At 44.5% G+C, this 144,179-nt stretch overlaps 3 protein-coding genes and 1 long non-coding RNA gene across 4 annotated transcripts; 3 read left to right on the forward strand and 1 right to left on the reverse strand.

The window, feature by feature from the left end:
* Positions 1-2,877: 2,877 nt before the first annotated feature.
* On the reverse strand, positions 2,878-66,263 carry LOC140213484 (uncharacterized). The gene is made up of 4 exons (XM_072284742.1): positions 66,239-66,263; positions 66,030-66,148; positions 65,443-65,771; positions 2,878-2,980 (listed from the first exon to the last, which is right to left on the reverse strand). The coding sequence occupies exons 1-4, from the start codon at positions 66,261-66,263 to the stop codon at positions 2,878-2,880; spliced, it is 576 nt and encodes a 191-aa protein (XP_072140843.1).
* Positions 66,264-66,347: 84 nt separating this feature from the next.
* Positions 66,348-67,692, forward strand: LOC129380250 (uncharacterized). The gene is made up of 3 exons (XR_008610539.2): positions 66,348-66,736; positions 66,819-67,067; positions 67,163-67,692. It is a non-coding gene; the product is annotated as an uncharacterized lncRNA (long non-coding RNA).
* Positions 67,693-68,918: 1,226 nt separating this feature from the next.
* On the forward strand, positions 68,919-91,480 carry LOC126530271 (uncharacterized). The gene is made up of 5 exons (XM_050180663.2): positions 68,919-69,059; positions 73,117-73,265; positions 84,498-84,580; positions 89,456-89,545; positions 91,285-91,480. The coding sequence occupies exons 1-5, from the start codon at positions 68,946-68,948 to the stop codon at positions 91,416-91,418; spliced, it is 570 nt and encodes a 189-aa protein (XP_050036620.2). The 5' UTR covers positions 68,919-68,945; the 3' UTR covers positions 91,419-91,480.
* A 4,537-nt stretch (positions 91,481-96,017) lies between these two features.
* Positions 96,018-98,065, forward strand: LOC126516176 (uncharacterized). Its single transcript, XM_050172070.3, has one exon. The coding sequence runs from the start codon at positions 96,278-96,280 to the stop codon at positions 98,018-98,020; it is 1,743 nt and encodes a 580-aa protein (XP_050028027.1). The 5' UTR covers positions 96,018-96,277; the 3' UTR covers positions 98,021-98,065.
* The last annotated feature ends 46,114 nt before the right edge of the window (positions 98,066-144,179 follow it).

Below are 144,179 nucleotides of genomic sequence, written 5' to 3' on the forward strand. Positions count from 1 at the left end.
AGACAGAAATGCCCGACCAAGGTGTGTGAGCACTTGGTGTGAAGCACCATGCTGCAGAATCACGTCGCGTTAGAGAAAATCAGCGACATCCGTTGCGCAGCTTGTTGGAAACGCTCTGGTGATGGCGTAGCGCGTGGCGTAGTCTGCCGTCACAGTGACCCACTTGTTGCCAGACATGGATAGACGGAAAGTGCTACGTAAGTCCAAGCCAACGCGAAAGAACGGCTCCGAAGGAATGTCGAGCGGGTGAAGGGAACCGGCAGGGACCGTCGATGGCGGTTTTCGGCGCTGGCATTTTTCACACGCGGCAACGTATTTCCGGACGGAGCGGGTAAGGCCTGGCCAAAAGAAGCGTCGGCGAATCCGTCCGTAGATGCGGGAGACGCCAAGGTGACATGCCGTTGGTAAATCGTGATGTTCTTGGAGAACAGATGACCGGAAGTGCTTAGGAATGACGAGGAGTACGGCAGGACCGTCGGGGCGTAGGGCGTAGGACGGCGCAGGACTTGCAGCCTCGAGATCGTGGTGAACAATACGTGTGACGTGCTAATTTAAGGGTGGTCAAGCCGTAAAATCGACGCATGACGACGTGACAGTCGTGTTAGGGAGCCGGGAGAACTGTGGAATCACGCGGCGGCTTTTCACGAGCTGAAAGCGGCGGCATTCCTTGACAATGACATCGATGGTGGACACATTGTGTAAGACCAACAAATTGAACGTGTCGTCCGCGATCCCTTTTCGTACGTGGCCCACTTTGTCAACCTCGGCCATTTTCTGGTCGACTTTCCGGAAGAGCGAGCACGTCTTGTATGTACGAGACATACAATTCCATAGAAGACTGAACTTGGGTAGCAAGCTATTTTCTAGCAGTGGTGCCAAAAAACGTGCCCTCGCCAAAAATAAAATAAAAATAATGAAGCGAATTTTCGGGCCCCATACGGGTCCATTGATAACAATGAAGATGTAAGCATGGGCGGGCGGCTATTTATGGGTGAGGTGGCGCAGCATTCGGGTGTATATCGTTCGGGTGTGATCACTTATCACAGAGTAACTGCAGCACTGACTAGTTCAGCCGGCAGGTCGGGAGCCAGAGAGGGTTCGTCGTCTTTGTCGGGGCGCCCGCGTGCATCGCCCACCAGAAACACGCGATATGCATGTATCAATATAAAGAAGCAACCCCATTGCTATTTACGAGGGTTGATCCAGAAATAAGGTTCCGAAAGTGCACCAGCCACACGGGAAGGTATGAGGGGAAATCCGGCAATACTGCTGCGCGTGGCTGCTCCCCCACTCTCGATCCCACCCGACCGCGCTTCGCTGCGCCGCTCATTCTTGGCTCACCAGCCGTCAGATATGAAGGTTCCCATTGTCGATCCCGCCAAGTGCGATATTCGTTTCGTAATTCGCTTTTTGCACGACAAAGGGACTCCACCAGTAGATATTCGTCGTCATTTGACAGAGGTGTATGACAGCATGTTTATGTCCGTTTAGCACGTCCGAAAGTGGTGCAGGAAATTTAGTGCCGGTCACAAGGAAGTCCACAATGAAGAACGGAGTGGAAGACCGTCAGTTTTGGAGGCGGTTATCGTGATGGCGTAACGCGAAGTGCATCAAAAAAGGAGGATCACCGTCCGTGAACTTGTTTTTCAGATTCCTGGGAGTTCTAACGGTGCAGAGGAAAGAGCTTTGAGTAAAAAATTGGGCTATCACAAGTGTCGTGCTAGATGGGTACCGCGGCTATTGACATCAGACCACAAGGAGAAACGCCTTGACTGTGCTCGCGAGTTCCTTCAAAAGTGTCAAGAAAATAAGGAATGATTGTTGGACTCCATTGTTGCGGGAGACAATGCGTTGGTGTGTCATTTCACTTTCGAAATGAAGCAAAAATCCAAACAGTAGCGTCCCGAAGTCACCAGTCGCAATGAGGTTCAAGCAAATTCCTTCTGCTGGCAAGGTCATGGCCAGTGTTGTTTGGGATCGTAGGGGGATGCTGCTGATCGACTTCATGGAACGTGCGGCAACTGTAAACTCAGACTACGGAAACTTAGGTGAGCTGTCCAGAACTGCCGGTGAGGGCAACTATCAGCTGGTGTAAGGCTCCTTCGCGACACTGCCTGACCTCACGTCTCCCATCAAACCGAAGAACTTTTGAAAAGTTTGGGTGGAATGTCATGCCCCTCCCAGCGTGCAGTCCAGACCTCACGCTTAATGATTATCACTTGTTCACCAAGTTAAAGGAGTATTTGATTGGCCAACGCTTCCGGAGCGACGATGAAGGGAAAGAACAGGTGAAACGCTTCCTCAACGGGTTGGCGGCGGAGTTCTACGAGATTGGGATACAGAAATTGGAGCGCCGTCTACAGAAATGCATAGTAAAAGATGAAAATTATGTAGCAAAATAGCGCAATGTTTCATCTTTCCAATGATGTAAATTTCTATGAGAATAAACAATGTTGTCCATTTCTAAAATTGATGGGAACCGTATTTTTGGATCAAGCCTCATATAATGAGCTCATTAAGCTTTGGGAGGTGGTGTTTGGGAGCGCCATCCGCAACTGTGTGTTGTGGATGGCGCTCCTCTTACTGTCGTGCTTCACCAGCACGCGGAACGCAACTGGTACTTCGATGGCCAGTTCCTCAAGGCCTTAGTGCGGAATCACGTGCAGCCTCCGCGAACGCCTCTGGTTGCCGGCGCAACGTACGACAACTTCTGCGTCTTCGACCATAGGCCCATCGTTTCAATGACAGCGTAGGTTCTTAGCCAATATTCATGGATGGATACGTCCCACTGCGGCACAAAAGAAACATAATCCCTAAATGCTGCTCCATACTTGTCGCAGTTTTCCGTGCACAAACCCATTGCTCCTTGAGGAAGCGTCACTCATTGCCTTCGTCCTTGTCGCATGGCAGCGTGTATGTCTCGCCATGTGCAATCAACTCAATTGCATATTCCTTTTCGACATTGCTTGTGAATGTTGAACTGCATAAGCACAGAAAAGCATTAAACTTGGAACTATTGTGCTGGGCAAACGAAGATATTCCGCGAGGTTAATTGCTGCACAGGACGAAATCAAATGGAATGCATTGCCCTTGGTTGTAAAGCACCTAACTAAACACCTTAAAAAAGCTTCGCTTCATTTAGACTCCAAATATTCGTTGTATATGTATTTTTTCCACATTTAATCGTTAGTGTTTGCGTGAACTCTATACTATCCTTTTTTATTTTTTCAGCTCTATGTACACATTTTCTTAGGCAAATTTAGATCTTCCATGGATGTCAAATGAACTAGCGTAAGGCACGCTGCTTGAAATCTCTGCAGGTCAACTTGACATAACCCAACCTATAGCTCCCAAAATAATGAAGAAAATGCAAAGCACACGGGAAACAGCAGCTGTAGTTTTATAGAACTGTACAAATTTTAACTCATATTGATTAATTTTGTTATTACTGTTTTATTATGGAACAGGAAATCCATAGTTGCAGTAATCAGAATCGTTACCCCGGGGGAAATCCATTGTCGTTTCTAGCCACGATTTCTGAGCGTATGACATTGGAGCATTTCTCCCTACTTTCTTCGTCAGGAAAGAGCAGAAACTTTGCACCTAAATGTCAAAGGTTTGTCACTTCGTATTTGTATGCGCTGTTTCAGCAGAATGCAAATCCAGTCTCGCGATGGGGTCAATAAGAGCCTTGACACGTACGTGCGTCATTGGAAATATAGAAGAAGAAATCACATGGCCCTGCAGTTGATACGTGACATTTGCGGTTGTCATTTTCGAACGGTCAACGCTCGCTCTACGCGAGCTCAATCAAGAATCCTTTCGTTCAATCACGACCGTAGCTTGCGTAGATTCTATTTACGCGAATACTTCCAGTGAACTTGTAGCTTACAGGAAAAGGATATGGTTACACCGAATATGACAACTGACAAGTACACCAAATATGACAACTGGCAACATTCTAAGGAACCTATCAAATAGGCAACGCATTTCAGCCGGTTATATTGGCTGTGACCTTACTTACTGCGACAGCGCCACTTTCCTACATGGAGACCGTCATGTTGTTTTAATTTTCCGCTTTTAACTCAAGTTACGGGAGAATGGCCAAGAAACTAGCTCGTAAAGGGCTGCTGGTTCCGGCGCGGCGGTAGAAGTGTAATGTAAATAGTTTAGCAAGGATATGATAAGAAGAATTTATTTGAAATACTTATCTGACAACTATAAATTATGCCATTATTGATGAAAATGGTATTTAAATACAGGACATGTTAATTTAACTTGGTTATTTTGTGCACATTTTTTTCTCTATGGTATACTAATGGGTTGTTTGAAATTCGAAATACATGGACAAGCCTTTGCATTATCTTCGCATCCCATGGGTATATGCAAGTTTTATTTTCTTATTGCAAGTATATAGCCTTACTAAACCTTGTGTTAGTGTTTCAAAAAAGGTTTTTCAGCACAAGAAACTGCACGGACGACAAACAAGCACATTTGGATACACGTGTGGGCTCCTATGACGTCCGGTTTGTTTCTTAGGCTGAGAAAGCTGCTTGAACATCAATCAAGACCAACCAGCCCCACTTTCAGTTCGTTGGTTGTCATCTACATCGCTGAAGTTGTTTTTAATAATTGTTTATGTTCAAAGTGGTCCAAAATATTACTATCCTGTAGAAATTATTTATTTGAATATATTCAATTCAGGCAATTATACTGCACCATGTCTAGTAGGGCTTCATTTATGTGTCATCATTTAAAGGTGCCTTGAAGTGACAGCAATAAACTTCTGCAAATTGCGTACTGCAACCATACATACCGCTTAAGATAATTCGCATAGGAGGATGTCCGACAACATGCGCGATGTCTCGGCAGCATGGCACTTCACGTGACCGTTAAATATTTTTACGAAGGGAAAGGCCGATGCTCAAATGTAGGTACAACTGTTTAGATGGGAAAAGTTATAGGCAATCGCTCTATGGCTGGTAAACCACTTCTTCTCCGTCTCCTTTCGCACACAGTCCAGTCCAAATGCACCGTAAGAATATGAAGTTTCCGTAAACTAGTCTTAAAATTCGCCCTTTTTGTAAGTTGATTTCTACTGAGGCCATCGCGGAGTCAAAGTCATCTTGTTTTTTGTGCTTCATGAGGATGAACATTTCTGTACAATTACTGTCACGAGCAAAGTGACGCGGGGATAACACCAAATTTTTGCCGAGGTGCTTTTCGCTTTCCAATTGCAGTGCTGATAGCAAGCAAGCCCTTGGCTGTTGTGAATCGTGTGATGTACTACGTAAAAACTTTTGAGCGTTTTCTTTGCTGCACTGGTGTTGACAGTGTGTGCATCCATGCTATTGACGTTGTTTTCCGCCAATTGCCGCATCCCCTATTTTTGGTGCGTGCCATGTTAGAGGCTAATAAATGAAGGGAAAATCTTCATCATTATTGTCTGCGACTACATTGTGCTGTCTATGCTCTTCGAGCGACATGAACAGCTGGAACCATTCTCGCACTAACCTCTGATGTTTGGTTTGTGACAGCCGTTCATGATTACGTAAACAATAAATAGTGTGCAAGTTGTTAAGGAATGGTCGATGTGTCACTTTTCTTTAATTTTGTGTTATTATTTTTATTTTTATGATTCTGTGGCTCTTCCTCTCGCTCATGTGCTTAGCTAATTGTTTCTAGCCTTCTTTTTTATTTGAACCTTTCTTTGTTGAGTATGACATATTCCCGCTGCCTTGTGCTGCTACTATCCAGAAAATCAATATTCAATCAATGAATGTTATTATGTTTTTATTAAAGCACTCTTCTTTTTCGTGACAATCAAGTATAGAATTGGAAGTACATGAAATCAAAAAATATACAATAAATAGAAGAGGAATGGCAGTGCCCCCATCCCGCGATGACTGTCGACGGCAACGCCATTAGCCTTCAACCAATGTCGCGACGTACTGCAAACGCACGAAAATCCATTCGTCACATGTGTTAGCAACGTGGTTTATTGTATCCCTGTCTCTTGTGGTAAACAGTACACAGGTTGTCCCAACTATCATGCACCAAGACATAAAAGTATGCAAATGTCACGTAGCTGTACAGAACCAAGGATATGTTTGCAATCGCTTGGAGGTACTCAGATTATTTGTTGCATTGCGCCTAAATGCCCAATTAGTGTTAATTTTTCTACTTCCGAAATATCATTATTAGATTAAAAGTGCCAAAGAGGTAATTGTAGAGCAACATGAAATACTCCCGATGCAGCTTTCGGTTTCCCAATACGTGCAGCATAAAAGTGTTTCTCCAAGTGTGAATGAACCCTGCGAATGCACGCAAAGTTCCTCGAGTGGCCAGTCGCGCGGCAAGAAAGGTCAGGCTCAAACGAAAGACATATTTGTGCCGCCCACGTATGCAGGTGTGAGAAGCGCTGGCAAAAACCAGCATATGTGCATGAAGCTTAAGCTCCCGCGTCCCTGCTTCTATGACGATACCGATGCACTTAACATCGTACAGAAGCTGGTACAAGGTCATATGCGGAGGATGAGACCCTGCCGAACTGCGGAAATACTGTACTATCCAAAAAAAAATTAAATCGCACAAGCCGAAGGAACTGGTGATTGATCGTTGTGCAGTTGCTATGTCCTCAAATTTCTATGCCAAATCCAGAGCCCATCTTTTGCAGGTACCTACCGCCTACCAAAATAGTCCTTAATATAGCTTCAGCAGCATCCACTAGCTGAGCCGGTTGCATTGATTACTAACAATCTCTCACTACAAAAGACACACATTGCAATAAAAATGCATTATCGCGGCTATCGAAGGCTTCTCTTAATGACGCTCCCTCTGCTCACGAGTTGCAGTTTCCTTGAAGCGGTGGTACCGATGTTTTACCTTTTTACCTGCTTCATGCCAATAGAGTGTTCTCGAAACGCTGTTAAGATCATCCCAATTGCTTCTTCCTGGTTATCACCGAGTTTTTGGACTTTTGTGCAGTTTCAATTGCCGAAAGGGGCGACCATTTATGATTTCTGCATCCAGTTCTCGGAGTCGATGTACAAATAGCCAAGAACTATCGGTGGGTTCGTGCGTTGTCGCACGGTCGTCAGCAGCGACACCGCAGTTCTAATTGAGGCTGCCAGCTTTGCCTTCACCTTACTGGTTTTGTCTGTTAAGGATCCGTACGTCTGCTACCTTCCTGCAACGTTCTTTTCTCAATGGTGCGAAACCAGCTGATGGCTAGCCGGCAGTGTTTTGTAAAGAAACCGAGAAGCACTTCCTGAAGACGCCCCGTAGCAGTGATGGTAAAGAATCAGCACACTGCCAAAAGGGTTAACTAGACACCGAGGCGTTTATTGGATCAACTATAGCCCAGAAAAGCTACCAGCACTCAAAATGCAACGATAGCGGCGAGCACCATCGTTCATCATTGAACCTAAACTCATGGGTTCAATGATGGTTCAATATCTCCCCGCCCATTTCCGAGTGATTGCTGGTACGTACATCGCGCCCATTGAAAAGGTGCTAGACTATTCGCGACGTGCACGCAATGTGATTAGCCAGGCCTTCTTGTGGTTTAAAAATGACGATACTAATAACAAATTTCAGACTGCAGCCGCCTTTAGTGCCGTAATTCAACTTATTAACAGTGATCATTCACCAAAAGAAGGTCTCCGGCAAAAAGTCACACAAAAGTTATTTCTCGTACATATCATCGCAGAATTCTGCCGCAATTTTAACATACCGTTCCTGACTGTGAATTCTGCCTAAAAATGTGGCTTATTTCACATTTACAGAGTATTCGCCGATGCTGGACTACGTGGCGTAAAAAATATTGGCTGAGGTAAATTACCCGCCAACATTTAAGTTACACATGACACCCCTTGTAACCCCAGGTATCATCTGTTCTCACTGAGTGTTGTTAACGAAGGTGTATTCACTATCAGGCTCCCTAAAGGTACACAGGAATCACAATTGATATGTAAGGCATGATAAACACGATCAGAGAGTGCTCTTGTGTCAATTGCTTATACGAATAAGTCGGGGCCGATAAACCGATATATTGACTACCAGAGTATTATGAATAATAGTTTTGTCTTGACCCATGCATTTTCTTAACCTCCCTTTCGTTCTGTGGGTTGAGACGAAGGTCACATCTCTGATGACATCCCTGACTGCTTTCTTTGCTATTCAACTCACGCTAATACCTCACTATAAGAATTCCGATGAGAAAGAGTAGAGAAAATGTAAAGCTCGTTCCTTCCTGTTTTGTCAGTCCCCCCCCCCCCCCCCCCCCACTTCAAAACGTCATTGAAATAAAACGGAGCTAAATGCGTTTCTTGAGCTTCAAGTGTTGAGATCAACACGCGGAAAAGATGTGCGCACATGGTATTTCTAAAACGTCAGTTTTGACGTGGCTTATACCTACGTCTAAAAGGGTGATCCAGTTCGTGAGCCTAACTACGTCAGTCGTGCCCTCAAAGGTCTTCACGTTTATTTCGTTCTCGACGATTCTTTTGATCTTCCCTACAATAGAATGCCTTGATGACAAGTCATCGGCACCAGTAGGGTGACAATGTCGCCAAAAACAGATTTGCCTTCGTGCAGGCCACGAATGACACGCGCGCTGTCATGAAACAGTTGAAGATTGACTCAGACATGTCACATGCTCTGCTCCGGTGGTTTAATGCTGTCACTGCATTCGAGATATTTCTTGAACTATCCAGTGTTGTTCGGATGGAAGACAAGCAGTGTAGTAAAAAATTAAAATTATCTGATGTTGTACGGACCTAAACCACAATATTATCCTCAGGTACACTGTAATGGAGGGCAGTCTAATAATTTTGACCACCTGTGTTTATTTAACGGGAACCAACTGCCGTGGCCGTTTTCTTTTTATCCCGCCATTTCGCCCTTAGCAGCTCAATGTCGTCCAATAGGCCACCACGGCAGGTGAGTTATATATGAAAAGATCAAAATAATGTAAGAAGTAATAAAATGGTTGAATTCCAAGCACATGTTGGAATCAGTGATATGTGAATCTTTATTTGATGTTTGCAAAAATATATGCAATTCTCCTTCTTATGGTCAATGATGCTAAGCGTTTCACTTCAATGCACGGTCTGGACGCAGTTTTAATCACATTTTTTCTCCACACTCGGCTGCTTCTTTTTCCGACTTTCTTGGATTAACGCTCCTCGCGCTAAGCTTCGTTTTTGTCCGTCTGTCCGTCCATCCATCCGTCGGTCTGTCTGTCGGTTCGCGCGTCCGCTACTCGTCTGTCGGTCCGTGCGTCCGCTACCCGCCTTTCCGTCGTCCACCCGTCTGTCTGTTGGTCCGTGCGTCCGTCCGCCCATCTCTGTCGGTCTCTTCGTCCGTCCACCTGTCTGTCATTCGGTCTGTCGTACTCTCGGTTCGTGCGTCCGTCCACCCGTTGCTGTCGGTATGTCGGTTCGTCCACCCGTCTGTCTGTCGGCCTGGGCCTCCATCCACCCATCTGCCTATCGGTCTGTGCGTCCGCCCGCCCGTCCGTCCGTCCGTCCGTCCGTCTGTCTGTCTGTCTGTGCGTCCGCCCGCCCGTCCGTCCGTCCGTCCGTCCGTCTGTCTGTCTGTCTGTGCGTCCGCCCGCCCGTCCGTCCGTCCGTCCGTCCGTCTGTCTGTCTGTCTGTGCGTCCGCCCGCCCGTCCGTCCGTCCGTCCGTCCGTCTGTCTGTCTGTCTGTGCGTCCGCCCGCCCGTCCGTCCGTCCGTCCGTCCGTCTGTCTGTCTGTCTGTCTGTGCGCCCGCCCGCCCGCCCGCCCGCCCGCCCGCCCGCCCGCCCGCCCGCCCGCCCGCCCGCCCGTCCGTCCGTCCGTCCGTCCGTCCGTCCGTCCGTCCGTCCGTCCGTCCGTCCGTCCGTCCGTCCGTCCGTCCGTCCGTCTGTCTGTCTGTCTGTCTGTCTGTCTGTCTGTCTGCCTGCCTGCCTGCCTGCCTGCCTGCCTGCCTGCCTGCCTGCCTGCCTGCCTGCCTGCCTGCCTGCCTGCCTGCCTGTCTGTCTGTCTGTCTGTCTGTCTGTCTGTCTGTCTGTCTGTCTGTCTGCCTGCCTGTCTGTCTGTCTGTCTGTCTGTCTGTCTGTCTGTCTGTCTGTCTGTCTGTCTGTCTGTCTGTCTGTCTGTCTGTCTGTGTCTGTCTGTCTGTCTGTGTCTTGCCAAACAGACAGCTAGCCAGCCGTTGCCATAGAAGTTTCTCCGCACCGGCACTCATCAATATTTTAGCAGTAACAGATCTTTAATATGGAAAGGCGATTGTAGTTCTCTGCACGTCGCTATGAAAGTGCATTGCCGCATGACAATGTAAGCATCGAATAGCTTCCTTCCTATGGGGCAGAGCAAAGCGCTAGCAGCACGTCAACACAAGAGAAAATAATACCTGCCTGTTAAGTAAGCGCAGAAAAGCTTTTTCAGGGTATACGCATATTTAACTCAAAAATGTTTCCATCTCAGGGCATGGTATTTGTTTTTATCACAGCGAGAACAAATGCATAAAAATGCATTTCAATTTTACCAGCTCAGGGGTCTTGAGGAAAGAAAATAGGGTCCTACGATGTTTTATTATAGCTCACCCCCATTAAAGTCCACACTGCAAGTATTCTACCACAGGCACCCCTAGTCCCCCGTAGGGCGTAGCTGACGCTCAGTTGAACTAAACTAGCTGCATACAGGTGGCTAAGGATCCTTCTTGGGACAGATTTACAGAGGAGTCGGCTTCTCAAAGACACCTGTTTTGTTAACCAGTTTATGTTCTATGAATTATTCTTTGTGCAACATTGTATTCATTCCCCTGTGCTGCAGAATATGAGCACAAATTGAAATGTTCCTCCTTTAGTGGAACGCCTGCCACTTCTTACAATGTATACTACCACTTGTTCCACAGAATACAATCAGCGGCTATTCCGTTGTGCCTTTGCGGTCACGCACACGAGAACGGGGACCACCTTTCCCAAGAATGCGCCCGATAGCATGCTGCAATCGAACACGGAAGGCATAATTATTGTTGCTTGCACCTTAAAAACAAGGACCTGGTTAATGACCAACAATGTAGTTGCATAGAGAAGTTCTTTCCACCTTATAAATGTTAGCACCTTATAAAGCTTAAGAAATACCGCAACCTCATGCTATAAGTAAGCTACTCCATTCACTGTTACAAAAAAATGAATACTATGGATCGCCAATTTCGTTATGTTATCTGGATATATGAAGTTGCGTTGGTTCACTCGTGCTGCGGTTCTGACTGTCTTTTCGCAATACTTTAACTACTTTAGCTTACTTGCTGATTGGAGCATTTTTATGTTCATTTTTGCATGCTACAGCGTGTTGCACTCGGTTTAGTGGTGTTTTCAGTTTCAGTTTCAGTTTATTTCTTTAATAAGGATACATACATGTTTACATAAGTATACAGAAGGAGGTCCCGGAGCATGTGGCTGAAAGGGGACCTCCTCTCCTCCTCTCCTCCTGAAAGGGGACTCACACTTGGATGTTTCCATGTGTCCGTCTTCTTTGAGAATACTTACTGCGTTTACCACATAAATTGTTTTAATTTCATCCCTGCCTGTAGTAGCCGGTGACCCACTTTGTGCGCACACCTTTATTGCAAACCCATGTTAATAATAAACTTTGACTACAAGATAACATTTCCCTAGCAGCCAAAGCAATTCGCGAAAGCAAGAACAAAGGACGTTTTCGAGGTGAACGTTTTCCTATGAAAAATGTCTGCACCTTTCTCACAAATTCCGTTCATACTTCAGGTACACTCAACTGGTAGCATTCAAGCAATCTAGAGAACTTTGGAAGATCTGTTTATATTCAGCTGGCCTAACTCGGTGCTCGGAACACTCACCTGGTTCAATAAGAGCACTGTGTTTCTGGTTGGAGCGCTAGAAGGTGTACTCACATTCGATCTGCAAAAAGCGCGAGATTCGACAGAATTTCAATAACCGTTCTATATCCACTGCTCTGTGAGCAGCTGAACGTTCCGCTGGGGCAAGCTTTCTTTGGCTACGCATTGCTGCAAGCCAAGCTTGAGAGTGATAGGAAACAGTCGAATGTATCATAAAGCTTTTGGATTGTAAAAACATTTGAGCAGCCTAATAGCGCTAAGCATAACGCAGAAGACGCGATTCTTCAATCACGCTGGCACAACTTACAAATCCTGCAATAAAACTTTGGTTGGGGCTAGTTGGCACATGTTATTTTGAAGGTGAAAAATTCAGCGTAAAACCTAGGAAGACCCACGAAAAGAGGCGAGAGAAGCACTGGAGCTGGCTCCATGGCAATGAAGATGTTGGTTATGCTGTTTCGGTCGATATAAAAGATTTATTGCAGTCAGTGACACAGCGTGAACTTTGTCTTCTGTTATTTCTTGCATTGAGGAAAACGGTGCGATTCCGTTTCAGAATGATGTGGTACTGTCAGTCAGTACTGTCAGTGAGGAATTTCTGAAGTCTTTAAGAATATTACCTTAAGGTAACGTTTATTGTTTTTAATGACCAGGTTTTTTTACAAAGGAATGGCATTTGTATTGGGTCATGTGTTGCTCCAGTTCTCTGTGATATTGTTTTAGCTAGCGCAGACTGGTGTTTAGACTGAGTGTTTAACGAGAGGAATATTTTAAGAGCTTTAAGGTACGTTTATGATTTCGTAGTTTTTTATCTACAATTCATCCAGCCGGGATAAGGTTAATAAGGTCGTAAATGATTTTAAGCAACACGGACAAGGACTTGTTTTACTCACAAGCAACCTCATAATATATTTTGCACTTTTTGGACCTTAGGCTCGAGGTACGCGATAGACATGTGTGTTGGGCTTACCAAGCACGTGCACAAAAGGAGCTCTTGGAGTTCAGGACGGCACATACCGAAGTTGCAAAACGAGGAATTGCGTCCTCTTGCATTGGAATTGGCTCTCGAAAAATTGTGTAGGTAAAAAATTCAGCATAGCTTTGATGATTAGGTGCGCCGACTTTTAGCAGCAGGTTACCCTATGTCAAGTGTTTAATGTCGAAACTTCTTTCAAGATTTCTGACGTTCATATTTTATGAGAAAGTTCTCACGGTCAGTATTCCTGCCAAGTGTTTAAAGAGCAATTTCTTGATGTCCAGAAGACAAGCGATGACATAAAACTGAAAAGAACGTCACCGGTGATTTACCTGTATTGTTCCTCATTTCTATATGCATAACTATGCATGAACAAATAAATGTAGACTAACATGCGCAGTTTTCGTTTTTCGTTTCTTTTAGCTACATGTTAAAGTCATCTTGCTCGAGTTCCTAGCTAATATAGACGATTGAAAGCAATATTGCATGAACATTCAGAAGCTCTACCAAGGGCCAGTGACTTGGAAACGGAACCCCTCGACTAGCCTATCAAGACAGCATGACTATTCGGCCTTCTTGTTTTCATGTATTGCGTGCGTAGGTTCGTCTCCAAACCCGCCAAGTTCTCACCATCAATTATGTTATTGTTTCGCAGTTATATCCGCAACACCTCAAGATTACCAGCCTTCTCTGCCTAAAAGACGATGCTCTGCGGACAAGATCAGTACACCTGCACTTTTCTCTGATCTTCCACGCACGTTCATCCAGATTCCTTTTTCACTTCGTCGCACACACAGCAGGGTAGCATTTAAGTGGTATAAGTTGGCATTCGGTTTTTAATAAAGATCTTTCTCTCAGTGTAAACTTCACCGAAAGAAAGAAAGAACATAGAAGCAATTCAGATGTCCAGCTAAAGGCATTCGAAGACTCTTCTTTGAGTTATTATTATGGAACTGTGAGCGTGCGGGTTTATAACTGAAGAACTAAGGCAGAAGGTAATTCTCACAGCGTCTGGCATAAAGCTTTGCTTCCATACCGTATGCTTACGCCCACGCCAGAACCAAATCTGTAGCTCCCTATGCAAAGGCTTAAATCAACGGTATTGTGAGCACGGCCAAAAGTATCGACTTTTCAATAAATAGCTTCTCTCCTTACTTTTAGTTCGAGATAGCTTCTTTGAGGCTTAGCATCTACCACGCTTCAAGCACAAGCTTCATATGCTGTAACTTGGACTGTAACTTGAGGTAGTTGCTGTGCAAGCCATTGTTTTCAAGAATTGCATAACCACCTGTTCAATTTACATACCGCGTCATTACCAACCCAGAAAAAGAGAATTTTTCATACTGATTGACCAGCTTTCGGAGCCATACACTATCACTAGTGATTTTAATACAATACATTCTGTGGAGACTCCCGGTGCGATGCCAGTGATCGACATATAGAAAGCTTTCTAGTAACCTCTGCTACTTACCTCTTTAATAAAAGAGAGCCCACCTAGCACAATATCCCCACAATTCATATTCTTCCAGAGATTTAACGATTGGCACAGCGGCCGTCCTTCCCTAGATACAATGAAATGTCCTCAAGAAGCGATTTGGGAGTGGCCACAATAGATTAACGCTCAACATTTGAAGCATTTTGTGGCACAATTATTTCTCTCCAATCCGAATCCTGCAGCATGAACTTCATTATATATTTTTACTTCTTCTGATGTATATGTTTATTCTATGTGTTAATGTGTATTTCTAAGCTGTTTTACATTGTCATATTTGTATGTCAATGTACTTTTCGAATGCCCTTTATGTTATGATCCCTGACGGGATTGACGGTACTGCATAGATAAATAAAATAAATAAATACCGCAACATGGCCATCCACACAAGCCCCATCGGCTGAAAGAAGAAGTTTTAAAGATTCAACCTAATTAACACGACATTTTATCAAGGATTTTAGTATTGATGACGCAGTACCGTATTTTATCGCTTTTATTCTCTGTGTAGCTGAAAAATTCATTCCAGGAATAAACGGTATTTGATGTAAAAGACAGGTCTCCTGGCAAAATGAGGGCTGTGGACTGGCGCGACAGAAATAGAAAGCGTGGGGTGTACTGCGTCGCTCCCCAACAGCAGAAAATATCATAAAACTTAAGCTCATTAAATGACAGCGAAGGTAGACGTGCCGACAGGCAAGGAAGGCTAGCTAGGAGAGGTTTATCTCTGGCATAACATCTTAAACACAAGAGTCCGAAGCATGGAATGGCCTATGAAAGCTATAGGGGCAGGAAACCCCTCCATTACCCCTGGTAAATGGACAAAGAAACACATGAGAAAACCAGACCGACGCTCTTGGTGAACACTTAGAGAGTGCCTATAGCTCGATCCAATATTCTCAGAAAAAAAAGAGAAATAAAGAGAACAACTTTATTCGCCAAAGACAGAACTGGCCATGTGACCCGTTAAGTGGCAGATAAGCAGAACCAGCCAACGATGTCTTTGGCGTGTAGGATGGTTGCGCCTGAATGTGGCTGTCGGATGAGGGAAATGGCAAGAACTGAGAGGGAGGAAGAAAGGCCCTACCTCTCCATAGCACGCGAACGAAACTGACGGGTACATTGGAAGAGGAGCAGTGAGGCTCATAGTCGCCCTGATACATACGGGAGAGTATACCAAGATTAGAGAAAGAGCCTGTTTGTAATTGACGGCTGCTCACAGGTGAGACAAGGGTGAAGAGGGGGCTAAAGTCGCCTAAACATGCTATAATATATCGTGATGTCATGGTATTTGGTCAGGCTCTCACTGGGCACATCGGGGTCGGAGGGACCGTCGCTCGGTTGACAAAGCCTCGAGTACTGAAGGAGGCTGCCTCATTGCCCGTGCCCGGATTGCCCGCATGAGCCGTAACCAACATCAATTCGATGGGGTAATGGTCGTTGAAGGGATAGAGTGGAGGAAGGAGACGCAAGGTGGATGAAATCACTCTCTGGTGCAGGAAGTTAGTGACGGCCTGCTTACAGCAGCTGACCACTACACGGATATCGGGATTAAGCATAGCGAGAGCGATGCCTGTGTCTTCTGCTGCTTCTGAACTCGGTGTCGAGATGGTTGCTGAGGTAGCCATTGGCCCCGAGCCGGTCACCGCACAGACTGCAAAACGAGAGTGGCTCAAAAGAGGGGAGATAACAAGGCACATCCGTGTAAAGGACATATGGGCAGCGGTTCAAGAAACCGTGCAGAGTCCGCGTGAGCCCTCCGCCCGACATCGTGGATTCCTGCGAGCATATTCTTAGGGAGTGGTTTGGCAAATATCTTGGCGCCGACCAGAGTTGCAAGGGACGAGTTTCTCGTGTGAGTGGGGCCAGGCTGTATGCTATTAGATCTTGCTATTGAGTGCGGGAGTTGTCCGACGTTGAGGAGGATGTTGAGAACTGAATGTTTATTTACATTATTTACAGAAATAACACAAAGTAATGAACAGTCATAAAGTCATCGACGGCCGGCAGCAAATCGGACGCGGCGGCCCGTGGCAAGAGGAGCGAAAAAAAAAACTCTTCTCCCTGTCTCTAGCTTTTAACCCCTTCGGTCTCTCGGGGTCACGTCATTTTCGGTCAATCATCGAGCCAGTTCACGGGTCATCATTTTTCTCCAATGGTAGGCGCCCGTGCAAGTGCCGTCACATTCGGCCAATGGAGACACTCCAAGGGCTCCATTGTCCGAGGGCTGACGTGCCTCCGGCGTCGCCTTCTCGCCTGGAAGTGCTCAGCTGGAGGAGACGCGTTGTTCTCGAATGGCCTTCCAGAGCCTCAAAACAGCTTTGCTCGGGACCAAGATCAACTACCTGGAACCGTGCCAGCCTCCCGTTATACTTTCGGGAAGAGTCAAACATGGGGGGGGGGGGGGAGACAATAGCGCGACGTGCGGCGCATGAGGTGGGGGTCGCCAACCTGTCTGAAGGCTCAGCTAACATGATAGACGAGCCCCAGCGCAATATAATTGGAATGTGACGGCGATTGGATGGGGTCGGGAAAGTTGAGTAATGCCAAAAAAGCGTCCGTATACAACAATGCCCAGTTTGGCAAGAACACGTCTGACTGTCGTTGTAAGCGCTAAACGGTGTCGCTGCGCTGCTTGATGGGCTTCAATGAGCTCTTCTACCGTGTTAGGAACGCCGAGAGCTGGAGGAGCTGCTGAATTCTGACATAGCGTCCGATTCCAAGTTCCGCCTTGTAGGCCTTGCGGATGACCTAATCCACTCTTCCTTTATATATTTATTTTTTATTTCGCATACTGCAGCCCTTTTAAGGCTATGGCAGGAGGGGGGGATTATACAGTTGTATATCGTACAAAAATGTGTAACGTAAGCAGCACGAGAGAGTGAGAGAACCATAAAAAATAGATGAATGACCGCCAAGTTTAAGCAAGAAATCGTCTAACGGAGAAGAACGAATGGTACTGGGCAACGAGTTCCAATGTTCAATGGTTAAAGGGCAAAACTATATATAAACGCATGAGTTCATGACCGATAGGGTACAATATAAAGATGGTAATACCTCCTAGATGAGGAAGGTTCAGCAAGTCTTATGTGTGTACAAAGGGAAGAAGTGTTTGCTGAGTTGAATCAATGAGTGCGAGAAGTTTAGGGCTTCTATGTTGCGACGGATGCTGCGAGTAGTCAGGTTTAACTCTGAGACTTCAGAAGACGGAGAAAAAGTTGCTATCATATCTACGGTAGATGAACCTCGTAGCCTTTTTCTGAACCATTTCCAACTTCACGGTGTCTGATTTCTTATGTGGATTCCATACCACACAGGCATACCCCTAAAGTGGCCGGATAATTGTTTTGTAAGTATAGAGAGATCGATAATATTTAATGGAAGAGAGGTGGAAAGATCGGCCTGACTGAAGTTCCTGTAGCCTGCTACTCAACGCTGGGGAAATAGTTTGGTGAATAAGATATGGGATATGAAGAGGAAGGAGGGTGGTGGTATGGTGAATATGATGAGGGCAGCACAGCATATTGTTTTGTAAGTAACTACTTTAGTAAATAAAGGAGATATGCGCAAAGTACGCCGTAAGTAGCCCAGATTTTTAAGTGCTTTATTACAAATATATTTGATATGTAATTAGTAAAATACAGACCCAGGTATTTATATTAACTTTTTTTTCATTGCGCAACTATTAGATGATAAGGAAGCGTGGATGAAAACATACGCTTATAAATTAGATGTACATGGTTTTTTTAACAGATATAGTCATTTGCCAGGTTTTGCACCATTAGCAGAAATGATCAAAGGAATCGTTAAGAAGAATATGATCTTTAGGAGAGGTGATAGTTTGATAAAGCACGCAGTCATCTGCGTATAAACGTATAATAACAGGTATGTTAGAAGGTAGATCGTTGATGTAAAGCAAGAAGAGTAATGCCCCGAGGACCGAACCCAGCGCCACATCGGATGTTACATCAACTGCAGAAGTGTTAGTGCCCCTAAAATAAACGCTTTGTGAAAGGCCGGTGAGAAAACTTGCAATCCAGTGAACAAAAAAAGGATTGCTAAATATTGAGTCAAGCTTGCATAAACGTTTGGAGTGAGTAACTGCATCAAAAGCTTTGGAGAGGTCGATAAAGATCAATACAATTTGATAACCTAAATCAAGCGCACTAAGAATGTCGTGACTAAATTCTATCAATTGAGTGGTAGTGCTGTAATCACGACAAAAACGATGTTGAAAGTTAGATAAAATATTGTTATTAACAAAGGAGTCTAAAATATGCCTGTGTAGTATGTGCACCGACATTTTGCACGCTAATAACACGCTAATAATGCTAAGCATAACACAGCCGATCCGATCCATCAATCACGGTGGCGCAAATTGCAAATCCTGCTGTTTCTCTACATATTAGGACACATTCATTAAATACCATTACTTTTAATGCTGCAGTGCTTCGACAATTCGTGTAATCAAAACAACTGCAAGATCGTATTTTCTGTATTTACGTCACGTTGCAATAAAAACCAATATATCGTTCTCCTTGTGTGTTGTATACATGAACTTGAATCCGGAGATAGTACCAATAGTGCATAATTAATGTCGAAATGTTGGTCAAGATATGTTATTTTAATATAATATATAATATATATATTATATATATTATAATATAATATTATATAATATTATATAATATATACAAGATATGTTATATATATATGACATTTTCAATGTCAGCATTCCTGCCGTTATGATGAGTAAACAATTATTACCCTCTTCTTGAACCACATAACATAAAAAACTGGCCAGATATTATTTATAGAAATGTTTTTCCCTGCAAGCGAGAGTTTGAGCTTTGGTGAAGTTTCATATATCAACCAGAACAGAATGGAAGCCGATCTTAACCTTCAAGTTGCAATAATTTATAATATTACAGACTATTACAACACCTACCACCATACTCGGTCGACCCTCTATGACCAGCTGCGACTAATGTGGCGTACATGCACAGTAGTCTTTCCATAATGGCCACGCTACAGATACGCGTGGCGACAACTGCAGCTACGCGTGGCGACACAACAGCTGCAGCTTTCTCTCTTTATTTCTTTATTATTCTTCCGCGCACTTTCTTCTAGAGCCCTTTTTTACTTTGTCGCAAGCACTACAGAGTAGCATTTAATCGATATACGTTGGGTAAATATTTCGCTTTTAATAAAGACCCTTCTTTTAATCTATACTTCATCGAAAGCAAAGAGCAGAACCAACACGTGGCGCATACGTCCAGTCAAAGAGCGTAAGAACAATACTGAGTTGTTAATATCAAACTATGATCGTGTGTCCTTAATGAAAGAAATAAACCAAAACGTAATTCTGACAGCTTCAGGCATAAAGCTTTGCTTCCATACAATCTGCTTACGTCCACGCCAGAACCAAACGTGTAGCTCCCAATGCAAAGCCGCATATAAGCGGTAATGAGAACACTGCCAAAATACCTGCCTTTCCATAAATACCTTATGTCCTTTTTAGTTGAAGATAGCTTCTCTTAGGCTTAGTATCCACCAGGCTTCAGGCGCAGCTTTCTCTGTTGTAACTTCAACTTGTCGGGCGTACGTTGCACTAAAAGATAAGGGCTGGCAATGTGCAAGCACTAGGCTACCCATTTAGCTTCAGTGCTGACGTAAAATAATTGTAGGCAGGATATCATTGCATGCTGTTCGTCTCCGGAAATTTGACGTACAATAATGACGAGAGTGCCCGCTTGCTTGTATGACTGAGTGCGGTTCATCAATTTCTGCTGCGTGCAACCAGTTTACCTCACGCCACATTTGCATTGCTAATCGTTTGCGCTATGATCCCAGCGCACCTTCCAAAGCAAGTTCAATTTTCTTGCCAATTCTTCACCATGAGCCATAAAATATATAGATACTGATACGTTTAGTGAAATGTCCGGTATGGTTGTTTTCTAAGCGCACGCGCATCGAAAACAAGCTTTCTGTGCCAGGATGTCCAACTATATTTCACAAAGAGTTGTCAGCTTCGGGGCTACCACACTATTTTAAGACGGGAAACCCCTTTGTTCTGAGGCAAACTGTGTATCACTTAAGCAAGAAGCCTAAGGCCAACGAACCAGCTTCATGTTTTGTTACTTCTAATTACGCGTAGCCAACAGAAAATAAGGGCACAAGCTATGGTCGGTGAGTGTTTACACGGGGTTCTGCTTCGGAGATGGAGAATGTGGGTTCGTTCTATTCACAGCTGCAAAGGGCGCATTTCAATGGCGGCAAAATGCGAAAACACTCTTGTACTTAGTTTAGCAACACGCTAAAGAAATCCAGGCGGTCAAAATAAGTTCAGAGCTATCCCCTAGTGAAGCAAGGTGTGAGACTGGGCAAGTAGTTATTCTATTACGACGTGCACAACGCAGTCGACAGACAAAGAGGGAAAAAGTAGCGATGAGGACAGGCGCTAACTTCCAACTCAACATTCATACAACGAACACACATATATGCTCTCGCACACGTACAAAAACTACTCTCCGCTGCGCCGACTCATATCCCGAGAGTTGATATGAGACAGTAAGCCGTCATCAATCAATCAAGCAATCCATAAAGACAGGGAAAGCACAACGAATATTTGCCCTTTTAAAGCGGGCTTGGTTATATCCTACAAAACCACCTTTTTTAAATTTTGCTGTCGTACAGTACTTCCCTTTATGACAAATTTAATCTCCAATGGGTAAGCCAAGCCAGCACCAAAACTAGTTTAAATATGGCGCCAGATTTTTCTCCTGCCTATAAAAATTTGCATGCCATCGTAGCGATTTGACAAAACTCGTACTTTAAAAGAGCTGGACATTTGCAAAAGCGCATTTTTTTCTCTATTGCTGTAACAGTTCAAAGGTCTGCCTATTATGTGTTTCGAATACTCAACGAACTTTATTGCTGTCATTGACAGAAGCGCGCTTGTTTGCATATTAGCGATATTGTATATCAGTTTTCAAATTCTCAATGCGTTTCATATATAAAAAGCTCGGCAGGTGTTACACTGTTGTAACAGAAAAAGGCGAAATCCAACCATACATTTCGCAATAGATGGAGTGATACAATCAGGGTGAGAATTCCTTTGGAAACATATTGGTAATGCATTGTCATGCAGTCTGTGCTAGACATCTTGCAAGACAACGAGCCGCAATGGGAACTCCACGTGTGGCACTAAGGCCATCTCCTCACAAAGGCGCAGCGGCACGCGCTTCTTCCGCAGTGGCGTACTCGCGCGGCCGTCCTCGCGAGCCGCTAGAGCGTGCACGCTCCTCCATCGCTCGCCGCCCACAACCGCCGCCGCCGCACCGACTGTGTCGCCTATGCGCAGGGCGCACGCACTCGCCTCTCTGCGCAACAACGCCTGGTGCTAAACAATCACAAAACTTAAAATTCACCAGGCACTTAAGACTGCTTACGTGCCGGAATGCGAAAGCACTATGCCATTTGTCGACCTCGGAGCGTCATTAACGCGCTCACTTTATGCACTCATGACGTGGCGCCACCTCCTCCACACCGTCACGTCCACCCAATGACGCACGCATAGTCAGCGAGAAGGCTGCGGCGTGGCGTGTGCAATTGGGCACGCACTAGGCGCAACTGTAGTAAGCCGGAACACTGGAGCAGCCGTGGCTTCTGGAAAACGTGCTGGTCTCGCACCCTGGAGTACCGAATTCGATTCCCACCTAGGCGTAAATGCACAAAATTTTCTTCTGAATGTCACTAAGTTACTTTGTTTGCAAGAACTCGCAGAGAAATGGGATGTCGATCCGAGCATTCCTGACGTGTTTTTACTCTTTGCGGTGTCGGCCATGTTTCGCCGCGGCGCAGTTTCGCCACGGCACCGCCAACACAGACACCTAAGGCTCTCGCATTAAAACGTACCGGGTTCTATTTCAATGCTAGCAAGGCAGGGATGCCTCGTCTCTAATCACACGCGCCCATTGTGCGCAAACCAGATTTGAACACTCTATCAAGAACTGGGTGAATCCGCTTTCACGAGGGCAAGCCCCAAGATATTGCTCGTGTCTCGCTGAATCACTCAAAAGCAATCTAAATAAAAATGCTACAGCAGCTTCTAGGATTGATTCTTTAATGCGATGCTGTGTAAATAATGCTGAACATATAGTTTTCGGTGATATTTAAGCAGGATCGTTTGCAATCTCATACGTGATTTAGGGGAAAACTGTTCTTGCTCCCAAAAATGACCTGATTACTGGAACTTGGGAAAGCTTTGATTTGAGATTTTCAGCGAATTTTTCTAATACGCCTAATGCATCTACTGAGCTGAATTAGTTACGTTACCTTTAAAAGTTTCATTTATGACAAGATAGTTATATTGGCAAATAATCCTCATAATAGAATGTGGATGTTGTAGAACTTATTTAGAAACAAATTGCAATATGAATATCATTTTAGCTGATTGAAAAGCAGAAACAGCGATTGTTTCTAAGATATTTTAGCGTTCTAATACCATCAGCTATTTTTTAATCTTCTTGCTGAATGTACACACCAGATTAATATGAATGTTCTCAATCTCAACACGTATCATTGCTTTGAAATACAACTTGATATAGGTAATGAAGAATGTAACTAGTAAGCACCTGAAAACACTAACACATCTTTATTCAGAGAAAGATGGGAAATTAAAAAGAAATTTGACGAGCCGAATGTGCCTACCATCCTCCTTAATTGAAGCAAAAATAATATGACAAAAGGAGAAGAAAGTTGTAGATGAACTTCAGAATAGTGGCTAGCCGGGCTTCTGGGTACGAACACAAAAGAAGAGGCACATGACACAGGCGCTCAGACAGACTATTAAACATAGCTGCGAGTTAAACACCCCCACATGATCGAATTATTCTTGACCCCACGGCATTAAGGTCGTCGTTCTTATATTGTCGGCCCACCTATTCACCGGCGACGACCTCATGATCAGATCGTCATCCTTATTGTGCTTTCCGCCCACCTGCTCAGCGTCACAGTGATTGTGGGAAGAAAAACAAATTTTTCGCGTATCATCGCCACTGGGATTCCAACAGCCCTGTGTGGTGTGCCTTTTTTTTTGTGTCCCGTTATTTGCGCTGCTTGCTAAAGAAAACTTGCAAAGCCACCTTGCCACCAAGGAAGAGTTAAGATAATAATATAAATTATGGGGTTTTACGTTCCAGATACAACGATCTGATTATAAGGCACGCCGTAATGGGGTACTCAGGATTTATTTTGACAACATGGGGTTCTTTAACGTGTATTTAATTTAAGTACACAGATGTTTTTGCATTTCGCCCCGATCGTAAAGCGGCTGCCGTGGCCCGGATTCGATCCGCGACGTTGTGCTCAGCTGCGCAACACCAAATCCACTAAGCAACCACGGTGAATCGTTTTCGGTAAATCTTCCTGAATTTTCCATTAGATAGTAAAAAGAAATAAATTTCAAAAATGTGCTTTTACTCAAAAGAAGAAATGAAGCAGTGAGTGAAGCTAAAAAGCCTTTAAGATGACCACAGCTACCTAAACAGTGTATCATCCAGGGATTCTTCAATATAACGACTGTGCGATCTCAAGAAAAGCACCGATGTTTTCCTGCTAGACGCTTCAAACAGCTACACCACAGCAGTCTCAATAAGAAGGTGGTGACAAGGCTACAGGTGCCTTTCGTTAGCGATGTTAGTATTTCGAAAAGTCTATGATACTTTCAGAGGTAACCGCTACAGTGGATCAGTATATCGTCGGTAAACTACTGAGCACGAGACTTCGCGTTCAATTCTCAGCCGCACACGCTGCATTCCGACGGGGGCAGCAAGCAAAAAGGCTAGACTATTAAACATAGCTGCATGTTAAACACCCTCCCCCCCCACATGATCGAATTATTCTCGACCACGCGATGTTAAGGTCGTTGTTCTTATACTGTCGGCCCACCTGTTCACCGGCGACGACCTCATGGTGAGATCGTCGTCCTTATTTTGCCTTCGGTCCATCTGCTCAGCATCACAGTTGTGGGAAGAAAACCAAATGTTTCGCATATCATCGCCACTGGGAATTCAACACGTGTCCCCGAGGCAATGTGCAGATGACAGCAGGGCGCTATATTCTGGAGCTTCGGCAGTAGATGGTATCCAGATCCATGCCACAGCGACGAGTCCCTCTACATAACTAATAGGGACCTCGAAGTCCATCTTTTTGCTGTCTGCATGCGGCAATGCTATTTCGGGAGCCGAAAACACGTTATGAACTGGACATCGCCTACAGCTAATTCGCGTGGTCTACTTGCGCAGCACAGAGACCATACGGAGGGTGGCATTTGTGCGTTTCGGAGTCCACAAAATGTGACGTTGTGGCTGTCATGGAGGAAGTTGCTGCATGGTAAAGGAGATTTAGTGGCTATGATGTTGGGCTGCTGAGCACCAAGTCGCGGGATCAAATCCCGGACACGGTGGCTGCATTTGGATGGGGGCTAAATGCGAAAACGATCAGGCGGAGTTCCACACTACCGCGTGCCTCGTAATGAGAAAGTGGTTTCGGCACGTTAAACTCCATAATATTTTAAAGAATAATTGAAATGATATCGGTGTATGAGGTGTAAGCCGGCTGCTCTCGCAGTAAACGACTTGTAAAAATTCTGAAGTTTGCTCAATTCCTAAGCTTATATGAAATAAAATAAAGATCAACAAGGCATGCAAATTTTGGCCACTGTGATAATCAGTGTAAGCAAAGTATTGTTTGGTCCTACGCTCACGTAAAGCTTATGCTCACGTAAAATTATTTAGCATTTTACCTGCACAACACAGCGTTTCCATTCTCTAATAGCGCAAGCTCTCCTAAGCGAATAGTGGCAATCAGATTTTTGCAATTATAAAGCGCCTTTAGTCACTTTCGCGCATTGCTAAGTGACAATTAAGCATTCAGTCACCTCAATGTGCTAGATGCCACAGCCGAAGAAGACTCCCCGAGGTCATAGGTAACATCGAACCATTGAAATCTCCAGCGTACTATTATCGTTTTTTGTTTTCCCAAGGTACCGCCAAACCCCTCTCTCCTTCGTAGCTTTCAGAGTGCGTTCCCAAGTGGAGGAGATTGATCAATGTACATTTAGACACAGTGGCGCATTTCGAAGCATCAATGCGCGTTTCAATAGCATCAAAGTGCTGTCTGTCCCAAGCTAAGAGTAGCAAAGCTAATGCTAGGCACACGTTAGAAGTCTGCGCATGCGACCTAATGGTAAGAGCATAGTACTGTGGCACTCGAAGACCGTCGTTTGAATAGAGCCACAGGGAAAGTAATATTTTATTTGAATGAATATTGTACAGACTCAAGTAAGCATCGCAGCCGACTTGAGAGCCCAAAATTAAAAAAAGAACACTTTCCATCGGAAAAGCAATCACGTTCGGTGCCTGGATGTCCCGTACGCGCATCGGCGAATTCGCGCACTGTGTAGTTGCTTGTGCCGCTACTAGACGGTGCGAATTACCCACCGCAGTGGCTTAGAAGCTATGGTGTTGCGCTGCTAAGCACGGGGTCGCGGGATCGAATCCCTGCCGCGGCGGCCACGTCACGATGGGGGTGACATGAAGAACGTCCGTTTCCTGCGCATTAGGGGCATGTTAAAGGCACCATGGTAGTCAAAATTTATCTTGAGCCCCTATTACGGCGTGCCTCATAGTCAAGTCGGGGTTATCACACGTAAAACCTAAGAGTTCAATTCAATTCAGATGGTGAGGGTTTCCCGTTGACCTGTTTGTAGCGTCCAAACTATTCTATTCAACACTCTATAGTAGCGTGACCTTCAGTGACCAGCCCTACTGTGTGTAATCTGTACTGTGGGCTACTTCATTCTTTAGATTTGTCTTGTTAATCTTCCTTTTCTCTTTCCTCCCCTCCTTCCTATCTTCCATTTCTGTGTTGCTGTCACCTCCCTTCTGAAGAGTACGCAGGCGTTGTGCCCCTTCCGGTGGCAGTTGCCAGCCTGTTCTTCGCTTTCCCTTTCCTGTTAATTGTATGTATGTGTTCAAAACAAATAATAATGCAATGGTACAACGGGTAGCTGGGGTGTGCCCAAGTAACCGGCTGTGCAGGCACCATTTTCGCCTAACGGTTCGGTCCTCTATAAGGGCCGCACATCATCAAAACTGTGAATAAAAAGTGCGGCCCTTACACAAGATTATACGGTACTTGCGCTTTGCCCCCCTCACAGAAAGTACTTGGCGGGAGCCTAGCGAGCGACCAACCAATGACAAACCTCAGAGAAGTAGGAAAAATGATTTCCTTATTATGTGTGCTCACAAATGTGACTCACATGCGACTATAGCTTGATTTGTAGTAGCCATTCTTTCTTAATACAAGGTGTTCTTAGCTGACATAACACAATGTTGGCCTATCTGCGACCTCATTGTATTGTAACCACTTGCAGAGAAAAACAGTCGGGTAGGTGAACTGTTTAGGTCGTATATATTTATTAAAATTTTATGGAATGATAGATCTCCACGCTGAGAACAGGTAGCAATAGACAGCAACTAAGGTATGTTAAAAAAATCGAAGTTACTCATCTCACGATGACAATCGCAGGTAACTCGCTTAGCATTGAATCAGTATAGCGACACAATATATAGCCACCGTCAAAAAGTGTTATGGATGAGGCGCGTGCTACAGCGGGATTCCACTTTCGTGCTTCTCTAAGAACACTCGGCGCCTTCTAGCGCCGCTGTCGCAAAGCGTATGGGTGACCTCCAGAATGCATAGCGCGCCGGTGTTTGCGAACGACGATAAACGCCTCATGCGTAACCAGGCTCTTCACTCGCGCTTCTTTATGGATGGTGGGGGTGGTGGTCGTTGTGATTTTGCAGCAGGCGGGGTTAGCCCGACAACACTCCACCACGCTTTATGGACACGCCATGCCATCTACTGGCACTCCCGAGAAGTCCGCGCGTGACCTCCGAGAAGAAAACCGTGGCGCTCCAGTGCCTACAAACGCTCATGATTGCCCTTCGCATGTCACGCACTTAGTGGCGCATACTCAGAGACCCTAGTTGGCGAGAGGTTCATTGAAGAGCGACACCTACCCAGTGCATCCATGGCGCCGCTGCGTTGGGGTGAACGGCGTTTATGGAAAGCGAGACACATCTGGTGCATTTGTAGCGCAGCCTCCTGATCCGATGGGTTGTTGTGATCGAGGAACCATTGTGGCGTAGGTTCGATTCCGGTCTGCATGGAATAAATTTCAGGGATTTTTTTTTCATTACAGAGAAGCACATTCTCTGTTACACACACCTAGTAACTCAAGTTGGCATCAAAGACGTTCACTAAAGAGCGGCACACACCTACAGGCGCATACTGAGTGGTCAAAGTTAGCACCAAAAAGGGTTCACTGAAGACTAACAAAGATCTAGTGGCACATAACCAGTAAACAAAGACGACGCCACAGTTTCATTGAAGAGCAATAGCTACCCAGTCACGCATATACAGTGATCCATGACGGCGCGAAATAGGTTCTTTGAAGAGCGCCACCTAAGTACACATTGCCTCATACTCAGGGACCCAAATTGATCCAGTGGTTGGTTTCGGATCCTGCTGCCTCAGCACAGCAGCCCGATGCGCTACCCATTCGGCCATGCATTATCCAGTTACTCAGGTAGGCGCGAACACAACTAGATACAAACTAACATACACACAAACACACATGCATAGCTAGCCCCCAGAAATTGCGTGAAGTACACTAAGAATGAAAATGCATTAAACCGAGTATAACTAGCCATCAACGGTGCGAAATGTTCCACTGTCTCCTTCTCTCGCAGGCGACCACTGCACATAACCTGTGCCATGAGGTTCTCTGGGCTCGTTACGTCCCCCCCCCCCCCCCCCCCCTTCCTTCCTGTGGCGGGATTTCCAGCCGGTACAGTACGCTGTACCATACAGTAGACGTACGTACTCCATTCTGGAGCTTCTAACTCTATTTCTTCATAGCCTGAGAATTTACAGGCAAATGACTTTTTTTCAAGCTGCCCATTTCTCCTGCCGACACTTCTGCAGCCTGTAGCGCCCAAGTTGTCGAGGATTCCACCGCAACTACAATGGGCCCTGGCCCACCGTCAGTGTACGAACAGACCGTTGCAGCGTTCGAGCACGCCTCCACGAGCACTGTCATCGTATAACGGCATCGCTTTCGCCTACACGTCCCACAGACAGGCGAGTCAATCAAAGAATGCATAACTGCTTTGCGAGAGCTTGCTGTACCCTGCAGCTTACATACTATCGAAGACTCGTTGCGTGATCAATTTTTGGAAGCCGCCTCTTCTCAACACCTACGCGAGTGTCTTTTTTTAAAATGTTTCTTCACTTTGAAGAGTTTTCTCTCGTATCGGTCGGGCATGTTTCTACAAAAAGCACTGCACGTCAATGGAAATTTAGTTAACCACCATTACAATGGCATAATTGTTTTCAGAGGGGACAACACTCAGTAACACGTCATGATTTGCATTCCCCGCGTACTTTGCACGCCTACAACCATCCGCAGCTGACCGGCGACTCTCCGACATCATACACGGCCCTCTCTAGTGCGTCCGGAGCTCACGAGCAAATTCCGCGCTACTGCCACCTGCCCGACCATCCTGAGAAGTCGGATATCGCGCGCAGTTGGTGGCCCCATTATTTTCGCCGTGGTTCCGCCCAGCATCGCGCCTCTTATTCGCATTCTCCGGCGCAATATCTAAGCTCTTTGTTTTCTAGATGCCTTGGATATTTTCTTCCCGTGTGCAACCAGCGGTGTACTTGTTCTCCAGCTGTTAGAAGAGCCGCGGGCCATTCACCTGACCAAGCAGTAGTTTTAACTGTTGGTGTTCTTTCTCAGGTTAGCTTGCCTCGTACAGGAGTATCTCGACTGATACCATGTAGATTTCTTCTGGACTCAGGCTAAACGGTTATGATCCTTACTTAGAGTATGTTCAAGCAGCTCCGCAAAAAAGTTCTACCTGTCGATCCCTCAAGTGAAGCTAGTAGATTATTTCAAAAATCAACTAATGCTGGGATGCTTCTCGTCGGAGGTTATGGTTAAGAACTGCATCTCTACGTCGCTCAGCAAGGTTCTGCTTGGTGTCGATGCTATCAAAGCACTAGACCTTCACGTCGCAGGGTCCACCCTGCGCTGCCTCGAGACTTCAGCAACGCCAGGAAGCGCTGAAAATCCACATTCTGCACAGGATTCACAGGTTTTGGCACTATCAAGTTTTCCTCATTCACTGTCCTCAGAATCTGCATCACTTTTCAACCGAGAGCTCGGCCTGGCCAAAGCAATCTTTCATCATGTTGTGTTATAGTCCGGAGTTTCAACTCTGGCGTCGAAACTACGACGGCTCACTCTTGCACTGAGACCTCAAGCTTCAGAACTACTCCCTTATCTTGAAAAATTACATGACATCAACACGATTAAAGCATCAAAGTGGGTGCCACCCATTGTCGTTATCAAAAATAAAAAAAGATATTGGTTCCGCGTTGATCTTTGTAAACAGAAAAAAGCGATTTTCGCGGAAGCCTTTCCTTTTCCTCACACTGCGAAGCCACTGCACATTCTCGTAGGAGCCACGTACTACTCGAAGTTAGACCTTGCATCGGCATACCTTCAGGAGCTGCTGCAACCTGAAAGGTGCTACTTGACTTCTTTCACCTCTCAACAAGGACTCTATTAGTTCAAACGATTGTACATTGGATTAGCCAGCTCCTGCAGCTTTTCAGGAGATCATGCACCATATCCTCAAGGGCTGCGCCGAAGCGTTCTTTTATATAGACGACGTCATCGTGTTTGGCAAAAGTAAGGAAGGGCCTCTCGCACAGCTTGCAGCTGTTTTGTCTAAAATCAAAGCTGCTGGCCTCAATCTGAACGACAAATGTGAATTCTGCGTGCAAGAGCTATTTTTGGGGGGCGACAAATGTAACAGATCAGGGTATCTTGCAGCTTCCAGCAAAGGTAGGTGCTATCGTGAACACTCCTGCACCGAAAGACACTGCAACATTGCGTTCCTTTCTTTGACTGGTAGAATAGTATGTAGCATTTGTGCCATGTCTTGCTAACATACTGAAACTAAAGCGAATACTACTCTGGAGAGACCAACATTTTCTTCGGAGTAACACTGTGCACGCTAGCTTCTACAAGGCAAATTTCTACTGTCCTTCAGCCAAGGGCTTCAAATGCTCCACTCCACTCTACCTGTTGTTGTCTCTACAGACCCTTGTCTCTGTGGCCTTGGTGCTCTTCTCCAACAAATTGACGTATATATCTGCGCACCATAACTTTCGCTTGTTTCACCCTATCTCCAGCGGAACATAAATATTTGTTATGTGAATGCGAGGCACTTGCATGTGTCGGTGCATGCGAACGTTAACACATATACCTTCGGGGGTGCCCTTTCACACTACGTACGGAACACCGAGCTCTTGCACTTCTGCTGTCATCACAAGCATCTGGAAGACATCATCTTGCAGTTGTCTTCCAACGTCTTCTGCGCTATAACTACACTTTGGAGTACCAAAAGGGTTCATCAAGCTAAGTCGTAGATATCCTACACCATATTCCTATTTCATCTCTCTAAGAGGATGCTACATATGACGAGGTTCTGTCGTTGCTGGAACAGCAACTGGAACAAGCAGTTAGCGAGGGTAGTGTAATGAAGCATGTCAAGGGTTTCATACTACCATTGTGGCCTGCACACAAATTACTATCTTTTGAACTTCAGCCTTCTTCCGGGTGCGCGAAGAGCTTTTCATCATCGGCAACTTGCGTTTGTGAGGAGAATGACTGGTCATCTCCATATCTGTCACGCCATAAGTGAATAAACGGCTCATGAGGCTCATCCTGGAACTGTCCGAACGAGGACGTGCCTCCGTGAATGCTTTTGATGGCCGGGCATGGACAAACAAGTCGTGAACGCAATTAGCAGCTGCGTCGTATGCCGAACTGTTGATTAGGGTGTGAGGACAGCTCCCGTTCCATTAAAAATGTACCTCTACCAGAGGACCCATGGCCTCTGCTATTCATGTAGTTGCTATTCTTATAATTGGACCCTTGAAGATGGCTCCACAAAACTACAGATATGCCATCACTCTTCTTTTTCAGCTTTTTGTCTTCGCACGAGAGCATATCCCGGCGAGATTGTTTGCGACAACCGGCCCCACTTCACAGCCAGAGAGTTCATGAATATGCTTGGGGGACACGTCATTCTTATAAAACACTTTTCAGTCTCCTATCATAAAGCGAACGAACTCATCGAAAGATTCAACCATATCTAAAGTAATTTCCTGCCAGTTGCCGTAGTAGAGAAGCACTCTTTGCATCAAGATACAACACAATATCATGGTACCGGTAGCACGGTGTATACCGCTGCACGCTGCCTCAGGAATCGCCCCAGCCATACCGTCACACGGAAGACTGCCCCGAACACGTCTTGACATTGCAGGACTGCCGTCGCCAACATTCTTTGATGACTTTGCTGCTGAACTTCAACGCCTCCGTGAGCGGGGCGCTGGAGGGACTCCACCGCAATGTTATTGTTGTACTGGCTACACATATAAGTTTAATCACTGTCGAAGCAGTTAGGTGTCTGTCTATTTAGGTGAAAATTATTGTTTATATGATAGCGTCGCATTAATTTTTTCTTTGCACGTTTTCACATGAACAAGTGGATAAATTAATTTCAGTATCACAGAGCCTCAATTAAGATTTTTATGAAGCCAAATTACCCCAGACAGCGCAGCTGCGACCTGAATAGAACCCTTCAAATAAACTACTACCAACAAGAACATTTATCAAGGCGGTTTAGTCAAGCAAGTTCCGAACTGTGGCACTACACCTCGCTATACTAGAATCTGCGCTGGGGAATGACGTTGTGGAATAAGACACTGGTAAAGGCATCAGTTATCTCGTTATTATCCTGTGAGCGTTAGGGGCACTTTAGAGAAAGTTTATTTCTATGATTGGATTGATTGGATTGAATAACTTTAATGAAAGGTCCTGCGAGCTACGGGACGCAAGGTCCCATAGAGCGGGCTACTTGCACGTTTGGACCGGGAGTTGTAACTCCCTGGCCGCATCGTGGGCTCGCTGGACGGCTCAGAGCTGCTCCGCCGGGTCCGTGCTACGTAATGCTTCTTGTAGCCTGGCGGAGTCTTGATCCTTGTTTGCGTGGGTCCGACCACACGGCCAGAGCAAGTGATGTACGTCTAGTGTGCTATGGCAATTTTCGCAATGTGATGTTTTGTATAGGTCAGTCATGTAGTGATGTAGTCTGTTCTGCGTGGGGTACGTGTTTGTTTGAAGCATTCTGAACGTGAGGGCTTGAGGCCTGGTGAGCTTATTGTGAGGTGTGCTGTATATTCTGCGGTCTAGATAAAACTGCTTTGTTATCTCGTTATATGTGGAGGGAGGTTCACGATTCTCGCTGGGATGGTCATGACCAGAATCGGTGGCGTCGCGGAGGGTTAGGTCTCGCGCGCTCCTGTGAGCCATCTCATTGAGATTGCGAGGGGCGTCCTCGATATCTCCGAGGTGTGCCGGGAACCAGCAGATGGTGTGATGCTGCAGCGGTGCGGATCTATTAATTATTTGTAGAGCTTGGCTTGCAATTGCGCCTTTCTGAAAGGCTTTGACGGCCGAGCGTGAACCGCTGTAGACGTGGGTGGTGGTCGGGTCTGTGAGCGCGAGTGCGATGGCGACCTGTTCTGCTACTTCGGACTTGTGGGTCTTGACTGTGAGAGCGTTTGTGACTTGACCCTGCTTATTGATCGTGGTGGCAACGAAAGCCTTCCTGGTCGGGTACTGTGCCGCGTCTACGAAACAGGCTAAGATCTTCTTATCACGTATTTCGCGCAGGATAAACGATCCGCGTGCCAGCCTTCTGGGTTGATGGTGCGCGGGATTCATGTTCCGCGGGAGTGGGCGAACCGTGTAGGAGTTGCGTGTGTCCGTCTATTATTTCTATGAAAGACGATACGAACACTGAATCACAATGACCGCATAATTTCACCAGGACGGTAAGTGTCGCAGAAAATTCGGCGTTGGTGTTGGCGCCGTCGGCAATGTCAGTATAAGAAAAATAATTCCGAAGCGCGCATTCCAATCCACGCAGGCCCCTTGCGTTGTGCAGAGACGTTACTGAACTAACTGACTTTCTCAAAGTCAAATGCATCAGAAAATTCATAAAACACGACTTACATACTACCTAAAGGCATGATAGTGTCGGATTGTAATTTGAATAGACGAGAAAACATAACTCTGTTACGCGGAAACACAAACACCATTTTGCTTCTTTAGGGGGGTATAAACCATTGATGGGTCACTACTTGCTACCTCTGCCTTACGTGGGTATGAGCCATTGGACAAGGCAACACCGCCGTGGCTATGTCGCCTGACGCTCCGTTCTTTGTGCAGGTGCTTTTTGGGATCCTTTTTTTTTTTTTTGCTGCGGCCTGTGGGATCAACGCTTACCATCGTCGCGATCCTGCGTACAACGTGCCTACGGTGGTAGTTTCTGCAGACGTTTGCGATCATTCAACAGGGATCAAAACTGCGTATCCACTGCACATGCATACATCCTACGGCGCAGCTAGTTCGAGCACATTGACGTCAACTGGAGACCACATCACAGTCCGGCTGGCCGCTATAAAGGACGTTTTGACTCGTCGCTCTTCAGTGGACACGGCAACACCGCCGTGGCTATGTCGCCTGACACTCCGCTTTTTGTGCAGGTTGCTGACAGAAAATACGGCTTTCATAGTAATTATCCTTGCATATTGGTGTTGCCATGTCCACACACGCTTGTAAATTGCGCGAGTGATTGTTTCTCAGTAGCACGCCTACTTCTAGAACTATCAGGAGAGGTCGAAGAGAATCCTGAGCCTCTTCAGAATATGGTGAAAGAGATGCGAAACACGCAGAAAGAAATCTTTTCTAAAATTTCTGAAATTCAGGTAAAGCAGTTAACCTCAGGGACAGTCATTTCGGTTGTCCAGAAACGACTGGAAACAATCGAACTTAAACTACAGTGCGTAGAAAACGCCAACACCCGACTTGTTACTGTTGAAGTTTGTGTGAGAAATCTTGATCAATTGCTTCAGATGTCAGAACGAATAGACGACCTCGAAAATTGTTCGAAGCGCAATAACTCTATTATAGTTAGAGGAATAGAAGAGGCCAGACTTGAAATTGAGAAAATACTGCTGCGGAAGGTTGACGATGACGATGTGTTTGAAAACATTTTAAAACAAAAACTTAACTCTATCGAAAGAATTCATCGGTTGGGCAAGAAGGTCCCAGGAACAAGTCGACCAGTGATACTCCGAGTAGCGGACTTCAGGGATACATCTAAAATATTTAAAGAATGCTCAACATTAAAGGGAACCCCGTTCTGCGTGCAAAACGATTTTTCTAAAAGAGTTGCTACTGCGCGGAAACACTTGTGGAAGTCGACAGCTGAGGAGAGGAAAACCTGAGCCAAGGTGACATGGGCTTTTGACAACAAAAAGTTAACAATGTGCTCTACGCCTGGGATGAGGTTAACAGCCGCCGATACGCGCACCCAGCTCTTGCGGCCGCGCTTCGTTCGGCTTCGGGTGCCGACTGACTCGACCAAAATCAATCTGCATGCTTTAAGATCATTAACCTGAATGCAAGGAGCATACTTAACAAACAAGGTAGCCTAGAAAGCATTGTAATAGAGCACGATACAGATGCAATTGTAATAACAGAAGCATGGCTGAACCCGGATGTGACTGATGTCGAAGTAACGCCCCTCGGTATTCCATAATAAGAAAGAATCGCAGCACTAGAGGGGATGGGGTAGCTATACTTCTGAAAAACGGCATTCCTTTTACGGTACCTAATGATCCAAGCAATCTCGAAACAGTCTGGAATAAAACTACCTTGAATGACCGTAATTTGGAATCGGCCAACTACCCTGTAGAAGCACTAGAAAACTTGGAAGCCTTTATGAATTTCCACGTGCATCCAGATGACAACATATGCCTTGCGGACGATTTTAATTTGGCTGGAATTGATTGGGCGTCGAATTCTTCAGGAGGAACCGAATTACGGAGTTGTGATAAGTTATTGAATATTCCATTTAATGATAACCTGACTCAAATTGTGTCTGGCTTCACAAGAATGGGCGCGGAAACTTCAACGCTTTTCGATTTTGGTTTTGTTTCAAATCGCCAATGTTTTTTTTATTATGAGCTGTAACATCGAGGATGATATTTCGGACCATAAAATGGTAGCGACGTCTTTACATTTGCTCTTCGCAAACTCTTCCATGCATCAAAAATACCGTATTTGAATTTTACATTAGCCGATGATGTATCTATTTTAGATTACCTTGAAGTCTCGTTAGGTAAGTTCCTAGGTCGTGTCCACTCTGGCGCAAGCGTGGACGAGTTATGGAACTTCTTTTTAAACATGGTCGAGCACTGTGTGGAAAGCTTTGTCCCAAAACGTTTAAAAACTAAACGAAAAAATTCCTGGATAACCAGAGAGATAATTTATGCAGCAAGAAACCTAACACAGAAGCGAAAGGAGTCTTCAAAGAATTTCCGGCCAATTGACAAAGGTGCATTTCTAGTATGAGTCGCGAAATAAAAGGGCTAATCAAAGAATCTAAAAATAGGTTCTATAAAGTCACATTACAATCGTTTCTAAAAAATGCCCCCGGAAAGTTTGGCGATATATTAACCCCCCAGCTGCTTCTCGTCCTCATGAAACTGGAGATAGTACTCTAAAGAAGGCACAGGATTTCAATTCTTCCTTCTCGTCAGTCTTCACACGCGATAACGGCTTCCTGCCCGATTTTACAGATGAATCTGAAAGGCCGCCTTTTCAAGGTATAAAAATTGACGAACAGGGTGCATTTAACCTCTTACGCCACATGAATACTAAGAAAAGTACGGTGCCTGACGGAATTCCTAATGAATTTTTACAAAGGTACGCAGAGTTGGTTTCTAAATTTCTAACTGTAATTTTTCAGACATCTATTAACCAATGTTCCTTCCCAGCGCATGGAACCATGCTAAAGTTATCACAATTCATAAAAGTGGCAGCAAATCAGACGTTAAAAATTATAGGCCGATCTCCCTCTCTAGCACTTGTTCGAAACTACTTGAACATATAATATCTAAGCAACTATCGGTCTACCTTGACAACTACCATATCCTAAACAAATGCCAACACGGGTTCTGTCAGGGACCCTCTACAGTGACTCAACTAATAGAGACTGTTGCTGATCTCGCATATACAATAAATAACCTAGGCCAAACAGATTTTCTTAGAACTGCCCAAGGCTTTCGATAAGGTGTCGCACCCAAAGTTGCTATTAAAAATTTAAACTATATTCAAAAACCCTCGCTTATCTCAATGGTTTTCGTCCTACCTAAGCCATAAAGACCAATTTGTCGCATGTGAGGGATACCGGTCTTCCTTTTCGCCTGTAGAGTCTGGAGTACCCCAGGGAAATGTACTGAGCCCCCTGGTATTTTTATTATTTATCAATTACATGCCGCACGACATTACAGTTCCCATCAGACTCTTGGCAGATAATTGCGTATTATAACTTCATCATCATCAGCCTGGTTACGCCCACTGCAGGACAAAAGCCTTTCCCATACTTCTCCAACTACCCCGGTCATGTACTAATTGTGGCCATGTTGTACCTGCAAACTTCTTAATCTCATCCACCCACCTAACTTTCTGCCGCCCCTGCTACGCTTCCCTTCCCTTGGAATCCAGTCCATAACCCTTAATGACCATCGGTTATCTTCCCTCCTCATTACTTGTCCTGCCCATGCCAATTTCTTTTTCTTGATTTCAACTAAGATGTCATTAACTCGCGTTTCTTTCCTCCCCCAATCTGCTATTTTCTTATCCCTTAACGTTACACCTATCATTCTTCTTTCCATAGCTCGTTGCGCCGTCCTCAATTTAAGTAGAACCCTTTTCGTAACACTCAAGGTTTCTGCCCCGTGCGTGAGTACTGGTAAGACACAGCTGTTATACACAGCTGTATTATATAACCGTATCGAATCACCTGCAGATCAGATGGATTTAAATTCAAATTTGCAAAAGGTAAAAACTTGGTGTGACAGCTGGCAAATGGTTTTGAACTCTGACAAAACAGTTTACATGTCTATCACTATAAAACGAAGTATTATTGATTACGCTTATACCATTGAAGGTGTCGCGTTAAAAAGAGTGTGAACATTTAAATACTTGGGTTTAAAGCTTACCTCGGATTTCTGTTAAAATGAACACGTTGATTACGCATCTACCAAAGCCCAGAAAGCCTTGTGGTCGCTTAGAATAAATCTGTTTAATGCTATCCCTGAAGTAAAATGCCTGGCATATAAAACGTTGATTCGACCAGTTATGGAGTATGCGAAAATTGTGTGGGACCCATACACTTCATCTAATCAGTCTAAGCTGTATAAAATTGAGTGGCTTGCTGCACTGTTTATTTTTAACAAATATCGTCGTTCCCACTCTTACCCAGTTATGTGAACTTGATGAACTTCCCTCTCTAGAGTCTAGAACTGAGTATGACCGTTTGAAGTTTGTTTTTCTTATTATTCATGCTCATGTTAAAATTGATAAATATGACAATTTTCACTTATCTCCTAGTAACTATTTTCGTCACCGCCACAGTATGTATATCCCTCCTCCTACTACTCGCAACGATTGTTTTAAATACAGCTTCTTTCCGAGAGCAATAAAGCAATGAAATCTATTATCAGACTCAATAGTAAGGACGTCATCTTTACGCGACTTTCTTGAAAATGTCAAAAGCACATGTGTACGCATACCATCACTTGGCCAAATGGTTATGCTGTACACGTGGGTCTTGTATTATATGCTGTATTTGCCATGGTGCTACTATAAGTGCATTCCCCAAAATGTACTTTATTTTCTTTATCGTGTAAATATATATTTGCTTGTATTGTGACCTTCCACTCCTGTAATAACCCAAAGTTGGGCTGACAGCATCAATAAATGAAATGAAATAAATGAATTGCTCTGCTCGCACTGGCGCCGGGATCGGCCCACCATTGTTTTCTATCGGGCCCCGTGTCCCAGGATATCCGGTGTCGGTGTCAACAGGACCAGATAACTTTACAAATTTCGACTCTCCAAGCGTCCTCCCAATTTTTTTCAAGAGATAAGCATTATTTGGGAACTTCGGCCGCTTTTTGGCATGTTTGTTTGTATCTATGCTTCTTAACACCGCGACTTGGGCCACTTGGTATGCGCCTTTGAATCTGTGTCGTGGCAAACAACTTGGAGCAACGCGTATGTGCCATTGGGTATGTGCCACTTTGTGTGTGCCCATTTTCGGTCAGTCGCCAGGAATTGGTATATATCACACTCTTCAAAAATTGACGTTTCTTGTGTGCGGGCGGAACTGAATCGGCGTCACACAAGTTCCTCAAGAAAAGCAGACCGACGCTACGGCGCGCGGCTGTGCGAATGCGCGCCTGTATTGGCGGTTCTGTGTACTTATTACTATTATTAATAAGTCATTTGATCTGACAACAGGTCGCTTATCGTTGATGGCAGAGTTTAATTGTTGTCTGCCTAGCTTTTCGGTTTCTTTTTTTTTTCGCACATTGCAGTGTGGTGATTCACATATTGGTATGGCAGTTTTCCCGTTTCTAAGCTTTGTAGTTCAATGATGTTAGTGATATTTACTAGTATACCCCTTTTCCCAGTTACGGCTAAGCCGCGCACGACTGAGCGCGGTAGGGTCCAACCCTCATGTACTCGGCTACGTGGTGTTGCAACACACCAAACGCCTGCTGGCGAAGATGCCCCTGCGGGGCTTGACGAATGTCGACATTGCGCTGGCCTCAGTGTTGGAGCCTGTAAACAAGACCGTAAGCAGCGTGGCGACACGATTCTCTGCGACGTTTTCTTTCGTTCTTGAGATTAGGTGCCGTTCTGGACACCCGTACGTGCTTCCAGCTTGTGTGAGTTCCCGACACGTTTTCTAGACTCCCGCTTCATTTCCGAACAAACTTCGCATGTGGACTACAGTGTCATTCCTGCTGAAGTTCCTTCTGACCGCCATGACCATGGTTTGGAAATCGTTCCCGTTTCGCATATTAACGCATTCGTTCGGCGTTTCCTGTCAGTTTAAGTTGTGGCTGAGCTGACTGCTCCCACGCGCGGGGGTGGCATTGGTCTGAGCGCTACGTGTTCAATTCATGTTCTCATCTCTCCATGGTTATCATCACTACATCGCGCCGTAAAAGTGGGTGGAACGCCTTCTGAAAAAGAAAAGAACTGCGGCCTAACCGTGAGCTTACCTGCGTGTGGGCGCATCTGGTGTGCGTGTGGTGTGCGTGTGGTGTGCGTGTGGGCGCGTGTGTGTAGAATATCCCAATGGTCATGCTAAATGCTTCTCTCATAGATACGCTTCTGTCCGCTGTCATTCTGCTTTCAGCGGACATAACTGGTACCTACTTCATAGGGGTGCCAGAATAATGAAATTTTCAAGTCGAATGCAATACAAATATTCGACAGAAACGACCGTGTATGTCTAATCGAGTATGAAATATTTTATCATTTCTAAAGTGACATTAGATACAAAGCTTAGGTCCCTTTCATAAAAGGGGATAACAGGCCTATAAACATTCACACATGTATGTAACACCGTTCCCCTTTATGCACCCAAATATTGTGGGGCCTTGTAAATCATAAACAACTGGTTTGAATTATCTGAGGAATCACGGCTATGATGCGAATAAAAGGAACAACTTGTTACCACATGCAGGTACAGTGCCCGTACGAGTGTTGTGTTCGCTGTAGGAGCGAAGTGTTCTACTGCAGTCCCCAGCATTGCTTATAGGAATGGAAAATTATACTACCGTTAAAATAATAAATCGGGACAAATTCGAATATAGGTTCTCTAAAAGCGAACCATCCTTAAAAACTGACTGGAAGGTATTCACCAGAAGTTACCTGCCCCACGCGCTCGCTCACACATTGGTGCCTTCAGGCGACAACTATAGTTAGAAATAGGTTTGGGGATGTTGTTTGTTCGTCGTAATGCACGTAACATAGCGCATAGCAACATAGCGCAAGGACGAGGGACCAGTCAAGTCAGGACAAGCGGTTTCAACAAAGATTTTATTGCGGATCCTGAGCATATATATATATGTGCCGATCCGGTTACGCAGAGAAGACGAAGGTACACTGCCGTGTGCACACTATGTCAAGAATTCATACTTTTTTTAAAGCCACTGACGGCCAGTTGACGCAATCACATCCTGCCCGCGTGACCTCGGTAGCTTCTATGATTTCCGTGGTTAAGCTATTGCGATGGCGATACACGACAAAGTCTGACCAAAAAGAGGACGGCAAGGTGGGTGCGCGTCACATTTTTTTACAATGATCTCCCAGTTGGCCGTCTGTAGCAATTGTGCTCTCCCAGACGCACACGCAGACGGAGAGAAATAGCTTGAATGCCTGACGTAGTCAGTACGTGGCAGTGTACCTTCACTCTCTCTGCGGATTTGGAATGGGTGTATAAATATGCTCAGGATCCGCAAAAAAATCTCTCTTGAAAAGCACTTGTCCTCTTTCACCCAAAGCTATCCTGCACCAGCATCATTCGGAAGAATCTTCACGTCCATCTTTCTCTCTCCCTCCGGGCACCAATAATTGTTTCTATCGTTTAAATAATAAAAGCAACGTATACTCGAGAACTTCAAATAATGAACATGAATTAGCCAAGACTATTCAATTTTTACTCCACATGTCGAATATTCGCACATCCTATGGTATCTACGATTTCCTTCTGTTGAAAACAACATATGGGGTTAATGTTCAACACTTTACAGAGAAGCAAGAACAGATTAGTACTTATGAAGCTGACGTCAGAGCGGAAAGTTATTTTTCTTGAAGAGTAACTGTGACGTTTACGAGCTCGAACGTCAAATCACTCTAGTACACATGTGTGATCTTATTTGTGCAGTCGATTTGCGCCGGAGAAAAAACCTCCTGGGCTGTGACGTGTGAGTATTGTTTACGGAGATGCGTAAGCCCTTCAGGATGCTGACGGCTTCAAGGTGCTTAGGAACCTTTTGAAAGCCGCTTCTCCTTCTCTTTTTCATCAACCGCTGTATCTTTATTTTGTTAATTCAGGTGAACTTCACATGAATTGCCATGAAGTAAAAAGCGTCACTGGAAAAGTTCAAGAGACGCTCTGTACATACGCATGCGCTGAAGGTTACTCCTAAACGAAAGTGCTACCTGAAAAAGCATTTGTCGGCCGCAGAGTGATCTTATAGACCCAAGCTCAGACACTAAATCATGAAAAGCGGTAACGCAGAGACGCTACAAAGCACTGGACCAGGATTTTAAAGCGAAGCCTTTCTCGATGGGTTTCGCGCTTCATCATTGGGGAGAGCAATGCTCCATCCGCTTTATTAATAGAAGCAGTTGGCTGTGAACGGTGGATGATAAAGGTCGCATAGAATCCAGTGGAAGACATCGCTACATATTCACGGCTCTGATTTAACCCAGTTCAAAATATTCTTCTGAAGGCTCGTTGTACGCACTGCGGCGTTTATGTCTCACTGTTCTTCTGGTTCAGACTTACAAATTCTTCGTGACCGCTCATGTGTCACGACGTATTCAAATAGGCGGTGTCTCAATCGCACCGTGTCTGAGCGACTGACTCCTCGTAGAAACAGAAACTGATCACGAAGCCATAGTTTTGGAAAGCGCAAAGAGGGGGGGAAAATTGAGCGACGTACGCAAGACAGATGCTCTTCGAAGTCCACGCAGTCGAGCTAGTTGCCGCAATCCACTGCGACTAGCTCAATCACAGCGATCATTAAGTGATCAATAAGGCCATGCTTTTCTGAAGTGTAGGTCGCGGGAAGCGACTGCAATCCCCGAAGCACGTCGTAACCGGCCGGTTTCGACTCGATATATTGTAATATAAGCGAATTTACCATGCGAAATAAACAGGCTTTAAGTATTGCAAACTCCCCTGCTCTCAATTAGAATGTGCGCAATGTACCCGTTGCGTTAGCCTTACTGTGATGGAATGATGCGGTAATAAAGATTGTCGTAAGCAACATTCGCCATCTACGCCCCGTCACGACGACCCCTTAGTCGTCGTTTCCCTGTCTTCCCTCATAAGCGCGGAGACCGTGTGTTACAGGACTGAACCTCAATAAAATAAAATAAAAACTGTCACCAACTTCACGCACCCCATTCATTGCAACATATCTGAAATCGAAGGAATGTCTGAACTTGAATGTGCGCTACAACTCTTTACTCGTCACCTAGCTGCAGTAGCTATAATTGGCCGTATTTATTACTAAATAAAGAAAACGAGCAGCCTGCTCTGCAACCTTCTAAATGAGCGACGGCCAGCAGACGTCGATGTGGGAGGGGAGTAAACGAGTGGGAGCTAGGATATATAAAAAGGACCTATTTGCAGCTACACGTGTGCCACTCTTGACAAAAGAACGATAATCACAACTCGTCTTGCGTGACAAGCTACTGCACATGTCGCATGGCACCTCGCCCCCCCTCCCCACTGCTGGTACAGCATGCCCCAGATGGTCGATAACGTCGCGAACCATTTTGTCAACGACTTCGCGTACGCAACGTACCAGCCGGACACAAAAGAGCGTGAGCGCTGTTGGCCGGCCTCCCGTGAGCCCACTGAGATCTGCCATGCTATGCGTGACACGCCCGTCCGGGACGCACTGTTGCTTTTTTCTTCACGTCGTATTGGCTTTGTTTTCCTCATGTCTTCATCGTACTAAGCCGCAAGTGTGCCACTGGATCCTCGCCATTTTATACGCAACCACAGCATTCGATGCCTGTATACAACATTTAGATTCGAACGAAACCTTCAATTTACGGGATAATATTTTTAGTTGAGAGTCGGCGATTGTGTGTATGGTTCTTATCTTATCGCGCTGTCTTTCCCATTTTGGAATCTCACCAACAACGCCAGCTTTTTTGTTTGTCTTTACTGAAGAACGCGTCCACAGATCGGCGCCGCCTCAGGAACTAGGGCCGTTTAGGTGTGGCCGGAAATCTGTAGTGATATCCGCACCTGCACTCACTGCAAAATGTTCCCGAAGCAAGCACGACTACACCAGTGCGATCCTGCATTGCGGCAATACTATGTGCCTAAGGGATCGACGTTGGGCTAGTTGGTTCATCATGTGCGGGTGTGAAATTTCGGAACAATTTTCTGGCAGCCCAGCCACTAATTGGAGTGCCGAGTACCAGGCTCGTAGCCAACGCCGCTATAAGGAAAACAGCAAGATAAAAAAATTCATTATAGCAATGTGATAACCACGGCTTTCCATCGCTCCTAAACGGGTGCGCAGTGAACACGATTTGAGCTGAAGGTGAGCGTTATACGCTTCGAATTACCTCTGCGAAACGGGTCTCGCCTATTTCCGCGGCCGTTGATAATTAGAGAGCGGTCACGAGAACTAACAAGGCTAATCTGCTGCACAGCCAATATTGAAAGACTGAATTTTTTTGCCCATAAGATCACAGAACACTCATTGGTAGAAGAAATGAAATGTCACCAGGTTAGCTATTTGTTGTCCTAAGAATAGTTTAATGAATAATACGAAACATTTCTTCCGCTTTGAACAAAAGTGAGATATATCGAAAACGGTTCTAAGCGCTTCCTAATAATGCTAATCTGATTGATGTTATAGCTTGTCATATGAGTTTAATGTTACATTCAAAATGTTCTTGTCTGCTATAATTATCGCTTGTATAGAGACATGTATTGGTATAATTTTGTTATAATAGCGCCTACTTAGATTTGTGTGCTTTTTTTATCGTTTGCGTTTGAGTATCACTGTTTGCCAAAGTACAAGGTCTGTGCGGGCTGTGAGAAACCGTGAAGCAGGCAAGCTTTTTTCTCTCACAACCTGGAACATCTATGTAAGCATTGAAACATATATGTGGTAAAGTCAGTGAAATTTAAAGTGCTCTGAGCTGCAAAAAAAATACTATGGGGAGTAAATAAACGGTGCCGGCAAAAGAAAATTGGTGGTTAGAAAAACTGCCGACAGTCCTGGCTTGTGTGACCCAAAGAAGTATCGTCGACAGAAAAGCCGCATTTGAAAATTTAAATTTTCATCATGAAAAGCTCATCTGTTGTTTGTAACTGCTCCGGACAACAATAAACCAGCAGTGGTAATAGAAAGCGTTTAGTCGGCGAGGCTTGATCAGAAAAAAGAAAAGCTGCCATTCCTCAAGAATAAATTCACATTTTAAATGTGCGGCTCATCAAAAATTGAGCGCTTCAAAACAAGGAGCGCAAATATTCACGAAATCCCGAGAAACACGCATTAACTGAGTAGCAACTGATGTGAGCCGAACAATTTTAAATAAAAGCAAAAAAGACGATGTTTCAGATGGTCTTTCAAAGTGCCAAAGTGGTCTTTCAGTGTCTTTGTGCGCTGAGGTCGGTAACCTCAGCACAGAATGCGTGATGACGTTGAATATCCCGAAAGGGGTTTAACATTAAACAGGTCAATAAACACTAATAACGAAAGACATATACATTTTCCCAGAGCCGTGCTTCCCTCTCGATGCATTCTTCTTCAAATTAAAGGCAAGAAGAAATTCTCAGAACGGCCCTTTTAAATGTTTTGTCGTCTGCAGCGCACGGACGCGCGCATGCGAATACCGCCAAACCGATGGCATCTGAATGCTCTTTACAATGACTCGCGAGTTATTTTCAAATGCATTCACTCTATGTTCAAACAACCTTTAGAGGCGTCCTGAACCACCCTTCCGGCTTTGCAAAAAGACACAGTCCGCGGACAGCGTGTTCGCTGCTGGGAACATCTCAGCCAACCTTTGCAGTCGTGCGCGGTGCGCCGAGGTCGCGAGCGGAACGCGAAGTCAACCCTTCTCAGAAACGCTCTCTCGTCAACAAAATCCTGCTCCTTGCTCTTTTCTGGACGCTTTATTCCAGAATATAGCAGATTCCGATACGCGGCTGTTTTGGACAATATCTGACGTCAATCAATAAGGGTGTTTGGATCAGTGAACTTGTTCCTACTGCTATTCTGCTTCGAATTTTGATCATAATTACATACTTCCGGAGGAAAGCGAGTATCGTCTCCTCATGCTCGGTCACGGCAACGGCCGCCCACATAGGAATTCAACTTTGGCCACCCTGCTTATCTGTGCGGTAGCTGTCGCGTCTCGCTGATTTCAACTAATTTTGAACGCCCACAAGCCCGAACCACGCGAATGTTAAAGTCAGGCCAAACCCACACTTGCCAGCGCGCGCCAACTCCTGGGCGCTACTGGTTAGACGCCTTGGCAGACTTGGCGCTTCAAAATGCGCAAGTTGGATGTGGCTTCTATCGGTCGGCCAAGCTGGTGATAGACAAAGAGTGCGTGCGCGTGTGTTTGCTGTTAGACTTTTCGATAAACAGATGTTGCTCTTTCTGGAATAAACTGGTGACAGAAACAAAACATACAAATAAACGTGCATTTTCATCATTTTATGATAATAATAATAATAATAATAATAATAATAATAAGAATACCTTTATTTGTGTCACATGTAGGGTACATGACACTGGAGGACGGTAGTAAAAGCTGTCACAAATGACAGCTTGACAAAGCTATGCAGAGAGGCTTAATTGGACAGAGATGCGCAATTTTTCAAGTTAAGTGCTGCTATTAAATGTGACGGTTACGGCTGTGAGGAGAGTGTGCCATCAGAGAAATAAGGTTACCATAAGGAATTACTCTGTGTTATGCAGTACTTTCCCATAGAAAGTTGACGGACAAGTAGGTCAGTCATAAACTGTAGTTAATGAATATTAGAGGCCTGCAGAAACTGAACACTCAGATGATTTTTTCTTTGTCTTGGGTAATATACAGCATCTAGGGGACCGTAACAATGACACGTATATTACGCACTATCCCATTCCAAGCAATTTAATATCACATGATTTTGATCAACGGTTCCTGATTTGAAGATTCTTGCCAGCGGGTCCGGATAATCTTTGAGTGACGTAAATGATGAGCACCCGACGTCACGGCGTTCATGTGAATCACCAAAGCTTTGACGACAACGAACTCGTCTATCAGCTGCTCTATTGAAAACGTGCGCGCATGTTCGTCGACGCGGGAACTAGGTAGGAGACGCTGACCTGCGTCTCCTGGGAATGTTTCGACAAAGGCATGTGCAGCCGCTGTGAATGTGCGTCATCAGATCTTAAACGTCACACCATTCTTACAGCGAAGCTGTATACCTCTACCATCCAAGGAAATTTTCGTGTCGTTGGCGTGGTAAGCACAAAACTCCCCACACGTGGGCCGATCCCGAGATAGTGCAATGCCGGGCGAACCCGCGGCGGAGGTGAAGCAAGCGTTAGGCACTCCCCGTACGTGGGCCAATCCCGAAGAATAGTGCAATACTGGCCCGACCCGCGGCGGAGAAGAAGCAGGCGTTAAGCACTCCCCATACGTGGACCGATCGCGAAGATGGTGCAATGCCGGGCCGACCAGCGACGGCGGTACAGTTCGCCATTAAGGGGCGCACATACACAGCTTCGCTGGTGATCCCTCTCCGCAGAGTGGAAGGGCACTGAGCTTTTCTCTCAGGGATCACTTTTTCATGATCGCTATCACGACGAGCCTTGATAAGGGTGTTAAACTTCATTTCTAGACGTCAAAATTGAAATGCATTTCCTTTTAGCCATTTGCTGCAAGTCATACTTCGTGAAAGCTTCCCTCGTAGGCACACAAAGTTCATGCTATATTCAATTAAAGCTCAAAACTGGTGTCTGCACTCCTTCATGACCCCCGTTAAATCGTGCCTCACGAACCAAAGAACACAATAAAATTAATGGAATTGGTGTTGCTACTGCAGCTTACTTCAGCACTACATTAGCGGCTGCATTAAATAAATATCACTACAGTATTCTGATAGCATCACGAAGCACAAAAGTTTCCACATCACGCGCACACGACTTCCACGGTGATATTTTACTTGGTTGTGGTAGTGTCCACACGGGCGTCGTGACACGTGGGTGTCTAGTGGGGCTGGATGCAGGCCTGTTCGAAGGAGTGCCCATCATTAGGTGATGCTACCCCGCACCTCCACCAGGGTCGCCCGTCACAAAGCACTGGGGCTTTATTGCGGCAAGTAGCAGTACCACGTTGTGCTCGAGAAGGATGTGAAGGATGCAGGCCAGCACAAAAGAACATCTTTTTCTTTTATTTTTCGTGCTCGTACTCTTGAGTAGCCGGGTCGTCGTCTTTGTCGTCGTCAAGGTGTAGCTGGCACAAATAGTGACGCGGCAATATCAATGTTGGTGCATTTTGTGCTTTCTGGGACTGTCGAAGGGCTGTGACCTTCGACAATATTGCGAAAGCTCCCTATAAGAAACTTCATGGGTTATAGGCTCGTATTGGTGCATAACAATTCTTGAGATTTATCATCCGAAAACAGGCATGCCGTCATGGCAGACTCACAGGGGCGTAGCCAGGGGGGGGGGGGGGGGGCTTATGGGGCTTCAGCCCCCCCCCCGAAATTTTTTCGGGCTGTCCATGGACCGCCAACCAAAGCGACCCCCGGCGCCGGAAATCACTCTGGATTTTGTCTAGCATGCCTTTTGGCGCTCGAAAAGACATCTGACCGCGAAGATTGCGAACTCGGGCTGGATTTCGTGGCCACGCCCATACACCGGGAGTCACATAACGCCAAGCAGTCCCATCCGAGCACAAAGTTTCAAGGGCGCTTTGATGGTGAGCGGGCTCGCCGCGGAATCTTACTGAGGCCACGGAATCTATGGTGCGCATGGATATCAATTGCGAAACTTTATGGGTATAAATCTCATAAGCTCTTGATGTTAAAGGTGCAGTGACATTTCCAAAATTATGCTTTAGATTTTCAATTGCCGAACTTTGTGGGTTTAATGTTGTTATAAACATTTGAGGCCAAAGGTTCATTGACTTTTCTAAAGTCTTACATCGGAACATACAATGAGACAAGCCAAATCAAAGCAGTGGCAGACGAGTTGACAAAGCACGCAGTGAGGTCCAATGAGACGAAGCGTTGGGGTGGTTCATTTGTGCCGTCATGTCACATAAAAAAATATCAACATTTTTTTTAACCTACGCCAGGACATCCATGTCAAGACACTAAAGCCAGCCGAAGTAACTACGTTCTTATTTATTTTTTCTACTTTGACTTTTATTCGCGAGGTCACATTGAGCCGCTTCAATATTTTTTTTTATTGTCGCTACCCTACCCGCGGGCTGCCAGAGCCAGCCAGAGCACATACGTTTTTCTCGTATGACCCCGACCACCGCGCGGTGCACTACGGTGCGCGTTCGGTTTGCTCTGGCCGAGTGGATTTTCACCTGACAGAGTTTTGGACGCTTTCTGGCTAGCAGATGAGAAAAAAAAAAAATGGTCGCTCGCCGCCATCACTGTGGGGAATCGAAGGATTGCACCGCGTTCATTGAGCGGAACCTTTCCGGAAAGTCTTGTTTCGCCGGTGAAGGATACGGAGCAGTATGCGTATGGTTCTCAGTGGACCAAGCGTCTAATGTTTTCTTCGGCATTCCTTCCGTAGCCCCATTAGGTGCCCGAAGTAGGCATTCGATTCTGACCAACATACTTTCCTATGCGTTTCTCTTTTTTTTTTCATTTCGGTGCCTCCGCCCCACAGAAAAAAAAATACATTGTTGCGGCGCAGCGAATTGTCGCATGGTGAAAGTTCGATTTTGATACTTCTTTCGCGGAAAGTAATTGGCGACGGGACGCTTCAGTTGCCGGATACGTTTATTGTATTATTGCGAGAACAATTATATGGACACTCCAGCCGCATTCCGACCGTCACCGTCGCCCTCATGTTTCGTATAAAGTCCAAGGGTAATAACATCGTGACCACGCGCTGCATGCTGTATGTGCGAGTAAAAGCGTAGGAGGGGAGCTGGAATGGGTGAGCCGACGATGGTGGCTCAGTTTTGTGTGCGCAAAGAAGAAAAGCGGGGAGCAAGCGCGCAGCCTTCCGTCGCGCGCAATACGTCGGGGAGAGTGGATGTAATGGGGGCGGAATCTAGGATTCTGTGAATCTATGATTGTGCAACATCTTTATTTGCCTTGTTTGAGGCATTATACACAGTTACTTTTTCTTACATACACAGACTCATTGGAGACTTATACTTAAATATCTTGTTGCGAGGTTTTGTGTATACATGCAGTGAGCTTTGTTTCCAGTGACACTTTTTTGTCCTTTATCAAGCCGTATTTTCGCATTTGTATATCCCATTGTATCTTTGCATTTCTAATATACGAGGGCGAGTCAAATGAAAGTGAGCCTACTCTAACCGCGCAATAATGGTTCGGTTCATTATCTGCGAGGCATGCGCGTAGGAGAACGGCATGTCTCATTTACAAAAGTGACACGCAGGTGTGAAGATAAATGTTCTTTAAGGCTCTCATACACTGGGTTGAATATGGTTGCGTCACATAATGGACACTTCGAAAATTGAACAGCTCGGTGTCGCGAAGTTTTTGACAGCTGAAGTTGTTTCCAAAACAGAAATTAATCGCCGTATGGCTGCCTTGTACGTTGAACACTGTATTTCATTGACCACTGTGAAGCGTTGGAGCAAACGGTTCAAAGGACGTTGCAAAAACATTCCAAGACCGGGCCAAAACCGTCGTGCAATCACCCCCCACACAATTTCAAAGGTTCATGAGCTGATGAAACAAGAACGGAGGATAAACATCGATGAACTGGCAGACCGTCTGAACATCAGTCACGGTTCGGTTCACGCCATAATTCATGAGCTTCTCGGTTATCGGCTGTTTGGCGCGCAATGGATCCCCAAGATATTGATCCATCGCGAGAAGCGAAGTTTCGCGCTGCCTTGACTCATCTGATCGGGTATCACAATGAGGATGAGGACTTCTTGTTTGAAATTGTGATGGGGGCAAACCTTTGTGCCACTACTACGAGCCTGAAACACGATGGCAAAGCTTACAGTGGAAACGTTCGAATTTACCACGCCCAGAGAACGCAAAGGCCATCATTTCCGCTGGAAAGGTGTTGTTGACTTTTTTTTCGACTGTCAGGGTCCATTACTGATAGAATTTGCTAAATCTTGAGAGGCTATCGATTGTTTCCGATATTGTGAAATGCCAGAACGGCAGCGTGTCGCAATCAAGAACGAACAACGTAGAAAATTGACGAATGGGGTCATCTTGTTCCACGACAATGCCTGTCCCCACGTCGCTTATGTGGTTAATACAAAACTGGCAAAGTTCAAGTGGGAAACGCTGCAATATCCGCCATACAGCTCAGACCTGTCACCTTGCGACTTCTACATTTTGGGGCAACCGAAAAAACAGCTCAAGGGAACCAGATACAGACTTTTTTAAGCAGCAACCCAAGGCGTTTTATCAGACGCGACTAGTTAGTCAATAGGACAAATGTTTAAATTCTCATGAAGACTACTTTTAAATAAAATACCCCGTTGTTGGCTCACATTCATTTGACTTGCCCTCGTATATCTTGCAGAACTCCTGCTTTTTATACGTGCTCTCTGTCGCGACTATAACTTCAGTGCAATTACTCACGACACACGACAGGGGACAGCTACTCCTGCGTAATACATCGGAACAAACGATAGCGTTATTGAGATTTTTCACTAGCCATTGCATACATACAAGAATGTAAGCACAGTTCTTGAATGATAAAGTTTCATTAACATATTTGTCCTCAACTTGTTCAGTTCATTGCCTTTTAATTTTTCACATCAGCGGCATGCACTGCTTTCCTGGTTTCAAACTGATATAGTTCTAAAGTTCGTGTGATATTTTCTTTACTTAATAAATAGACAAAAAGATGGAAGCATTGATATCAGTTATTTTGGGCAAAATGTTTGGCACGTACGAGTATATTCTTTTATGAAAAAATACATATTTTATTGTTTTGACAGTGCATAGCATTCAAGAATTCGTTTGCAGCATCTTTGGCAATGACAATGCAGTTATTATTCATGTATTTGATCCCTCGACAAATTGTTTAAGAGGAAGCTTTAGCTCGGGCCCAATCCCACGCGGCCTATTCAAATACTTGTAAAACGCAGAAGCGCTTTTCTGAGATAATCCTGCTAATCGCTTTTATTGAAATTGGTTGCATTTGAGAGAGAAAGTTAAATTCTAGTGTCTGTTGGAAACAGAACTGCGATTTAGGGCCTGAATTTCGTTTAAAATATTTTGAAAGATTCGCAAGTTTGAAAAAATAGAAGCACGACATTTACAAACTAATAGCTATGCATGAAGAACAGATATTGTAGTTCTGTAAACGGCATCTATTATAACAGTGAAAGCGGACAAGTTTGATATGTCAATTTGTATCTTACGTGAATTGGTTACGTTGTGTACAACGGTTGTGCAAAAGCCGTATTTCCACAATACTAAATTTTTTTGAGATTCATGTCTAACATATCTATTTTGTCCGCTGTAGATGTACTATTAGATGCAATTCACAGAATTGTGATATCATTTTTCATTGTTGAGTCACGGAGTTTTAAACTTGATAGTGTCGTTTTCTGAAAATTTTCGATTTTGACCAATTTTTAATAAATAATTGACCACCTAAATGAAAAATTCGAAACCAGCAGTCACTAGAATTAAACGTTTTCTTTTAAATGCAACAAACCTCCTCAAATTCGGTGAAGTGGTTGCAGGGAAAAACGAATTCCCCTTCTACATGTATTTAAATAGGAGCACCCGAGCTAAAGCTTCCTCTTAAGGAGGAGGACGAGCTGCAACGTGCCCCCCCTCGAACAAAATTTCTGGCTACGCCACTGGCCCCATGTATATATATATATATATATATATATATATATATATATATATACATGGGGCCAGTGGCGTAGCCCCCCCCGAACAAAATTTCTGGCTACGCCACTGCAGACTCAGGATCAATTGGGACCACCTAAGGTCTTCTGAAGCGCAGCCAATGGACGGTACACGAGCGCTGTTGCATTCCGCTTGTGGTGTTCCTGCCCCAATCGGATCTCGGCCGCCAAAGCCGTAACCACAAATCAGCATACATGTACAGCATTTGTCAAAAAACTCACAGGCGAAGCATATACAGCAAAAACAAAGGGTTAAACAACTACACGATAAAAGATTCGTAGCTTTACGAACCGTGCAAAGTGCTGACACATTCACAACTAAACAAGCGTGGCTTCATGGGCACAAAGGTGAACAGATCTCGTTCGATCTAAGCGAGCACTCGCTCACCACGCTAGTGTGATGATGAGCGTCGACAGCCGGGAGAGCGCGTGCTAGTGCCAAAGCGAACGTTCTGTGCTATGCCACTCGCTTCACCACTTGAGATCAACTGTTCCATTCCAACTCCGATGCGGAGAGTGGAGCTCCCCTGAATTCCACTCCTTTTATGTCCTCGGAATGGCAAGAGTTCGACCGTTCCCTCTCCTGGAGTAACCAAGCTGCAGCTGCTCCACTCCTGATATTCCAATCAATGAAACGATTACTTCATAATATCTTCCTACTTGCGTTTGCATGCCTATAACTTGCTGTGATAACACAGCCGATACTACGGAGCCGATGCTGCGGAGCCGAAGTGCACTATTTTGCACTACGCGCCTGCACGTTGTCTGCCAATGTGAATATCAGTAGCCTGCGTAACGTAAAACAAACCATAACAGCTTACCGCTTATTTCCTTCTTAAATAACTATTTTCGTAATGCATAAAATTACTTGCTACTTAAAGGATTACCGTTTCTTGCTGTTTCTAGTACTCCGGCTTTCTGCCGTTCATGTCTGGCTTTCCTACTCCTGTGAACCAATATGGCGTCGCTTGGTAATATTAAGCGTGAGTACACTGCACTAGAAGGGTATGGTGTGTTGAGGAGCGGCGCGCACCATGCATTGGCGTGAGGCAGTAAACGTAGACAGGCCCCCGCACTTGGACGCCAGCCCACGTGGCATGAAAGCTGCCGCCAACATATCCGTTGCCAATTACTGCTGTTATTATTTGTGTGCCTGGCTCGTGTGTCCATCAAAGTTTGCGTTTGTTTGCCCTTCTTTTGCTTTTGTTGTAGTTTATGTAGTTTAATTGGGGCATTCGTTTAAAATAAAAACTTGCTTTTGCATGAGTTACTCCACTTCGAAATATAAACAGCGGTTGCGATCGTAATATTGCTACCTTCCCTTATTTAATTGCCTGATAAATAAATTCATTGCAATTACATAATTATTCAAATAATAAGAAACACTATTATTGTTAGAACAAGTAACTGATGTAATTATTATTTTAATTAGGCTAGTAACGAATAAACTGTTTGATCGTATTATTCAGTTTCCTAAACAATTGTCTTAGTTCATTTTCCGTTAATTAAGTGATTACTTTTGCTTTATGCAAAGCATTGTTGATCCTGTGACATTATGAAATGATGTAAGCAGTGTGTTTACATAACATTATTTTATGGTTTGACTTGTATCTGCCCAGAAAAGAGTAGATTTTCCTTTATATCGTTCTACACCGTCAAACAATGACAAATAAGGGAACAAGGCCGTTAGTGTCCCTCAGTGTCCTTGTTCACTTTTTTGTAATATTTTTCCAGTGTAAAACTCAGCGCAACGTAATCGTAAACGTGGACCAACTAGCCCGTTTCACTGCTTTAGTTAATGTGATACGTAATTGTCAGAATGGCAAGTGCTTTTCCAGAGTTGTTGATTACCTGCATTCTAACGATATATAAGCAACAATTCTTCATCTACCGCTAACTACTGCATAAGATTTCATTTCATACTGCTTACTTTTCTGTAATAAGTTTACTGCCGCTCCTTTTCAATATCGTTAGGCTTTCCTAACCCCCTTCACGCAATACTCCACTTCGGAGCCTGAGAGGACCATGAATAATTCTTTTTAAATTGACAGTCACTTCAATATCCGTACGCCAGCGTTCAAATTCGCCTTATTCCACTTCCATTTCCCCTTCATTTACTTTACTTCACCTTGATTAACTCTACTCCACCTTAAGTGACCTTACTCTTACATGTTCTAACTGTATATTCACTTTACTTCACTGTAATTGATGTTAATTTACTTTATTTCAGATTATTTACACATTTAATTACTACTAATTAACGCTTTCATACATTTCACTATCTTCTGTATTGCTACCTAGGCAATGGAAGACGCTGATGGCGGCAACTCTTCCCCATTGGCTGCGCCGCGACGTGCCCAACGACCGCACACGCTAGGCCACACGTTTACTCAGCTGTGACATGACGTGTGCGGTAACGCACGCATGACGCAGTCGGCCACAGCCGTGGTGTCGCCGTGACGTCAAGGAAGTCTGCTCGTCTCGCACTCCGGAGGCCCTGGTTCGATTTCCACACAGAACAATATTTACTCTTTTATTTTCAAATGCATTAATTTACTTTGTTTACAGGAAAGTGTGACGTCAATTCAAGCTCTTTCTTCACGTGTTTTTACTCTTTGCGCCGTTGGCCATTTTTGGTACCATCGCTTGGTACTATCATCACGTGATATATTTAAAGAAGGGGGTCTGGTTGTCAGACTTTTCGTCCTTGTTTGTTGTCCTGTTCTACTGGTTCCGCCATGTGTTGTAGCATCAAATTTAATTGAGTACGAGCTAAAGGGATCAGCCACCATTCATGAAAAGTAGCGCATTTGGGTAAACAGTAGCGGTGTGCGGATAGTGATATTTGAGATGGACTCGAATACGAATCAAATAGTGCCAGAAGCGAATCGAACAGTTTTCTAGTAATGAACAGGTGCTATCAATATTATTATAAAGAGGTGTCCACAGCTCAGTATTATTAAAGTTACCAAGTTTCTGTTACTACGTAATACATTATGAAGCGTTTTAAATTAAAAGCACAAATGGAGCTTTAGAAGGAAAGTTTCTTCGCCTGCACAGGGCTCTCCAAAGAGTGCGAATGATCGCTGTGCAGCCTGTACAGTACTTGGCGTGGAAGCTTGTTGGGGATTCATTAGAAAAAAACGACACACCGCAAGAAAAAAAGACAGGGAAACGAGAGCGCGACACGCACACAGCGCTGACTTGCTGCAGTTTATTCAAGATGACAAGTAAAAATAATTTTATAAGGTCATATCCTGTGACACGTCCGAATAATCGGCGCAAACCTGAAGCATCATTTTTAAAGCTGATAACTATAGCAACATGTCGACAGTACGCAATCAATGTTTGCCATTCATACCTTGTTAAGATATGCTACTTGATTGGCAACTAACATTTGAAAGAAATTGTTACTTTGTAACATGCATTCCGGTAATTCCGCAACTTGACTTTGACATGCGTGACTTTGACTTTGACTTGACTTTGCCTTGCGTGATTGCCGCCCTTCGCGGCAGTCACACAAGCTTCACCTTGGTCTAGACTTTTCTTTTAGGGTGGATGCTAACCCAGGGACGCATCACTATCATTCGTGCTCCACATGCGCAGATGTGGTCCGCTATGTTGTTGTCGGCTACCAAGTCACTTGGGTTATCAACCCATAAAACGTCATAATCACCGCAGGAACGACAGCCTCAGTATGACGTACGTCTTTCTCTAGAGAGAATATTTCTGACGTTCTGAGAGGCAATACCTCTGACTTTTATCTGCACATTTTTCTCACTGAGCGACTACCGAACGCACGAGAAAACTCTCGCTATGTAGTGATGTCTGAATGTTGTCTGCGTAAATGGGCCAACAACCTTCGCATATGCTATCGCTTCCTGTGTAAACACCCCTAAGAAATAACTCATTGTTCTTTATACACGACTTAAAGCTCGGAGCATTTGCTTTTTCTAAAAGGCATGTTCTTCGTTTCTCGCCAACGTTTTCATATGACGTCCACAGGAACTCGCTTGACGTGATAAGCGTCAGTGAAAAAGTTCTGCAGTCATGTAGTGAATGCCCTCGTGCATGGACTCACTCATGCGGCACCTGTTTTATTGGAAATGGTCTTTATGGACCAAACTGGAAGTCACCCACTGCGTTTCATCAATGTCTCTTGTGTCCAGCTGATTAGCGAGAGGTCATCCGTTCTATTCCCAACCGCAGTAGATGCATTCTGTTCGGGGGAAATACCAAAACGCTTGTGTATCATGGGTGTGCGTAAAAGAACATAGAGTGCCTGAAGGTCTTTATTCGGTTCCTCTAGAACGCAATTTGGTGATTCATAATCACTAAGCGATTAAAGAGCCATGAGTGGGTGTTGTAAAAAGTCTATAGCGTCACGGCGATCTCCGATTGGAACCTAAGAAGTTTTGGCTCGGCGACTCCTGCATAGGCACATAAAATGTGGAGAAATCGCTCATCTCGGGAACCAATGTACTGGATTCCATGAAAGTTGTTGTATCTCAAGGAAAACATTAAAATCTAGCGACTAAGGAAGCATAATAATAATAGAGGGTCTAATATTTTTTTAGGTGGGTAAAGAATTTCAAAATTCCAAGATAGAGTACTATCCCGTTTACAGCTCGGAAACTCAGTAATAAAAATTGATGTTACAACCCTTTAAACCGCACATAGAAATACATCCAAGGCATGCGAAACATATGTAATATACACCGCCATTTTTTTATTTTGGCAGGGATTTTGCAAAACTCTTATAAATAGTGTAATAAATTTACTTCAGCTATAAATTACTGCATCCAACTTGTTCGCTTTAAATGTTCTAACGGTTGCCGTTTAGGGAGTTAAAAGATCTGTTTTTGTGTAGAGTTACAGAATTGTAAACTTCCCCTGCTTATATCTTCTCAAATATCAATTTCTGGCACTATGTCTAAACAAAGCAGGCCCTAAGTGAAAATTCGGTTTATTACAGCAACCATAATGTAACATTCTCTCTCTAATGCACCAAATTCAATTCAGATAGCTCCATGGCTTGTTTCACGAAAGCGTTTGGGCGTTCTTCATGTATTTGAATCGGCGACATGGAAGCTGGCCCCGTGCTAAAGCTTTCTGTCAAAACTTTCCGGTTTACTAATGCTTTCGTCACCGCAAGAGGTGCCTTCCTGCTTCTGCACGAAAAAAAAAACACTATTGCAGTTTGATATTCATGTACTACTCATATTACCAATCCCCTTAGCATTTGTTTTACTATGGTCCCTGAAATAAACTTTTGTTATGGCCAATAAACCTCCGCCAAATACTCAGATAAGGACAAAACGTGCCACCAAAGGCACTTGCATAATTAGAAAACTATCGATCTACCGTGCTGGAAAGGCCACGCTGCGCCATCCCGCAATTATTTGACCAGGCAGTGCAGGTCTCGTGCATTTATTTCAGCAGTTTAGAAGACTCAAAATTCCACGACGATTGTGAGGTTTTTGTGCCTTAATTAACACCATAGCGTTATGTTATGTACAGTATAGTTGAAACTGGGCTAGTTGATATTGGTTGCACATTAAAGCAAACAGAGCGAATGATATAACGTACATAGCCAGAAACACACAGGATGAGCGTGGACTAATAACCATATGTTTACTTGAAAAACGATTATTATAAGGGTGATTGTACACGTATGCGCATTTTAGAGCAAGCTGTAAACTGCTGTCGCTACCACCTTACTCTCAAAATCCAAACGCAACTAATAGCGCTAGAGGCTAGGCACTGTATTATAAGCAACATGATGATTGTTTAAAAACATTTTATTGTCAAGAAGGGCCAGGGATGAGTGGCTGACGTGGAGAGAATTCTCTTTTTCCATGCATATGCCTCAAGGATTTCACGCGCTGCCCTGCTGCTCTTAGTAATGTTCATGTTCGTTGCTCCCATTACTCAGCATTGTTTCAAGTAAACCTATAGTTCTTAGTCAACGTTCATCCTTTCTGTCCCACTTTCTCTTCGTTGTGTCGTTAACGCTTTCTCCTGAAAGCCATGTACCCACACATTGAGCCAACTTTTGATAAGTCAGAGCGGCACGTACAGTGCACGTGGTCGTTCTAAGCCCTGTACATGGCTTACATGTGAAAATTCTTGCTGCAAGTCGGGAGGAATAATTTTGGTACACTCATTCAAGGTGTTTACCCTCCTTACTTTGAGCGACGAGACACCGCTCTCAAGGAAGGGTTTCTCTACCCGCCACGTAGTGCCTATTGGCATAACGGCGTATCCACTCTGTCAGTATGGCCGATAATGTAATGTTTGAGCAAATAATGCAAAGCTGACAGAACACAGAAGTAAACCTTAGTTGACTCATATTCTTTATTTGGGAACTAATACGGGTAAACAACATTATCAAATCTTCTGTAGGAGTTTTTACGTGTGCTAGTTACGCATCCTCTTGCAGGAGTCTCTTAACGAAAGGGCAGTCAAGCTGTCATCATAAAGTACTCATTAGATGGTAACTTTGAACAGTTACCATATCAGAAGACGATACCATGCCACGTGACGAGGTGGTTTTTTTTTCGGCTTGGGCAAGTCAGTATGACCTTTAATATTTTAAATTATGCCTCCTTTGAGCTTAGATCATGCATGTTGCAGCAACTGAACACTTTAAGTTCACTGTCCGCATGACTTCACAAATAACGCCTTCGGCATCAAAATGTTTTTGTACATGCAACCTAGTTTCTAGCCATATTTGTAGGTGATGGTCTCTCTCCGAGAAATTGCTCACCTGATATTGTCTCGTACGTGCACATCGGCATGCAAACGAAACAAGGATACCTTTACACTGGCGCCTTTGCAACCGGACCGACATAGAGGCATACAACAGTTACTAGGCAAAGCCCCTGATGATGATGATTCACTGGGGTCCCCCTTCGAAACGGACGATGACAAATAGTCACGCGGCGTCCTTGAGAAAATTAGGTACAATGAGAACAGCACGAGAGGCAGGGACAAACGAAGAAAGACACACACAACGCTTTCTTCGTCTGTCCCTGTCTTGTGTCGTTCATTTCATGTGAACTACTAACATTCCTAAGTCTCTACCCTTCATAGCTAATCAGGTAATCAGGTTATTGCTATCATGAAGAATTGTTTTCACCACAAGGGTAGAGATGTACTGAAACGGGGCGGAACTTCGTACGTTACGCCTACAATATTCGCAGGTCACTAATGGCAGGTGGCCCTGCCGTTGTAGTCGGTGTAAGCACAGAATGTCTTGGCTTCTCTGCGGCATCCACTGCGATGTCTTTTGATGTCTGCCAACCCTGCAATGCATCCACTGCGAGCTCTATGTGAAATGCTTTATTGCGTCACGTGGTAATTTCATGACCAGAAGAATAGTATTGAATTAAACTGCTTTGACGGAGCTGTTTCAGCTGGCCAAAAACATTACGCCAAACTCCTAGCCTGGCATATCTTGCATTTCAGACACGTCAAGTGTACGATAACGTGCGTTAATTACTGTGCACTGCTGTTTTCGCCATGCCCTGTCGACGCTCATTCATCTTGGCCGTATATTGCACAAGGGTTTTTACGGAGCTCGGCCATTTCATGCTGAACTATAAGCGCCCTAAACAATTAGGACCTTCAGTGCTGCTTCGTTAGTCATTCACAGAGGAGGAAATGCGCTGAGCATCTTGGACGATGATCTAGAGCATACTATTGTAGTTATTATCGTGGTATAGACGCATGTAAAGAAATAAAACAATACGTGTTTGAATGAATAAAGGTAAGGCGCAAAAGTCCAGGACTGAAGAAGGACACAAACGACAGGACCGGCGCCTCCTCAGGTGCCAGCCGTTCTTTATTCCTCGTCTTTTGCGCCTTGCCTTTACTCATTCAAGCATGAACCAACTAGCCCAAGCAAGGGTTTTACTTACTCAATACGTGTATTTGTCCCTGGAATCGATTACATAAAATCATTAATTTTCGCCCGCTTGGAATGGATTCTCCGTCGCCGAGCGAGCTCGAAACTCGCTCGAATTGCTGCCCATATGCAGAGTGACTGCCTTCGGGACCTAACTTGTTTGCTTCCCCACTTGGAAACGCACACAATCGCATCACGGAAGCATCCTTTGTCGTGAAGGTAACTCACGCTCCGCACTACCCTATGTAAATATGTAGGTGACTTCTTTCAAAATACTTCGCAACGCTTGAATAGTTACCATACAATCCAACTGTTCTGCTGAATTAGGTGTTTTATGCATTGAATTCTCTCGCTCCATGACTACTGCGGGCACCACGCACTTTGGCTATATCACGGGGTTTAAATGCCCAAAATAACATTGGGACTATAAGAGACATCAAAGTGAAAGGTTGGGTGGTCTGGGCAGTGTGGTTTGGGAACCACATAAAGGGCGGTTTTTTAAGCTGTTAACCGGCAACTCAACAACACTGGCCACATTTTTGTGCGCAATAGCAAGGAAAACTCAGACACCAGCCCTAGCTTCCCGATTTAACTCTGCGGGGTTGCCAGCATTACTACTGCATTCACAAAAATATACAAGATAGGTACGGAAGTTGGTAGACGAAACATGTATGGATTGCTATTCTCAGTTTTTCTTGCACTGGGCTTGTGTTTATCGCCATGATTGAAAAACATTTTTTCGGTTACGCAAGGTGCAATCTTACTACGTATAGAAGTGTATCCCAAGAACCAATAATACCATCATCAAGGTCCTGAAGGTGAAGCACCATGTCGTCCTCGGATAATGTTTAACTGCCCTTTAAGGGAAATTAATGCATTTTTATTGATTGTGGCATTTATGATAAATGCGCGGTGTCCCGAGCACGATAGTTACATCGTCTTCATTGTGGCAACTACTAAAGTTTTATAGGAGGCTGTGTTAGAGTAAAATGCCCTTCCTATCAGCCCACATTCTCCAATCCTTTACTCGTAGCAGATAGCGCTACGCAGCCGCTGTGCGACATTGTACTATATTATAGATCGGCTCAGGTCGTAACAGAAGAAGGTGTAAAGTTTATTCGCCAGGATAAAACAAATCAGTTGTGATACCATTACTATAGTCTTCATCACCTAGCACTTTTTGCAGTTCTATCTTCCCCGACACTACAACACGACGCTACCATCGCCCTCTTGCTGCTGTCGTCACACGCAAGCTCACGTCATATACACAATTGCTCGTTGTATACAGCCATGTTTGTCGATATGTTAACCTTTTGCAGAACCACAAACGATACTGGATAGCGGGCTAGGTATAAAATACATCACGAAACATTGATTCCCCAGCGCGCCATATCTGCGTAATGAAGTTTTTTCTGCATTCTGCCAGCTGTATTGTTCCATGTCCTCAGCATGTTGAACTCGTAAGGCAATTTCATCAAACATTAAAGAACTGGGTACTATTACAGTGAAGCTGTATATGGCTAGGTTCTGGAAAAAAATTCCGTGCGTCTATCGAACCGTGTAGAATGAGTGTGCTCCTCATAGGATATCTACCAGTCTCCGACACGCCCGGTGCAGACCGACGCTCGTCCGCGCACACATAACGACGGAGCATAAACGCTTAAGGCGCGTTCATAGTCCGACGTTATGTGAACGCCTCTTTCCCGTAACGTCAACATCACCTAGCAAAGTTATCAGCAATCGCGTTCAGGCCGCGCTAGCAGCATGACGCTTATAGTGCGTTCCGCAGAAGAAGAACGTGCCCTCAAGGAGCGCCGACGAGAACAGAAGCCAAGAACGTGGAATCCAGAAGCGGCGGCGTCGCGACTTACACGAAGGATAACTTCCGGACGTCACACCATACACACTGCCCGTCGTGAACCAAGTCAGCGCCTCCGATTGTGCCGACCTTTGTGCAGTCAGGACAAAAGATGACAACGTTTTGTTTATCGACCTTCTCCATCTCTCCGGCTACGTCCAAGAGCGACATCGAAACGTTTCCGACGGACATGTTTGGTTCTGTGACTCTCAATGACGCTACCTCTATCGGTATTGCAGGAGATTTCAACGTATAACTAACCAGACCCGATGGAAAGTGGTTAATTTCCTTCGTGTTGGAAAGGATTAGAGTGACGTGTCACACTGAACTGAACGTGCCGACCACGCGTCACCGTTCGTGTATCGATCTGACATTCGGCAAGAACGTGGCTAGTTAGTTAGTTAGTTTGGGTTTAGTGGCACAAAGGCAACTAAGGCCATGCTGCGCCAGTCACAAGACAAAATAAAACGGAACGTTAGGGCAGGTAAACCTGCATTACATTATAGTTGGTGTAAATAACCAGTTTTTTCTAAAAAGTCGAAGAGGTTAGGATATGGCACTAGGGGGTCATCTGCTAGTAATAAGGCAGGGTGTAATGGAATGTGCAATTTATACAGGCTGTGTAAAAACCTCCGTCTCAGTGTATTGATGTGTGGACATGTTATTAAGATGTGCATGACTGTAAGAGCTTCATTACATTTTTCGCAAGTTGGCGGGTTTTCTTTTCGGAGAAGGAAATTGTGCGTCAGATGTGTGTGTCCAATTCGAAGTCGACACAAGATCACCTCGTAGAATCGTTGCTGGTGACTGCATGATTTCCACTCGCCAATTACAGGTTTAATTAGATGAAGCTTGTTGCTTAAACAAGTGTCCCAATCGCGTTGCCATTTTGACGTCAAGGCCTTCCGAATCGCATTGACACTGTCTTTATATGGAAGTGCTGTATTTTGAATGTTTTTGTACGCTGCCATTGATGCGCATCTATCCGCCGCTTCGTTACCCAATATTCCAACATGGCTTGGTACCCAGCAAAACTTAATTGATCTGCCATATTTGTTTGACGTTAATGCATTCAAAATATCGCCTAACAAGGGTTCACTTTGGGATTTCATGTGCAGAGCCTTCAGTACGCTTAATGAGTCTGTGTATATGACAGTGTTTTCAAGTTTGTCAGCAATGATCTTTTGAACTACCGTCCATATCGCGTACACTTCGGCTGTGTAGACAGAAGCATGCTGAGGTAATCGAATACTTGTTTCCCAATTTTCTGTTATGGCCCCTACACCCACGTGTTTTTCCGTTTTAGAACCATCAGTATAAAATTCAGTGTAGTTTATATACTTGTCTTGAAGAGCGCGGTATTCTTGTATAATGTGTTGATGTGGTGTGTCTCTTTTCTTTAGATGTGTTAGTGTCCAATCACATACCGCTATGAAATCACACCACGGGGGTAAACGTTCTGGCTTTCTGGCAACCTGGAGGACTTCCTGAGGGATGTCATAATCCCGACAGTATTCCTCGTATCGCAGGATAAGCGGCCTAATCATGTTTGGTTTATTTGTGTAATGTAAGCGTGAGCTGCACTTTGTGACGATGTTGTAGCATATGTGTTGTGGTGAGGATCGAATTCTGAGTATGTAGGAAAATGTTAGTAGCGCTCTGCGATGCTGTAAAAGAGGTTCATTACATTCAACATGTAAGCTCTGTATAGGTGATGTTCTGTAAGCACCGCATGCCAGTCGTAGTCCTAGGTTATGGACTGGATCAAGTCGTCGGACGTAAGATAGTCTGGCTGAACCATATGTAATGCTACCGTAGTCTAATATGCTACGCACCAAAGTGCGGTAGATGTGTAGCAGGCATTTACGGTCAGAGCCCCACCGTTTCCGGGAGAGGATTTTTAGAATGTTAAGTGCATTGTTCGCTTTGATTTTAATACTATTGATGTGTGCGAGAAAGTTCAACTTTTTATCAAACAGAACACCCAAAAACTTGTGTTCTTGTTTCACGGGTAGTGTGGCATCCTGTAATTTAAGGATGGGATCTGGTTGTAGGCCTCTTTTTTGTGTAAAGACAACACTAATTGTTTTTTCACTTGAGAAGCGAAAGCCATTTTCAGATGCCCATTGCGTTAGTTTGTTTAGTGTAATTTGAATTTGTCGTTCGCAGGTTGCCATGTTCGATGCACGACATGCAATTTGAAGATCATCCACATATAGTGAGTGCATTATAGAAGATGGAATTACACTATTCAGCGAGCTCATTTTCACCACAAACAATGTTGTGCTCAATACGCATCCCTGAGGTACTCCGTTTTCCTGAATAAATACGCTGGACAGCACCGTTCCTAAACGCACCTGGAATGTTCGATCGGAGATGAAATCAGCTAGACATTTAAGCATTCTGCCGCGGATCCCTAAATCCGCTAAATCCCTTAAAATGCCGAACCTCCATGTTGTGTCGTACGCCTTTTCAAGATCAAAGAAAACTGTGAGACAATATTGCTTGTGTAGAAAGGCCGCACGTATCTCGTGTTCTAACCGAACTAAATGATCTGTTGTAGAGCAGCCTTTCTTGTACCCACACTGATGATTATCGAGCAGGTTCTCAGTTTCGAGGACGTATGCCAACCTGATGTTTATGATGGATTCATAGGACTTGGCGAGACAGCTTGTGAGTGCTATAGGTCGGTAGCTCGTAGCTGTTGTAGGATGCTTTCCAGCTTTCAAGAAAGGGATTATAATGGCTTTTTTCCACGCATTCGGCATTTTTCCTGTTTCCCAGATTATGTTAAAAAAGCGGAGCAATGTCTTAACTGCTTTTGATGATAGGTGTGCGAGCATTGTGTAATGTATTCTGTCCGGACCTGGCGCTGTTTTTTTACCAGTAGTGAGTACTCTGTTAATTTCTGAAAGTGTTAGGGGGGCATTATATGGTTTCTCGGAACTTCCTGCTGTCGGAAGCTTCTGTTTTTCTGCTGATTGCTTATACTTTTGAAATTCAGTGGAGTAGTTTAGTGAGCTTGATATGTTATGGAAATGCTGCCCTAATATATCTGCTTGTTCTTTTAAATTCGTTTGTGTACCTGGAGGTGAGAGTATGGGGATTGTATAAGGAGCGTACTCGCTTCTAAACTTACGAAGCTGATCCCACATTCTTTTGGATGTTATTGAGCTATTGATCGAGGATACATACGTTTGCCAAGACTGTCTTTCGGCTTGCCTACGCGTGTACCTGGCTTTCGCCTTTGCTTTTTTGAAATACAGGAGGTTATCATGTGTTGGATATCGCCGAAAAATACCCCATGCTTTGTTTTGTGCTTTTTTAGTTTGAGTGCATTCATTCGTCCACCAGGGTTTTAGTTTTTTCCGTAAGAAGCCGGAGGATTGCGGGATCGTCTGTTCTGCTGCAGCAAGTATGGAGGCAATAATCTTTTCATTCATTTCGTCTATTGTTTGATCATCTGATATGTGATCAAGACTGGCCTTCTCGCTGAAGAGAGGCCAGTCTGCTAGATGGAGTTTCCAACGGGGTGGTCTTAATGGTACTGTAGGGAAAGGAGATGTGTTTTTAATAATGCCGGGCATATGATCACTACCATAAGGATTGTTAATCACACTCCATTTAAAATCGATCAACAGAGATGGAGTGCACAGCGCCAGATCAAGACAGCTCATAGCTCCTGTGCTTGGGGAGCAGTAGGTTGGCGCACCAGTGTTTAAAAGGCATATTTCGTTAGTCAAGATAAAATCTTCAAGCGTTTGTCCCCTGGTGTCAGTTGTTTTGCTACCCCATAATATGTTATGAGCGTTAAAATCACCTGCTATTAAAAAAGGTTTGGGTAGCTGGTTTAAAACTAACTCCAGATCTCCTACAGTAAAATGGGAATGTGGTGGAATGTACATTGAACAAATTGTAATGGTTTTGTGTGCTAAAACCGTGACAGCAATGGCTTCCAAGTGAGTATTAATGGTAACTTCTCTAGCTGCAATGCCGTTCCGTAGAACTATAGCTACGCCACCAGAAAGCCGGTTCGCCTGAGTACGATCGCGCCGTACAACATTGAATCCTTTTAAAATGTTTTTGTGCTTTTCCCCTAAGTTGGTTTCTTGTAAGCACAAGGCCACAGGAGAGAAGCTACTTAACAAGTCTTTGATGTCACCTAAGTTGTGTAAAAGGCCTCTACAATTCCAATGGATAATGAAAGCCATATTGAAACTGAAAGGTCAGAAATGGCACTACGGAAAAGTAAGAGGTGGGATTATAGGTGACAAGGATTAAAAAGGCTAATACAAATGAGCGATAACCCTTAGGTTATCGCCTTCTTATTTTGAGTTGTTATTGGGATTTTGTCCCTCTTACCGCGCTCGAGGGAGCGCTTGTCCTTCGGTGTCGAGGACACCGGAGTTTTTGTGTCGACCTCCATCGCTCTCTCTGAGGCGCTGGAGGACCGAGAGTTAGGCGCCGAGACACGTGCCTCGGGCCTTGGGGTTCGTTTGATTTTAGGGCCCTGCGGGGCTGGTGTCTGCAGGGCCGTCGAAGAGGGTGGAGCAGTACTGACTGCTTCCACCATGGGGGCGGGAGGAGTCACTGCGGCACCACTGCGCGTGGGCTCGGAGGACTCCGGAGGCCTCTGTGACGCTGCCCCCGCCTGCGTCACTTCGGCATAACTTCTTCGGGGAAGGTACGACAGTCTTTTTCTGGCTTCGAAGAACGAGATTTTTTCTTTAAAAGTTAGTGCAATGACTTCTTTTTCTTTTTTCCAGCAAGGGCAGGACCGCGAATAAGCTGGGTGATCTCCCTTGCAGTTAACACAATGTGGCGAAGAAGTGCAATTCTCAGATTGGTGTTCGTTGGAGCTGCATTTAGCACAAGTTGCTTGTCCTCGGCATGCATGTGAAGCATGTCCAAATCTTTGGCACTTAAAACACCGTCTGGGATTCGGGATATACGGTCTCACATTGACTTTGACATAACCTGCATCGAGTGAAGTAGGCATTACGCTTGTTCCGAAGGTGAGTATAACATGTTTGGTGGGGATTTCTTGATCGTTTCTTCGGATTACTATTCTTTGTACTTTGGTGACATTTTGTTCCTGAAAACCTTCCAGGAGTTCCTCGTCGCTTAAACCAATGAAGTCTTCTTCAGATATTACTCCCCTGCTTGTATTAAGTGTTCTGTGGGCTGAAACAGTAACTGTCGCGTCGCCAATACTGGTAAGTTCAGAGATCTTATCTGCTTGATCTTTGTTATTCAGTTCTAGGAGGAGGTCCCCGCTAGACATTTTGGATGCTTTGTATGTTGGTCCGATTTTGTCTTTCAGACACTTCGCTACCAGGAAAGGAGAGAGTTTCCTTACCGGAGTGTTGCTTTCACTATGCACTACATAGTACTTTGGAAATGTTGGGGCGTTGCTTTGAAAGGAAAATTGAAATGGTACTTCGGTGCGGCATCTCTTCAGACGCCGATCATAAACAACAGAGGCTTGCGCTGCCATAGGAAAATGTGTATGTTCGGCAACAGCGCCGACCGCCCACCACGGAGCCCAACGAGGGGACGCGGCACAGCTTGTGTACAAGCCTGCACGACGCCAGCCGTACGCCATCACTATAACCCAATATGGTGTACCCAAGGTAGGATATCCACACAAAGTTAACCCTTGCCGCCGTGGAGAAAGGAAGTAAATGGAAGAGAGAAGAAGACAGGAAAGATGTAAAGTAAGAGATAAAGACGAAGGTTTGAGAAGAGAGAGACAGGAAAAGGCGACTACCAATTTCCCCCGGGTGGGTCAGTCCGGGGGTGCCGTCTACGTGAAGCAGAGGCCAAAGAGGCGTGTTGCCTCCGCCGGGGGGCCTTAAAGGTCCAAACACCCGGCATCGGCTCAACCCCCAGGATCCCCCTTTCCCCGGACACGGCTAAGCCGCGCACGGCTACACGCGGGAGGGTCCAACCCTCGTGTGCTCGGGTCCGTGGTGTCGCAACACACCAAACGCCTGCTTGCGCAGAAGCCCCTGCGGGGAGAACGTGGCTAGTGTGCGCGTGCAACCGATTGCAATATATCACAGTGACCACAAACCTATGGTCACCATGGTGATGAAGTGAGACAAATAGAAGACGAGATAACATCGAAATTATGTATATGTGTCTTTATTCAATCAGTATAGTTATCACACAGTACAGCTTCGCTGGTCACCCATCTTCACAGAGTGGAAGGGCGCTGTATTTTTCCTATGATAACTCAATAACTGTAGCTTTGGCTTGCATACCAAAGCAAGTATGAAGTGAAAAGTTTAGCTTTGACAAATTTGTAGAACTGGCGTGAACTAAGTAAAATGAATATATGGCCTCCCTTGTAGAGAACAACCAAAAAGTAAATTTTTGGTTGTTCTGACATTACGCAAATAATGGCGAAGTTCATTGTATTAAATGCAACCATAATCATGCCAGAGCGCTATCCCAAATATTTCGCACCACATCAAGTTTAATACCGGCTATCTTTTTGCTTAAATACCGAATTACCTCTTTGTAAAATTTGCCGTAAATTCTATTTTACCTAAATAACATCTTCTTGCCACAACGAAACAGATATAAGCAAGCAGTAAGCTATATCCGGTAAAAGTTTCAGAGGTCTCGAAAAAAATATCAACAATATCATCTGCAGCTAAATTGTTTTTCTTTTGACACTCAATCATATTTAGCTCAGTGCCCTTTTATGCGACCTTAAAAAAACCGCAGAAAAAATCTCGCTTTTGCTGCTGTATCTTAGTTCATTGTAAATGTTACTGACACGTCAGTGCATACGTAGCTTGTGTATTCAACTTGATCTGTATAAAAAGGCTCTTCATAAAAGCAGGAGCATTCCGCACGGCTGTGTTAAAGACGCAAGTAGCATCATGTTTACTCTTCCACTCCTTCTCTGTATGCTCGCTGTAGCAAGTGTTTTTAGTTCAAATAGTAGTGACTACGCAGAAGACCCAAAACACTACGACGAGCAGAATTATTCTGACGTGAGTTTGTATGATTTTTACTGTTTGCATAGGTGCCTTTGATCCTAAGTGCAGTTTCTTTTACTGTTAGCTTGTGAATATTTGTGGGAAGCATAAGGCTGGTGTACTAAAATGCTGATAACATGCGCTTTGAGTAGAATAAAATAGGTGCACGGTCTGTATGTGTAAATATGGGGGTGCAATTCAGTCACTGAGGATTAAAGAGTTGGGTGCTGCAGAGTCTGAATAATATTTTACTGCTCGTGCGCTGTTTATTCATAAATTTTCTTTACCGTCAGAATTATCAGCGCTTTAATCTCTATGAATACATGTATGCGAAAACTTGTTTATGATGCTTAATGATTCTATTGAATGCATTTGTTTCAAGGAGTTTGTCCTACTGGAATTTTATAACATGCATAAATATTTCGAACATGTTTTTGTATTAGAGTACCTTATGCAAGTGAGCGTATTCATAGCAGCGGTTTTCGCATTGCCCCGAGCTTTCTAAACTGCGTAAAATAGAACATCTTGTCAGGTACCCCATCAAAAAGAACTACTTTTCCATTGGCCAATTGGTAATTTCTCTCCTAATGCAAAACTGGTTTAATATATTGTTGGAACTTCTTTCGGACACGTGAAAACATGGTGCTCGTCGGCAATGTCGCCGGCTTAAATTTCGCTGATTGGAGCTGTCCAAAGTGATAACCGCGATGCAATTATAAAACGTGGGCAAGCGACAGTACTTTTGATTGACAGTCTTGGTTGCCAATACCACTTGTTTATCTATTTTTATTTGTCACGAGTGCTCCAGGTGATCTCAACAGTTCACGCACGTGCTATGCATCAATGGTAGCAAAAAAAGCTTAACCACGTAAGCTTCAGTACGCATCACGCGGTACAGTCGACGTGCCGCAAATTGATGAAGAGGTGAGGGCGCCTCATATTCGGTTAGGCACAGAATGTATGCCAATGTACTTCCAGTTCTAGATATTACTTGCGAATTAGGTGAAAGTTCGCTAACTCGCTGAGCTCAGAAGCACCAAGTTTAAATACTGCGATAAAGAATTTGTAGTGTTCTCGAAGTCTGCCAAAAACTGTGCAGTTAAATAAAACAGCTGCGACCTCGTGTTCTGCAGCACATGTTCTGCAGAATCCAGTAAGGTTAAGGAATATTCATGAGAGGGCAAATTGCCGTTCACCCGAGTGTAGCACGAACCTGCAGAGCCGCAAATTATCCATGTAACACGAATGTACAAATTATAGATTAGTTTACTACTTCCGAAATAATTTCTTATGTGCATTTTACACCAATTACCAACATAGCTAAAACCTCACACAGCACGTGGCTCATGTAAAAAGAACGCCTGCTGAGCTGTTCCATTCCTTCTTTTATTAAGTTGATATGTTTCAATGTAGAACTGGGAAACATCTTTCATCTAATTCATTTTTTTATCGAAGCCTTGCCGTGAAAGGAATGACCTCCAAAATAAGATAGTAAGCATCACTGATTCATCGAAGTTTAGGGGAACTCCAACAAATATTCTTTGTTTTTAGTAAACATTTTCTAATTGGTGGTTTCCCATGGTTGACGATCGTAGTTCATGATTTAACCCTTTCTTTCTTTCTTTCTAAACCCTTTTCCTTTCTAAACCCTTTCTAACCCTTTCTTTCTTTCTTTCTAAAACGAGTCTACCATCCTTCTATGTTGTTATTCCTGATTTCCCATTGCTTCCTAATATACACTTCTGGTTTCCCTAAGTTTTCGGATTGTACACTTTTCTTGAACTTTGTTCCACATGTTTAGTTTCATAGTTCAAATGTTTGTAGCTTGTTGCATGCACTAGACCGTGTTGTATAACTTGCCAACTCCCCTCTTTAAAGCTGTAAGGCACTGAGGGTACAATAAATTAAATGAAATGAAGTTATCACACACACCCGAATGCCTGAAAAACGTCGTTTTAGCCTGTTGTGACTCGCAACGGATAAAATGTCTGCTTATGTAATGATTGGTACACCGAAACTAGGAGCGCCCATGTTGGCAGCGTCACTCCCAAAACAGGCTCCATGTAGCTCATGGTTCAAAACCACAATTTTCAAATTATCACGTGCTCCACAAACCTCCCTGTAGAAAAATGGCTCACATCGAACATCCGGTTGCTCAATATTGCCATTCGCGTATTGTTTAACCTTTTATACAGTAACCGATTTAACCATATTCATGTGAACTTATTGCAGCCGCGAAGGCGCGCTTACTGTACTTGAAACCTTGCCAACGCTAAGGCCCATTTCAAGGCGAGATTTATATCGATCCATCCGACGCTGTGTTGCCTTTTGCGAACTTTCCCAACGTCGAAAGAAGCCTTCCTTGCTCCCAGCCGTTCCCCTTCAGCCAGCGGGATAGCAGCGCCACCTATCGGCGAGCACGAGCTAGGGCCGACGGCATGGACACTCCCGCCTTTTGAGTGCAGAGACCGTGGGCGGCTGGCTTTCACTAATTTCACCTCAAATCAGCAGGCTTGGAATGCACAGATACAACCCGCTCCCGGCTTTCACTGCGATATTTTTGCACTTTTCGCACGCACACGCGAAGTTTGAAAAGAAAGAATCATTTATGTGCGTTATGTACGCGATATGTAAAGCGTCATTGACTAGGGTTTCCGGGTCTCAAACAACACTGCCCCGGCGTACTAAAGCTTGTTTGACGCGAAGTTCGTTTTCTGGAGCAGTAACACTATTTCTGTAACACCGCTGTTACGCTAGCGTTCAACTAAAACTGAGTGCAGTGCCAGTGTGCCTATGAAACATAGTAATTAACCGTTCTTTTGCGTATCGTATGTATTCTTTTTTTTTATAACAGTGCCGAATTCGTAGAATATAGGCATGTTCATCCTCGTCTTGAGCGGATGGCGAATATTGGCCTTAATTAAACTTGCTCCCCGTTAAGGATTTCGTCAGTACACTGATTTTCCATGATCGCCGGCTTTGCTGCTTCTTCTTTCTCAGGTACAACAAGCTTTAACGAATTCTAAATTTGTCCATTACGACGCTTAATGCGCCGTAATGCACAAATCGAACCACCGCCTAAATGCGGTCGTTCGAGGCATTCGTCTAAGTGAGAGACAGCGTAAACTAGCGCTTTGTATTTACTCACTGCAGCAAAAAAAGTCGGCCAGCTCGGCGTTAGGTGCGAGGCAAGTTCTCGGCATTAGGACTACGGGTAAACGTTTGCATTTGCTGCAGAATAATACGAATATACGAGTAATTCAAAATTTGCGTGTTTCTTTGACTAATTTAAATATATTGTGCTAAGCACATCTTCAAAAATGTTGCAACTGTAGGCATAGCTTAACTGTCACAACGAAAATGCATCGGCGTGTACAGAAAAAGACAGCTAGCGGCAGACTCACCCCTAGTGCCCGCATCTCTTGACCTGTTCGTCTGCAGACTAACACAGTTTTCCTTCTGCGGTACGTCGTAGAACACGGGAGCTCCAGCAGATTCATCTGCATGGTCCTGGCGAACCATGGTTACCCATTTTCTTGGTGGTCAGCACTACATAAGACAAAATATCAATTACCTCTGACAGGAGATGCACGTCTTAGCCATCTGCTTACCAGGCAAATGCTCCTATTTTTATTCTTGTGTATTTATCGAATGCTCCACATGATCTATCTTCGATTTTAATTCATGAAATGAATGTCAGCACGCAGCAGCGGCCCTATACTTGAGCTACACTATCGTATACTAAACAGTGATAGCCGATCTTTTTATTAAAGGGATTAGCGCAACATAGTCACCATGTCAGAGCGCGGTCTTTGTGTTCATTATTCTTTCTCACGGACCCTGCCTAGTACTTTAGCGTTAGCAGTAGAGTGCGAAGCGGCCTTTAAAAAGGCCGGAATTTATTTTATTGCTTTCCAGTGGAAATTTTAAACGTACGTTTCCCATCAGCACTACGAACTCTCTAAACAGGGCAATATTTTATGGGCACGTGTCTCGAAATAAACGTTTTTGCATGTCGCATGTCGCTGAGCTCATCTCATTTGAGACTGATTCGCGAATTTCTCGTTTTCAGATGCAATCTGTGAACGAGACAATTTTCATTCTGCAAAGAAACTACAAGAATAACACTCCGTTTCGCTGCATCTCTGGCACGAAATACAGAGTAGTCGGAGAAAGCATAACTGAATACACGCTAAAAGCAAGATGGCCAAATGGGACATAGTAAGTATTAAGAATTTTTTGCACCCCTGCACAGAAAGCTTGCCCCGACTCCGTTGTACCTTTCCTTTGTATTTCGATGTCACCCCTAAATGCAGGCACAACAATAACAAAATCTCACAGCCTAGCCACAGTTACCTTAGGAAAGAAATAAGTTTGCTTTAAAAAAATTATCACTCTGTTTTGCTAAATATAATTAACATTTCTTTTATTTTGGGACTAATTATTATCTAAAAACAAGCAATGCTGAAGTACTGTACACCGCGCGCACTGTCTGTACAAAAATTTAACGCGAAACAGAAGAGAGAAGTAATGTAATCGGTGCGAGTAAATTCCTCTTGCAATGCCGTGAAAGATGGACTACATTGTATTCCGAAAGGTCCACTACGGCCCCAATTTGAAAAAAAAAAAGTTAGAAAACCTGAAAATTTATGACGTCACCATTAAGTATAGCGCGGAGGTTGGTTTCAAAAATTCAAAAAGTGAAAGCTTCACCGTATTTTTTCTCTCCAAATAACATATTATGACAAAATTACCAAAAGTCCAGTTTTTAAAGAATATACTTAGTCAATCAGTCTAAACTGATTTATGTTTCCCTTAGGGTCCCTTTAATGATTCATCTCTCGTCTTTCACATTATTTTACAATAAAGTTAAGACAGAAGAGTTAAATCACAGGAGGTTCAATGAGTAATTACATTTCACGGTCCACATTTTTTTATTTATTTATTTATTTATTCAAAAGAACCTTACAGGCCCTATGGCAGGGCATAGAGTAAGGGGGGCATATTAAACAGTAAAGGTATAAAGTACAAATTTCCAACAGGATCAGTGCTATAAAAGATTACTGTGTTACACAATATTGAAGGCACTAGGAATACAAAGCAATATCTGAAGGCACACGAACACTTGTTATTGTTAACAGAGCAAAGTAATACCGTTTATGAAAATGATATACAACATGGCAAAAATGCACGATAACATACACTAGATTGGTTACTCGTGAACGGTATTAAATGGGAAAAGCATGAGTAACTGAGAGCGGAACGTGTCGGGATTAGATATGGAGGCTATATTATCGGGGAGGTCATTCCAGAGACGAATGGCACGTGGTAGTGCAGATGAATTAAATGCATTTGTTTTACCGTATATGCGCATAAAACTGAACTGATTATGTAATCTGCGTGAAAAAGAGTGGGGTGTTTGTAGTTGTAACCGGGTTCGTTTATTAGTGTAAATATATTTGTGGAATAAGCAGAGAAGAGCGATGTTGCGGCGGATATCTAAAGGCGGCAACAGTAGGTCTAGTTTAATTTGTGTAATGCTTGAGTTTATGCTGTAGTTACGGGATATGAACCGGGCTGCTCTGTGTTGTATCATTTCCGTCATATTTATTAGATAATTTTGATGAGGAGACCAAATTGGGGAGGCGAATTCTAACTGTGGCAAAATGAATGTTTGGAAAGCGAGTTTTCGAATGTTTGGCGGGGAATTTCGCAAGTTGCGTCGTAGATAGCCAAGAGAACGTGATGCTTTCGCGCATGTAGAAGTGATGTGTGAGGCCCATGAAAGATTATCTGTAAGAACAACACCAAGGTACTTATATGATGAAGTGTGGGTAAGCATAGTGTTATTAAGGTGATACGAATATTTAGAATTTACACATTTTCGGCTGAAGCACATCACCTCGCACTTTGTAAAGTTTAGTGTCATGAGCCATTTGTTACACCAGTTAGCGATAAGGTTAAGATCTGCTTGAAGTTTCAAGTGATCGTCAGTCGTGTGAATAGGACGGTAGATTATGCAGTCATCGGCAAAAAGGCGCATGCAGGAAGTAATCTGGGTGGGTAAGTCGTTAATGTAGATTAAGAAGAGTAAGGGGCCGAGGACGCTGCCTTGTGGCACACCAGAGCTAACAGAAGAAGACGGGGAAGAGACGTTGTTAACAACAGTAAACTGTTTTCGAAAAGAAAGAAAATTACGAATCCAGGATAATGTTAAAGATATATTAGTTCGCTCAAGTTGTTTCTAGCCTTTGGAAGTTCAAAGGGAGCGCTCTCTCGTGTTATGTCTAGTTGAAGAGCCTGCTCGTACAATTCTGGGAATTTTTCACTTCCTCTATTGCGAATTCAAGGTCGATGAGAGCACGCGGCGAATATTCACCTCCACCGGCTGACGCAGACACGGAATGGCCTTTGTTGCCCTCTAGGCCTACGGCCATTACAGCATGCCCTAGTGGTCCTCCGCGCCATGAAGCCAAGAATGATAGGGCCAATGAAACAGGTGACACTACGGGCAAGCAAGGAGATGGACACAATGAGAAGGAAGCGCTCGGAAAATGCTGAAGCACCTGGTAGAGTCAGTGCGCGTTGTTCTCGGTGGTCTCCAGAATGCGGCCGCTAAAAGTGCCCTGCAGGTGCTCGCCTGGCTGGAGCCGCTTATCGCGGGTCTTTACATTTATTTATTTTATTTATTTATTTATACATACTGCAGCGCAATTTGCGCTATAGCAGGAGTGGGTTAAGAAAATGTACAAAAAAAAGCATTGGAGTATACAGCTGTATACACAAGTGAACACTTTTAAAGAGCACAGATAAAAAAGAAAATACACAAAAATACAAGTAAACACTTTGCAAAAGAGCACTGGTGAAAGAATACACAAGTTATACAAATACAAATGCTGCCAGGCATACCCATGCCTGATTATGCCCATACCTATACCCATGATTATGCATCTGGGATGGCGGTTGCAAAAATTTGGGATGAGCATGAGCGAATGGATCCAGGTAATGAATTCCAGTCTTCGATTGAGCGGGGAAAGAAGCTGAATTTGAACATGTTAGTACGTGCGTAGTAGGGTATCAAGTTTAGGTCATGATGTCTTCTCGTGGATGATCCCGGCGTGAAGTTAATGTAATTATCATTTGAGAGCCTAACTAAAGAATTGACTATGGAGTGCAAGAATTTTAATGAGTCGATACGGCGACGAGAAGAGAGCGTGTTTAGGTTCAAGGAAGAAAGTGCTGAAGAGGGCGAAAAGTCTCGATCGTAACGATGACATATAAATCGCACAGCTTTTTTCTGTATAGCCTCTAGTTTATTAATCTCCAACTGCTTATGCGGGCTCCAAACTACAGATGCATAATCAAGAACAGGGCGGATTAGAGATTTATACATTAGTAACTTTGTGTCTTTAGGAGATCGGGTTAGCGTTCGCCTCATGTAACCTAACTTTTTTAGTGCTTTACTGCATATGTAGTCAATGTGTTTGGACCATGACATGTTATGCGTAAAAATTACACCAAGATACTTATACTCAGAAACCTTATCTACTGTACGGCCATTGGACGAGTAACTGAAAAGGGAGGGGGAAGATTTGTTGCAGAAAGACATCAGAACGGTTTTATTGAAATTAATGTTCATTTGCCAAGTGTTACACCAATCGCAAAACCTAGAAAACGACTCTTGGAGGCGATAATGATCATTAGAAGATTTAATCACTTCATATAAAACGCAGTCATCAGCATAGAGACGGATGTTAGAAGAGTAGTGAAGTGGCAAATCGTTTATGTATAATAAAGAAAGAAGTGGCCCAAGGACGGAGCCTTGGGGCACGCCTGATGTCACATCAACAGTAGCGGAGTCAGTCGAACTGTAAGAGACGAACTGGGAGCGAAATGAGAGAAAGCTTAAAATCCAGTTAACCAAATGAGGATTATTCAGTACAGCATTAAGTTTAGCAATAAGTTTAGAATGTAAAACGGTGTCAAATGCCTTCGAGAAATCTATAAAAATTGCATCGACCTGGTTGCCTACGTCAAGGTTAAATGAAATGTCATGCGTGAACTCAACTAGCTGCGTTAACGTGCTAAAGCCGCGCCTAAACCCATGTTGCATGTTAGACAATAAATTATTTGATTCCAGAAAGAGCGTGATGTGCTTATGAATGATGTGTTCCAACATTTTGCATGACTGTGACGTCAGTGAAATTGGTCTGTAATTCGACAAACACTGCTTATCTCCAGATTTATAAAGAGGGAGCACTTTGGCTAACTTCCATGAAGAAGGTACAGTAGAGGATGATAAGGACTTTCTGAATATGACTGACAGATATTTTGATGACCACAACGAATAACGAACAAGGAACGCATTGTGTATCCCGTCCGGACCGGTGCATTTCTTAACATCCAGGTTTAATATAAGGTTGAGGACGCCTTCGCAGTTTATCTCAACGTCAGTGATTGCTTCAGAAGAAACTATAGTGGTAAGTGTCGGGATAAGGTTGTTATCGCAAACAAACACGGATTGGAAATACTTGTTGAAAGCATCGGATATCACCACCGGGTCGTTGGTGACGTCATTATCTATTCTGAAAGAAGTGGATGAAGCACCGCGAGGTAAAATAGAAGACCAAAATTTTCGTGGGTTAGTCCTTAACAAATTGTGCAGGCGAACGCGAAAAAAGAAATCCTTGGCATTTTGCAACATAAGATTGAGTTCTTTCTTTGCCTTAAGAAACCTATCCAATGCCATGGGATCAGTGCCTCTTCTGGAACGCCTTAACCTTCGAACGCGACGGGACAAATGCAAAATATCGCGAGTCATCCAAGGAATGTCAGAATTTTTTTTCTTAGTCTTAATGGGCACAAAACGTTCGATACATGATTTGACAAGACGCTCAAAGTAATTAGCAAGGCAGTTGACGTCCTGGTTGTCTGCAAGTGCACTAAACGTATCGAAATGATGAGATAAGGCATCAGTAATGGAGTTGTCGTCCGCACGAGTGAAATCAGGGAAACTAGTAAACGTGTAGGGGGATTTAGAAATTGGACAGGAGAGTGACACTAAAACGCCTCTATGGTCTGAAATACCATCGATTACGTCGCAAGAAAAGTCACGTTCGGCTAGGTTAGCGCTTAAAAAAACTAAGTCAAGGACGGAATTTAATCTGGTTGCGCTAGAAACAACCTGGGTGAGACCAAAGGACAAGGAAATGTTGATTAGTTCTTTACAAATAGCTGTGTCGCGACCGACTGCAGACAATGACGGCCAGTGGATGCCAGGGGCGTTGAAGTCACCCATACAGATAAAATTCGACGAAGCAATGTTGATCTCACTCATGAAGTTTGAAACAGCATGAAGAACATCAAGAGTAGAGCCGGGGGGGACGATATATAACACTAATCACAATACGCCGATTGTGAAGGTAAATTTTACACCACACGGATTCTGTTTCTGGAGGAGAAGGCAAGACTGAGAATCGTATACCCGACCGGATAAGCAGTGCCACTCCACCACCAGTACCGCTAACTCTGTCTAAGCGCACGGCAACAAAACCGGGTGGAGTGAACTCAGATTCATAAATACCATTGTGCAGCCAAGTCTCAGTGATGCCGATAACGTGGGGGGAATGAATAGATATAAGGGACAATAAATCAGGAAATTTTTTAACAATACTACGAGCGTTTATATTCAAGACAACAAGGTTCTCAAAATGACCAGGACGAATTCAGGAAGTGGATGGAAGGGAAGTCAAATGGCCAGACTCAGAAGAAACACGTTGAGCGGGTGCCATTACTAATGAGTTTGAACTGTCATCCCAGTTATAACGAACCTTGTTAATGAAAGCATGATCGTATCTCAACTTCACAACAGAACCGCTGTCCCGAAAAGAGGCTGATGCATCCCAGATTTTTTTCCGAATTAACCGAACCCTAGAAGAGAAGTCTTCTTTAATCACGAAATTTGAGCCCTTGAGTTTTGAAGCGTTCCTAAGAACCTCGGTTCTGTCGCTGAAGTTAGAAAGTTTAAGAATGACGGGACGAATGTAACCAGTGCGTGCTCTACCGAGCCTGTGGCAGCGCTCAATACGAGGGCAGCTAGTATTCAGGTGCTGAGTAAACACAGATGAAACTGCACTCATCAGGGTGGTAGCGTTTTCATCCATTACTTCAGAAATACCATGTATTATCAGATTGTTTCTACGAGAATGGTTTTCAAGGCTATCATTTTTTAAGACCAAGTCCGTTACCTTAGTAGTCAAGGCATTTATTTCAGCGCGTAAATCACGCAGTAAACTAGAGTCTTTGGACATAGGAGTGGATTCTAGTGCATGAACACGTGACTCTAAAACATCAAAGCGACGCGCAACTGACTGTTGAAATGACTTAATTTCCGCAACATCTCGTGCCAACTGGGTCTGCCCCTCCAATAATTTAGAGAACATATCGGATACCGAAGGGTCGTTTTTATCATGGCTATCAAAGGAAGGGCGAGCATCGTCATTCTCATCGGGAGCAGAACCGGATGCACGCCTAGACTTAGACCGAGGGCCCGGGCCAGGGTTGATTTCCACATCTCCGCTTAATAGGAGACAACTTGCGCAATACAATGCATGCGAACAGCAAGATACAAGACGTTGTGGGCAAGGGAGCAGCAGCAGAAAGCGATCATCAGATCGGATACACTCGGCATCAGAATAGTAACATACCTGCATGAAGAGCAAGCAGCGATTAAACATGGTGCCGGTGCCGCTGCAGCCTAGCCCACTGAAGAGACGATCCACGCGCTGGACATTTATACCGTCGGCTGCTGACGTCACAGACCGAGAGTTGTCGATGATTGGCTGATCAAAGGACAGGGCATCGGGGTGACTGGCATGCTGTAGCTTGAAGTGGGACACGCCGAGGTAATCGCATATGGTAGCGATAGCGCAGTTCTTGGGCAAGCACTCGATGACGTCCACGTGCTCGACCGCCGAGGGAGCCAAGTCAGACGAAGCAGTTCCAAGCCATGTGACACCGCAAAGGGGGGGTACAGCAAGGAAGCCGAAGAACTGCATGAAGAGCAAGCAGCGATTAAACATGGTGCCGGTGCCGCTGCAGCCTAGCCCACTCATGCTGTGGCGCTCGTGCTGCTCACGCAGGGGAGGCCCACACACCACCTTCGTCTTAGCGCGTTTATCTGTAGGTTCACTTGAACCAGTGACTACAGACTAGATAGGGAAACAGATAGGGACTTCATGGATGAGATTTCTGAATGTTTGTCATTAGAGGGTTGAACTTGTTTTTACCGTTGCGCATCCCTCTATGTCATCATCATCATCCCTCATCACACCTTTATGTCCTCGTTCCCACTCCCCCTGTGCAGAGCAGCAGGCTAGAGCGCGTTAGCTCAGACCCACCTCCCTGCGTTCTTTCAAATAACTTCTCTCTCTCTGTTTCTCTCTCTCTCTCTTTCACTTCTTCGAGGCTGATTTCCGCAACCCGAAGGCTTTGCTGGCTTTTGCTTACAAACAACGCGGACTGACAAGAATTTTATTTATATATATTTGCAAGAACAAAAGAAAGAAACGACAGGCACGCCTATAATTAGAGGCTTCCATACCGGATAAATTTGTAGAATTATTCTCTTGTCGACTAGTTGGTTCATATTAAACAAGTAACGTCCCTCAAAAAACACACGAATGGCAAAAAACGACAGAGCGCAGGTTCTGTCCTATGCTTTATCCCACCATTCTTTCTTTATACGATGTAGTACATTAGTTCGTCAATACATTTGCAGTTATCTTGCGGTCCCCATGCCGACACGCGCATATTTGTTGCGCTATATTTTGGATAAATTAGATAGAAATACCAACGTATTTGTATTTAATTTATAGTGTTTCATAAAGGGATTTTTCGTTATATGTTTAAACTGATTTGGCTGTCAACGCTGGTCGTCATTAGTTGCTTCGCCTAGTTACCTACAGTGTATGGTGCCTATTTTATGTAACCTTTTACTTCTACGAGCAACTGCAATGTGAATATTTTACCAAGTGTCCTAAAAACATGTTACTCAACTTGTTTTAATGTTATTTTTAAATTTCAATGTTAAGTAAACTGAAAATAGAAATTAACTTTACGGTTAATACTACTATTACGGTTACGGTCACTTAATAAGGTCTTCAACTACGGCTCGTATCAGCAATAACCTACTGAGGTAGGTGCGCTATCGATTTGTCCAGGGCAGATCCTGCGTTTAATTCCCACAAAACTTTTAGAATTCGGTGACGGTTTATTGGAAAAAGAGATCCAATGTTTCCATTTTGAAATAAGGAAATACAGTAGTCCAAGGTACTACAGTATTCTTTGTAAACTGTAGAAATGAGAAACGTGCCCTACCCTTGCTTATTCAATAAACTGCTGCTGAAGCAGCCTTTCATATCTCTATCGGGAGTCTGCTGCGGCGGCCCGTCCGTCCTTTTCATTACACCGCCTTGTCGTTTTCACCAAACTATCTCATCAGTTACATTTCCACCACGAGACACACAAAAAGAAAACTTCGTCCACCAGTGGCGCTAGTGGTCAAACACAAAGCCCTGTGGCAATGCGGAGTTGGGAGCCGGGCGCGCTGATCAGTGGGATATTGGGAATTATGCGTGCGTGATAATTTGTGCAAGGCTTTATGATTCAGACACACGCTCGCGCGCACCTTGATAGTGGCGTATGTGAACGCACACACAAAGCAATACTAAGAGTAAGCAATACATTGCGCACCATAAAGAAGTTGTTTTGGGGGAGACAGCAGTAATGCATGAAGAAAGCAAGCGAGAGAGATACTGCAAGAACGCACTGCTGTAGAAGTCAATGAGTCCATGGTAGGGGAAATCGCCGAAGCTCGCCACTCTTGTCTGCAAGCAAGCGTGGATGTTGAACATATTGCTACGTGCTAGTCGGACAAGATGTCGACACTTGGATTTAGTGGGGCGTACCCATAAGCGGCCTCTGGCTGTTCTCAGGACAACGACGTGTCTTGCTTGATATTGGCTGGCTTCCGTGTTGGTCAGTGCTTGCTACCCCTTGAAAATACATCGTGTAAATGCCTACTGTGCTTCCACATAACATTATATCCCACGGTTTTCTTTGCAACCTAATGCGTTGTCTAGAGCACGTGGCAAAAATGCCGCAACTAATTTATTTCGGTAAACCACAACATTGTTTGCTCCTCAATCTGGTATACCTTCTGGAATCAATCATGGCGCAGAAAGAGTGGCCAAACAATTTTAACATATTTAAGTTTGACATATTGCCAGTAGCTATGTCAACTCTTGTTATACGTCCACACGACAGTATGACGCTACCGCCACAGCGTTGACTGCTGCATGGTGCAATAAATGACGCATGGTTTTAAGCCTACCTAATTGTAAGCTAATGTACATTGCTGGAATGAGCATCGTGATGAAATACGGGTAACATTGGGTCAACCTCGCTGTTGAGAATACCAACATTCATATATATTTACTTGAATTCAGTGTATTACAATATGAGAGAGGTAGAGAGAAAGAGAGAGAGAGAGCGAGAGAGAAAAGGGAAGGAAACACAGGGAGGTCAGCCAGTGTAAGTGCTGGACAAAGGGGTAAAGAAAATAAAAGAAGGAAGAAAGAAAAGAGGAAAATTCCCACAGTAACGCGATGCTGCGCGCTACAACAGTCAAAGGTGGTCGCAAAATTCACAAGCCCTTAAAAACTTCAGCAAAGCCCTTATGTATTACGATATAGAGTCACAGTGTGGGTTATTGGAAACATTACTGCCCCTTACAAGTGATAACAAAGCAGTGACAACCGTTTCTCAAAATGCCGTTTTGAACGTGACGGTGGCGACATCGTGATGGTGGTTGTTTCAATATTAAGCAACACGACGAAAGAATAATGCCTACAATTAACATGTACACTCTAATGGCTTTCCAATTATCTAAATACTTTTGGCACATGTGTCACGAAGTCTCGACAGACTACTACACGTTTTAAGGTCCCCATAGCCTGATATACATAAGCCAACCCACGACTGCTACGTCAGATTGAAAGTTGATTGCGCTTCTTTCACGTGGCACCCTTCCAAGGAAGTCTGGCCAAACACTTGGAACCTGAGAAAAAAAAGACGCTGTTCGATTTCTTGACTCCAATAAACAGTTGCTCGGCAGCGTCACCAATATAAACAGTCACGCGTTCTCTCTCCAGCAAGCCGCGTCTTGCCCCCCACGTCATTTCACCTTCTCGCTGTTCTTCACATTTTCTTCCAACAATCACATTCAGAATATGCATTGAAGGTGATTAAATGTGTAAAACGCATATTTTGCATTGAACGCGTTTTTTGCAAAATTTGTGTTCAATATGCTCATGGAGCATTAATCTAGAAAGCCCGTATTATAGCAACCGCGTCATTTTCTGATTGAGAATCATCACCACAATTAACCAACTCTGTCAAATAAAATCGACACAATATAGGCACTGGCTGCTCACGTGCGTTTACTAAGTTACATAGTGTAAATCATTTTTCTGCAAGTTTCCATGACTTCTTCTTGTAATTATACAATGTTCTTGTTTGTTCGTGGTTGGCTAAATATTTCAGTGGTTTCTTCGCTTATATTCTATTATTTTAATGATCTCTCATTCTTTAGATTATGCTTCAACACCCGCTTTCTATTTCATGCACCATTTTGTAATGCTGTAGGTCATAAAGGTGGTAGCAAAGGAAATGAATTGAAAACAGACTACATCCTTATGTATTTATTGACATCACGGGGTTTCGCGACTGGTGAGAGTTTGGCAAATTGTAATCAGATGAAAATAATGCTAGTTATTTTTAAATGTATACAGTACTTTAACAATTTAACGCACTGCGCAAATTTGACCAACGGCAGCTGTTTACGAAGATAACACATAATACTGTGGGCTCGGCGCAGTACAGGTTGACACCAATCACTTGTCTAAATTCTGAATTCTCTGCAATCATAGCCACGTTTATAATGCGCCTACCAGATGAACGGGATTCAGTGTGTTGTGTTCGTAACGCTGCGAATGATTCACTGGCACACCACGCTAATGAAGTGGGATGTGGTGCTTTCACTCCACAGCCCCAACAACTCATTTGTTCAAGAGAGAAGTCACTTTTTCTTTATCTAGTGTTTCAGCGTTTCGTAAAGAGCGTAACAAGCATAGAAACAATACGTTTCTTGCCTGGAATTCATAATCAACCACACAGTATGTGCAAATGGAATAAAACGCACCAAGTTGTACCCCAAGTGTAGTAAAAAAATAAAACAAGAACTAATGATCTAGACGCCCTCACGCTATCATTTGCGTGGTTGCATCAATTCTGCTCAACTTCAAAGACTAGAAAATCAGAGGGTGCCTCGCCGGGCCGTCAAACAGCTTTATAATTGCAAATTTTCGTACCATGTTTCCTTGTATTTTGCAGCATCAGCTACAAAGTCAACATGACCGCTACTACAACCGGTAACCACACGTGTCCAAATGCGGTATTCTACCAGGAAGACCCAAGTAAGATTTCCTTTTATGCCTAATAGAAACATTTTAATAGTTGTTTTGATGTCGCAGTATATTGTGGCAGAAATTTTGATTCTGAACGAAAGGGTCCTCTCGGCGGCAGCGCTGAACCTGTGCTCGGGCAACTCGTTTAGCAGCAGCGGCAGACTAAGCATTTCCATCGGTTCCGTAGCTCAGTGTTCAGAAAGAAACCGTGCTCACAGGAACGCGTTGATGATGCGGAGCGCATTCTCTAACGGCGGCAACGCTGCAGGCTAAGTAGCGCATGCGCAGCGAGTCCGAAGCCTACGCTAGCGTTTTCTCTTTCCGCGCTCGCAGCATGCCTGGTCGCCGTCGACGCTCCGCTTTCCTACTCACCCTTTTGCCATGAACTCCTCCTCTTTCCGCCTCGTGGTTCCACTGCATTCTCCTCTCTGCTGTTCTCATGCCTCTTCCCTCTCGTCGCTTTCATAGCGATATAAATTAAATGGTTACTCCAGGCGTATTTCTGCCATCGGCGTCGCAGTGATGTTCAGCATAAGCTCCAAGGGCGATAAAATCGTAACCACGTGCCGTATGCTGTATGTGCGAGTAAAAGCATGCAACGGTTTCGATCATGGCTGAATCTCGCGAACGCAACGGCGGAAAGTAGGGCAGAAGCGCGCCGCCTTCCGTCGCGTGCAAGGCTTCGGGGGGATGGTAGGGAGATAGGAGGGCGCGTTCTACTTTGGGAGGCCCGCGCAGCAGCGCGTGCACGGTCGGGCCACTCGCTGCTAAAAGCCATCTGCGACGGGCACAGAGTTCACGCTGCGCTTTGTTTTCGAAGCGTACTCCGCGTTGATGGGAGCAGCTGCACGAAGGTCAATTCGCTCGTTGCTGCTGCCACGTTTCATCACTCCAGCGTTTTGACAGTGGCTTTCTGCGGTCGTCAAGAGGGCTGATGCATACACACAATTGTGTGACGATACACACAATTTCCGCGCGCAACTGCCGTATTGCACTGAAGGTGGAATACACAAATACTTGCGTGCATGTTAAATGTATCTAAAAAATCCCAGATGGGTTGAATTCATTGCGGAGCCCTGCTCGATAGCATCTCTCATAGCCCATAGTAGAGCCCTGTAATGTGATTTTGATTTCAACCTATGCACATCAGAGAGAATAAAGCTGGCAGGTACATTGATGAATCAAGCGTGTTGATAAAAACCACATCAATGAACATTTATTTCTATACGTGGGTAGTTTGCGGTGCATGGACATGGTGCTAATTTGTATGAGTTCAAGCGGAAGCGCAGCTAAGAAACTTCAAAATTACGAACTCTTTTCTAATTAGAGTGCCTTCCTCTCTTCGTGTCATGTGCGCCGGAACATGGGGTCGCTTGCAAAATTACTCAAACACTGCTACGACAGATTCTCTATTAGCTTCTCGCGGGTTCTTTTCATCTTGCCTTGCAATCTTAATAACTCGTCTTCACAGAATAATTACTACTAATTTCAGTACTATTAAGGCTAATTCACACCGGCGACTGACAGTGGTCGCGCGACCAATGATCGCAAAGCGACCTGTCGCAAATAGTCGCAAATGGCTATATCTACACGTAATGTGCATGACTTGGCGTGGCTTAGTAACGTCATCGTAGCAGCCTAGTGACTATGGCGTTGCGTTGCTGAGCTCGAAGCCGACAGTGCAATGGTCGTTGCTGCGGCCGTATACAATGCGGCCGTATGCATTGGATTCAGGTTAAAGTGTCCTAGCTGACGGAAATCATTCAGGAGCCTTGCACTATGGCGCGCCTCATCTTCAGATTAGGGTGTTTGCCGGTAAAACCACAGAATTGAGTTTGTTTGCAGCTGAAAAAGTTACCGGAAGGAACACGCGAAATGGAGGCTTGTTTACAACATATTTACGACCATTTAAGCAGCGAGAAAAAGTTCAATCTGCGCACAAATAATTAGATCTCCTTCCTAGGCTTTTGCAGAGCACAATACCGTAACGATATCTAAACTCGCAATCAAATGATCAAAAATAAGCAGAAGTGTCGAGAGGCGTTCTGGAGTAATCAATGAAGCTCTCAGAGCGTCACACAGCGCGCAGCGAGAGTTCACACGGCTCAGGCAATCCAGGCACACGGCTTCCACCAAGTTAGTCGTCGTCATCTTCCTCGAAGCAGTGCCTACTGCTCGTTCTTCTCCAGTACAGAAGCAACTTGTAACAGCAAACTGTACATTCGAGTGATCCGTCTGCCTACTCGCGCCCTCTATAAAGAAAGCACAGCTCACATGGAGCAACCACGTCGCCCTGTTGCAGAAACGAGATTACGTCAACTAGAACACACTCCTAATGGGGTTTCAGGGAAAACGGCGCCCTTTCCTGATGCTTCCATTGGCCCGCCTTGCGATACCTTTGAGATATCCGCCAGTCGACAAACACGATAAGTTATGCCTGGTGCACCTACCGAGATTATTGCGCTCCAGTTCGCATTTGTCGGTTTTGCCACGGAGCGGAATACAACGACGAATGCGAACACGCAGTTTCGCCTCCAGAACTGCTCGCACGATCTTTTTGGGCGTCTCGTCTATGATATGTGTAAAAGCTGTTTTTTTTTTTCAATGTATATCGAAGTGATTATCAAGCGAATGCGGGTAGTCCTATGGCAAAACAGATGACATTTTCTCTTAAAAGAATGAGCTCACGAAAAGACTAGTGCAGCTATTTCTTACTTATGAAAACAGAACGTCGGTGGGCATTTCTATGTCACTTATAAAATAATATAATTAAGCTAAACAATATGTTATCCTCTCGTGACTGGGATGGGTGTGATTATGTGTTGTAAAGGTAAATAATTTCGTAATCTGCTAGCCAGACCTGGTGTACAAATTTCTTACAATGAAATTGTTCTGTAGCTCTCGGAAATCAGAGTTCGTGCATGTTTTTGACCAGGACACACCCAGTTTGTAGGTTTATTTTATATGAGTTCAAATGTGCAATTGCGTGATTGCGTACAAAGACAGCTGCCAGCTGTCTTTGTGCGTTACATATGGCGTTACATATTTGATCTTCAAAAACTTCGAACCGGCAGGTAAAATTGCGCTTTAGAGTAACTTAAAGACTTGTGGATATACGAGACTTTTCCACAATCATTGAAAGCCGTACGTGTAAGCCCAATCCTTAACTCTTGTAAGGCCCCGCTTTGTCTAGACTCCTACGGACCCGTGTCTCACAAGCTGCATACGTAAGGTAATAGAGGAGACGGTGGACAGTCGACTTCAGTTGTGAAGTTAAAACGCGAAAGTGATATCTAACAATGTGACATGATTCAGAAAGCGGCGTTGCACTATGGATTTGCTGTGACATAGTTACCAGCGCGAACAAGACTAACGGAAAAAAGGTGCGACAGAAGAGAGTGGTCTGCACTGCGCCACCTTTTTTTCGTCAGTCTTGTTCGGGCTAGTAACTATGTCACAGCAACGGCATCAACACCAACTAGCCCAACTTTCTGCGTTACACTATGAATGCTGCGCTAGACCTTGTCGCAAGAGTAAATCTGAACGCAGCAGCGGAAGTTTGACAATCACCGTGTTCCTTGATATTCAGAGAACGTCTGACACCGTAGTCACATACATGTGCTTGCTAGCTTGCTTGAGGCTGGTCCATGTAGATGATCACTGCGATGGATTTCACAGTGTGTTCAAAGCGGCTGGTTGTTTCAGCTTTAGAATAAAAAACAGAAACAGCGCGAGCGAATAAAGAGCGCAGAGCAGAGCGCTGACTAGCAACGAAATGCTTTAGTTGCAAAGCAGCATATAAACACATCATTGAAGGTTGCATATAGAGCTGAAAAAGAAGAATAAGCGTTAGCCACTGAGATAATCCACTTCTTTGGCTGATAGTGGGAGGGGCGCAGAACTAACGCACTTGTGAATATCTAAAACGCCTCAAAGATTTCCCACGTGCGCTTGCACTGTCCGGATTTACTCCTTACATCCACCGTATATTGATGTTTATACAGACGGTTCGTGGCAATTTCGTCAGCATTCGAATTTGTCATACCGGACCTGATAGAACAAACGTTTAAATTATGTAAAGTTACATCGTCTGCCATCACCGAACTCTTTGCTATCCCCTCACCTTCGCGCTTCATAGCGTCAGTAGATATCACACAGAAGTTGCTTATTCTCAGTGATTCACAGGGCGTCCTCGGCACCTCCCATCACTAATGAGCCCAGACCGAAGTGCCTTGATTCCACATTTAATATATGCAATTAAGCTTTAAGGAACACAGAAAATCCAGCGCTTGATATCACATTACAGCGGATCAGTGGATACCAGGAAACTTCCTTATTCGTGGAAACAGTGCAGCGAACGCTGCGGCAAAGCAGCTGCTCGAAAATGAAAATGCAATGAATCTTACCCATATGACGTCCGTCTCTTGCTGAGACAGGTGTACTGTCGGCTTACTACAAACACCTGGTTTGATCTAAAATCAGTGTTCATAGGTATGCTTCACAGACCCTAACATTAAATTGTTCATTCCACTAAAGTTGACCGAGAATAGTAATTGCGCAACTTTCTTACGCCGCCCGCGTACACGTGTCACTTTTTGTACAGATATCTACGCGTTGCTAGTCCGATGTGCCATTGCGGCCGCGCAGACGAAGACGTAAAACGCCTCTTGTTGAACTGCCCACGATACGGCACTGCGAGATGAAGACAAAAAGTGGATTTATTTTTGCTAGACCATCGGCCATTCACTATGAAGGAAATTCGATAAAACTATAATAGTGCTGAATATACTATAGCCATTTCTCATAATTTTTTTACAATAATGAACTTCCAAATTAGTACAACCATTTGCCAGTAACCATTGTTCTTTCTTATGCACTCTGCAGCTGAGGATGCAATGAATCACAAGATTGTCACCATGGATACCAACCACACATGCTTTGTCGTGGTTCGAGATAATAATGCTACACAACACGGCAAGTATTTCATCATCACAACTCATTAGCCCTGCCTACAGCGAGGTATCGCGCGTGAAAGTGGTCTTTTTTTTACTTGTTTCAAGAATGTGCAAGGAAGCTTATTGCTAGAGCACATGACAGCTGCGACAAGTGGAGCCATTCCGCAGTGCGTGTCACCTAAGCTGTCCTGCATGCACGCTATGCGTATTTCTTTTTTGCCATAGAAGAGTGGAAACATGTCTGCCTTTGCTCTAACGTTGCACATCAAATAGAGGAGCGAAGAAAATGCCACGTAAGCAGATTGCATGCCTAAATACATGCTCCGGGCGTGCAGTCTCTTGGCAAAGAGCTCTGCAACATCGTTGCAATATCGGCGCTGCGAAAGACGCATCGCCACATTAGCGCTTTAGTGAGTCGAGTAAATGTAACCAATTATTCATATCATGCCAACAGAAGCGCAGTGTAGTGGATAGGTGCGCCCACACTGACCTTCGCCATAAGAATTGCTGCACAAACTCCCCAGTCGGACTTGTCAGACAGTGCGTAAGCATTATCTTCAGTCGCTCAACATGCATCCGCGCAAGAAATAATTGATGAATAATAGTGTTTTATGGCCCAAGGGCTACAATGGCCAAAGAGCGCCAGTAACGAATAATTGATCGAGTTGCCGAGTTACGCACACCGCGGCTAACTGTGTCGAGGATGAGGCAACGTGGTGCAAGTATGGCAACGACCTGTCGCAAATACTTAATTGGTGCTCCTAATTATCAGTCGGAATTAATCGTATCGGGCGAAGTTAATGTAACCGTGATTAATCTGAATTAGGGTTAAGCAACGCAATAGGAATTCATCATCGTTACCATCGTCAAAATTTATTGCGTTTAAGTAGTGTATTCGTAATTAATCCTGATTACCCTTAGTTATTCCTGATTAGCCCTAATCAAGTTAACATTATTCGTATAATGTATAGGCTCAGTTATATTTATTATTATTCAAAGCTACATCCCAGGGCTGCGGCAGGAGCACTAAGTGAATCTAAAGTACCCCTAAATGTATTTCAATAGGCTTGACTAATTTACCCAAATTACTCTACACTAGGTTATTTACTTATTTATGATACCCTCAGGGTCCAAAGGCATTACAGAGGGGAGTGGTGTTAATATACAAGCAAAAATAATTTAGCCTAAACTAACTTTTATTAGCCTGACTGTTTTAATTATTAATTCGACATTATGCTTAAGTAATCTCATCACAATTAATCTTTATTACGTTTTTTTATCATATATGAGTCTTTGGGAGTCTTATTTAGGCTGACTTTCTTCATTGTAATTAACGTTGTTAGTCTTATTAACCCTGATTACTCTTAATACGTTACCAGTACTCACTATATATAGTCATAATCATAAATATCAGTATCCATGCGTAGACATCAGTAATTGTCATATGTATCTCATAGTACCACACGTATACCTATGAAGAGCATCGTGTTACGCGTTACAGAAAGACGAATTTTCGAATAATGTAGCCCTAGCATGCTTACGCTATAAAACACTGAACTGTAGTTAGAAGCTGAGACGACAGTGATGATATCGTTTGTGTGGCCTTTTCATTTTGCTGTGTCCCCTTACCAACACAGCAAGCCAGGGTTGAGCAAGTCAACCAAGTTCAAAAGGGCCCACACATTAAGTACACAGCGCGAGAAGAACCTTTGAAATGAACTAACTTTATGCCTTTTGCCATATTTATCTTTTTTTCAGAGTGCTACCTTGCAGTGACGGCGAGCGCAGCAGACCGAAACGTTTCCAGTCGATGCCAAACCGTATACACCACTTACTGCCCTGGACCAAGTGTAATCCTTTACAACAGTACTTGCCAGCAGGAGACCTCGTAGATCAGCCAGCCACCAGAAATGTGTCTAAACGTAGAATATACATGTAGTAATAAAAGTGATTGTCCAAGGATTAGTTCTTGTGTGTTTACTTAGATAAAGCTGTCTTAAATAATATTATTGAATCAGTTGAAACAAAACTAGCCTACGCCTGCTTTTCAGGAGTGGAGTAAGGTCAGTGTTATTATAATTATAACATAGTGTACTGTACTGCACTGCACATGGGATGAATGAAAATTGTTATAGCAAGAACTCCCCAGTGGGACTTGTCGGATAGTGAGTAAGCATTCTTTCCAATCGTTCACCTTGCACACACGCATCTCTGACATTCCGAACGCGTGTGGTCGTATGATGGCGACGTTTGAATAATTGATTACATAGTTACTTATTTAAGCCTAATTATTCGTATTATAGTGATGTTTGCTTAATGAATGAAAAAGAAGAAACCTTATTAAAAAGAATGGTCCGGCAGTTTTTGTTGTGGAGGCCTCAGGTGGTGGCTCGAAGTCCTTCGACTCGGGCGCCATCTGCGGCTTGCCGGACTGCCCAGAGCTGGTCTTCCTACTCCGAACTTTTGAGAGCCGCCTCCCAGCGGCGGCGACGTCGATGGAGAGGGTCCCGGCGGCCCCCGGAGCTGGGGCGGCGTCAGGAATGAATGAATTAAATTAGAGTTTACATGATAGATTATTTGAATAAATAAATATTCAGCACCTAATTTGTCAATAGAATGGTTAACCATTAGTTGGGCTAAGTGGTCGCATGATGACAGCAGTTTCTAAATAAATTAAATATATTTTATAATTAAGTAGGATAAATACTCCTAAATACCAATAATTATTATGGTATAGGATTAATTATATTTCACCTTAATTACTCTACATTATACTATGTAGCTTACCCTAACATAGTTTTAATTTGTTTCAATATTCTTATTAACCTCATTTCGTCATTATTCTTAAGTAATTTCGTCAGAATTAATCTTTTTTAAGCTTCCTCACGCTTCATAAGTCTTCAGGAATCCTATCTAGGCTTGAATAATTGCATTGTATTTACCTCTATTAGTCCTTTGTTAACCTTAATTACTCCTAATAGCTCTTCATTACTCACTGTATATAGCGATAATCATAAATCTCAGTACTCATACGTAGTCATAAGGCATTCTCATATTGAGACGTGTACTTATATTGTACTACAGAACCCCATGTACACCTATGGAGCGCATCGCGTCACGCGTTACACATAGCTGGACGGACGGACAGACATTTCCGAGGGGAGCAACCCTAGAATGGTCACCCATTAATATAGAACAGTGTCCGTACAGAACCGCTAGATATATTTGTTGTTTAGGAGGCACATCAAGATTGCTTTTTTTTATTAGCCACTCTTAATTGTGTTCACATTACGCTTGTATTTATGTCCAGACTGGTAGCCTATAGATAAGATTTCTGCAGCTGGATATTGTGCAATTGAGTTCAGTTGACCATCCTTTTGTTTGTTGCTCTTAAATGACGTTGTATTCGAGCACTCGTAAGAAGTTCTCGACATTTGTTTTCAGGGCAACATAATTTTTTACCTCAGTTGCGCGAGCTACGTGAACAATTTTGTCATCTTCGGAAGCTTGCTCAAATCTGAGCTCATGAGGGAATATAGCGCCTATGATGTCAAATATCGGCACTCTTGCTCAGATTACCTATATTACCTTGCGCCTTGCGTTCATTCGCCTTTCACTTTCGACTGAAGCGCAATGCCTTGATGCGTTCTACTTCAGTTAGAGAAAGAGGAAGGAAATGCAGGGACAGTTAGGCACTGCTATTGTGTGGCAGCGAGCGGCAGCGTTTGCCACCGCAACATCTAAACTCTATAGCGGCTTGCCGTAGAAAAAAAAAAATTCGCAGATACCAATCACGTTTCAAGTTATGTGAATCGAGCCTATAATGGGCAATTCGACGTTACGCCTATAATGACAATGCGTGTGCTTGAGTTTATTTTGACCCTATGCGCGAGGTGTATCCTTGTGAAGTGGTTCTGTTGATGCACTGCACCAACGTTAAGTAATGCCGAAATGCAAGTACGAAATTATGAGGATGCGCAGTGTAAGACGTATCCGCAGCAATGTCACGAGGGCAACGGTGACGTACATAAAGGAGAATTCCTCCCGTCAAGATGTTTTCTCCTACAACTCAACCCTTTACGCCCATAGAAAAGGTTGTTTAGGTGAACTAGTACGCCTATTTAAAGCGGCGATTTTTCTTCATTATACCCTTACCCCAAGATGTCTTGCCGAAATGCACACTACATTTAATTTTTTTGCCAGCATTATCTTACGTTTCATCACTACCCTAGTTTTTCGGATGTCTGTGCAAGAGTGAGACTTTGCAGTGGTGACGATGTGCCGTCCGCATCGTCTAATCACTCTGCAATCTTGCTGCGAATTTCTACTAGTGAGGCTGCGCCTTTAGCCCTAGGAATACAGCAGCCATGCACGTGTCAATGCTGGAAAGCATGCCGGTCGATAGTTCCTGCGATCAGCGCGTAACCTCACACGGAAGACTACGTGAGGACACTCCCCGCTACAGACTCTTTCACTTGGCAGTGCTGACAACGTGCCGTCGGCATCGTCTAATCACTCTGTAATCTTACTGCAGGTCCATTCCTTTAACCACGTTTGTTTTAACGCTTTTTATGTGCATGTTGTGGTCGGTATTGCCAAATGAAACTTTTCTTGAGTTTCGTTGTGTCTTGCATTTGTAGGCGATATGTCGAAAGACATGGCTGGGTACCTAATAAAATTCAAGTGAGATTTTAGAAGTGAATTGCTTGAACTAAAGGAAAGCACTCCAAAGACATTAAAGAAACAGTTGAAAAGGATTTCAGAAAGGAAATAGGCGACTTGAGAACTGAACAACAAGATATGACGCAAAATATCGGTTTAGCAGGCACGGAAATCATCGTTGAAGCAGCTGGTCTAAGCTTGGACCACATTGCATCAGACATCATATGCCCGAACGTCAACCGAAACATAATTGTGGCGAGTACGCCAAAGAATGCTGAGAAATATGTGAGAATAAGGTAAATTAACCTGGATGGATGCAGCTTCGAGATAATGCATTTGAGGCTGCACCTCACAACACGTGCAAGGGAGTGATAATTCCGAGTTGAAAAAGACAACAGGAATTCCTGTCGTAACTACAGAAATTTCTGTCGCGACTACAGAAATTTCTGTTGTACGACAGAAGTTCCTGATGTTTCTGTAGTTGCGACAGACATTTCTGACGTTACGACAGAAATCTGGATGTCGCAACAGAAACATTCAGTCGCGAAAACCAAGAGTTCTGAAGTCGCAACAGAACCATTCTGTCGCGTCAACAAGAGTTCTGAAGTCGTTACAACAGCTTTCTATTGTGACAGCGATTCTGACGTTACGACAGAAATTCTGTCGTCGCAATAGAAAGATTCTGTCGCGACGACGAAGAGTTCTGAAGTCGCAACAGAAACTTTCGGTGACGACAACAAGAGTTCTGTAGTCACAACAGCTTTCTATTGTGACAGCGATTCTGACGTTACGACAGAAATTCTGTCGTCGCAACAGAAAGATTCTGTCGCGACGACGAAGAGTTCTGAAGTCGCAACAAAAACTTTCTGTCGTGACAAGAATACTGTAGTCACAACAACAGCTTTCTGTCGTGACAGCGACTGACTTTATACGACAGCAATTCTGACGTCGCAACAGAAACACTCGGTCGCGACGGCCAAGAGTTCTGTAGTCGCAACAGAAACGTTCTGTCGCGACCCCAAGAGTGTCTGAAGTAGGACCAACAACTTTTTATCGCAACAGCGATTCTGACGTCGCAACAGGAACTCTCTGTCGGGACTACACAGAAATGTGCTACTTTTTGTCGCTGCGAGATAAGTTCTGACGCCTCGACAGAAGCGCGTTCCGTCGCGACGCTTTAAAATTGTTTGTCAGTTTCGCATTGGTGGTGTACACTGTACTTCTTTCTTGCACGGTATTCAATCGTGCTTCTCTGAAGCCGGCAATGATGATAGCACCGACACCGGTATTAAAGTCGACGTGGCCAATTGTTATAATTGTGCCTTACGACGAGGCACTAGCAACGCCATACTGGCCTCATCAATATCATACCATCTGCGGGAATGGCTGCGTATCCGTTTTACTTTATTTGGTAAGATGTGGTACACAGGCCTGTGGAATTACATGTGCCGTTACACTCACACATTACTTAATTTCCCAGAAATATTGCATAAGCTTTTGCGAAGCGAAAAGGAAGCCTTGGGTTGTTCCTCAAAGTTGCGTGAAAAGCTGTTTCGCTCTGGTCTCATTATTCTGGTACAGCGCAGCGGTGAGAAACCAGTATGCTGTCAGAAGGAACACTCATCCACGAATGTTTATGTAGCTATTTTGCATTGAACACACGAATTATGTGCGCGCTCAAAAGTGTAAAGAACGAGAGACAACTGTCGAAATTAGCAGTAACAAGCCCAACAGTCACCGTTGTCTATTTCTGAATTTCTTATTTAATATGAAGGGACGACGACGAAGAAGAAGCGCTCGTCCCTAGTCAGAGATCGGCTCCGTGATTGCTAGCCAATTACGCAGTGCTAATTACCTCGTACCAAAGTTTTGCTTGCACCAATGTGTCCGTGAAGGCGAGCGGCATCGACCGATACCAGCTGACCCCAGAGGTGCGTTTTTCTTTGCCACATTTGGTGACTGCATCTACTGCCGCCGTGCGGAGGATTGCTAGGCTTAGGCGTGTTCCGCGGACACTCGGCCCAACAACACCGTCGCACCGACAGCGGCCTGCCGTACATCCCGGCGGCTGCCGCTCGTCAGCTCCGAGATGGAGGCGCCCTCTGAAACAACAATGATCGTGGACAATCACATGTGCGTTCAAGTTCAGGGAACAGAGATCTCACCCGAGGAATACCACAGCGACGCCGGATGGACGCTCGCGGGGGAACGCATGTCGAGGCTGCGCCAGCGGACCCCCACCAGCGGCAAGCCCGACGGACCCGCCGGGAGTCAAACAAGCACGAGGTCAAAATTCTACAAGAACGCCAGAGCCTCGGCCATCAAGGCAGCACGCATGCCAGCCATGCCACTAGAAGAAACCAAGATAGTTGTCAGACCCAGAGGGGGACTGGACATCGTCAAGACCGGCACCACCACCGTCGCTGCGGCCATACTCACTGCGGCCAAGATCACGAGCGAGGAAAGCGCCGCGGACACCATCTGCCCCAACACACAACAGAACATCATGGTCGTAAGTACACCCAACGAAGACAACGCGGCAAGGTACGCTAAAATCCAGGAGATATCCATTCAAGGCAAACCCTACGAGGTCAGCGCATATCGCACGGCACCTCACGACACCGTGAAGGGCGTCATCAGAGGCATCCCCATCGACGCGAGCGCCGAAGAGCTAGATAGAAAGATCGTCAACGAGAGGAACCCGCTAGCAGTGGCCTCAAAAAGGATAGGAAGCACGACCACTGCGATTGTGGTGTTCCAGGGGCCCAAGGTACCGAACTTTGTCCGATACGGAGTCACCCTGATACCGTGCCGCCTCTACAAGAAACAGATCGACGTCTGCCAGCAGTGCGGCCGAGTGGGACACCGCAAGGACGTTTGCCCGACCCCCACAATCAAGACGTGCCTGGCCTGCGGACTCGCGAACCCTACAGAAGACCATCCCTGTATCCCAAAATGTCAGTTGTGCGGAGGCGAACACCCGACCGGAGACCGAACGTGCAAGGCGAAATACAAGGTCCCCTACGTAGTGCGCAAGCGACAATGGCAGCGCCGACGGGCCGAACGCCAGCTGCTGTCGGAGAGCGATTTCCCGCCACTCGACAAGCCGCCAGCTGCGCGAAAGTCGAGGACCCCATCGGAAAACCGCGCGCCCAAATCCAGAGACAGCAGTTGTTGCAAGAGAAGCCTCAGCAGGAAAACGTCACCATCACGTGAGCGAGTGAGCTGGGTCGACGCAGCGAAAGGAAACAACATAAGGAACGCGCAGAAAACCACCGAAACCACGAAGAAAGAAGATATTAATAAGGTCCGGGAGGCAAATGAGCTCCTAAGACAAGAAAACGCGGCGTTGCGAGCGACCATCAACAACCTCACGAAAGAGATCGCCGAGATTCGTCAGTTGCTGCTAGGCAACGACGAGCCTCTACAGAGACCCACGCCAAGCACAAGCAAGGCCGAGGAAACGACAACGAACATCCCGGAGAAAGCCATAGAGGAACCGGCACCGAAGAAGCGAGCCATCGAGGCCACGCGCACGCAAACAGAAAACGATCGCATCGACAGCCTCGAAGCGAAATTCGAAGCGACATTCAGCAAACTCGAACAGCTAATCACGACAAACATCGCAGCAGTGACAGCACTGAAACAAACAATGGAGACCTACCAAGCCGATAACACGAACAGATTCGCCTACATCGAAAGGACCCTACAGCCGATGGTAGGCCACCCGACGTTTGCGCCCCTCTTCGCGCATCATCCACCCAACCAGGGAGCCCCGTACACGCCAACGCAATCATGGCCGCCAACGCAACACCAGCAGCAGCAGGTGTAACCGCGTGGCAGTGGAACTGTCGCGGCTTCGGAAGGAAGAAGGCAGTCATCCAACAGCACATCGTACATGCCGCGCGAAGCCAGACGTTATACTACTACAAGAAACACTAACCGACGCACCGTCCCTCCCCGGCTACAGAGTGCACAAGGGACCACCCGACGGCAGAGGCCTGTGCACCCTGGTCAGGAAGGGACTCACGTTCGTCGAACATGAGTTGCAAAGCAATAACAAGATCGAGCACACACTCACCGAAATCATCCCGGGCAAGAAGAGGAAAGGAAGCATATTTCTGCTCAACGTCTACAGCAACCCATCTCAGAGAAAACAGAGATTCAAGACATTACTGCACAGAGCCAGCACCGCAGGGGGCCGCAACATGCTGATCGCGTGCGGAGACTTCAACGCGATGAACCCTGCCTGGGGCTACAACAAGTACACAGCAAAGGGCCGCGACCTGTACCAAGACGCCACGGAACTCGACTTCACCCTCATCACGGACCCGACACATCCGACGAGAATTGGTAACTCCGTGTCCCGGGACACCACTCCGGACCTCACGTTCGTCAAGAACGACATCCGGGGCGCGATCACCTGGAGAAACACGGGGATCGATCTAGGCAGCGACCACACCATCGTGGAAATCGGCATACCGGAACACAACGACACCAGCGTCAAAACTCACAGATGGATAGACTGGGATGCCTTTCGAGACGCCAGAAGCCAGAAGAGCGACGGTGACGACGAGATCGAAGACATCGACTCGTGGACGGCCGAAATCACCAAGAGCGTACGCGACGTGACCAAAGAGATTGAAACGGGCGCGGAGATCGACAAAGTAGACAGCCGCCTTGCGCATCTCATCGAGGCCAAACAGTCGATACTCAATCGCTGGAAGAAACAACGGCTTAACCGCAGACTGCGAAAGAAGGTGGCGGACCTGAACCGAGCGATCGAGGATCACTGCCGCGCTCTCTGCATGCAACAGTGGAACGAGATCTGCAACGCGGCAGACGGGCAGATGCATAGCGGGAAGACGTGGAACCTACTGCGGCACCTGCTCGACGAAACGAAGACCAAGTCGCACCAAAGGGACAGACTCGCCAAGCTCATACATCGGGCGGTCTCAGCACACGGCGTCGATGAAGTCACCAGGCGCATTAACGACAAATACCTGCCGACTACACCTACCGAACAACACGCGCCGTACAGCGGCCTGCCTAACGCGAAGCTCGATCGTGACATCGACGTCGAGGAGGTACGCGCGGCCCTGCACGACCTCAACAGCCGGTCGGCAGCCGGCCCGGACCTCGTCACGAACAAGGCGCTCAAGAACCTCGATGACGGCTCGATTGAAAAGCTCGCAAAATACTACAACAAAGTGCTGGAGAGCGGGCGCGCTGCCAAAGCTGTGGAAGACAGCCAAGACCATCCTGATCCCCAAGCCGGGGAAGCCGCCGGACACGGATAACCTCCGGCCCATCTCGCTCACGTCCTGCGTGGGCAAGGTGCTGGAGCACGTCCTGCTCAACAGGTGGCAAGACTACCTGGAACGAGAAGGGCTGTACCCGGCCACTTTAATCGGCTTCAGACAGCATCTCAGCACGCAGGACGCGATGCTGCAGCTTAAACACCAAATCATCGATGATGGTGGCAGCGCCCGCGACAACAAAGCCATCCTAGGGCTCGACCTGCAGAGCGCCTTCGATAAGGTGAAACACTCGGCGATTCTGTCCCAAGTCTCCAAGCTCAACATGGGGGAAAGATCCTACAACTACATCAAGGACTTCCTCACGGACAGGACCGTCGAGCTACGAGCAGGCGACCTACAGACGCAAGAGAAGAAGCTCGGGAGCACCGGAACACCGCAGGGATCGGTCATTTCGCCGATGCTGTTCAACCTGGTAATGATTGGAGTGGCCGAAAAGCTCGGGCGCATCGAAGACGTCAGGCACACCATCTACGCGGACGATATCACGATATGGGTGACCGGCGGCAGCGACGCCCACATCGAGGGCGCGCTGCAAGCCGCCGTCGACGCAATAGAAGACCAGCTGGAAGGCACCGGACTGAGATGTTCGCCGAGCAAATCGGAGCTTCTCATACTACCACCTACCAAATACAGCAGAGGCAAGACCAGACAACGGGAAAGCGAAAAAATCAGAATCGTGACCAAATCCGGCAACGTGATCCCCGAGGTCGGCAAAATTAGGATCCTAGGCATGGTCATCGAAAAGCACGGAAGGAACGGCGAAACCATCACCCGTCTCAAGGCAAAAGCAGCCAACGCGATTCGACTCCTCAAACGAGTCACTTCCCGAAAGGCTGGCATGAGAGAGGAGAGCCTAATTAGGCTCGTCCAATCTTTCGTCATCAGCCACGTCGCGTACGTTGCAGCCTACCACAGATGGCTGCAACACGAACGAAACAAGATCAACGTGCTCATCAGAAGAGCGTACAAGACGGCGCTGGGCCTGTTCGAGTCCACAAGCACGACCCGCTTGTTACAACTCGGGCTACACAATACGCTCGAAGAAATAGCCGAAGCGCAACGGACCTCTCAACTAGAGCGGCTGTCCATGACCAAAGCCGGGAGGAAGATACTGGACGATCTGGGAATAAGACGCTCGAACGAGGTGGAGATGAAGCTCCCCGTCCCCGAAGAGGTCCGACGCCAGACCAGAATCGACCCCATACCGAAGAAAATGAATCCCGAGTTCAACAAGGGAAGAAGAGCGGCGAGGGCCAAGGCTCTCATCGACCAGCATGCCAACGACGAACACGCGCGTTACGTGGACGCGGCCGAATACCAACGGAACGCCTTCGCAGCGGTCGTCATAGAGGCGTCAACCGGCGCCACGAGGACGGCAGCGAGCGTGAGAAGCACCGAAGCGGAACAAGCGGAGGAGGTAGCCATCGCCCTGGCCATCGCCGACGCAGACTGCCACACGGTGCTGAGTGACTCAAGACAGGCGGTGGGAAACTTCGCCAAAGGGCAAATCTGCAGGGAGGCTGAGCGCGTACTGCGAGCGGTAAAACTAGACGAACGAAAAGTACGACTCAAGTGGTTCCCGGCGCACGCGGGCGACGCGTCGGAACGCAATGAGAACCATAATGAGACGGCACACGCCGCGGCGCGAGCGCTAACCAACCGCGCCCCGGCGACAGACCGTCCGACGTGGTTCGGAACTAAGGACCGCATGACGGATTACAATGAAATCGCGAAGGCCTACCGCTTGGCTCGCAGGACTCTTCCACCCCCGCACCCGAGACTGAGTCGAGCGGAGGCGGTAGTACTGAGACAGCTCCAGACTGGATCGCTACCGAGCCCGAAACTGATGAATCGCATGTACCCTGAGACATATCCGACAGATATGTGCAGAATCTGCCGGAGGGAGACCGCAGACTACACGCACATCTTGTGGGACTGCATTAAATATCCAGAAGACGCTAAATCAAGAACACTCCCACCGCGGCTCGAGGCAGCCGCAAAGAGCTACGACCGAGACGATCAGCTCTGGGCCGTCCAGCAGGTCCTCGAGGCGCTCGAAAGGCACGGGCCCAGCGAGCCGGCAACGGCGAGCGGAGACCCGCGCCGAGTAACGGCAACTTCGAGGATGACGTAGGCCCTCGTCGGGGCGCGCGAGCGCCCAACTGCAGGCATAAATAAAGTTTCTCCAATCCAATCCAATCCAATTATTTAATATGGGCATCGTATATCAATATTGATGTTCTAGCACTGCACGATGTACCTGTCGATGGTAACAACACTTTTGCTCTTCTAAAGATGCGGCAGTGGACGCGGTGGAGTGATAGCGGATCTTGGCGCTTAAAATGCAAATGTAAACATCAGCGCATCGTACTATTGACATGGCTAAAATGTACGCTTGAAAGACGTGGGCGGAGTGGTGCAGTGCGAGACGCGTCTTGGCTACCGAAGTGGAAGGACGTGGCTGTCATGAGCTCCGTCGGAGCGGCATCAGCGGCCCAGCAGGGCCGCGGTTCTAGGTTTTTTGTCAACGAGGATCCTGATTATCAGGTGCTACTGCCTCAACTACCAACAGGGCGACTTGTTACGAATACTTTATTTTTGCATGCTGATATGCGTGCAAGGCCATACCGGGCGGAAAACTTCCGTGACATGCTGTCGAGCATGAAGTTGCTGTCTGACGTTGTCGCCCTAGGGGCGTATCGAATGAGTCATGTGTGGGCCGTGACTTTCAAAAGTAGTGACGGAGTGAAAGAACTGCTGCGGGCAAAGGACTTGAAGGTGAAGGATAGACCATGCGTCGTCGTCGACCCTGGAAATCAAGCAATGCACCTCAAGCTACACTGGATGTTACACAACGTGCCGGACGAGGACATTCGTGAAGCCCTGGCGCCTTACGGCCGAGTCACGGATGTGGCAAGAGAGCGGTGGCGGGTGCATGGCCTTCAGGATAAAGGTTCTTCAACGCGCCTGGTCACCCTGATGCCGAGGAAGGGCTTGGGGGCGGACGACGTGCCTCATCTGTTACGGGTAGCCGGTGAGGAAGCTCTCGTGGTGATTCCTGGAAGAGCACCACTCTGCCTTCGTTGCCGCAACACAGGGCACATCCGGCGCGACTGCCACGTCCCGCGCTGTGCCCGTTGTCGTCGTCACGGCCATGACGAGTCGCAGTGCGTGAGGACATACGCAAACGTGACGGGGCCGACGGCTGCAGATGAAAGCGCTGAACTTCTTATGGACGAAGTGGATGCCGAGGAAGCCTCTGCCGGGAGCGCCAACGAGGTGAAGGTCACAGTGACACAACCACCGAAACCGCAGGGGCAAACGACTGCCGGAGCGGTAGGTGTGCCAGGAACGCCTACGCGACCTGTGAGCAGGGACTCGGCCGTCGACGTTCATAAGCAAGACATCGCGGCCAAAGAAACGCCTGCCGTCTCGACTATGGCATCATCTGACAACGAAGCGATGGACGTTACCAATGCTGTTGTGGCGGTCGGGAAGCGAACACACGAAGAATCAACAAGCGACGGCGGGCAAACTGGCCAACCAAACAGCGAGGAACCGCCACCAAAGTCGGTGGTAACGCGCCGGCCGTCATCACGGCGGACGCCGAATATCCCGCCGGACAAAAGACCGGCGGCGCCGACGCCAAAGTAGCCGTAGGGACTTGTGCCTGCAAAGGCACTCAGACGCGAGCTTGCGAGAGCCCAACGCTACCGAAGGGTCGGGGAGGTCAGCCGCTGCTCAAGCAAGGTATTTTGTGGACTGCACTTCAATGTGTCGCGAAACAGCTGCTCTGTCCGTCAGCACTTGTAGACGTAACTTAAGTATACCTAGAGGTGCTACGTGTGATTATATACGGTTTTCTTTTATGCCTACCTTTCCCGCTTATTAACAATGGATTTGAAGAGGGGAATACGAGTTGCTACTATTAATGTACGCGGCCTCGCTTCAAGACGGAGGCAGTACCAGCTCAGCCGACTATGCGTTGAAAATGAACTCGATATTATAGCTATACAAGAGACGAAAGTTGAAAGCGAGGAGCAAACAAACAAAATGGTAACACCTTTCAGAACATATTATAACGTATGCACATGTCACGCTATCGGCACGTCTGGTGGATGCGCTGTCTTGGTTCGAAGGGGTATTGGTATAAATGAAGATATGGTTACTGTGAGCGAAAGTGGGCGTTTTATTGTTCTTGATTTTTCTTTTAATGGATCACAATGGAGGATTATATGTGTGTATGCGCCAAATGATATCAATGAAAGATGTCTTTTCTTCTCGAATCTAGAAGAGTACCTTCGTTGTGACAAGTACATCATCTTTCTTGGTGACTTTAATTGTGTGTGTCATGCAGAAGATCGTGCTAAACGTAAATTCCCGCAGGACAAGAGTGCAGTGATATTGAACACCTTAGTAAATGACTACTACCTAGAAGACGTTGGTCGCCTTTTGGCCAGTACTTTGCAGCCGCAATTTACACACTATCAACGAGATAGCCAAGCACGACTTGACAGAACTTACATCTCGTTAGATCTTGTGCCTCTATGCGATAACTATGTCGTGAAGCCGGTGTCCTTTAGCGATCACAGTATAGTGTGGTTTGCACTCGGTGCCAAGCCAAAAAAGCCGCGGTTCGATTGGGCACTTTGGAAATTCAACGAAAAACACTTAAGTGATGACAAATTTATAAACGATGTAAAGCACGAAATTCAAAGCATGTTGAGTTATGAGAGTGTACCTTGGGCAGAAGTATGGGAAGACTTTAAGGTTCGCGTGAAAATGGTTGCGATTGAAGTAGGAACTGTTAGAAGACACAATGAAAAAATTAAAGAAAATGAGCTCCAGAAGGAACTAAATTATCTGATTTCTATGGACAGTGCGGAACCTGGAAAATTTAGTGATGAAATCAGAACAGTTAAAAACGCGATGGAAGCTATTGACACGGAAAAATATAGAGCAGCAGTTATTCGGGCACGGACGGAAAGACTGTGGGTTGATGGAACGCCGAACAAACGCGCCATTGCCGATGAAAAGAGGTACGCAAGGAAAAATGAAATAAGACAGATTAATTATCGGGATGAGGTTACTTCCGACTCGAATATGATTGAACAGGCCTTTACTGAACACTACCGCAAGTTGTTCGGCGTCCCAATCCACGTGGGAGCTGAATTTGAAGCAAGTTTCGTGAATTTTATGCCGCGCGTTGATGACGACGTAAAAGCCAGTCTCGAGGAACCGATCAGCGTCCGAGAAATAGAACACGCGATCGAAGAACTTCCTGCAGGCAAATCACCGGGTCCCGATGGCTTAGGAGCCGCCTTTTATAAGGCATTTGCACCTGGGCTTGCTCAAGTGTTGGAGCATGTATACTCTGAGGCACATAAATATAAGCGACTGCCACCTTCTTTCAGAAGTGCACACATGGTTTTAATACCGAAAACAGATGACCACAAGGCGCTTTTATCGGTTGGGTCATACAGGCCAATTAGCCTTACAAATACCGATTATAAGATACTCATGAAGGTATTGGCAAAGAGACTTCAAACAGTCATTACAAATCTTGTCGGTCCGCATCAAACTTGCGGCATAAAAGGCCGCGCTATTACTACAAACAGCCACGTAGCGCGAAGCGTTCTAGAGTGTTGCGACGTCTTCGCTAGACGCGTCGCTTTGTTGCAACTCGACCTGGCGAAAGCCTTCGACCGTGTGTCCCACGATGCTCTTCTTCTTGTTTTGGAATATGTTAACGTAGGGAAAGTAATCTTAGATGGCGTCAAAATGGCCTACGACCAATGCACGACACAGATTATAATTAATAAGTCCCTCAGCGAGAAGCTGTCACTCAGATCTTCCCTTAGACAAGGGTGTCCACTAAGTCCATTGCTTTTTGCATTGTACCTCGAGCCTTTCTGTTTAGCAGTGATGCGCAATGAAAACGTCCGAGGATTTCGGCTACAGCTTTCTGAAGTCAAGGTACTGGCATACGCTGATGACATCGCAGTCTTCTGCGAAGATCGTGATAGCGTACTTGAAGTTGTACATCTTGTAAAGAAGTACTGTGAACAATCTGGGTCCCAGATCAATTGGCAAAAAAGCATCGGTATATGGCACGGTCATTGGGACATTATACCAGCTCACTTTGCAAACATCCGGTGGTCAACAACGCCAACTAAGTACTTGGGTGTGCCGCTCGAGCACTATAATGATACCGCACAGTACTGGTCCGATGAAGCTGATAGAATGAGTGAAAAATCAAAGGGTTGGCTTGGCCGAGATTTGTCAATGTTTGGACGTGCATCTGTGTGCAATCTCTTTTTAGTAGCGAAAGTGTGGTATATTATGCAAGTGTTATCAATGTGTCGTTCAAGTGTGAAAAAAATGCATCGTGTTTTTGCCGTATTCATATGGGCTTCCAGTTGGGAGAGGATAAGCAGAACCAATTTGTTTCGTTCAGCTCGAAGTGGTGGGCTAGGTCTGTCGCATTTGTTTATCAGACAAATTGTGTCGCGTTTTCTTTTTTTTTCGGGATCAGAGAAATGATTTTCTACGCACAGTAATTCAAGTTCGTTTGGGAAAAGCACTGCCGCAATATGTTGTAACGACCAGTGATGTGAAGGGAGGAAGTATTAGGGGGTATCTGCGCGAAGTGGTTGATTCACTTCGTATGTTGAGTGTGCGGTTTTCCATGGAATATCTGTGCTCTGTGACAAGAAAAACACTGTATAAAGACTTAGTTGATACAATGTTGCCAATACCATTGTACAGGTCTGTAAACTGGGGAGGCCAAGGAGATGATGTACTGAAACGGGTGAAAAAAATGCCAGTTAGACCCTCTCAAAAAACGTTTTTCTTTAAGCTACACACAAACACGCTACCTGTAAAAACATGGTTAGACGAAAAAGGAATATATGTGCCATGGACAGTAAACTGCTTACTTTGTAAAAAGCCAGAGACCATTGAACACGTTTTCATCGATTGCTGGGACCCAACATTTCATTGGGATATCTTACAACGTACACTTAAAAAAGAACTACCGATCACACCTCTTGGTATTCGATATTTGCCAACCGATAACGAAGGAGGAGTTCCGTACGATATGTTTATGCTCCTTGGCCTCCACAGTCTGTGGAAAACGAGAATGGCAGTGCGACACTCGGATGTCGATACCCGTCCGACGAGAATAAACTTCATCGAAAGTGTCGCGTATATTCGGGCAATATATCGTGCCCAGAGTGAGCCCCCCGAGTGGGTGGCTATTCTTGATGAACTGATCAAGCTGAAGCGATTTTAATATACAATGTTAGCCAAAGTGTGGTTGACATGTTTTGGCATTTGAATGTGTTCTTGGTTTGTGCTGCAAACAGGCAATAAAGAAAAAAAAAAAAAAAAAAGGGGGCGGAGTGGTGCAGTGGTAAGATGCCGACCTCGGAATCGTGAGGTCGCAAGTTCGAGTCCTCGACGGGGACGGTTTTTTTTTACTTTTCTTTATTTTTCTTTTTTGTACTAACAAATTTACATAGCCTTAAGGAGGTCTCTGTCAATATTTAATTAAATATTGATGAAGCACTACAGAACTTTCTACTACAGGACGTCACACTACAGACAACAAAACTACAGGCAACAGAACTACAGGCAACAGAACTACAGAAACAACGTCCCAAAATACGACAGACTGAAATTTCCTGTTGTGTTTTTCAACTGGGAAGGAACATTGACTTAGGTGATGGCCCGACGGAGCTGGAGAAGAACATAGTAAACTCAGGAAACCCTTTGGCTCTCGCCGTTAAAAGAATCAAGAATACCGGCACGGTGATCATCGCCTTTGATGTACACAAGGTTCCGAATTTCGTCAGATACGGCCCGGCCCTTGTAAGGTGCTCACTATACAGGAAACAAGTCGACGTATGCTACGCTTGCGGTCGGCTCGGTCACAGAGCTGACGTGTGCCCGTCTCCGCAAGAGAGAATATGCCGAGGCTGTGGTGCAGTGAATCCGTCTGACAAACATCAGTGCCAACCCAGGTGTGAACTGTGTGGTGGCCCATACCCAACGGCGGACATAATGTGTAAGCAGCGCTATACAACTCCATGCGTGGTCAGAAAACGGAGAAACGAAAGAGCACTAGCAACCAACGTCAACAAGGACAATAACGACCCGCAGCCAAGATCAAGGTCCCGCGGCAGGTCCAGGTCCCACAGTCACTCGCGCTCCAGGGGAAGAAGCGTGTCCAGATCCCGACCCAGATCCAGATCCCAATCCAGGGCGCCATCCGGATCAAGAGATCGGAGTCAACAGGCTGAATTGAAACCCGGGGAAGGAAGCAACGGATCCACGTGGGCTGACAAAGTCAAGGGAACGGCCATAGCGGACAAGACGCTGCCTCACCGGGACAGCAATAAGACAAGACTTATCTGGGCCGACGACGCGCGTACCGATCCGGTAAGTGCCATGCTTTGTGACCCACCCCTAGAGCAAAGTAAGGATCGTGAAATAGAAAGACTCAAGAAAGAGAATGCAGAACTAAAGGAAATGAATCAGAACATGATTAGAGAGATGACGGCAATAAGGAAACTCTTAAGCGAGGCTAAACAAGCAGAAAACAAAGATAGCACTAATACACGCAAAGAAGCCCCAGTCCCCGCGCCTGCTGGTGAGGGACCCATGTCAGCCAAGCGTAGGGCTGTTGAAAGTAAGCTCAAGAACACTGAAACAGAGATGGAGGAAGTCAAACAAGCGCTGGTGTCTTTCAAAGACAACATGCAGATGCTTATGGACAGTGTCTCACAGTTGACAATGAATGTAGGCCAAATACAGACGGCACTGGGTGGCCCTAAGGAGGGACTGAAGGCTTTTGGCGAAAGAATCAAAACCCTGGAAATGATGACTATGTCAATGGACGTAAGGGAACAATGCGGGTCATCATTCCTCAGAGCTACACTAACTCCCCAGGTGGGGGAGATGAATATACAATATGGCTCACAATAAGAAGGAATTTCGAATATGGCAGTGGAATTGCGGGGGGTACAATAACAAACGTAACATCATCCAGTAATACCTTAGGTCACTTCAGTCTAAACCGGATATTATCGCACTTCAAGAGACAGGATATGGATATGTCACACTCACTGGATACAGAGCCATACAGTGTCAAACCTTCGGTAGGGGCCTGCACGTGCTTGTAAATAAGCAGCTTACACACATCCCTCATGACTTGGGCATCGTAGACAAAAACCTAGAGTACCTCGTGGTTGAGGTTGTAGTACCAACTTCACACAAAAATCAAAGGAACAATAACTTGTTTGTACTCAACATCTACAGCAATCCGAAACACCAGAAACAACACTTCAAGAGATTATTCGAAAAGGCTACTAATCTAGCTGGAAGTAGACCTCTGATTATATTAGGAGACTTCAATGCAGCCCACGAGCTATGGGGCTACGTTACGACGAATGCCAAGGGCAGGAATCTGTAGAACCACGCGGATGAGCTAGACCTGGTCTTAATCACGGATAAGGCACATCCTACAAGGGTTGGCAATTCTGCCTGCAGAGACACCACACCTGACCTTACGTTCATTAAGAACACAGAGCATGTTTCATGGACTAACACAAACATCAATTTTGGCAACGATCATTACGTAATAGAAGTCAAACTGGAAGTAGAGAAAGGCCGAACTCAAGAATTCGAGGTCGTAGGTTGGGACCTTTTTCGTAAGTTAAGAGCCCAAAGCGGAAAAGAAACCACCAAACTCAATCTCAGAGACTGGTGTGAGGGCATCAGAAGGGACATTAAAACAGCGTCCAAAAGAATTGTTACAGACACTAATGTAGAGGCAATGGACTCGAGACTTGCCCAGTTAATAGAAGCCAAGGAAGCCATAATCCAAAGGTGGCGGGCCCAAAGACTAAATCGTAGGCTGAGAAAAAGAATCGCAGAACTTAATAAACAAATCAAACAATACTGTAACACCCTCTGCCAGCAACAGTGGGACGAGTTTTGTGAGTCAATCGATGAACAAATAAGGAACGGCAAGGCGTGGAAATTGATCAAGCATCTGCTGGATGAAAAAGGCACTAAATCCAACCAGAGACACAGCCTTGCCCGAGCTATACACATAGCCCTTAAGGATCATCCCATCGAAACAGTAACTAAATAACTAATTGACAAATACCTACCAGTTAGAAATGAGCAGGACCAGCCACTTCCATCAGAATACAGGGGAGCCGCTCAACCTGAACTCGACCAACCCTTCACCACATCCGAAATCCGGAGGGTGTTAAGTGAACTAAATCGAAAGTCAGCCCCCGGTACTGATGGAGTAACAAACAGATCACTTAGCAATCTCGAAGAGCCGTCAATTGAATCGCTGACAGACTTCATCAATAAAGCATAGATCTCAGGCGAAGTGCCAGAAGAATGGAAAACTTCACAAGTTATACTAATACCGAAACCGGGTAAACCTCCAAGATTGGACAACTTAAGGCCAATATCACTTACATCATGCGTGGGGAAGGTCGCTGAACACGCAATCCTTAACAGACTAAAGGATCACTTAGAGGACAATAATATATACACCCACAACAAGCTGGGTTTTAGGTCCGCACTGTCCACGCAGGATGCCATGAAGCAAATTAAACACCACATACTCGACGGATATTCTAGAAATACTAAGGCCATACTGGGATTAGACTTGGAAAAAGCGTTTGACAGCATCAAGCATGAGTACATCCTCAAAACAATAGAAGACATTGGACTCGGGTTGAGGATGTTTAAATACATCAAATCCTTTCTCGAAGCATGCACGGCGAAGATAAAGGTCGGAGACACAAACTCGGAAGTGGTTCAGCTCGGAGATCAAGGAACCCCCCAAGGATCGGTGATCTCTCCCGTCCTTTTCACCCTGTGCATGATTGGTCTGTCCAGAAAGCTGGGCAACGTTAAGGGCATTGACCATACCATTTATGCTGATGATCTCACTGTATGGTGTGCTGGTGGAGGTGAAGGGCAGATACAGGACGCATTGACTGAAGCGATCAAGACGGTGGAAGAATACCTGAGACCCACTGGACTCAGGTGCTCCCCACATAAATCGGAGTTGCTACGTTATAGACGTGAAAAAGGGCGCAGGCCTAAGGGCTGGAAACCTCTATCGGAAAGCAATATACACCTACATACAGAAAATGGTGCCAATATACTCAGAGTCAACGTGATCAGGGTACTAGGCTTTTTCATTGATGCAAACGGTGGAAACCATACGGAGGTCAAGAAAATCACCCTTAAAACGGATAACGCGTGCAGGATGATCAGACGCCCGGCAGGAAGACAAAAGGGCATGAAAGAAGATAACCTCATCAGGTTAATCAACTCTTTCGTGCTCTGTCATATTTCATACGACAGAAGCTTGACTCAAGAAGCTTGACTCAGCGATCAAGAAAGTTGTTAAAAGCGCATTGTGGCTCCCAATTCGAACCAGCACTACAAAATTGCTCAAGTTAGGAATACACAACACGACCATGGAGATCGCGGAGGCTCAAGAAACATCACAAATAGCGAGACTATCTACAACCAGCACGGGAAGATCAATCCTGGACAATATCATGATCAACCCGATTACGGATCCAGCACAGTACACTAAAGTTAATCAAGAATTCGCAGACAACATAATTGTCGCACCGCTACCCAGGAATATGCACCCAAAACATAACATCAACAGGAGAGTTGCACGAGCCAGGGCGTTAATCAAGAAAATTGATAAAGGGGGCAGATGAGCCTGCTTTGTTGATTCGGCTGCCTACAACGATCGAACTAAGTTCGCGGCGGCAGTAGTGGATCATCAGGGCAATTGCACCAACTGCGCCACTGTCTACACTAGCAAACCTGAAGTCGCTGAACAAGTTGCCATTGCATTGGCACTAACAGACGATAGATTTACAGAAATTTATAGCGACTCGAAAACAGCTATTAGAGCTTTCAATAGGGGAAAAATTGCCCCACAGGCTGCGAAAATAATTAACAAAAGGCAAACAAATGTTACACGTTACATTTATTGGTTCCCGGCGCACCTTAGTTCACTTGATGGTATTCCTGTCAATCCAAATGAATCGGCCAACAGCGTCGCCCGCGACCTTACAGACCGGGCCGCTTTTGCATATGATTTTGATTCTGCTGGATTGGAGAACTTACAGAGAGATACGCTCATTACACACAATGAAATTACAAAACATTACTACATGGGAAGGAGGAAGTTTCCACCCCCTCACTATAGACTAAACAGTGCACAAGCAGTTACACTTAGGCAATTACAGAATCTTATTATTCACCTGCACAAAAAACGAATGGTATGACATTGCAGACATGAATATTATATGTAAAGCATGCAAAAAGGAGATATGCACGCTTGAACATGTGCTCTGGGAGTGTGGGTCGCTCGGCCCTGGCATTTCCCGGAATCGGTTTTTAGGAATGATCAGGTCTCCAGATCATATCCCTCAAGTCCTGGCTGTTCAGTACGCCCGTGATAGGGCTAGGAGGCTTGACCTCCCGGTCCCAACATCAGCTAGCCAGACAGGTGGCAACACCTTGTACAGGACAAGAATAAAGTTTTTTCCTCCTCCTCCTCCTCCTCAATCGAGAACTTGAGAAAAAGATGGAATGATGAAATCGCCAAGAACGCTCGATTGAAAAAAGAACGTGAGGCATTTCAGCTTAACTGCAACATACACGAAGGTCGAACAGGAGACGAATCATTCAAATGAAACAGTACTCCAGCAACACAAATGTTCAAATTCAGGGTGTTGAAAGAAAGGGAAAGGTGGGCGTTTTAAAAATCCACTCCACGATAGTGGATGCTATCAGTGAACCAACTTCAAAGTCAAATATCGAGGTAGCCATCGTGTACCCACCCGTAACTGACAAAACTAGCACTGTCGTACAGCTTAAATAACGTACTAAGCGGGACCTTCCACTTAGAAAGCCAGAAAGAATACGCTTGAGTAACTCCAGCATAGAACTCAACACTCATGCACCAACCTGTGTGAATGAACATCTGCGTCCTACCCAAAAAAGACTGCTTGTAATTGCCACCACCAAAAAGTACGAACATCGCTGGAAGTCAGTATGGACGTACAATGGACGAATCTTCGCCAAGAATTCGCTTCTGCTCCTATACACATCAACACTAAGCATACCCTTACAAAGTTTAGCAGCAGTCAATAGCAGTAGGCCTCCAGCAAGCAGTACCACACAGCCGCTCTCCCCTAATCTCTGTAGTATCCCGAGCCATCATACAGATCAGTTTTCAATATAAACGCTCGTTCCGACTCATAAAAACGATGCCATCACTGAATTTCTTGACACTTTTACTTTCAAGTTTATCTCATCTGTCTTGACTGAAACGGGGTACCCTCATGATCGTACTGTGCTTCAACTTTTAGGTTGCAATAGTTATGCCATTAGTCGTTCTTATCGGCGCGGTGGTGGTGTTGCCATGTACCATGTTGCTATGCTGATATGTGCAAAACCATCACAATTACTAACTTGTCCAATAATATATTAGAAGAGCAAATGACACTGAGATAGCGTTACGAATCTAGCTTGAAATTATATGTCGAATCTATCGCCTACGGAATGCAAGTGTATCGCGATTTCTAGATTTTTTTCGAACGGTTTCCAGATTATATTGTTACTGTAGTGAAGAATACTGCGTGCTTCCCTTATCGACTTGGTTCAACCCATGCTGCCTCCCGTCTCGCTGTAATTACGCCGTCAAGCACCCCACTTCATTCCACGCGACGGTTTGCTATACCGTCGTAACTATCTTTCCGAAGGACACAAGTGGCTCTTGGTGATTCCCCGCCATCTGTGCTCACACATTTACGCCGCCTTCCACGCTGACCCACAGTGCGCACATGCCGGTGTATTGAAAACTTACACCCGCCTTTGCCTCCGCTACTATTGGCGCGGAATGTACCGCTTCGTTAGCCGCTACCTCCGCCCTTGGCTCGCTTGCCAGCACCGTAAAAAACCTCCCTGCCGTTCAACCGCTCCTCTACAGCCGTTGCCTAGTCCTGCACGCCCTTTTGACCGCATGGGCATCGACTTGTACGGACCTCTTTCCATCACTCCTGCTGGCAACGGCTGGACAGTCGTTGCCATCAACCATCTCACGCGATACGCAGAGACTTCGCCGTTGTAATCTGCATCGGTAAGTGACGTCGCATAATTGATTTTAGAAGACATCGTTCTACGGCATGGTGCACCACGTCAGCTGCTTAGCGACTGAGTACGTGTCCTTCTGTCGGACGTTCTCGAAGCGGTTCTAAGGCAATGGCGCGTTGTTCACCGAACTACCATTGCCTACCATCTTCAAACGAACATTGTCACAGAAACATTTTCCAGCATGTAGGCCAATGTTCGATTAATGTGCGTCGCTTCCGACAACTCAAATAGGGACTATGTTCTTCCCTTTGTGGCGTACGCCCATAATAACGTTACGCAGACCACCACTAGGTTCTCTCCGTACTTCTCACTTTATGGACACGAGTCCTCGAGCCCACTGGACACCACCCTTCCGTACCACCCTGACGTGAGTGAGTCGACGACAGTCTCTCAAGCCGCTAAATACGCTGGAGAGTGTCGCCAGATCGCTCGTTCCCTCACCACTGCTGATCAGCAACGCCAGAAACACCATCGCGCTATCACGGAGGCTCCAATATCTGATACCCCCGACTCACTTGTATGGTTCTGGATCCCGTCAACCAGCCCCGGTCAGTCAACGAAACCTGTTTCGAGGTACCACGCCCTTACCGTGTCGTCAAGCAAACTTCGCTAGTGAATTACGTGATTGAGCTGCTTGACCGGTCTGCAGATAAACGACGCCGAGGGCGTGAGGTCGTGCATATAGACCGGCTAAAGCCCTACGATGACCCTGCTGTCGCGCCCTGTCCCTGAGTCGCCAGAATAGCTCTTTTCCGGAAGGGAAGTGAATGTAGTGAACATTATCGATACTTTGACAAGCAGAGTGCGCCGCTCATGGAAGAAGAAAAAGACAGTTGAGAAGCTGGAGGCTTCTGTGCTGTTGCCTGTCTTTGTCGGTTTGCTGACTACGACAGTGTCTGTTTTATAAAAGGAGTACTGCTTCCAAACGCCCCCATTATAGTACAAGCAACTATCGTCTCATATTTGCTGGTGATATGAACATTAACATCTCAGAATCTAGTAGCGTGGTCATTGCATCACAAACAAGATTACCGCTGGCTTCGTAAACCATGTCACAACACCAAGACGCATCACTGTGTCTACTTCATCTGCATTAGATCTTTACAATTACAAATTTACAAACAATTATTTCACCTGTCAGTACTATTGCTTCCGACATCAGTGACCGCTGTCCGGTTTTCATGTTTTACGCATGTGAGACAGACGACTAGAAATACCCACCTGAGGAGCGTTTGATTTTTCAGCATATATCAAACGAAACGAAGTCTTCAAAGCATTTTGTCTGGCTGTCTCCCCGTACGACTGGTCTAGCGTGTTAGATAAAAGCAACGCAAATGACACGGACTCCGATTTCATCACTTCATTTGGGCGAATCTACACAAAGCATTTTCCGTTCCGCAAGCTCACGCGGTCAAAGAAAGCATGTAAACTATGAGTAGCTGCTCATATCCGAGGCATTATTACCGAGACAATGAAAAGTGAGAATGCATCCATGCAATCTCGTCTGAATTATTTCGAGGATAGGTCAAGGAGAGATAACTTGATTTTCTGTGGTATCGCCGATAGTACCTCTGAAACTGGGACGGAAACAGAAAAAAAAAATCGTACAATTCTTGTCCAATTTTTCGCGCTGCCCGAGGAGGGAAATGCGCGTGCGCATCGCTTAGGTGTCTTTATAAATAACAAATGTCTACCAGTGGTAGTGAAGCTGGCATCACTTAAAGTAAAGGAGAGCTTATTAACAGAAAAGAAGAAACTGAAAGGATCCGGGGTATCCACTCAAGAAGACTTCTGTCGGGGAACTAGAATGACCAGGAATAAGTTAATTGCATTTGGGAAGTCTTCCTGTCAATTGTATCATCTCAGGTACAGCACATTGTTCATCAACGAAACGTGCTGCGTCTATTGCTCTCAAACCAATACTGTTTATGAACTTCAGCAGAACAGTATTGCTACTGCCAGCGGTAATGCAGGCAGCAGCGCAATAAATTTCGCCGCGAATACCCCGTCCCCCGTTTCGAGTTAGCATCTCGCGGCCGTACAGAATAAGCATGACAACGATTACTCCGTGCTGTTCACTAACATCCGCCCCATCGAAATTAAGCTCGATGCTCTGTCTGCGCTGATCGGCACGTATAATGCAGATATTGTTGTTTTAGTCGAGACATGGCTTTCAGATAAAATTGAAAATTCGGAACTTTTCGCGTGCAGTAACGCTTACAATATTTATAGAAATGACCGAATATGACGATGTGGTGGTGGAACCTTGATCGCTGTTTTATCTGATAACACCTCTTTTGATATACACGTGCCTTCACAGATCGAGTTCTTGTGCTGTTGTATTCACATAAATAACAAACACGTGATATTTGCCGTTGCTATCGACCACCCGATAGTACATCCACATTTCTCAATGAACTATTTGACTGTCTTAACCAAATCGTTGTTAAATATCCAGCAGCACCAATATTCTAGTTCGGTAATTTCAATTTCCTTGGCCTTGACTGGGCTGTTGACTTCCTATCAGTGACTCTATCCTCATCCCAATGTTCAACCTTTCTTGATATATGTTCGACCTTTGGCCTCACCTAGGTTAGTAAAGAGCCTACCAGTGTCACTGCAGTTACTGCCAATATCCTTTACCTCGTCTTCACCACATCTCCTGATTCAATTTCTTTATTATCAATTATACCTGGTTTAAGTGATCATTCTGCGATTCATTTTGCAGTCCCCTTACGCTCGCCCCAGCGTCTAAAATACTGTAAGAAAATTCGTGACTACAGTCGAGCAGATTTTGCCTTGATCAATAACGAATTACAAAGTTTTGCCGATTTCCTTTTTCCAGAGTTCTGGGAAAAGACAATCGCAGAAAACTGCTCCTTTTCAAAAACAAGGTTGAAACACTAACTGAAAAGATATTCCCACTCGCCTACTATCTTCATGCAATCGGGCTCCTTGGTTTAACTTGTGTTTAAAACGGCTTCTTAACAAGAAAAAACGCATTTTTCGACGCTTCAAGCTGTCTGGGGAAAGCAAAGCAAAAGCTGCCTACGTAGCTATTGCAACTGAATATAAAATGGCCATCCGCTCAGCCAAGAACTACTTTCTTTCTGGAACACTGCCTCATCTGCTCACAACTTATCCTAAGGAGTTTTGGAACGTTATCAATGTACGCAAATCTAAAGAAATTGTTCTGAAAACTGAAGCTGAATTTCCTGTCCCCTGTGAGCTTTGCTCAGCAGTTTTTAACGACACATTCTCGCTATCTTTTTCAGACACTCTAATAGATCCCCGTCTGCACGTGCCTTGACGTACCCTGAGATGGAGCCGATTTCGATAGACTGATGGCATATACAATTTTATTAAAAAAAGCTAAACTTTCCTCATCGGCAGCTGTTGATACCATAAATTACAAATTTCTTAAGACTACTGTAGCGTGTTCATCTGCTTTCTTGTCATATATTTTTATACAGTCTTTGCAGAGTTCAACACTTCCGGACGACTGGAAAACGGCGAAGGTGATTCCAGTCCACAAATGTAGTGATATACATAACCCCTTGAACTACCGGCGGATCTCCTTAACTTCTATTCCATGCAAGTTATTAGAGCAGATAATCTACTGCAACCTGATTCATTTTCTCGAGTCTAATATTTTTTTTGCGTCACAGCAGCATGGTTTTCGTAAAAATTATTCTTGTGAGACTCAATTATTAACCTTTACTAATGATTTGCCTTCCACTTCAGATCGAGCTTCAGTTATTGACTGTATCTTCCTTGACTTCGCGAAAGCTTTCGATACCGTCTCACTTCTACTACTATTACTGAAACTTAGCACACTCCATCTTAATTGTGGCTTGCTTAAGTGGATTTATTGTTTCTTGCAGAATAGAACACAGTACGTTTCTGTTAATGATCATGACTCTAAATCATGCACTGTAACATCCGGTGTTCCTCAGGGGTCAGTTCTTGGGCCTCTTCTTTTTCTAATTTATAATAATGACCTGCCTGATTCTGTTACTTCTAACATAAGGCTCTTTGCAGACGACTGCGTTCTCTAACGCGTAATTTCTAATCAGTCTGACTTCTCCGTTCTTCAATCTGACCTAAATCAAATTTCGGCTTGGTGTGATACATGGCTTATGAAACTAAACATTAACAAATGTAAAGCAATGAGGGTGTCTCGAAAAATTAAACAGTGCTTTTCACAGGGCTATGATCTTAATGGTTGTCCTCTTCTGTTCGTCGACAGCTACAAGTATCTAGGCGCCCATATCACTAATAACCTGTCATGGCAGAAACATATCCACCATGTTATTAACAAAGCGAACAGTTCCCTTGGTTTTCTTTGGCGGAATTTCCGCCTCGCTCCAGTTCCGTTGAAACTACCACTATATAAAACACTCGTGCGTTCTAAACTCGAGTACGCTTCATCCCCCGATATGAGACCCGTGCACTATCTCGTTAACACAGCCCTCAGAATCGGTTCAAAGCCACTCAAGTTTATTCTCTCTAACTACTATCGCTTAGCCAGCGTTTCTCGCATGAAGCAAAAGCTTGACCTACCTCTCCTTTCTACTAGACGTTGAATTTCTCGCTTATGCCTGTTTCTTAATATATACTGCGCTAATAATCACCTAAAAATGACGCTTATTTCCCCTCCGAGCCATTTGTCATTTCATATTGATCATCGAATGAAGGTTGGGGTGCCTCAGTGTAAAAGCAATGTATACCTTCACCCCGAAAACAAGTCAAGACTGGAATCGCCTTCCCGCCTCCATCGTCACTATCACTGATCATGATCTATTCAAGTCGGCTATATGTGACCATGTGCTGCCTCATTAGCCTTTTTTTTTCTATTGTAACTCCTCTCTGTAATGTCTGTACGGGCTTGAGAGTAAGTAAATGAAAATGAAGAAGCAGAAATGAAAAACACGCATCCATATTGGCATGATAAAAGAAAAAATATTGTTAACCAGAAGTTCCCGCGCACTCGAGTGCTAGAGGGGCTCAACGATTTTAAGAAAAGCCCAGCTAAACTAAATGCATAAGTTCAATGAGGAAAGACATCCTACTAGGGTGAAGTTATAGCTCACATTAGTATAACATGTTCAGATTCTGGGTGGAAAACGATAAACGAAGTTTTAGAACGACGATGATAGAATGCTTTGTCTAATGAAGTTTTTCGCGATGGCCAAGAATTTGTTCGCAGATCCCTAGCAGATCACTTCAATTATCATCTTGTTAAATCAGCGGCATCAAGTACAGTTTCTCCTGCAACAAGAGGCTTGACTTCTATGTGTGCGGACTGTCTGTTTCTGGTACCAACTGGCGGTTTCGAAGTTTATAGCACAATCATGAACCTAAATAACAAAAGAGCGCTAGATGCAGACGATCTTCAAAGTAAGCCCGTTAAAACCGTTGTAGGGTTCTCGTATCCGTGTTACTGCCTATATTTCATTTGGTTCTTTCGTCGGGTGTTTACCCTCAGGCTATGAAGAAAACCAGAGTCTCAGTTCTTTACAGAGGTGGCGACAAAAATCAGGTTGCAAACTACAGACCGATAACATTATTCCAATTTGTTCTAAGAGCCCTCAAAAATAATGTGTGCTTGCGTGACTAAATTTTTTGATCAGAAAAGTATATTCTGTGACGCTCTTTTTGGGTTTAGGAAAGGTAGGTCACTAGAAAATGCCCTATAAGTAATTAAAGAACGTATATTAAACACAAATTAAAATAACGACACATTAGGCCTTCTTGTAGATTTTAGTGAAGCGTTTGACTGCATCACTCACGATATTTTATTAAACAAATTATTTCTACGATATTCGCGGCAATGCTCCTGAGCTGCCTAAATCTTACCTAAGTAACAGAAGCCAGTCAGTATGCATTGGCGGAGCGCAATCTTCTTTCCTCACAGTGGCAAATGTGGTTCCACAGGGCACCATATTGGGACTTTTCCTATTTAATACCTTTATTAATGATACTGTGAATACCGATGCAACACATTTCATTATATATGCAGAAAACGTTATTGTACTAGTTTGTGGACCGAGCGCAAATGACTTGACAGTAAAATGTAATAACTTATTTAACCGGCTGCTCTCTTGGTCTCTTTCTAATGGGTGACAAATTAATCTGCGAGAAAAGCTAAAGCTGTGTTGTTCTGTACCAAAAATAAACTTCCAAGTTCAAACAACATTATCATGCATAGTGGGCAAGAAATAGAATTAGTTGATGAACACAATATACGTGGTGTCACATTTTGCTCTATCCTTAGTTGGGACACTCGCATTAATAATGTTTGCAAAATAACTGTCATCTGCGCCAGGAATGATATCACACTATCATGCTTTTCTTACTGTTCGAATAAAACTGCATATAGGCAATGCACTGTTTGAATCACATCTTAGTGCAATTGAGTGTGAACAACGACTACTACCACCAACATCAACAACGTTCTGGCACTTCAAAAGAGGGTAGTTCCTTACACAGCGAATTTTCCCTACCTCTCACATACCGAGCATAATTGCTGCACATAGATTATTATTCCTGCAACGTGTACGTATGCATTTCGCATTTTACGTTCGTTCTCTTCCTCATCCAGTGAATTCGGAAATTTCTAAACCGACTCGTATCATCACAATTTCACAACAATCGTGTTAACACTAGGAGTGATTCGACTTCCTCACAGATGATAAATTGCATATGTGAGAACATAGTTTACCCTTTATATTAAATATGTATACCAACATTCATCATTCCTCTTTAGGTATACTAATACAGCAATTTGTTGATGTGTCATTCTTTTGAAAAAAAATTTCTGGTTTAAACTACTAACATTCGATTCACGTATTCTTAGTATAATACAAATGTTATTTATTATCGCTGTTTGTTTTACCTATATTATTGTGTACATTCACTGTTGTGTATTCACTGTACCTTGTAAAAACTATATCCTTTCTTATCGTGTTGTTCCGCATTTTTCCTATTTTACTGATAGTTTCATCATATTGTCTGCTCTACCGACATAATATGTTCGCTATTGCGTAATTATCATATTACTTCGTCATATGTTCAACTTTTTGTTGTCCTTGATAATATGATTTTACTTTTCTTTGTAATCTGTGACAATGACGATATGTTGCAACTACTTCCTTGTCACGGTTTCTGGGCGTAGTCAAGACGTTTCAACAAGCTTTTTACTCTAGCATCCATTTCCAATTTGTACTTCGGAAAAAAATAAAATGATTTTGATTTTGATTTTCACCTCTGCTCACCTTAGCAATCTTGTCACTGCGGATTCAACTTCTCTCTATAACAATTGAGTTTATCAAGCTTACGGACGCATCTGCATGCACAAGAACATCTACCGGCTTTCTATTTATTATCCTTGTCGCGTGGAGAATGTTGGTGTTTATTATGTACACAGTTGCATCTTGTTTCAGGTAGTCCAGACCGCTTAGATGCATTATGGGTAGGTATTTTTGGCAGTTCCAAACTCGGGCGCTTACGTCTATGTTGTGCATTCAACGCATTTTTACGATAACTGTTTCGAAATCCGATGGCGATGCTTTCACGCTGGCTACTGCATGACGTGATTTCTACAAGAATCTCTGTCATGCAGTAAAGAATGATTTCGACAGTCATGTCCTGCCTTGCTTGCAGTTGAGTTTAACAATCTCTACTCATACCAAGGAACAGAAGATGCACGGCTCATATTTATTGTGAATTGGTATCGGTAAGTTGAAGTAGCCTCCTTGTTTCAATATAGCAGTCACGGAGATTGCCACTAGCGTGGTTATATGTATATTGCCCTATCCCTCAGTGACACTACGCTTAAGGAAAAGCATTAATAACATTATTAATGCTTAAGGAAAAGCATTAATAACATTGTTAAACCGCCTGCAAACATTATTAAAGCTTTATAAAAACATTATAAAAACATTATTAAACTACCCGCAAACAAATGACATGAGACATTCAATCAAAGCACACAGATTTCACCTTAAATCTTCCGAGACTACTAAATATTAAAAGTGCCAAACAAGGTCAGTGCTCAAAGCTGACAACAATGTAATGTTACCGGCGCGGCTCTTAATGCGAAACGTAGTAACGCCTGTGTGATGCCATTAAAGTCCATACGCAGTATGGCAAAGCTTTTCCGTGTGCCACAAATTTTAGCTCACCCGCGTTCATTGCGTCCGCGTTAGTCGGACCCGCGTACAGTTAGAATGCAGCCCTAGGAATTAAAGCTCAACGCGTAAGCTTGCTATTCCTTGCAGTGCTTCGCCCACAGTTGCACCCAACCAGGTAGCGACCCAGGTGTGGAATTCTGTTGCGAATTGAGGTAAGGCGTGCAGAAACGGTCACAAGAAAAGAAAACCCGACAAGACAACCTGGCGACAGGTGACAAGTCAGTCAGCTTGGAAAATGGCGCCAGGTAGCAAGCTGACTGATTGTTCGCAGTCGATCTAGTAGCTCTGAACATATCCGCGTCAATCATGATGTCGGCCGGTTACAATCTGAATCCACATCAGCTTTAGGCTCAAACGGCTGCGCCAAAAATACAAAAGAATAAGACGGCCTGTTTTGTCCACCACTTTATAAAATTTCTTTTTCTTTGCCCGCCTGCCACCCCCCAACCTTAATTGCTTTCTTCCTTATCATCACAGAGGTTCCGCTTGTCTTAATCCAGACATTGCACAGTGGGCCTTCCTTGGTAGCGGCATAGCAATAATTTTATTTCGAAGTCACCTGATGTAAGCTGCCGGCAAACTTTTGCTATCTGCCTGGCAGCGAGGTTCCTCATATACTTAGGTTTATGTACGTTCGCCCCTTTTTCTTTCTTTTTTTTCTTTCTTTTAATGTCTTTTCCTTTATTTTATCACTGTACGGGAACCCTCATAAATATATATATATATATATATATATATATATATATATATATATATATATATATATATATATATATATATATATATATATATATATATCTTCAAATATGTATGGCCTCACATGTGCAGGTCATAAATACCAGGTTCTCTAGCCGAGTGCCATCCATGCGGTATAACCGAGCTCAGATTGGTCCACCTTGACTGATCAAATAGGGCACCACTGTAGGTTAAATGAGGCGTACAACTCCTGCGGGACCCGCCGTGGTTGCTCAGTGGTTATGGTGTTAGACTGCTGAGCACGAGGTCGCGGGATCGGACCCCGACCACGGCGGCCGCATTTCGATGGGGGCGAAATGCGAGAACACCCGTGTACTTAGAATTAGGTGCACGTTAAAGAACCCCAGGTGGTCGAAATTTTCGGAGTCCTCCACTACGGCGTGCATAATCAGAAAGTGGTTTTGTCACGTAAAACCCCATAAATTAATTTTTAATTTAACTCCTACGGGGACGGTAGAGTATCCGTCTCCAGTGCAAGAGGACCATGATTCAAATACCGGTGCCGCGCAATTCTCCACCGGAAAATACAAAAATAAAAACCGTGTGTTGAGAAAATTGCACAAACAGGCCTGGAGTGCGGCCTGATCCCGGTGACCAGAACCGGTAACGCACTCTCTCACCAGGGCAGGATTGGCCACCCTGGTGCAGAACTTGGCCACAACCTCCTATATGAATACAACAATCGAACCCCGGCCCTCAGTCCCCAGCAGCCGCGAAGCAACTGACCACGACGGCGGTCAGATCTGTGACGCTGCAGAGGGTGCTAAGAATACCTGGCTCCGGACAGGCCGCCATTGGAATCTGAACCTGGCAACGTTTAACGTTAGAACGCTATCTAGTGAGGCGAGTCTAGCAGTGTTATTGGAGGAATTAGAGGGTAGTAAATGGGATATAATAGGGCTCAGTGAGGTTAGGAGGACAAAAGAAGCATATACAGTGCTAAAAAGCGGGCATGTACTGTGTTACCAGGGCTTAGCGGAGAGACGAGAACTAGGAGTCGGATTCCTGATTAATAAGGAAATAGCTGGTAACATACAGGAATTCTATAGCATTAACGAGAGGGTGGCATGTCTTGTTGTGAAACTTAATAAGAGGTACAAAATGAAGGTTGTACATGTCTACGCTCCTACATCTAGTCATGATGACCAGGAAGTCGAAAGCTTTTATGAAGACGTAGAATCGGCGATGGGTAAAGTCAAAACAAAATACACTATACTGATGGGCGACTTCAATGCCAGGGTAGGCAAGAAGCAGGCTGGAGACAAGTCAGTGGGGGAATATGGCATAGGCTCCAGGAATAGCAGAGCAGAATTATTAGTAGAGTTTGCAGAACATAATAATATGCGGGGAATGAATACCTTTTTCCGCAAGCGGGTTAGTCGAAAGTGGACGTGGAGGAGCCCAAATGGTGAGACTAGAAATGAAATCGACTTCATACTCTGCGCGAACCCTGGCATCATTCAAGATGTAGACGTGCTCGGCAAGGTACGCTGCAGTGACCACAGGATGGTAAGAACTCGAATTAGCCTAGACTTGAGGAGGGAACGAAAGAAACTGGTACACAAGAAGCCAATCAATGAGTTAGCGGTAAGAGGGAAGCTAGAGGAATTCCGGATCAAACTACAGAACAGGTATTCGGCTTTAACTCAGGAAGAGGACCTTAGTGTTGAAGCAATGAACGACAATCTCATGGGCATCATTAAGCAGTGCGCAATAGAAGTCGGTGGTAACGCCGTTAGACAGGAAACCAGTAAGCTATCGCAGGAGACGAAAGATCTGATCAAGAAACGCCAATGTATGAAAGGCTCTAATCCTACAGCTAGAATAGAACTGGCAGAACTTTCTAAGTTAATCAACAAGCGTAAGACAGCGGACATCAGGAACTATAATATGGATAGAATTGAACAGGCTCTCAGGAACGGAGGAAGCCTAAAAACAGTGAAGAAGAAACTAGGAATAGGCAAGAATCAGATGTGTGCGTTAAGAGACAAAGCCGGCAATATCGTTACTAATATGGATGAGATAGTTCAAGTGGCTGAGGAGTTCTATAGAGATTTATACAGTACCAGTGGCACCCACGACGATAGTGGAAGAGAGAATAGCCTAGAGGAATTCTAAATCCCACTGGTAACGCCAGAAGAAGTAAAGAAAGCCTTAGGAGCTATGCAAAGGGGGAAGGCAGCTGGGGAGGATCAGGTAACAGCAGATTTGTTGAAGGATGGTGGTCAGATTGTTCTAGAGAAACTGGCCACCCTGTATACGCAATGCCTCATAACCTCGAGCGTGCCGGAATCTTGGAAGAACGCTAACATAATCCTAATCCATAAGAAAGGGGACGCCAAAGACTTGAAAAGTTATAGACCGATCAGCTTACTGTCCATTGCCTACAAAGTATTTACTAAGGTAATCGCAAATAGAATCAGGAACACCTTAGACTTCTGTCAACCAAAGGACCAGGCAGGATTCCGTAAAGGCTACTCAACATTAGACCATATTCACACTATCAATCAAGTGATAGAGAAATGTGCAGAATATAACCAACCCTTATATATAGCTTTCATTGATTACGAGAAAGCGTTTGATTCAGTCGAAACCTCAGCAGTCATGGAGGCATTACGGAATCAGGGTGTAGATGAGCCATATGTAAAAATACTGGAAGATATCTATAGCGGCTCCACAGCCACCGTAGTCCTCCACAAAGAAAGCAACAAAATCCCTATAAAGAAAGGCGTCAGACAGGGAGATACGATATCTCCAATGCTATTCACAGCATGTGTACAGGAGGTATTCAGAGGCCTGGAGTGGGAAGAATTGGGGATAAAAGTTGATGGAGAATACCTTAGCAACTTGCGATTCGCTGATGATATTGCCTTGCTTAGTAACTCAGGAGACCAATTGCAATGCATGCTCACTGACCTGGAGAGGCAAAGCAGAAGGGTGGGTCTGAAAATTAATCTGCAGAAAACTAAAGTATTGTTTAACAGTCTCGGAAGAGAACAGCAGTTTACGATAGGTAGCGAAGCACTGGAAGTGGTAAGGGAATACATCTACTTAGGGCAGGTAGTGACCACGGATCCGGATCATGAGACTGAAATAACCAGAAGAATAAGAATGGGTTGGGGTGCGTTTGGCAGGCATTCTCAAATCATGAACAGCAGGCTGCCACTATCACTCAAAAGGAAAGTGTACAACAGCTGTGTGTTACCAGTACTCACATATGGGGCAGAAACCTGGAGGCTTACGAAAAGGGTTCTGCTGAAATTGAGGACGACGCAACGAGCTATGGAAAGAAGAATGATGGGTGTAACGTTAAGGGATAAGAAAAGAGCAGATTGGGTGAGGCAACAAACGCGGGTAAACGACATCTTAGTTGAAATCAAGAAAAAGAAATGGGCATGGGCCGGACATGTAATGAGGAGGGAAGATAACCGATGGTCACTAAGAGTTACGGACTGGATTCCAAGGGAAGGGAAGCGTAGCAGGGGGCGGCAGAAAGTTAGGTGGGCGGATGACATTAAGACGTTTGCAGGGACAACATGGCCACAATTAGTACATGACCGGGGTAGTTGGAGAAGTATGGGAGATGCCTTTGCCCTGCAGTGGGCGTAACTAGGCTGATGATGATGATGATGATGATGTACGTTATATATATGCTTATGCGTAGCGTATATGCAAGATAGGTGTCATACTATTCAACCACCAAAGCTACTGAGACAAGGTCTTGACTGAATTATTCCCGAGTATTTTTAATACGTTAACATTATTAGGGCACTTCACGCACAATACATGGGCTGGGTTTGAATGTGTCTAACCATGCTCCTACCGACCTGAGGCACTGTAGTTCCTGGTCGCATGGGCAGCGTGTATCTACTGTATGCCGACTGTAAACTTACTGTGCTAGATTTTCGGAGTATTTTCTCCCATTCCTTAACTATACAGAAGCTATCCTTGCTCGGCCTTCCTAACAACTCTCTTTATTGACTGCACTGTTATCTTATTGTCAGGACTGAAAAAGTTGTAAATAATAGAACTCATTCAAGCATTGTTTCTGTCTGATGCGGTGCACCCCAAAGTTCTGTCATTGAGCCACTGCTTTTCCTCATATATATTAATAAAACAGGATATGGCTTAAGTTATCAGGCTGTATGCAGAGGGCGTTGTCCTACATAGAAAATTTCATGGTCACGCCGATGACATTACATTGCAAGCTGATATAGACACTATTTCTATCTGGTGCACTCAATGGCACATAGATATAAAGGCGACTAAATGTAAAAATATATCTTTCTTGCGCAGACACAGTCCATCTGCGGTACAGTATCCCCTGAACAATATAACTAATACTTTAGTAACTAAACCTAAGCATTTAAGCATTACTTTTAAATTTTTTACGAGTGGAATTGCCTACATTGATGCCGTAGACCTCAAGCTGGTCGTATGCTATACTTTACTAGGAGAAATTTGCAAAACTCTCCACACCACATTAAACAAATTATTTACCTAACCAACATCCGTCCGATTTCGTAATAGGCATCCATCAAATGAACCCACACGCACGCAATCTTACAAGCACCCTTGAGGGAATACAGAACCGGGCTGCAAGGTTCGTTGAAACAGCTACACATTTCAGAGCAGCGTCACTTCAAACAAGAATTCCCTCTGCTCTCCTATGTTTGCGTGGCGTGAAACTTCTTTTATTATTTCCTTTTAAGTGATATGCACTTGAATAGCACGGCTCTAAATAAGCACACCCACATTAAATGGCCGAAGTACATCTTACATAGTCTGGACCACACGCTTAGGATAAACGAAATGTCATTTCGAACTCTCACTTTAAAGAATTCTTTTTCCCCGCACCATGAGCGTTTGGAATCCAATTCCCCCTGACGTCATTAAAGTAGCCGGCAGCTTCCATTAAAACTTCCATATCGCCACGTAATCATATTTAAGTCTTAGTTACCCCTCGCTTGTACAATTTTATGTGCTTCATAACTTTCGTAATTTTTCTTACATTTTTATTTTATTTGTATTCTTCGCGTGTGTTTGTAAATTCATGTTATAATGATTCCTGCATGCTTTTTGCTTTTCACTTTCTATTGTTTCGCTACGCATCATCTTATGTATAAACGCTCAACAAACCCTCCTACTTTAATGCCCACTAGGCAAATGCAGGTATCTGAATAAATAATTAAATTCGTTTATTAATTTTGACCCTTTCACTTACAATTTTTTCGGCTAACGTACTCATTCATTTGTTGCAAGTCACCACTAGTGTTAGACAGGGCAACATCATCTTCAAACTGCAGTTGTTGATATTCGCGGTTGATCGCGACTTCTGCTCTTTCCTAGTGTAAGAGTTTGACTACTTCTAAGCACCCGATGAATAATATTGATGAGATTGAGCCTCTTTGCCTGACCACTATTTTGATTCCTATTTTACCGCTTCTTTGGGGAGAACTCACGTAGCTGCAGAGCGTTGATTGGTAGTTACTAAGATGTTTACGTATCCGTCTTTTACTCCTTTCCTATGCTAAGACGGCTGGTAGTTCAACTCAGTCAAATGTGCTTTCGTATCACATGACAGCCATATGTTAATGTTGGTTCTATCACACAGATTTATTAAATACCCGGTTGATGATTTGATGATATGAATGTGATCCATTGAACATAACCACTTTCTAAAGCTGGACAGTTCTCTGGGTTGTCCGAAGGGCCACCCTGATTCTAGTGGAAAGTACCTTTTCCAATACTTTGCACCCATTCAAAAGGGAGCTAGTGGGTATAGAATTCAATTTTCTAACGTCTTTCCTTTTATGGATTAGTGTCATTTGGGCATTCTTCTTACTCTCTGGTAAACTTAACCGTCAGGCATTGGGTATAAAAAGTGGCAGGCTGTTCAATATTTCAAATAATTATTTACTTTAATATTGAAATAAATGTAGCAATATTCAAATTATTTGCCATTATTCCATATTTTCGCGTGAATTAGTTCTGGAACATTTCTTGCAACACCCTTCTAATCTCACTGATAGTTACACATGCAACTTCTGTATCCTATTGGTCACTAACTCAAATCAAGATTGCGTGGCTGCCCTGGGTTGCCTTTACTATATATGTATCACCCAAATTGCTGATAACAGTGTCATGTTTCTATTTCACTGCGTAAATTTTCCTTTTCCAATTCCAATTTTAATTCTTAGTTATTTATGTATTTATTATTTATCTATTTATTTATTTATGTATTTATTTATTTATTTATTTATTTATTCAGTATCCACAAGCGTCAAAAGGCATTTCAGTATTACTGCATTACTGACATCATGCTCCCTCCTTTATTTACTGCTTTTCTATTTTTTTTTTTTGAGATTTGATAAGTTTGGATACCACTTGGTTTCTTCTTGTTTCTCAGCTTTCACACTTCAGCCGATTCTATCGGATCTCTTGAGCTACACACTTCCATGCTTATGTTTTCATAGTGTCTTACTTCCAAATTCAATTGCGGCCTCTGAATTTAGTCTAGTTACAGTCGCAATCCTTTTCATGTGCTTGTTGTAGAGCTGCATAATATACACGAATCCGTGACCCTGCACCAAAACATAAGTCGCCGTTCGGTAATCTGAATCTCTTAAAGCATCTCCAGCGGGTAAATTTGATAGATGAGTTTACAACTTACCTCTGGTAGCTACAATGCTTACGAGATTTTGCAAATTTACTTACACGTTAGTAGTACATTTCGGTGGGATGAATAACCTGGCTGTAATATTAGTTGAAGTTTGCAGGATTCCGATATTGTTTTTATAGCTGAGTTGTAAAACTGATACTTCAGTTTGTATGTTTATGCGATTTTCAAAAGCTTTTCTAATACATTGGTTGCCTATATAAAGAATACGCTTCCTGAGGTCACTAAAATTTATATTCTTCTCTTACAACAGACATCATCAAATCAGTGGAGTTGTTGCCGCGCCAACAATTTACTCGTTCCCCCCTACTAATAAACGGGGCCCGTGCTAGAGCTTCCTCTCGACAGTCCGCTTTACTTGAAAGCGCTGTAGAACGCTTGTTTTCGTCTCCCCTTCAAGTGTGTGTGTGTGCGTGTGCGTGTGTGTGTATTTGCTTCTGCTGATTCCCCTTTCCCATCATCAGTTATGCAAGACCAACTAACCGAACAGTTGGTCCTTCTTCAGAAAAACGTATTCCAACTTGGATTGCACGTCGTATACACTTGGAAAAATAGCACACGCTCGTTGAAAACTACGAGGGAACGATTGTGCACAGCTGCACAGAGCACAGTTGACCTTTCCCTGCCCTCATTTAGTTGCCCCTCCACATGCTAGCGGCGCCTGGTGCTTTTCCTTGAAAACACAACTCACGTACATCTTAGTATGGTTCATAGTCGGCAGCACTGTATTGTCATGATGAATGTGCAGCGATTTCTTTGATGCACGCATCTATACCGTGTGTTTTAATTCTACAAAGTACGTTTTTTCCTTTTTTTGGCAAATTGTGTTCGCTCGCTGTAGGAAATTCTCTTTGGTAGAATAATGTAACAACGTGGGATTTAGTCATCGTTTAAGCCTAAGCTAACGTTACCAACTTTCCGGAAAAATGAAAGCGGACGGTACCGAGAAACAGGGTGGGGACAGGTGTTTTTCAAAGAATAACAATAAATGCACTTGCGACAATTTAGTTCACTGCTATGCATGGACTACCCACGAACAGCGCCTAATACAAGGTATAATATGGTAATATAGATGCAAGCGGAAACATGGGAAATGTTGTGTGAGTCTGGGGTTCAAGCCGGAATCGGGCGCCTTCAGGCAAAATTCGACTGTTCCGTTAGAAAATCGGCAATGTGGCAACGCTGTCTTGAGCTCTCTGAAGATATATACAGCTGTGGTATAGCTGCTACAATGCCTGGCTTCCAGCTGCAAGTTTGTGGTTTTACATAACACCGAAAAAAAAATAAGATTGGCGGCCCGTCATCTGGGCAAGGTCAGCATCGAATACCGGAAAAGCTTTTGCCTAAAGGGACGCTAAATACAAGTACTAAGTCGACGTTGACTATTAAAACGTTGTTCCAGAAACCATGCAGCGCTTGGTTCGTGTCAAGAATAGACTTAGTTTACGAGAAAACTGCGTCTGAAGGATCCGCATACCTCTATCGCAATTGACATCTCTCGCCGCCCAACCAGGGAGTCCTGACGTTGCATACGCCATCGCCGCCCATCGCCGCCCATGCCATTGTTGGCAACGGCTCTTCGGAGTGCTCTTATTTGGCATTTTTTAATCTGTCGAATACAAGCTGCCATGACAGCAGCTTGCACTCTGCTAAACTTATTTCAATATAAGCGTAATGAAGAGGCTAAAAGGCTTGTTTCCAAATGATCCCGTTCTGATAAGACCAAATATATTTACACTATAGCATCATGTATTTACAATGGCCTAAGTTCTAATGGGATATGGTTATTTCCAGATATATCTTCAGCAGATTACTTCTCTCAATATCACTAGATATTGTGTAGTGAAAAATTTATAAACGAATGAAAAATCTGGTGCCTCAGTATTTCATACTACTACTGCAATTTCTTGCTGCCATCATTTGACGTCCTTCGGATTTCTACTGTCATTGATTTTCAGTGGTGCAGCTCATCTTATGAGAATATAGTAATGTCTAACATCGTTGAAGTCTAATTCGGATTCTACTGACAGGGGTTTTATATTACTGCAGGGATAATATAAAAGAAATACAATATCTTCCACTCCAAGTGCCACACAAATATAAAAGGCGAGATTCTTCACAGACTTTCTTTCCTTCACCGACTTATGACAGCGTAATACGTATGAAAATGATTCTGGACAGATATTGAACTTGTTGTGTCGATTATTATTCTTTCAGTGTCGTCAAGCCTTCTTTATTTAAGTGGGTGAAATGGAATTCCGCCAACCATCCTAAAAACATACGGACGACCATCAACCCCTGTTCTAGTACTATCGAAACTAGTACTATCCTCAGAAATCATCCCAAGTGGGCATGTCTTGCAAGCTTGCGGATCCAATTCGTAAATTGGAATATGTGCTGTAAAATAATTTGTAAAGAACCTAATAAGAGAATTTTGGGTAATTATTCAAGTATAGATTTCAATTCATTGTGCAAGTATTGGGAGGGGGCTGCTTTTCCGAGCAATCCAGTTCAAAGATAGTGCTATCTGTCATAGGCAATTAAAAAAGTTCGTAGTCTAAAAACACCAGGCGGAGCTTAAATAAAGCTTACTGTGTGTGAGCTTTCGCTAGCTGGTAATACATCTTACCTGGCTAAAGCGCGTTACTGACGGGACATAGACGACGAAACATGTTCATTTTACATGTTTGTTTGTCTAAGTCCCATCCATAATGTGCTCTAGCAAAATTAAAGAACGCAAGCAATATTGTTGTATTTAGTGGTCTGACAGATAATGTTCGTCTTTCCTTAATATTTGCTCTAAAAGGTATTCAAACAGGTATATGTTTTACAAAACTGCAATTCGCATCACAAGTTCCTTCAGCATATCAGTTATTGTTGAGAGCGTTACGCCAGTGACTCATCTGTGAATTGTTCGTTTTCAGATAGCAGCTGTGAACGAATATCTTTTTGTTGCGGAAAGGAACTACAAGATCCATACTCCATATCGATCCCTCTCGGCTACAAAAGTTAAATACCTCGATGAAAAATATCGGTACAGACTAACAGCACGCAAAGTTGGCAACCAGTAAGTAGTCAGAACACTTAAGCTTGTGTTGCAGAAAGCTTACGGCGAGTATCCCTTACCTATTGAATTTTTTCCAAAGTCAGTCGTAAGGTCAAGCCTAACAATAACACAAGTTCAAGGAATAATTATCTGCAGACAGATTGAGAATGGAAGAGCGTCCTTTCAAAAAGGCGAACAATTTATGTGAATAATATTATATTATCGAATATTTTAAAACTGCATTTAGAACCACTTTTACTATAAAAAGTTAGGCATTGCCTAAACTGTAAACCATTGCACCATACCTTGCACTGAACTTTATCTTCGACGACTAATATGAAGTGAAGTGAGCAAGCGACAGCGCTATAGGTTGCGCTGGAACACTCTTATAATGACATCAAAAATGAGCATGCGCCCTATATTACAATTTCGGTGTGGCGTATATCCTAGAAGTCCTGCTTAAAAAATTAGGCCTTAGCTCCTGTATTTGAACGCGAAGCCATACGTCTGTGCCTGGGACCTTCATGGTTTGTAGCGACCAACGTTCTATATCAAGAAGCACACCTACCAGTATTACCAATGTTGATTACACTTGTTAACATTTTCAACATTACTAATAGTTTGATTTTTCTCCAACACGATTGCAACATGTCTCTAATAGAGATCCAAATTCTCTTTTTGTTGCATATTCATCAAGATTCCAAACTGCACAACTTAATTTTTGAAGCACCGTTCTTGTTCATGGCCCTCTTATGTCAATCCAGTATAACAGTGGAAGTATATGAAATTAAAAAGGTTCGTTCAATATATAAAAGAGGAGTGGCAGTGCCCCCACCTCACGATGACTATCGACGGCAACGCGATTAGTGTTCAAGCAATGTAGCGACATACTATAAACCCACAAGAATCCATTTGTCACCTATGTTAGTACCGTGCAGGGTGCCCACGCTATCATGCACCAAGATTTAAAAAAATGCAAATGTCACGTAGCTGCACAGAACCGACGTTATGTTGTTTGCCATCGCTTGGAGATGCTAAGATTATTTGTTGGATTCCGCTTAAATACATAATTAGTGTTAATTAATTATTCAACATCGCAAATAATGTAATCAGATCAAAAGTACAAATGAGTTAATTGTAGAGTAACATGAAATACTCCCAATGCAGCTTTCAGTTTCCCAGTACGTGTAGCATAAAAGTGCTTCTAAAGCTATGAAAGAACCCTAAGACTACACGCAAAGTGCCTCGAGCGGCCAGTTGCGCGGCAAGAAACGTCAGGCTCAAACGAAAGACATATCTGTGCCGCCCACGTAAGCAGGTGTCACAGCCGCTCGCAAAAACCAGCACATGTGCAGGAAGCTTAAGCTCCCGCGTCTCTGCTGCTGTGACAATGCCGATGCCCTAAGCATGCTGCAGAAGCTGGTGAAAGGTCATATGCGGAGGGTAAGATGCTGTGGAACCTCAGAAATACTGTACTATAAAAAAAAAAAACTAAATCGCACAAGTCGAAGGAATCAAAGCTTGATCGTGATGCATTTGCTAGGTGTTGAAATTTCTGTGCCAAATCCAGGGCCCATATTTTGCAGGCGCCTACTGCCTACCAAAATAGTCTTTAATATAGCTTTAGCAGCTAGCTGAGCTAGCTGCTAGCTAAGGTGAGCATGTTCTTGCAGGTTCCACTAGCTGAGTAGGTTCTTGCATTGATTACCGACAATCTCTCATTACAAAAGCATCGCAATGAAATAGAAAATCGCCTCATAGCGGCTATCGAATGTTTCTCTTAATGTCGCTCCCTCCGCTCACGAGTGGCACTTGAAGCAGTGGCACGAAGTTTTAGCTGCTTCATGCCAGTATCTTCAAACGCTGTTGAGTTCATCTCAGTTACTTCTTTCGGGTTATCACCGAGTTCTCGGACGTTTGTGCAGTTTCAATTGCTTAGGATTTCTGCATTCAGTTCTCGGAGTCGTACAAATAACCACGAACTATCTGTGGCTTCGTGCGTTGTCGCACGGTAGTCACCAGCGATAATGGAGTTCTAATTGTGGCTGTTGGCTTTGCCTTCATCTTTCTGGTTTTGTTTGTTAAGGATCCGTAAGTCTGCAAACTTCCTGGAACGTTCCTGTCTCCATGACACGAAAGCGGCTCATGAGTTGCCGGGAGTGTCTTGGAAATAAACCGAAAAGCACTTCCAGCAGACCCGTTGCAGTGATGGTAAAGAATCAATACACTGCCAAAAAGGGTTAACCAGACACCGAGGCGTTTCTTGGACCAACCATAGCCCAGAAAAGCAACCAGCACTCAAAATGCAACGATAGCAGTGACCACGATCGTCCATCATTGAACCCAAACTCATTGGCCAAGTCTATCTGCTTTGTGTATATATCTCACTGCCCATTTCCGAGTGATAGCTGATACGTCGCGCCCATTTGACAAGGTGAAAGACTATTCACGAGGTGAACGCAATGTGATTATACCAGCTCTTTTATGGTTTAGAATTGACGACACGATTAAAAAATTTCAGATTGCAGGCGTCTTTGGTGCAATAAGCCAACATAATAACAGTGACCATTCACTAAGCGGTCTCCAGCAAAAAGTCAAACAAACGTCTTTTCTCGAATACATCATCGCAGAATTTTGCCATCATGATGACATGCTGTTTCTGACTGTGAATGCTGCCTGAAAATGAGCCCTCTTTCATATTGACAGAGTATTCGCCGATGATGGACTACGTGGCGTAAAAACAATTGACTAAGCTAAATTACCCGCCGACACAGAGCTCAGAAGATTGACTCATGAGACCTCTTGTAACCCCAGGTATCACCTGTTCTCACTGAGTTTTATTAATAAAGGTATGTTCCCTTAAGGCCTCCTTAAAGGTAAACAGGAATCACAACTAATATGTAAGCCATGATAAAGGCGCCATTATCAATCAAACCGTGCTTATGAGTCCATCCATGGTTCATACAAATCATGGGGACCGATAAACCGATATATCGACTCCAAGGCTATTATGAATAATAGCTTTGTCTTTACTAGTTCATGTTCGTAAGCTCCCTTTCGTTCTGCGAGTACAGACGAAGGTCGCATCTCAGATGAGGTTCGTGACAACTTTTTTTTTGCTTTTCACCGCATGCTAACATCTCACTAAAAAATTTGAATGGAAAGAGTATGGCAAATTTAAAGCTCGTTCATTCCTCTTTTTTTTTCAGTCCACTTCAAGACGTCATTGAAATAAAACGGGGCTTAATGCGTAGTTCATGCTTCAAGTTTCAACATCAACACGAGGAAAAGACGTTCACAGATGGTGTTTCTAAGACGTCAGCTTTTACGTGGCATTTACCTACGCCTTAAAGAGTGATACCGTTCTTGAACCTAACTACGTTATTCGTGCCCTTAAAGGTGTTGACCTCTTTTGCGTCCTCGACGCCTGTTTTGATCTTCTCGACAACCAGGATATCTTGACAAGTCATCGGCACCAGTATGGTGACCTTGTCTCCAAAAGCAGCTTTGCCTTCGTGCAGGCCATGAATGACACGCGCGCATTCATGAAACAGTTGAAGCATGACTCACACATGTCAAATACTCTGTTCCGGTGGTTTAATGCTGTTATGGCATTCGACGTTTTCCTTGAACTAACCAGTGTTGTGAGGATGGAAGACAAGCAGTGTAGTGAAACATTAAAATTATCTGTTTTTACACGCACCTCAACCACAATATTACACTCAGGTACACTGTTATGGGGGATTCCCGATTAATTTTGACCACCTGGGGTTATTTGACGGGAACCAACTGCCGTGGTTGGGTTTTTTTGGATCCCGCCATTACGTCTTTAGCACCTTAATGTCTTATATATGATGTCTTAATGTCTTATATATGAAAAGATCAGAATAATGTAACGAGTAATAAAATCGTAGAATTCAAAGCCCATGTTGGAATCCGATATAAGAGATGTTTTATCTGATGCTTACAAAATATATCCAGTTCTCCTCCTTATGTTCAATGCAGCTAAACGCTTCACTCTTGATGCACGGTCTGGTCCCAGTTTCAATCACTTTATTCTCCACAATCGGCTGCTTCTTTTTTCGACGCTCCTCGCGCTAAACTTCGTTTCTGTCCGTCTGTCCATCCGTCCACCCGTCGGTCTGTCGGTCCGTGCGTCCGTGCGTCCGTACACCGGTCAGTCAGCCGGTCTGTCGGTTCCTGCATCCGTTCACGCGCCTGTCTGTCGGTTAATAGTTCCGTGCATCAGCTAACCGTCTGCCTGTCGGCCCGCGCGTCTGTCTCGCTTGCCAAGCATACAGCTTGCCAGGCGTTGCCGCAGAAATGTCTCCGCACCTGCGGTCATCGATATCTTTGGAGTAAGAGATCTTTATTATGGAAAGGCGATACACGTTGAATTGTAGTTCTCTGTACGTCGATATGAAAGTGCGTTGCCGCATGCCATTGTAAGCATCGAATAGCTTCATTTCTGTGCGGCAGAGCAAAGTGCTAGCAGTTCGTCAGCACAACAGCCCAAAATAACACCTGCCTGTTATGTAAGCGTAGAAAAAAAAACTTTCGCAGGGTATACGTGTATTTAACTCAAAAATATTTCCATGACATGGGATGATATTTGTTTTTAACACAGCTAGAACGATTGCATAAAAATGCATTTCAATTTTATCCGATCAGGAGTCCTGAGGGAAAGGAATAAAGGCCTACGACGTTTTAATATTGCTCGCCCCCATCAACGTCTATGTTGCAAGTATTCTGCTGCAAGCACCCACAGTTACCCTAGGACGTAGCTGACGTTCAGTATAATTAGCGGCTCACAGGTGGGTAAAGATGTTTCTTGGGACAGATTTCACAAATAATCGCGTTCTCAAATACACCTGCTTTGTTAACAAGCTTATGTGCTATGAATTATTCTGTGTGCAACCTTGTATTCATTTCTCCGTGCTGCTAAATATGAGCACAAATAGAAGCGTTCCTCCTTTAGTGGACCGGCTGCCACATCTTACAATGTATACACACCACTTTTTCCACGTGACACAATCAGTGACTATTCGCTGTGCATTTGCGGTCACGCAAAGGCACAGAACGCGGACCACCTTTTTCAAGATTGCGCACGAAAGCATGCTGTAAATCGAACACGGAAGGCATAATTATTTTTGCTAGATTGTCCAACTTGAACCTTAACAACAAAGACCTGGTTCATGGCCAACAATGAAGTTGCATAGAAAAGTGCTGTCTGCCTTATAAATGCTAACACCTTATAAAGCTTAATAAATACCGCAACCTTATGGTCCAAATAAACTACTCTGTTCATCTTACAAAAAAATTAAAACTATGATTCCCCAATTTGTTATGTTATCTTGATATATGTAGTTGCGTTGGTTCGCGCGCGCTCAGAACTCAGCTTCTGATTGTGTTTTCGCAATTTTTCAACTATTTTCACTCATTTACAGATTGGTGTATCTTTATGTGCATTTGTGCATGCTCCAGCGTGTTGCACACGGTTTAGTGGGGTTTTGACACACTTGTATATCTGAATGCGTCCGTTTTCTTTTATAATACTTATTGCACTCAATGCATTTATTGTTTTAATTTCATCACTGCGAGGAATAGACGTTGCCACACTTAGTGTGCCGACCTCTTTTATAAAGTTATGTTCTTAATAAAGTTTGACTACAAGACAACATTTCCCGTAGCAACCAAAGCAATTCGGGAAAGTAAAAACAAAGCACATTTTCAAGGTGAACGTTTTCCTAGGAAAAATGTCTGTACATTTCGCACAAATTCCATTCATACTTCAGGTACACTCAACTGGTAGTATTCGAGCACTCTAGAGCACTTTCGAAGATCTATTTATATTCAGCTGGCCTAACATGGTGCTCGGAACATTAGCCTGGTTCAATAAGAAGCACCGTGTTTCTGCTTAGAGCGCTCAAAGCGTCATCACATTCGTGCTGCCAAAAGCGTGAGATCCCATAAAATCTCAATAACGTGACTACACTGACTGCTGTGTGAGCGGCTCAATGTTCGGCTGGGGCGAGCTTTCCTTGACTCCGATCTGGAGAGGGCTACACATTGCTACAAACCGTGCTTGAGAGTGATAGGAAAGAGTCGAATGCATCATCAAACTTCAAGATCGTAATAAATTTTGAGCAATGTAACAGTACTAAGCCTAACGCAGCAGACGCGATACTTCAATCATGCTAGCACAACTTACAAATCCTACTGTGTTCTGCATATTAGGGCACCTTTATTAAATACCTTTACCTAGCATCTTACAGTGCTTCGAGAGTATGGTGTGAACAAACTATGGGGAAGATATTTGCGCCATGTTTGGGTCATGTCGCATTAAAAGCTAGTATATCGCTCTCCATGTTATTGCGCATTTTTGAACTTCGATCTGCAGTTGGTATCAAGGGCAGAGAAAGTGTCGAAACGTGTGTCAAGATTTTTTATTTTGATATTTTATGAGAATGTTCTCACGGTCAGTATTCCGGCCAAGTGTTTAAAGAGCAATTATCGTGATGACCAGAAGCCAACCGATGAGAGAAAACTGAAAAAACGGCACCGGTGCTTGTCTCTCTTTACCTTGATTGTTCATTTCTTCATGTATGATTATGCATGTACAAATAAATGTAGACTAACATGCACAGGTTTCGTTTCTTTTTCTTTTTTGCTCTAGCTTAAAGTAATCTTGTTTGAGTTCTGAGCTAATATAGACGACTGAAATCGATATTCCAAGAACTTAGAGATGCTCTACTACACATGCACCTTTCGCTGTTCTTCCATGCACTTTCTTCTAGGACCCTTCTTTTACTCCGTCATACACACTACGGGGTAGCTTTTAAGTGAAATATGCTGACTAAACATTCGGTTTTTAACAAAGATTTTTCTCTCAGTGTATACTTCGTTGAAAGAAAAAAAGAACAGAAGCCACTCAGATGTCTAATGAAAAGGCATACAAAGATTATTATTTGAGTTGTTAATATAGCACGATGAGCGTGTGTCTTTACAATTGAAGAAATAAGCCAGAACATAATTCTGACAGCTTCTGGCATAAATCTTTGCTTGCCTCAAATCTACTTACCCCCAAGTCAGAACCAAATTTGCACCGCCCTATTCAAAGCCGCATATAAGCGGTATTCTGAATGCTGCCAAAAGTATCTGCTTTTCAATGAATAGCTTCTCTCCTTTTGAGTTGAAGAGTTCTCCTTTTAGGGTTAGCATCTACCACGTTTCAGGCACAGCTTCATATGTTGTAACTTCGACCCATGGGGCATACCTTGCGCTAAAACTTGTGGGCTGACAGCATGCAAGCACCAGGTTAGCTCTTTAGATTGAATTTTGACGTAAAACAGTTGTAGGCGGGATATCGTCGCATGTTGTTCTTCCAGGGAAATTTGACGCAAAAGAATGACAAGAGTGCCGACTGGCTTCCTGGCGTGCGTGTGGTTCATCAACATATGCTGCGTCCAACCAACTTGTCTGACTTCACATTTGTATTGCTAATCGTTCGTGTTATGACACCAGCGTACCTTGCAAAGCAAGTTTAATTTTCTTGTCAACTGTTCACCATGAGCATAAAATATATACATATGGAGACGCTTTAATAAATGCCCCCTATGGCTGAATTTTCTAAGCGCATGCACATCGAAAAACAATTGAACTTCTTGTCCCAAGATGTCCGGCCAACTATATCTCAGGAAGCCTTGGAAGCTTCGGGGCTACTACACTAATTTAAAAGGGAAAAGCTGTTCGTCTTGAGGTAAATTATGAATCACTTAAGCAAGAAGCCTAACGCGAAATAAGAAGCTTCGTGTTTTTACTTGAAACAGCATGGAGCTAACAGTCAATAAAGGCACACGCCGTGGTTGGGCAGTGGCTACATGGGGCTCTGCTTCTGAGATAGAGGGTGTGAATTAGTTCAATCCACAGCTGCAACGGACGCACTTCGATGGCGACAAAACAAAAGCTTTAGCTTAGTCAGCTTAGTTGCATGTCAAACAAGCCCAGGAAGTCGCTTAAGCTTCGCCTTTAAGAGTGAAACGCGACAGCATTCAAAAATATCTAACTGCCCCTCAAGCTTTTGGGCAACTGCAGCGTTTGCAACCATAATGTTTGTCGGGAAACGGTGGTGGTGAACGCTGTGCACGATGACCTTTCTGGTACAAACGCGGCATCTAACGTGGGCCGAAATGCGGCGAAGGCGAGCGTCATCTGGAGCTGTTCCGACGAACCGGGCGCACCGTTTCATCGCCTTCGGAATTTAAGGGCGCCGGTGCGCCCTCATCTCGGAGGCCATGGCCGCTTTATGAATGGCAGAAAGGCTGCAAAAGGTGTTTGTCTTTTGTGTTCCCGCGTAAAAGGATCATGTTATCTCGGATATTCAAATAACAGTCCGACATTATCCTGTTTGTAGCTTGTGTGCAAGTCGTACTTTGCAATTCTTCTGACGTATTTTCCATTGAGAAATTCAATTAGTACAGTAACTTCCTTGCGCTACTTGGAGGGCCTGCGTGGTTTGGTAACTGTGGTTCGAAATCATTTTTGCCGTAGCAACAGCTTGATATGGGCGAGTTGGTTTATCTTCAGTAAAATTTGAAGTAGCGCGAATAAGACGAAGACAACAATCGAACACACACAACCGGACGAGTGCTGTAAGGGAGGAAACAAATCGATATATGTTCTGGCAGATTGTTACATATACTCCTTTATTTCTTTCCCAGTGCATTTCCATAAGCTTTATATTGTTTTGTAATTGAGACGAAGGTCAGATGTCTGATAAGTGCTTTGCTTCCTTTCTTTTTTTTTAGCGATGAAGAAGACAAAATTTTTTTCTGGCTCCAGAAATGCGAACTTCTTAAATTGGGCACAACTTTGTTCGTGTACAACAGACAATTTGTCGCCTTTCCTGCACAAACCCTCAACTCACACATTTTGCTTTCAGTGCTGTCTTTGATTCCGAGGAAGAATGCACATTTCTGTGATGCTAATCAACTGCGGGAATGGCAAATGTAAACCTATTATCCATTCAATTACGTTGTTCGATTTCATTCATGGTTCATGAGATCACTTTTAAACGTCATTCAAATTGAAGGCCGCATTATTCGCTGTTCTTCCTTCGAGTTTTAAGATCAACAGGTAGAAAAGATGTGCACTCCTAGTGTTTCTAAGACGTCAAATGTACATGGCATTGACGTACGGCAAAAAGAATGGATCAGTAGTTGTTTTTCAGTTGTTGAACCTCGCTATATTATTCCTACCCTTGAACTTTATTCTGTAGCTTTCTATGCACTTCCTTTGAACTTCTTGATAACTCGAATACCGTTGAGAAAGCAAATGATGGGCTCTATTATAGCGTCAATATTCCAAAAACAGACTTGACTTGAAGATGTCCACGAATGACCCGCTTGCTCTAATGAAAAACTTCGAGACTGACTCATACATGCCGCATGTTCCGTTCCGGTGGACTGATGCTGTCAATGCATTACAGATACTCCTTCAACAATCCAGTGTTATGAGGATTGGAGTCAACCAGCGCAGGAATGAAATAGATAAATGTACTAAATTCTTGTATTATGCTGAAAAAACTCATATGTTATCATGAAACACGGCGTAGGCTTAGACTCCAGAACCTGAACTCTTAAAAAAAGTCCTGGTCCATGGCCAACAATAGAGCTGTATAGTAAAGGGCTGTCGACCTTCTAAATCTCGAGAAGCGCCGCAATTTTAGAGTTCGTATAAATTATTTTCGTCACTGTTACAAAGAAATCAGTACAAACGATCACAAATACGTCATTATTTCTTCCGTTAGCTCGGTATGTTTAGCTGGGCTAGTTCATTCGGCTGCAAAACTGAATTTCTGACCGTGTTTTCAGAATCTTTCAATTTCGTTTGTTTATTGATTGGTGCAGCTGTCTTTGGGTTCGTGCAGCTTTGTGCATCGTGCATCTTAATACAGACCGTGCATCTCGCACTTTGACCCTTTCCAGTGTTCGTTTTCTTTAACAATCCCTGGTGATTTTAACGCTTTCGGTGTAATAATTACTTCCTTGTCTAGTGTAGGGAGCGTTCAACATAGGGGGTCAACTCGTATTGTTACATTCATATATTTTATGAATTTCAATCATAAGGTTAGGTTTCCCAGGGGACCATGGCAATTTTCTACCCTAATGGGATGGGACATTTTCGAAGTAAAAGGGACCCTAAGAAAATTTCTGCCCCTTTCGCACACCTTGAGTTCTAACTGCACGCACACCCAGCCGGTCACATTTGAGAACACCGTAGCATTCTTGTAGATCTCTTTGTATTGGGCTGGCTCAAAATCAGGTGCTCGTTAGAAATTCACAAGCAGATATGATTCCAATACGGCCATACACAATTTTGGCCGCGGCAGAATTGCTGAATCCACTCTTAATATTCTTGGTAAGATCACCCACCCAGATAGGGATATTGAATTGATTTGGGTAGCGGCGCATTCTGGGAACCCTGGAAACGAGGCGACTCCTCAGGCAGCCCGAGGTTTAGTTGGCCGGGTGGTGGGCACCTCCGCTCTGGGGACAGCCGAATTTCATTTCACGATCTAACCCACCATTTCCACCTTGAACGAAGGAGGTTTCCGTCCCCACATAATAAGCTGAATAAAGACCAGGAGATCACCTGGAAGAGACTCCAACCAAACTTCTTCCCTAACCCGGTTGTTCTTTCCCCTATCTTTCCATCACAATTTTCTCCTGATTGCATAGTGTGCGATGAGAGAGCTACTCTCAACCAAATACTATGTGGATGCAAGGAAGATCCGTAACCTCCAGAATTTGGGTAAATCCTGCTTCCAGATGAATGGTAGACCCTGATGCGCAGCTCATGCCCGGTCATGCAAGCCTGGATCCTCATGCGCGCCTGTGAGGTCACCAGTAGGCTTGACCTGCTGGCCATCTAGCACGGCAATCTACCCAGTCCCCACATAACTATCCGGCTAAATAAATGTTTCGTCTCTCTCTTTCTCGTGTTTCACTTCGTGAACGGGGGTTAGGCTGAAGCTTGTGGACGCCGTGAACATGCACAGCGAGCACCGCGGCGCCGTAGCAAAAACGTGAAGGGCGCAGACGCTGCGATTCTCTTGTCCACCTCTAGGCGCTTTCCTCCTCCGGCGCTTGTTTCCCTCGCGCCTTCAAACATCATTTCCTCGCTTTCACATACGGGCCACCTACGCTTACGCGTTATATGCACCTACCCCGAAAGCATGCACACGCATCGAAGGCAGTTGGAACGGCCAGCCTCGGTGATAGTGCACCAAGATCTTAGTGCGCTCTCCTCGTTCCTTTCCGTTCTTCCTTGTTTCCGCTAAGCGACTATAATTTTTCCCGGTCTACTAAGCAGTATGGACGGACTAGCTAAGCAACGTGTACTTCAGCGGTGCACCAGGACTGAGGTAGACGAAAGAAGCAGCTTGATGTGCTTAGAGCCTCAAGCGGCATTCCAAGCCCACGTAGTGCCTTTGGACAAGGTTCGAATCAATTTTCCGCAGTAGTTGATAATACCTAATAGCGAATGAAATTGGTTTATCTGTAGGTGCCGGTGCGCTTGGCGATCGCAGTTAGTATTTCGTCCGTTGGCTTGATGCCGTGCCTGCTAATTACATGGCCCAAATACTCAAGCTTGTCTCGAACAAATTCGAATTCGGATGACTTTATGCGAATGCCACGTTCAGGCAGTCTACTCAGAACTGCATCAAGGTTCGAAAAATCATCTTGCCCCTTGAGCAGCCAGTATTCCCGATT

This window comes from Dermacentor andersoni, chromosome 10 (assembly GCF_023375885.2).
Source record: "Dermacentor andersoni chromosome 10, qqDerAnde1_hic_scaffold, whole genome shotgun sequence".
NCBI classification, from domain to species: domain Eukaryota; kingdom Metazoa; phylum Arthropoda; class Arachnida; order Ixodida; family Ixodidae; genus Dermacentor; species Dermacentor andersoni.

Coding starts and splice junctions, on each gene's coding strand:
- LOC126530271 (XM_050180663.2), top strand. CDS start 68,946: ATGTTTACTCTTCCACTCCTTCTCTGTATGCTCGCTGTAGCAAGTGTT. Junction 84,581..89,455: donor ATTCTACCAGGAAGACCCAA/GTAAGATTTCCT, acceptor TGCACTCTGCAG/CTGAGGATGCAATGAATCAC. Junction 89,546..91,284: donor TAATAATGCTACACAACACG/GCAAGTATTTCA, acceptor TCTTTTTTTCAG/AGTGCTACCTTGCAGTGACG.
- LOC126516176 (XM_050172070.3), top strand. CDS start 96,278: ATGGAGGCGCCCTCTGAAACAACAATGATCGTGGACAATCACATGTGC.
- LOC140213484 (XM_072284742.1), bottom strand. CDS start 66,263: ATGGCTTTCATTATCCATTGGAATT. Junction 65,772..66,029: donor ACGGCATTGCAGCTAGAGAA/GTTACCATTAAT, acceptor ATATGCCTTTTA/AACACTGGTGCGCCAACCTA. Junction 2,981..65,442: donor GCAGCAGAACAGACGATCCC/GCAATCCTCCGG, acceptor GTGCTTATGCAG/TTCAACATTCACAAGCAATG.